The 115,950-nt window shown below is 37.0% G+C and overlaps 1 protein-coding gene across 2 annotated transcripts; it reads right to left on the reverse strand.

The window, feature by feature from the left end:
* Positions 1-23,354: 23,354 nt before the first annotated feature.
* MYOM2 (myomesin 2) lies at positions 23,355-95,762 on the reverse strand. 2 transcript variants are annotated; one of them, XM_015859343.2, is made up of 38 exons: positions 95,638-95,762; positions 87,665-87,798; positions 86,509-86,628; positions 84,626-84,764; positions 84,269-84,426; positions 83,310-83,402; positions 74,730-74,818; positions 74,602-74,652; positions 74,171-74,335; positions 71,107-71,268; positions 68,896-69,037; positions 67,112-67,311; positions 65,936-65,989; positions 63,070-63,197; positions 59,583-59,766; positions 57,879-58,053; positions 56,852-56,973; positions 56,077-56,097; positions 55,257-55,444; positions 52,655-52,781; positions 48,130-48,308; positions 47,820-47,934; positions 47,084-47,240; positions 46,868-46,974; positions 45,093-45,137; positions 44,554-44,690; positions 41,265-41,409; positions 41,093-41,152; positions 39,586-39,653; positions 34,892-35,005; positions 33,397-33,484; positions 32,235-32,273; positions 31,473-31,578; positions 28,804-28,967; positions 28,480-28,516; positions 28,328-28,350; positions 27,426-27,481; positions 23,355-24,444 (listed from the first exon to the last, which is right to left on the reverse strand). In XM_015859343.2, the coding sequence occupies exons 2-38, from the start codon at positions 87,769-87,771 to the stop codon at positions 24,145-24,147; spliced, it is 4,365 nt and encodes a 1,454-aa protein (XP_015714829.2). In that variant the 5' UTR covers positions 87,772-87,798; positions 95,638-95,762; the 3' UTR covers positions 23,355-24,144. The 2 variants fall into 2 exon arrangements, with proteins under 2 accessions (XP_015714829.2, XP_015714830.2); XM_015859344.2 differs by lacking the exon at positions 56,077-56,097.
* Between the last annotated feature and the right edge of the window lie 20,188 nt (positions 95,763-115,950).

The following is a 115,950-nucleotide window of genomic DNA, read 5'->3' on the forward strand; positions in this document are numbered from 1 at the left end:
ACTACTTATCAAATATAAAGTATCACTCCTAACTAAAAGGAGTGCACACAGCAGATTTACAAGAGTTGTTTTAAAATATAGAAACGTTTTCTTGAATTAAATTGAATCTTGGCAGTAATTTAGTTTCACTAAACTTTGCTGAATGTTTTCTCTACTTCACTTATAACAGGTGTTAGTGCAATATTAGTACCACCTAGCACAAAAAAAAAAAAAAAAAAAAAAAAAAACCCAAGAAATAACAAAAATTAGTTTGCTTTCCTGCACTTATTGCCAAATAAAAGTGTAATATCTTTTTTTCTGTTGCATTCCTCATCTTTCACCATTTCATGGCTCATTATCTTCTTAGTCTACTTTTGTTTTTTCCTGAAGATCTCCTCTGAAATTTCCTTCAGTATCTTTCTGCTGCATGTTATTCAATGGCTCCTTTTCTTTTTCCCTCCTTCCAACTCCTGATGCAGTGCCGTCTTTGTTCCAGTCTCTAGAGTCAACATAACAGAATAATTGCACAGTGATTTTTATGTGCAGTACACAATGCTTGAATTTACTTGATGGCTTTGATGGTCACCAGGAAAATAAGTGATTTGTAATAGAAGCTAGTGAGTAGAAAATGAAGAGTTATTCAGATATAAAATATATATATACTTAAAAGCTAGGGTTAAAATTTACAAGAGTAAATGATTATAGTTCTATTCTGTTCACTTTGCTGATATATCTCTGAGTAACTGCTTATTGTTTTCTGTTTTGGAAGTAAAAATATATTCTGGTTATTTGCTTGAGCCAATAGCTTGGGAGCAGTTTTTCGACTGAGGAAAGAATGAACTGGGTAGAGAATAACTGTTCCTTTCACCATACAGAGAGCAAGGCTCCCCTGCTTTGTAAATAGTATCTTGGGTTATGTTAGCTATGCCAGGTTTGCATGAATGTGATGACATACACCACTCAGGGAATGAAAGGGAACATCATGAGGCAACCTGAATGACTGTATATTTACTTCAGCAACATTCATATGTTTGTACCATCTGAGGATCTGGCTACTGAAGCTTCCTTTCATTCCAGGGAGGCAAAGTGTTTCATCACAGAGAAACAAACTGTTCTGTTTCACATTTCATGATGCAAAACTATGAATAATTGCTGATGATTATGTTTGAAAATTAACAATTCTTCTGTTAATGTATAAATTGTGGCATAAAAGTCCTAGACAGTGGTCTGTGGATCTGAGATTTCCCTATTTTCATGATTCACAAAATTCCCTTTTTCAAGCAAGCAAGCAAGCAAGGCTCCTACTCAAGTAAACATGTAAATGCAAAGGAGGCACATCCTGTTCAAATGAATGTAGTTCAACAGTGCAGAAAATATGCTTTGTTACAGATAAATGTTTCTCAAGCAAGATATATGAACAAGAAAAATTAATTATACTGGATTTTCATGTATTTATCAGGAATTGATTTAATTTACAAAGTAAGGCCAGAAAATGTTTGTGGAAGCAACACTGTTCAAATACATACTGTTCAGATTGTTGTTTATTATTTTTCACAATGGGTGGATTTCTTTAGCCTTGTTTTCTGAAGATCTTTATACCTAATTCATGCTACAGAGGAGACTTGGTAGGCAGGTTAGGTTTGTAAAGACACTGCTAAACGGGGATGACTACTTCTACTGCTTAACAGCAGTTTTGTCGTTGCCAGTTAGAGCAGCTATAGTTCAGTAGCAGCCTGCTTCTGTGCTACGTCTACCCTTTGTGTACACATGGAACAGGAAAGTATGTAGAATGGGAAAGAACTCCAGCTATGGTAAGTCCAGTTCTCATCTCTCTTTGTAGCATGACAATCATCAGTGGGGAGCTGCAGCAAGCACTGATGTGTGGTATGCCAAGGACCTTATCTGAAACACAGAAATGAAGAAAGTAGTGTAGCAGAAGACCCAGTGTCTGTAGCAGTCTGCAACTGGCCAGTGCTCTCTGACAATGGGAAATCTGTGTTTGCCTGTCTCTCCTCACCTTTTAGGATATCTTTGTATAAGAATTAATTTGCAATTGATTTCTTCACTTACAAAGAAAACAGTCCCCTCTACATCTTTCTTTAAAAGATTAGAAGAGAGCAAGAGCTGGGAGAACAGCCAGCCACATGGAATGGACTGTATGGAATTAAGACAGGCTAGATGGTTTTTTTGCAAGTCTATCTTGTATAAGATCCAGACTCTGCATCATACCTTGAACTGTTATATAAGTGCCCATTTTTGCTATGTCCTCTTCTTCATGCTGGAATCATCAGCCTGGATACGCTTTCAAAAGCCATCTGTAGACTATATGTGGTTAATATTCTTCCTGCATGACCAAGACTTGTTCTTTATCAGCTGAAAACCACGGAAATAAAGTTATTATATCATAGAATGGTTTCAGTTGGAAGGGATCTTCCAACTAGTTCCAACCCCCTGCTACAGGAAGGAACACTTTCCTGTTGACCAGGTTGCTCGCAGCCCCAGCCAGCCTGGCCTTGAATGCCTCCAGGGAGGGAACATCCACACCCTCGCTGGGCAACCCATTCAGACAAAATAATACACCACTGCCCGTGCATTATGCATGCATTCACACTTGAAGGTAACAGCGCAAAAATGAGTGATGAATACTTTTCACGTTCCTTGCTGCTATATAATCAAAGGACAAAAATCTAGGCAGAATCAATCATGTTCTATATAACACAAGTCTTAATTGGAGTGAGACTAATTAGTCGCCTACCTTTAATGAGAAATGAAATATTTGCTTCTCTTCTTTTAAAAAGTGAAAGATTTACTGCTCAATTTTAATGTCGTTTAAACATTTCCTGCTCTTTTAATCTGTGGTACTAATTTAATGTAGATATCACTGCAGCAGAAAAGCTCTTTGCAAGAAGATTCAGATACATAAGGTGAAGCAATATCATTTTTCAATTAAATGTAGGAGTCAACAGCAAGCTGAATATGATGTTCTGCTCTTGAGATCAATTAAAAAATTTGGACTAAAATGTGAACAGCTGATGTAAACTCCAATAAATTATATTATAACTGGTATTTCTGACTATAGCATCTCCATTCTAATCTCTCTTAAAAGCAAACAAACTAATATACCTCATGATTTAGCATGCTGACACAAGGAAACCATGTTGATTATCACACAGTAATGAATATATACATAATGAATAGAATCAATGGATTAAAACAGCTATTGTGTATGAAAATACATACATATATTAATGGCAAATAATATTTCTAGAAACAGTTTTAACATAGTTAAAATTCTGTTGTTACACTTATTTTATCAGTTAATAGTGTGGTAAGTTCAAGAGAAGTTTAACAATAGCTTCATGGACCTCAAACCTCCAGAGACTTATGCAGAACAATTACAATTTTTCATGGCATGGTTCACTAGACTACTAGTTCCATGCATTTTTATTGCACTATGATTTAGCTTAGAAATGGAGCATCATTATTTTAGACAACAATGTGACAGGTAGTACTTTATCAGCAAAGATTTACAAGGATCCAGCTTCATCGTCAGGACCATAGACTGAACGTTGGTGTTGTATTGAGAAATTCATTTTCCCACAGTAATTCATTCAGAGGTCATCAGCCATGAAGGGGAAAGGTTTTCTTTTTTACATTCATATTTTCATGCAACAAAAAACAGAGCCTTTTGCAATCATCTGTGTCTTTTTAGTACAATATGTCTGAATTTTGTATACAAACAAGATTTTCCATCCAATTTTATTTCATTGGAAACTTTTATCATGTTACAGATCAGATGAAAGTGCTGCATGTAAAAAAAGACTTGAAATAAAAATAAATATTTTTTTATGCTCTACAATGGGACTTTTATGGATATAATAAGTTATTAATGATTTGCAGTAAGTAAGTATGGTAGTTTTTTCCTTAATATCCATTTTGTAATTTCTGAAATACTTCACTTTGTATATGTTATTACTAAAGGAAACAATAGTTCAATGCCGAACTTCCTCAGTGAGTGTGATTTCAGTGGGCATATATTGGTCTGTGTTAGCTCTGGATCTGGCTCTAGAGTGTTTTCAAAGGAGTGTCTGAATATTAATAAATTCATGATCAATTATCTAGCTGCACCATCTTAAAATATTTAGGAAAGTTCAACAATACACAAAACTAATAAGGGTCTGGGCTCTTAAGTTATTTTAAAAGTGAATAATTGTTAAGTCTCTGTGTGCAGCCTCATAACAAAATGTAAAAGACATAAAACTGGACAGTGGGAGTGCATTAATTCTGCTGCAGTTTCCAGCTCTGGTTGTCTTTATTCCCACTAGTAAATCACTTAATTTTCTGTGTCTGATTTCCCCATCTCCAAATTAAAGATGATAAAATAAATCGTGTACACTTTGCAAGAAACTTACAATTGACTACTTATATGCTCTACAGGCAGGCCAATATTGCATCATTTGGAGATCACAAAACTTAAGAGGTTCTGTGAATCTTCCACCTACTAATGCTGAGAGAAATAACTCTCTTGCTAACCACTCTTACCATCTCCTGCAGTAATCTCCATCCACCCCTCTTGGTCCCACAGTACAAATCGCCTACCTCCATTCTTTATTAAATGCCTTTACTAGTGGGAAAAAAATGCAGGCATTAAAGAGAGGGAAAGAGAATGCCGAGGCAAAAAACACTGCTCCTGTTAATCAGAATTGAAGACACTCGTGTACAACAGATCCTTATTCTCCTGTCAGTCCCTCTTGCCTCTCCATCTTTCCAAAGCAGAAATGGTTGGAGAACAAACCTTGTGTGAGGAAGGAAAACCAAATGGAAAAAGCCAGTTTGTGAAGTGCTGAGAAGAAATCTTTTCATGATTATCTATTTCCCTGGAAAGAAAAAAAGAAAATAAAAGGCACCTTGACATATCATCACAACAGGAGTCTAACACAAGGCATGAAATGCAACACAAACCAAGGAATTTAAAATACAAGTTACACAAAACTCTAAGAAAAAGAAGAAAAAGCAAACATATGACAAAGCAAACATATGCAAAAGATCCACCAGGATAATTAATGGATAATTAATGTGGTAGAATAGATCTACAAATGTCAAGCGCTTGCCATCTTGATAAAATCAAAGAAGTAAGTAAAACCATCAAGGAATACATCCCATGTTTTTCCTAAAAACAAAAGGAGTGCTTGTTACATCTGTGGGTTTTTTTAACCATGAAGAATGTATTCCCATGAAAATTTCCACCTTCAATATCATATTCACTAGTTCTATTAATTACAATGCAAATGCACATAAGCTTATGTTTATCTTCTCGTAGCTCATCATGTACTGTTGAAACTGACAACAAAAACTTCTTTTTCTTTTCCAAGAAGGGAATTCGTATACAGTTCTGTGCAGTAATCCAATTAAGTAACTTAATTCAGTACAGTTGAAATATTAGCCCTTTAAATGTCTACTAAATGACAAAGTTCCAGATGATGTTCATTCTCTGATTCATACTGACTCCTGTCCAGACTGCTGGGAGTTGAACTGAAGCCAACTACTGTCATTTAAGGTGCAGCACATGTAAAGGTGAGTCAGACCCAGATTTATGGTTTAATTTATGTGCAACCATTTTAAGAAGGGATAAACAAGTTCTAAGTCTCAGACAGTCTCAGAGTGCATTGGGTGCTTTTTAAATGTTAGCTGGGAGACTGGAACCAACCAGAGGCCTGTGGTCAAGCAGACAGAGTCAGAGCAAAGATTACACCTAAGTGGGCTAGCAAATACAGCAGAAACTTAAGGTATTTGAGATGAAAAGGAATGCAGTTTGAGAAGAGTAACAGAAATCAAGCAACTTCAATTAGACTTGCCCCCAAGGAGATGTCTGAAGCTGCAATATGAGTACAAATTGCATCGTGTTAAGAAAATACTGAAACTCTCTCTTTCAGAACCACAAAATCTACTTTGAACAGACAATAGGCCTACTAGCATATAAAGTGGAACAAATTAAAACTGTCAACATCACAGCAACTGTTTTAAATTGGTAATTTAGTGTGACCCTGAAGCGGGATAGAAATTAGATGTTCTGATAATGTTCAGAAAACTGAAGGTAGCGATCAGCAGTCTGCCCTAGCAAATGACAACATTATAATATGCAGAGTCCTCTTAAAAACTGCTGGCTCACCCACACAAAGCACAGCTTTGGAAAGTTTTAGAGTTTATGTTCAATAATCTCCAAAAGAATAATCATTCATGGAAAAGAAGTAAGTCATTACCAGTGAGTAGTCATCAGATGAATGATTTATCACTAGTTGTCTGAACAATCAGTCACAGTGATTGTGAAAACTTGAGCTAATATTTTTTTAAAATGATATGGAATCAATATATAATCACTACTCCATTGCAATACATAATCAGTGAATTCAGGAGTCAAAATTTTGGTGCAGTGTCTAACATCTAGGCACCCTGATGCAGGACGGCTGGACACACAAAGAACAGCTTTCCACACAGAGAGCAGGGTAGATTTGTGCTATATATTAGTGCCCTAGCACTACCAGCCTGCACGGATATTTGGACCTGGAAACTTCTGAGACCCTTTCTTCCACAGCCCTCAAAAAAAGAAAGGAGAAATCACTGCTTTCTTTCAGGCTACTCTTTTTTCTAGGAAAGGACTGCACAGTCTCTGTTAGTTTCCAAGATCAAGGCTCACGTCTCTGCATCCCTGGCTCCGGACATGGGAGATTCAGACAACCAAGAGAGCTATTCTCAGGGGCACCCTAGCTGCAGCAAAACTACAGTGCTAACAAACACCTTTAATGCTCTGTACTAGGTATTTAGCAAATGTAAATGGTGAGGATTAGACAGAAGCTAAGTTTGAGGATCACAGTTTTGATGTTAGGTGTTTCCATTTAGTCTAAATCCCAGATCAGACACCATGGCCTTTTACTAATCGTTGAGTGAACAGCTTTAGAATGGCCTGCAGGACCTTTCTTACACATTCAGAGTCGTGGAAAACAAAGCATGAGAGTGAAGCTCACTTAATGCTGGCCAGATAAATGTAATAATGCAGTATTATGCTGAACAGATACACTTGACTTGTTGCTTGCCACCTGGCCCAGAATGCGTTGGAACTGCAGTCTTTGACCTTTCAGGGGTAAAGTTGCTCCATGGCATTGACATTTACACAGGCTTTGGGAGTTTTCTCTCTCCTAATACTGTGACTGCTTTATGACATATGGCCCCATTCTGGCATATTCCATGGGGAAAATAAAAAGCGGGGCAAGATATGTAAAAAGGGGTTCAGCAGCCTTGGTGACTGGGATAAAGAAGGAAGGAGGCAAGAAATCCAGACACGCTTTTATTTGTAGGCTGAGCATTATCTCCAGGGAGTGGCAGCTCACCAAAACCCCATTAATTTTACTGCTGTGACTTAAACTGCATGGATTTTATTGCACAGAACAGTGACTGTTCCCTGCTAGGGCTGTCCTACTTTCACTTGGTTCAGCTGCTGTCTCCGAACTTCAGTTTGCTGCTTTCCCTGGCTGCAGACATTGCTCCCTGTTCCTTCAGCAGATTAATTTCTGTTAGTTTGTCTGCAGAAGTCATCGGCAGGTGATAAAACCTGACGTTAAGATCTTGAAATAAATTCAGAAAACTGCAAAATATACCAGTCTCTGACCAAAAGCCCCTGCAATATAATAGATAATACTTATCATCAAAAAGCAGGCTGCATAGCAGGCTGGCAGCTCTAACATGCACTAATATGATCACACTGTGGCAACTGTAGAGAGAATGCTGTTGATAGAGAATGTTGTCAATAACATCACTTTTCAGTTACCATTTCTTCCATTTCTCACTCAGATTAGTGGTTTTTTTATACTATTAATAGCATTTCCTTGAATCTAGGTTTTATAATTAAAGCAAAATTAATGTCCATGCTATTGTGATAAAACAGAAGGTAAAGGAGAAACAAGTGCAAATCAAGGGAACGTATATTTCCTTAGCTTACACTCTGAATCCAAGATGACTTACAGTATTGTACTGAATTATAAGGGCCAGCAGCAATGGAAAGATTATTCAGAGAGGGGCAGAAAAAAACACAGCAATTCCTATACTGTCCTCAATCTTACAGTCAGAGTTCAGAAGGGAAGGGAAGAGAAGCCTGGCAGGGACTTAGCATTGCCCTGGCACTGCAGAGCTGCCATAACAGCCATTTAGGAGCACCCACAGCAGCAGTTGGAATATTGTAACTTATGCCACCGATCTGTTCTCATATGCATCTGGCTTGGGTCATGGTAATGGTGTCCAAAATAATTTACAGCATCTGTGTGCCTCCTCCAAGTTACATTGTGTGCCCCACGGCTGCAGTGAAGAATTTGGATCATTAACTTTAGAGGCATTTAACTTCTGCTTGCATTATGAGTGCTGCCTGATCTCATCCTGTTCCTCAATCTGCTTCTAGGTTGCCATGACAAACTAAAAATCTTGACGCAATGAGAAGTTAGTAATTCAGATGTGTTCCTTGAGAATTTAGGTGATAGGAGCTCTGCCTCCAGGATCTTACCAGATAATCATTTTCATGGCCACTTGAATCATAACAGCAGTTATGATTTCTGCATACTGCCTCATTAACATTTGCAGGATTCAGCAGTCTGCAAAGTTGCTGCCATTCTCTGATTCATGAACACTGCAGCAGTGCAGAGGCTACACACTGCCACATATTCATTAACCTGTGCTTAGGCAACCATGCACGTGGCCTGCTTTTCAACATCATCATGAACCTTTAGCATGTGTCTCAGGGCATCCACCCATATTCTAAAAAGAATTCGGCTCCTGTTCTTCATCTTTGTCTTCACCCTTAATCTAAATGGACATTTGTTTCATGACATGTAGGTAATCATCATAGAATCATTAAATAGCTTTGGTTGGAAGGGACTCTAAAAATTGTCTGTTGGGATACCCTGCTGTGGGCAGGGTTCTCACCCATCAGACCTGGCTGCCAAAGGCCCCATCCAGCATGGCCTAGAGCACCTCCAGAGATGGGGCACCCACATCTTCTCTGATCAACCTGTGCCGGTGCCTCACCATCCTCTAAGTAAATAATTTATTCCTAACATCTAGGCTAGATTTCCTCTCTTTTAGATTAAAGCCATTCCCCCTTGTCCTATCACTATCACACCGTGTAAAATGTTGCTCCACTTACTTCCTACTTATAAGGTCTTTTCAAGTATTGGAAGGCCACAATGAGGTTTTCTTGAAGCCTTCTCTTCTCCAAGCTAAATAAGCCCAACTCCCTCAACTTTTCTTCATTTGATATATTAGTAAGCTATTTATTTTACCAGTGAATGAGAGCTTAACTTGTTGAAATATGCTTCATCTTTATGAGCCCATGGGGTATTAGGTACCTCCAAACCTCAGTTTTCCCCTTTAAACTAAATACTCAAATCAATAATTCCTGCTTAAATGTGAGTTGGATTCAGACTAACTTTTTTACTAAAGAAATCATAGATTTCTATTTTTATTTTTTAATTTTCAAAGTGTAAAAAAAAAAAAATAGAAAATTTTGCTTTAGAGTAGCAGAGTAAAATGCTGTAACAATGAAAAGGACAGCTAATTTCCTTGGGTAAAGAAGGTTTATTTACAAGCTCATGGCTAAAGATAACAGAATGTCATTAAAGCTGTACATCATATTATTGCATGTTGCAGTAAGTAGACTGCAATGTGAAAATGATCAAGAAGCCTTCTTGAATAGATAAGAGCACTGTTTTCCCTGGAAATCAAACCTGTCTCTGAGTTTTAAGCAGGTTCTTTTTTGATAAGTCCTGATCCTCACACAACTTTAATTATAGGTGAAGGTAAAATTAATCTCTGAGTGCATATATCATTAGCTATCAGCCAAATGCCTTCAAAGTTATGATGATGTTATAGCTCAGAAAATGCTCACTCCACAGCCCATGGAGTTACTTGTGGCCAGCCAGAACAAATAATTCAGCGTACAGCTGCTTTCAGCATCCATCTCTCTGCAGGCAGTTCAATAACAGCCTGGGAGAGGGAGTTCAGTTAATAAATTGATTATCTTGCTGGCATGTCAGGAGGGAAGGATCACAAGTAAAAACAATGAGCAGGAGCACTTTGCAGTTGTAACAAGGACAATTTTTGCAGCCTGAGGAGAGCTGTCCCCTTTCCAAGCAACCTCCAAGAAAGGCTCCATTGCAACTGGCTCTACATCTGGCTCCAGTGGCACCAGGCCACTCCTGGTGTTATTCTTTAGGTGTACCTGGGAGGCCACACTTGTGGATGCTCTCATTGTTAGAATGAGCAGATTAAGTCCAGCTTTCTTGGAGAATGTTAAATATACTTTCTCTTTCCTAGAGGGTACATACTATTGTGTTTGCTACTTTCTCATTTTTCTAACCTTTTCTAGTTTGTGTTCTCAAGCTTTTATGCACCACCACAAGGTTAGAAATACATTCTTCTGTATTAAGTTAAAACTCAGGTTATCGCTGCAGCCTAGTAATTGGAGTCATTGTGAGGCATTACAGCAGAAAGTGGAGCCATTGGGAACATTATATCTCACTGATAGAGCTGGTTTATATTTGTACAAATTCTGGCACCATTTAAGTGTGATCTCTACCAGAAATTTGAATGTTATCATGATAAAAGCAGTAAACCTATACTTTTAATATGAGTTTTGAACAGTTTTTTATCTGTCCTGTATCACAAACCACTTGAAAGGTAAACAAACTACTGCAACACAGTGGGACAGACTACTGTAAACTCCCTCTTACTCTCATGAGCTTTTAGCGTTATGAGGGGAGTGCAATGTCAAATTAGTTTAACTTGACTCACAAGAGAGAACAAGGAGCTCACAAACTAAAATTCTACTGCAACAGTGTTTTATCACCAGGATTAAATGTGAATGACCAGTTGAATGATTAGCAAAATTAGCATGGTAAGTAAAATCCTTGGGGGCCAAATCTTCCCTATGCTCAAGAACATGTCACTTTGTACAACCTCATTCATTTTAATAACATGGCAAGCCCATGACTCAGGATTTCAGGCTGAAGATATATGAGGAGTTGCACACAACTCATGATTGTTAATGAATCCCATCTCTTGATACAAATGCAGTTGTATCTTATTATGCTTCCCTTCTCCTCCCTTGTAAGGCAAACCCTCTCAGGAACCTCTTTGGTCGAATTTCCCCTCTCAGTTACTGCTGAAGTGAATGCCCTTCATGACGACAGGGTCACTTATTGTTTCATTCAGGACCTTGTCCCCAAATCTGTGAGCTAAAGAAAGACTAAGGGCTTTACTTAATATCTTAAGTTCATCAGGACTATTGCAATTGCTCTGTAGATTTTTAAGGCAGGAAGATGATAACTACCCTGAAGGAGAAAAAAGAAAACAACACACTAAACTGTTGAGCAGTTCTTAAATAACTTGTAAGTTAATGAATTTGTAACTATTCAGAAAGACCTTCTGTCTTAATTACTGTTGAAAGGTAAGCCCCATATGTTAACTGATTTTCAGTGTTGAAAATGAGCAACCTGCTTCCAATTTGAATTCTCATATCCTGAAGGAGTCTTATTTCCTGCTAATATGTGGTTTCAAATGTTTGTTCGTGTCTGAAGCAACAGAACAAGAGCCAGACTGCAATACTACTGATATTTTCTGAGTTTTCTTTTCTTTAGCCTGCTTTCATGAAACATTCTGCGTCTTTGTTTCTAGAAGCATGTTCTATCGCCTCTAGGCTTTGATATCCTTGGAGAGAAATTGAGAGCTAATGGAGGATCAGTCACCATGGAGAAGTGTTCAGCTCTGCCCGTTTACTCCAGAGGAATCCAAAAAGAACCCATAATTAATGTAGTCAGTTAAGACACTGGAAGAGGAAGTATATTTTTCTTTTAATTTCTTCTTTGTTTTGTAACAGGTAACACAAGTTATCTATTTATCTATTTATAAATATCTAAAAATACCTTTAAATATCTATTTATATCAGGTGTTTACACTTTTGTTGACAGACCATTCTACATTCCCACTTGTTAATCTTACTGTAGCTCACAACTTTTCAAGGAAGTCTGACTTGACCACATTGACGACTTTTTTATGCTTGAAGTGCATTAACTACCTTTTCTCTGTTATTTTGTCCTGGTGACTCTGATTTTTGCTGAAGAATCTCCACCAAAGCTTTTCACTTTAAAATACTGTGCTAGTTAATGATAGCAAAAAGTTCCTATTCTGGCTTGAATAGGAATATTGTGACAGTTTTTAAAGAATATGGTCCTTTCTGTTTTTTGTTTGTTTGTTAAAAAAGATGTAAATGTCTTACCTGGCATTAGCCACAAAAATAAAAAGTAAAGTAAGTTTCTGGATTGCCTTCCCATTTCTCTTCCAAATTAGGTTTAGGTTCATTTTTGAGGCAGTTTATTGTTCAGAAAAATAATCTAACAATGCAAAACTTAAATATCAGAAAGTGGTGGCTAAAATATACACAATCTGCTTCATGCAAGTGCAGTGCTGTGCCTATACCCTGAAAAAAAGTGCTTCTACTGATGAGAAAAATATATGCTATATTCTTGGCTGTTGTTTTGTACCATGCCAGAAGAGCAAGAGAAACATCGCTACAAGAGAGTCATAACATAAAGGCTATGGACTATTGCAGCAGTGGGGCTGAGTACAGAGAACCTGGAACACATCAGTGAAAATAGCAGCCACAGTATCACTTATTATTTTTTCTATTAAAGATAATGGCTTTATAAAACTAAAGCAAAAGCTGCATGCAGCTTGACAGATGAAATCACTGCACAGAGAATACTGATAGCTGTGCAATTCCTCCTCAGCCCTATTTGAGATCCATTCTACTGCCAGCCAACCAGAAAAGAACACTTAATCAAGTTGTGTAGTTCAGAGATGGACTTTTTTTTTTTTTTTTTTTTTTGTTGGTAGTTCTGCTGTTTGTGTTCAGGCAGAGGGTAAGGTCAAAACATTCCCTAAAAAAAAGAAATCCCTATCAGCGACCCCTGGGGAAGAAGAGAGAATTCCACTTCTCATGATGAATAATGCATTCAGAATACTGTATGTAAACTTTACAGAGTCCTGTGCTGTACAGAGATCCTGAGAAGGTTGTGATAGAAAGATTTAGCTTGAGATTTTGAAAGTTCATCTTGAATATCTGGTAACAGATTTTTGGTGATTTATTTAGAGTTGGGTAGCTGAGTCCTTAGTAAGCTTTGGCAGTCTTCAAATGTAGAGGGTCAGAGCTTTGTAGGGATGTATCTGCCATAACTAAAAGAACAACTTATACATTCATCTGACTAGTCATAACCTTGTGCAGCTCAATCACATATCTCAGCTTCTGATACCAGTGTCTTCTGCACCTAATTTTTTCAGCAAAGAAAACTAAAAATATCTTACATTCCCACTGAAAATGCCCACAGATAGACGTGAATACACCTACTGTGAGTTTCCTCAGCCTGCAAGTTCGTTTGAATGTTTCACTTCCCTCTTCACTGCAAGATGGTTGGTATTACTGCAAGTCTTGCTTTATTACCTCAGTTGCTTCTATTCCTTGTCATCTGGCTTCTGCTCAGATGTAGTCTTATCCAGTTATGGTGGCATCTTTCCCTCAGGTTCTCAACAGCCTCTTTCTTCCTGTGAGGCTGTCTTACTGATGATATCTTTCTAGTCTCCTACCATGCTTTGCTCCCTAGAATCTGCTACCAGTGATAATACTGGGGAATCAACAGCAGGTTTCATTAATGAATAAATTTCAGATACCTGAAGATTTCCATGATCTCAGGCTCTGCCCATACTTCTGTGCTGGATGAACTCCAGTCCTACTGCTTTTGTACTTCTCTGTCCAAATGCCTTCTGTTTCACTGTTGCCTCTTCCACACATATATCCAACTCCTCATCTCAGCCTCACTTTCCCTCACCAAAGCCTACATCCCCTCTAGCCAGCTCCCCACATCCTACTTCAAAGCCCTCCTCCTTCCCTGCTCTTACTTGTTTTTGCAGTCAGGGTCTCCAGAGCAGCCCTGTTCCCCACTCTGCCTCCCAATGGCTTCTTTCCCTCTCGTCTCTGGTCTCACTGCAGCCTCAGGCTCCCCACAGTAACCCTGCTTGAATCCCAGGGGCAGCACGAGGAAAAGAAGAGATTATCTTTGCTGTAGCATCCAGTTAGGAGGAAGCGGTAATTGCCTCCAGCATTCCATGGAGTCATCTCAGGATAAGGGAAAGCTTCCTATCAGCTGGAGCTTGACCTCTGCACACAAGAACCATTGCAGACTTTTACCTCTGGAAAATCTCTGCTCATGTGTAAACTGCAGTTTACTAACTTGACCATATTTAGACAAGTTTACAGGAGGACAGCAAGAGGCAAATTTCTTTTGCAAACCCCTTTTCCCACTCCTCTCAATTTGGGGCCTCAAGATCATGTCCCAAAAGTCTGGGAGGTAGAAAAGAAGAAGTTTTAAAAGGGCTTTAATTTTCATAACATGGCTAATAAGCTTATTTTGCAGATACACTTTTTGTAACACATAACATATAAGCTTGTATGTGTATATGAAATAAATTTAACATAATTCTTCTTGCGTTCAAGCAGAGCTATGTTTACAAAAAAAAAATCCCATTTTTCTTCTCAAATAAAATAATTGTAAAAGAAAAACAACCCGAGGCAGGGACTTAAGTTATATATATATATATATATAGTGAGTCAAACATAAAAGCAACAGCAAACAGGATTTTTAAAAAGGAATTGCTGGTGAGGTTTCATGTGTGCCATCTTTAGTCAGTGGGAATGCTGATTTCAAAGAGAAATTTCATACGCTTCAGTTTATTCATGTAAGTAGACCAGGGAAAAAGAAATGTTCTCTTGCATAGTGTTGCTACCTACAGCCACTTCAGAGAGTATTAGAATTGTTAATGTTGGCCTTTAGTGTGCTTTTGTTGGCAATATTGAAACAATGGGCAACAAAGCTATTACCAGCTAGCACAAAGTCTACACAAACTGTATGCTAGTCTTGTGTCTTTCTATGTGTTTTGTTGTGGGTTTTTTGTTTTTGTTTTTGGTTTTGTTTTTTTTTTTTATCTAACTGCTTACTAAAACCACATCATTTAGTGAAAATAAAAAATAAAAATCATCTGAAAGTGTTTTAAGAAGGAATACATTTTAAATTAATGCATTTGAAGAACTAATGTCAGTAAAACTATCAGTGTTTTGTGGACTTTTTTCTTTTTATGGTGCTATTGTCATAACACATTGATTATTGTTCATGAAGAATTTAAAAAGCAATTTTGTCATTATTTGTACTTCTTTCTTTTCCTTTCTCTTCATTCAGGCAATGAATATAGACCAGTCTATTGGTATTCAGTTTGTCTGTGGTTTTAGTCAATTCTAGTTGCTTTGGCACAAACCCAGTTTTGCACAATTTCAGTTGAAAAGACTGCAGAGATATGTTTATCTGTTAATCCAAAATACCTGAATGAACTCGAAACATTCAGATAATGAGAATTCTACCGGTAGTCTCAGGTTTTGCATATTTAGTAAAAAATACAGTATTATAACAGTCATATTTCAAGCAAAGTTGATATGAACAGAATCAGAATTTCTTCAGTGTTGTTTTAGACTTAGTTTTCATGTCCAGCATTTCTTTGATTAGGAATTTGAAATTATAATATTCTGTAATTTGAATAATTTGAATTTCCTACTTGACAGCTGTTTATACACAATAGTATGACTTGAATGTTAATGACACAGACATGTCTCGGGCATGAATGTTACCACTTCCTCTGCTACCTCATCTTTCCATCTCCTTAAATGATCATGGATAAGACCAAGAATCTTGTGCATTACATCTAAACAAATGCAGGTAATGGAAGAATTGGGCCATATTTCATGGGGAAAGAAATATAATAAAAAGTTAGTCCTCTGTCCACAGTAGATCAATAATTTTGTTTTCCTAGGCTGCAGTAAGTAAATTGAATAGGAAGTCTTGGGAATGTATTGCAAACATTTCAAAGCTTAGATGTTGCTAGCACAGTGTAAGCAAGTTCAAGTTAAACAAGCAATAAGAATCAGATCCCTCCTATCACCTATACCCCTTATTTATTTATTTTTAATTGGCAATGAAGCCTCAATTACCTGCTACACAATGGAAATAAACAGAAAGAAATACACATGTGCTGGACTTTTTCCTATCTGCAATCACTTTTATTTACTATGTAGTGGGAAAAAAAATGGTATACATTTATAATAATTACCCAGAAGATGTCAACACTTACAGCTCCTCCACATCTCTGAACAGACCCTGAAGAAGTGAGAGCCTTCAAGGAAATGTCTAGCAGGTGCAGATAGCAGTTTTTCTACATTTTGCACATTCATATCAGCCATTTGCAAAGCTTGGGACTAGGTGAGAAATTAGACAGTAAGCAGAACATTAGGCTACAAGATCATCTGAAACAACAGAGGTGAATACAAGTAAGTTTCCAATCCTATAATGCCTGTGAAGTATCTGTAATTACAGCCTGAGGCCTCAGGAGGAGATCTGGGAGCACAGTTAATGCAAAGTCACTGGCCTATGGCATTTTCAATTAAAGCCTGCCAGGCCCAAAGGGACTGTGCTCAGATGGAAGAGGAATTACTTACTAGATGTGGTCTTTCAAATGGAACCACCATATCAGTTCACCTTTTGGCACAGAATGGACATGAGTTCCAACAACATCCCACCAGGAAGTAATGCGGAGGAGACACTGCTGAGCTCTGAATGTGATCCAAATTGTGTTTCAGAGTCTTTGGTCCTGGGAGGTAAGGAGATGATGGTACTGACAATAGAAATCATGGCTAATTAAATAGACTACAGTGTAGGTGACTTGATGATACAGGACAGAGGTCTGCAGATATACTCTCTGATGTGCAGTGGGATGCTTTAAATAGTCACAACAGGATGGAACACACACTTCAGATGAGTAAGCTTGAAAGGAGCAAGATGTACTCACCTGAAACAAGTTGAAGGGGAGCCATGCATTTAAAACAAGGTTGTGTTTCAAGTAAGTGCAAAAGTGGATTTAAAGACTGATGACAACATAAAACAGTTCTATGTATCACACTTGGAGAATGGAGACATACCTGAGGTAATGTGGGAGACTATTGGGCAGCCATAATTGCCAGCCAGACTGAAGAAGTAGAGGGTAAGCACCAAGACAAGGAGAAATGTCTCCTTAGAAACCAGCCTGTTCCTGAATGGTCAGAAGATAACCTCTAATAAAAAAAAAATTCTCACAGGTGTTTACTGAATGTAAGCTGGAGGCCTATCTATGTCTTAAGAAGAAAGTAGAGGTTGAAATTTTCTGACAGTATTCCACTAAATTTTATTGCCATGCAACAGATGTCAGCGAGACAGTCTGACAGAATGGTGTCTGCAATGGAAGTAAATACAAAGAAATTGTGTGGAACTGAATTCAACTATGCAGAAAAAATTGCATCCACTGACATTCATTGACAATAATGCCTTGTCACTAAGAATTCTCACTATCAAATGCTGTTATTGTATTCTTTGTATCTATTGTAGTTTCCATAGAAATAAATAGGAGGCATTACTTTCAGAATGTTCTACATTAAAAGTCAACCTCCATTGTTTCTTTTGGAGGATGACCTAAGGACTAGATAATCAAACTTGGCACTTGTTCATTTCCTGATAAAAATGCTGCCATTAAAGCAGTATCAAAAAAACACAGAGTGAATTATAGAGAAATGCAAATCATATCAAGTAAACAGGAAATCTAGAGAGTAACAGAGTTGAAGAGAAAGATAACTGGGAACTAATTAGAGACAACTAGAAGACAAGAGAAGACCAGGTCAAAGCCAGGTCCTGCAGGATTCAAAGCTTTGGCCAGTTGCTTAGCTGCTTTATGTGCAGTGGCAGAAGTTTGGCTTATGCGTCCCACAGAATCATGCTTCTCCAGTCAGAGGATGTCCCTGGTCAGAATGACAGAGAAATTGCACAAGGCAAGTCTTATGAGCTTAGCAGAAGGGCACAGATTGACTATGGAAGTCTTACATCCTCTTCTGGTTGATATATTACCACAGAACAATGGCACTGAGAGGAGCAAAGGCAGAAATAAGTCCCACTCTAACAGTGATAGTACAGCCACTCAAAAGCTACATATTAAAAAGAATAGAAAGCCTAGCACTTTATTGTGATAAAGATAAAATCATGAGAGCTGGCGATGAATTGGGTTGAAGTGGCAGCTGGATGTCAGCAAATACTTGCACAGAGATTTCAAAATAATATCAGTATCAGATAAAGGAGTAAAGACTACAAGACACAGCAATCTGGTGGAGGAAGCCAGCCTGTAAGTGCAACTGCTATGAAGCATCTCTTTAAATAGATTTTTCAACTAAAGAGCCAATTAAATTAGAGAAACATGGTGCAGTATTTATCACACCTAAATTCAAACATCAAACATGTAGATGTCTCCCATCAAAGCTGGTTACACTAATCTCCATTTGCAGTTAGTGGAAATAATAGACATGATTCATCTCAATTATTTGAGACACCTACTTTAGAATGACATGACTTGTGCCCTACCAGTACTAGTTTCTCTCCATTTTCTAAGAAGGGGGTTTCAGTGATTAGCTCATATGGAGACATCTGCATGTGGCCTCGTAACTGCCAGACAGGGAGTCATACTGTGTTTTACCTCCCATTAAGCGCCATGCAGGAGGCTGATTGCCATTTTCATATATGGAAGATATTTTTTTCCCAGACAGCAAAAGTAGCACACGACTATGTGGGGTTCTTTTCCACACATTATCTTGCAATCAGGAGAACTGGCTTTGGGTTGATTTACAATTGTTGGATTGGATTTTTGTGCAGTTCATTCAAAATGGTCTCACTGGAGGTCACTAAGTCATCAGAATAAAACTTTGATCATCATTTTTTCCATGACCTAACATGTAAAAAAAATCTGCATTAACTCTGTGTTTAACACTAGTGGTAGCTCTTTCCATCTGCCTCTCTTCTACATGCTGCATGCACCACCATCATCAGATGGATAATGGCTTCCAACAGAAGCTCTTTGCAGAGAGGAGGGCAAATTCGCTCTTGGAGAAACTGCTGCCAGGTGAAATCATGGGATAATCCTGTTAGATAGTTCAGGATGCTTTGGGAAAGGCCTCCATTGCAGTCATTAACCATAACAGAACTAACTGCATTGGGTTGTATTTTTGCGATCAGGCTCTCAGCTGTACAGTATTCATGTAAGACAGCAACAATAACAGAAAATGAAGTTACACTAGCTTAAAAAATTAGACAAGTTTATTACAATTTAACAGTTCTTTATTGCTACCACACAAAGTTCAAATGTTCATAATGGAAATGATGTGAGGTCAAGTGAGCTATTTTTAAAATATAACAGTCTGATAAACCTTGAGCTAATATCCAAGGACAAAGCTAGTACTGCACATTCCAATGAGGAATGAAATATTAATATAGAAGGCTACTGATAGCTTCTTACAGGCCTTGGCATCACTGGGTCTTGCAGTGGTGGTGCTGAGAGCCAGATTCTGTGCTCTTTTTCTCCTAGACCTGTTAATTTCAAATGGAATCAGCCCTCTATAAGGAATGAACAAAAACTGTAGGGCAAGGATATAACAATATTAGGAACAGTGGAGCTGCTAAGTCTGAGCATTTTACCTCTAGAGCCTGAATCTCCCCTTGTAAATGTAGTCTATGTGGCATGGTTAGAATTATCACATCCTAAGGAGAAACTTGCTGTAATGTGAGTCTTGCAATATTTTACAGAGGCATACTTAACCTCTTAATGTGCATCATGCAAAGATTAAGAGGCAGCATTATTGCTTGCAGAATCACCTGCTATTTCCGGGAAACAGTCATTTGCTGGACCTGTCCTTGTCACTAGCATAAGTGTAATGCTTTTAATAATCTCCCATTCCCTAAGTGATGTGTTTGCATCAAAAAGATGGATATGGTATAGCTGGCAGAAATTTTTAAGGGCTGTTCATTTCTGTATCTTGTTCTTCTGGTGCCATCTAGAGGTTTCATTTTTAGTTCTACTAAACAATATAAAGTGCTGTATTATATTTCAAAAGTTTCCATTAAAAACTGCCTATGCATTAACACCACTTACGGTACTACCGTCACTGAACATCCTTTTCCATACAAGAGTAAATTAATGTAGTATACATAACTTTTAAAGCTGTGGGATGCAAGTGAACCTCATGGGTTGGGCAAAAGTATACACTGGAGGCAAATACTGCCACATAAAGAACAACTTTTTCTCAAAAAAAGCACCTGTAAATTGGCCTTAGGAAAAAACTTCATAGAACTTGTTTTCATCAAATAAAGAGTAGCTTTTCAAAGCTTTTTCAAAAGAAGTGGGTGCTCAGAAGGAATGCAGCCTTGCCAGCCTTGTAGCAGACTGCCAACATGACAGACACAGCTGTGGCGTTGGGCCTGTCAGCACAGCTGGGTAATGTTTTAACTGCCTCCTATGACAAATCAGCTTTGTTCTATGCTAGAACTGCCTAGAAAAGCACAACATGAAACTCAAGCAAAACAAAATTTACCTGTGTGACAGAAAATCATTCTCAAAGAATTTTTTCTTTACAGTTAGAGAAATAGCTAATTCATTGTAATGAGGCCCTGAAATTGTTAGAATCATAGAATAGTCCAAGTCAGAAGGAACCTAAGAGGATCATCAAGTCTAACTCCTTGCTCCACACAGTACCACCAAAAAACAGACCATCTGTCTGACAGATTTGTCCAGAGGATCGTTGAACTTGGGCAGCCCGGAGCCATGGTCACTACCCTGGGGAGCCTGTACCAGTGCCCGACCATCCTCTGGTGAACAACCTTCTGCTCATAGTTCACCTAACCCTTCCCTATCACAGCTTCATGCTATTCCCTTGGGTTCTATCTATCTCTGATCATCAAATAGATATCAGTGCTGCCTCCCTGTTGCACCCCGTGAGGAAGCCATAGACAAGATTCATGTGCACTATGAATGAGTTCTCTGTTAACCTCCATGGGGGTAGGCTCATTGACATCAGACCTTTTCAAACAATTTTTACTTTCCCCATTTCCTCCTTCAAAATCTTTATTAACTTAATTAAGCCTGTGAATAGTGTGTGCAAATGCTAATGTGCCTCATCATGGATTCCATCTGATAATCACCAGAGCATCTTATTTGTCCCTCTAATAGCCACAGGCTTGTATAGCCCCTCTGGGCAACTAGATGCACATTCCCTTTTTTTAACAGAGTTAACCTGATTCATTTCCTAGCACGGGTAACAAGATTTTTAAATGCGTACAGGAGAATCAAAGCTGCACTGAACACTGAAAAATGTGAAACAGTTTATTGCAAGTCCTTAGCCTTCTGAATGCCATGTTCCTGTGAATGATAATTTCTGTACTTCAGTGGAGGATTAACTGTCATAATAAATTATTTCTTTTTGCCTGAAAGGAAATAAGTGAAGCTTGCTTAACTAAGAAGGCCAGCTAAAGGTATAACTGAGATGAGGCTAACCTTGTCTCCTGTGCCCAAGGATACCTCTGGAAAGCTGCCGTAACATGCAATAATTTGATAGTCTCAGCTAAAATTAACCTGTGTACTGTAGAAGGAGATAAGAAAAATATTAAATTCTTGCTGATACTCACTTTGTGTGCTACAGAGACTGGCTCTGCTGCTTTGTGAGCCTGCCTTAGCAAGATTTTGAAAACCTTAAAGGCCTTAAAGACTAAATTAGAATAGAGAAGAAGAAAAATTGAGTCATGTAATTGAAGGATTTGATGAAATTCTTCTGATAGTAGATCCATAGAAATAATACTTTCTGACCTTGTTATGTAATTGAGCATTACTTTGCTTTGTTCTAAAACCTCCCATTTAAACTATTTCACGGCAATGTTATGTTCTTTAATGTTGAACCTTGTCAGTTACTTTCATTCAATGGCTAGACATGTTGGTTCCATAACCACATGAGTTTTTCACCCCCCAAAAAAGTGCTTTTGATCAGTATGACACTTGACTCTGTTTTGTATGTATACATAAGTTCACCTTTCATAGGGTCTTCCAAAAACTTTTTGTTTAAAAACAGATTAGCCTTTCATAAAGTGTGAATATTTCCTTTATAGTGCTAGCCTGCTGTTTTCTTCATGAATTCTCACAGATGATGGTGAACTGCAAAACAGGCTTCCTCTTGAGCACTTCAAAATGCTCACAAGAGGTAGATCTTTTCTCTTTTTTGGTGTCTATTTACCTAGTCACACAAAGAGAAAAAACACAAATAACTGGGAGAAGCAGCACTTCAAATACAAATTCAAAATACAGAAAAGATGGGGGATTAGTGCACTACCTCTGATGGTAAGAGATTTACGTTCAGAGTCTCCATGGATTGAGAAGAGGCAGAAGGGGAAAAACTAAATGTTGTGATGTTGTTCTCCCATCTCCTGGATAAGTGTTCTTACCTACGATATTTGACAGTTTGTAAACTGTCTTCGCACATTCTCTACTTTTCTAACCATCTCAAAAATAAAATAGTTCTGAATCAAGTTAAGTATTTTTTTCCAGATTAAAAAAAAAATTAAAAAAAAAAAAAAAAAGTTCTGTCATTTAGATGAAAATATATATATATTTTTTTGTTGTTGGTGGTGGTGGTGGTTTTGTGCTTATTTTTCCAGTTTGTTTACTGGGTAAAACAAACAAAACAACAATAAATATCGTTTCCATATTTTCAGACCTGAGCTATGGCTCTTAGCCATGACCCCCAAGCACGGCTTACTTTCCTGATCCTTGTACCAAACACCTTCATATCCAGCTTCCTTAGTGAAGATTCTGCAGTACTTTTTCTATAGGCCATAAGTCATCCAATCACCCTTGCCTCCCACAATGTTCCTTTATCTTAGAGCCTGGGAGAAGTCAAAAGAGTGGAGCACTGTATATGGGATGTCTGTGTCACTGTCGCCACTATTACTCACTGTTAAACTCTTGGCTGAAAGCTGCTTAGCAAATAGCAAAGGCTCATCTAAGTAAGTAAAAGAACTTTTAATGAAATGGAGAACCTGATCTAAGAAAAAAAAAAACAACCACCAAAACCAAAAAACACAGTGCTAAACATATGAAAGATATGAACAGTATTCTTGAAGACATTCATAAATATAAATGTATTAAACATATTTAAATCTTAGTTTAGCAGAACATTATGTCATCTATGGAAGAGTTTTTTTGTTCATTTTGGATAGAGGAGAATCAAAGGGGTAATTATCCTAAGTGACTGAGTTTATATACATGCCTTTTGATATGAGTTTGATTTTGCATCTTGTTCTGTATTGCAAAGAGTGAAATTAATATCATAAGTGCCACCCAGTGACTGTGATTAACCATAATTTGCATTTATTGAAAGTTGATTGTCTGCATGCTACCAGCTGTGAAATTGTGCAATAAGCAATAATTAAACAATGAAAGAGAGTAAACAAAACTAGTTAGGTGTGATTTGGAGCAGTGAGTAGCAAAGGTGACTTTCAAAGTTTTATTAGCACAATGCAAGAAAAACAAAATACAACCATGTAACCTACGCTTCAATGAGCAAACAGTAAACATCTGTAAAACTACTGAGCACTACTAAGGAAAAATTCACACTATAAAATAACAATATAATTACTAAATAGAGACTATCCACTAAAGTTATGTGATCAGAGGCTTCAAAGCCAAAGGGACTGTGTGTGTAACAGAGCAGGAATCATTTCTGAGCATGTAACTACAGTTCACTACCTTCTATGATGAAACATTTGTTCTCAATTTTCTCGAGAGAGTGCTCAATGGCTTTTTTTGGATGTGTAGAAATGGAGGTTTACTGTAGGTTTATGCAATCTGCCATTGCCCATAGGAACTTTTTGCAGGCATTTGGCTTTTTGCTATTTAGAAGTACTACCCTACTACATGTAGTCATAATGTTTTCAGTGCACGTGTGTACAGCGCTGTAGCACAGCTACCAGCCTAAAGCAAACTTCGAAAAGCTCAGATTCCGTTTGGAGAGTACCTATCAGTTATGTATGGGAATACCTCAGCTACAGCTCACATATACTACTTTGTTCATCAAACATAGTTACAAGCTTTACTTATTGGATTTTATCATGCTCCTGTGTTCTAGATAGAACTAGATTATGATGGTGGTATTAGTCTAGGTTTTGCAAGCTGGCCTTGGTTGACTTCAGGTATTTTTTCACCATGTCTGTATACGCTTACAGTGACATCTACTGTTTCCCCACCATATTTGTTCTTGACATGAATGCTATATTTGCCCGAATCTTCTGAGGTCACTCCTTTGATTGTCAAACTGGCATATTTTCCATGTTCCAGTGAAACCAAATAGTGCTCATTAAGCTCAAGGGGCTTGTCATTCTTGAACCAAAGCACTTCTGGGTCAGGGTTTCCAAACACAGTACAGGTCAAATTCAGAGTCTAAGGGAGTTAAAAAAGAAATATTTTTTTAAGGATTAGTCAGATTTGTTTAAACAGAATATTCTCAGTATTACTTTCAGACATTTCTTATTCCTAGTAAATTAAAGTAAGTAAGACAGGTAGCATGTTCTTGAGGACTGAAAAGTAGAGTTTCTATATTTTTCTCTTCCACTGAGACTTTCCACCATCTTTCCAGTGACTGTGATGCAGTAATAGCCCCAGGGTAAGATTCTAAATACTCTAAGTAGGACTGCCAATGCAGTCCTGCCTGCAGGAGACTCCTGGCAAGCCATTAGTCTGACATGATATTCAAGCAATGATAGGTTTAAAAACAACCTTGTAGATTCCCTGTACACAGCAGAGAAGAGAACTGAGAAAATCTTTTCCAATCTAGGCCTCTTGGGTTTACTCCTCAATATGACATTAAAAAAAAAAAAAAAAAAAACCATTTAAAAAATAGTACATAACATGAATCATCAGAAGCTGATTACAAATGCTGCTGACTCGTAAAATGGAAATATTTTATGAAGACTAAATAATTCATAAAGGTTGTGAAAGTGTTGCATGCATGCTCAGTGTATTAAAAGAATAGCAGAAATGACTTCGTAGGTGATCCTGACAGTTCAGGTGTTTTCTCAGAACTGAACTTGGACTGAAGAAGCTCGCAGAATTTTGGTGGTTATTCTTCCAAATCTATATGGATCACTTTCTGAACCCTGTTTTCACTACTTTATACGTACGCAATCCTTGTGAGCACGTGCATGATTTCTGCACTATTTTTCTTGAATTCCAGTGAACAAATAGGACTGATATAACACATTGAGAAAAAAAAAAATCTGAAAAATTTTAAGTGATTAGAAGCACCATACATACACAAGTAGAAGCAGTTTTGCATATGGTGTGCCTCCAGAATCAGAGGGGAATGTTGAAGGAAGATTTACATTCACTGGGTACAACCTGATGACTACATAAGTGCAAGTATACTTAAAGAAGTGATATCATGTAGGATGCGAAGTTAACTAATGACCTATAGGAACTAACATTACTATAAAATATTTAAAGGAGTAATGTAAACATGAAAATAAAACGTTGGGAAATGAAACTAATTCTGATAGAAGACAGCAAGTTTAAATCTCATTGTCTTTTCTGTAACTTGAGCAACATTTCATGACTATTGCCCTCAAAAATGACCTCATTTAAGAGCAATTAATAATTCATAATAATTAATCACGCCTTAATATGTTAATATTAAAAGCTTGCCAGAAAGTAGATATATTCCAAAATCATTTTAGATCATTTGGGCCTGTTCTAATTTGTTAAATTATAGATGTGGACTAAAATCATTTACACCCTCTTAACAAGATTTAGTAAAGCTTTGTCTTGTGTTCATATATTTGCATAGATATAACATTCCATCGTGTGAGGAAACCTCTTTCCTTTTTCTTCTTTTTGTATAGCTACTTCTCATTCGTAGTTACATGAATTTTGCATGGTACCTATTCATATATAATTTACATGCAAATTTAAAATTTCAGTTATTTCTGGTATGTTTTGCTTTACTTGATTTTAGAGGTATTTCCTTTGGATATTCAGTTATTTAATCCTCATATAGTTAAGCCTCTTTGAACTCTTCTAACTTCTGGAAACTTTTTATGTAGCATTTCCTTAATTTAAGGTCATGGGCCTTAGGGCATAATTTTTTATGAGGAAACTGCAGCTATTATGTGCATGCACAAGGTTGACTTCTCCTGGCTGTTTCCTAACAAAAACTAAGATGTTGGTCATCAAGTAAATTATACCTAACTTCCCAAGAGACTGGCTTTCTTGCCATGAAGTGCTTTTGTCTACTACAATGAGAAAGCACCGCAAATGAAGGAATAGGACAAGAATAAAATCATCTCATCTTGATTTGGTCCAGAGTTGAGCAGGTTTCAGCATCCACTGCAAGGCCTCCTTGATTCACTACTTCTAAAGAGGTTGTATCTGGATATCTAGAAATGGCCATGTACAATAAAATTTGGAAGAGCTATGTGTTGCCCTTTCTCTGGCCATGAGAAGGACAGTTTTCACACAGGGTAATACAGCTGTAGCCTCTGAAGATGTATGTCACATAGTATACAAAACACCCTGTTCAACACGCTCTTAAGAAACTACAGATAGTAAGAGTCACACTGGCTCACAAGTTGATCTGCTATAGTACATTGGAACAAAGTCCTAGCTCTTTTAGTGGTCAAAAACATCTGCATAAAGAAGTGTACAAAGATGAGAATGAATGCTGTGATCCTACTTCAAGTGCACTTTCCTTCCTTCCACAATCTGTCGGATTATAAACAGTTTATAAGTACAAGCTGTACTGAGATGACTGTTTAATAGCCATTGCTGGATTTCTTTTATTAGGAAATTACCATTTCCTTTTTTTGGGACCCAAATCTATTTTAATCTAACTCATAAAAGCACAAATAAATTATGAACCTCTTGAAAAAATACTTTCTTTTTACAATTCTTTTTACAATTGCAGTGACTATTTAATTATGCACTCAATTCTTATGCTGTGTGAACAACCATTTCCAAGTGCCTCCTCTTGTGTTACATTGGGTGTCAGAGAGTGGCCGTCTTCTCCTGCCTCTTCAGATTCTCCTAGAGGGCAAGATAGGTTTCTCTCCTTGAACTGCTATGCTCAGTACACAGAGCTGAGACCCAGCCCAGATTTAAGTCTGCAGTTAATTCAGTCTCCCCTCAATCAGGACAAAAGACAAGCACCTCTCAAGGCTGACCTTTCCTGCCTGAGATAGGAATTAGGCTGTGCTTCCCCTGTGTAGCCAGCTTGTGGTACTTATGCTTCACAACACAACTAAATGACTACTTCCTTTTTCTCTCAACTCTGCAGAATCATCTGTATTATCTACCTCTCCCCACTGAAGAAAACATTTCACTAGTGTGAAATTTCAGCAGAGTGATTCATTGATAAAAACTGTTCTTACCTTCCCATCCATTATAGTAACAACATCAGGTAAACCACCAACAACTTTACCACGATCTAGGAGTTAAAATAATAAATAAATGAGTGAAGTTTAGTGTTCAAAGTTATTCATTTCTTAGTGATTTTATTAACATGGTGTCACACTAGTCATGATGTCTGTTTGGGCTTGTCATGGAATAGACATGCAGCGGAATTCTTGGTAAATTAAATATGAAGTAATGTACTTTTCACAATATTTTGTATTATTTCTTATTAACATATTTTATGGTTCCCTCACATTTTTAGCAGAGATTGTGCTATGGAGTTGTAAGCTGATAGACACAACAGCCTTGAAGCTGTTACCAAGCTTTACTTTGGATAAAGAGCAAAGCAAAGCAGATACTTTCAGCAATGCAGTGATATTTAAGATGAGAGGAAAATCTGTCCTGCCATCGTTTTCATGGGCAGAAGTGTCTTTCAAGCTACACTGGATCTTTGTACCAGAGCTCCTGCAGTAACAAGCTTCCCTACTATCTCTTTTTCAACATGCTCTGTATCCAACAGTCATTAGCAGTTTTTTTTCTACTTAATATGCAGATCCCAATATTCATTATAATTCTTATCTTTCTGTCAATACCTCATTGTGTGACACTCAGACACTCATATCTCACAAAAACTCTGCAGATCCTATAAGACATAGTGGATCACTGCAAAATGTGTAAAATGCACACTCAGAAGCTTTCCATTGGAATTAAAGAGAAATAACCCTCAAATTATTATTATTATTGCAATATTCTGAAGTAATATGTGATTTCTGCCATTACAGAACTTTGACATGTATGGCAACTTATCATGATAGATGTCTTACAGAAAACAGTGAACTAGAATATAGAACATGTAAAATAAAGTGTAAAATAAACTTACTCTTCTCAGCGAAAGCAGCTGCCCTAAAATTGTTGAGAAGAGGAAAAAAAAAAACAAAAAAACACATATTATTAATAAGATTATTAATGAAATAATGTTCCTGTGATAATATTATTGTTATAGCACTAAAATGTAAAAGATGTAGCACTTACTTCAGTCGCTGGAATTCTGTAACAGCATCGTCAAAAGCTGTAACAAAACAGTTGAGAGAGTTGTTGTCCATGAACATTATTTGCATATTGGGCTCAGTATAAGCATTTACAAACATATCCTTACCAAATCCTTTTTAAAAACAACAGTGTTAAGCAGTAGCAGAAGGGAAAACCAAATCCTGAATCCAGTGTCACTAGTGGTAAAAACTAAATTGCACCTAATTTTGACCACAGGCTATTTTTACTGCATTCCTCTTCTTATTCCTGATTAATTCTGTTTAATCTGTGAAAATTCACCACATAAGTATGATCTTAAAAATATACCTTGCCCAGACAGATCAAGTGTACGTTTGAAGGATTCCTTTCCACCAAAGATTTCAAAGGTGTAGTTCCCCTTATCCTTTTCAGTGGGTTCAGTTATCTGCAGCCAAGCAACATCCTCTGCACCTCCAATCTTCATCTTTTCACCAGAAGAAATCTTAGATTCCCTTGAAAAAATGAATAGAAATGTGTTCAAACATTCTTTTCATATATACTCTCCACAGGAGAGCATCCATAAAATGTTACAAAGGACAACATACTGTTTCCAAATTAGAAATAAATTGCAACTAGGGAATGCAATTGCACAAGGGATTCTTTTCTTTCTAGTGTGAGTATGAAACACTTTGGAATCATTAACTTCAGCTTTCCTTCTGAAGATTTACACCTTCATTCTCTCATAACAAAGACATCTGTACTTGTGTCTATTTTCCCATATATATCTGAATGTGAATATGCTGTGTGACTTCAGAGTTCTAAACTCTTCATGCACAGTGCTCTCGTATACATTAGAATAGTCAACTTAAGGAAAAAAGTATTTTTTTCTATGAGAGGAAGAAAATGTTTACCTTTCATTAACTTCCAAAAAATATTAATAAAATAATGAAAGACTTGCATATTATTCTTGCATCAACACAAAATACACCTTTACTTGTTCATTTGTTTTTAAGATCAAGACAAGAAGCAAATTTTCTAATTGCTGATAATTAGTAAATATGTTCTTAAAAAAAAAAAAAAAAAAAAAAGCAAAGAGTAGCATTCTAATACTCATCACAAATCATCCCTTATCACTTCTCAAATATAAGAAATGCCCTGTTAATTTAGATCAGTTGTTCTTCTGCTCCATAATCTGTTCTGAAGAGTGGAAATAGAAGAAACCATCTGGGAAGAGTATGGAAACCAACCTATTTTCAATGGCTTGCAAAGAAGTTTTCTTTCTCTCATTATCTAAAGATTTTTTTATTTCCCTTTTCCCAAAGCATACTTAACTGGAGGTTTTGTTTGTTTGTTTGTTTTGTAGAGTAAGTCATCATAGGCTTTTCTTTGATCAGTTAATGTATTTGCACAGACATGGTTGATTTGGCTTCATAGCCAGTTTGATGAGGAAAATAAATTTTTATTATTTCTCTCACTCTGTAAAAGGATTACATTGAGTTCAGTATATTGAAATACATACCTGGGTAGAAATAAATATTTATTACTAAATACTTTGTTCCCTACTGTGCCATGAGTGGATAATGCATTCTGGTCTCAGGTCTTATAATTATATTTCCTGCTATTCGTTATAATGGATAATTCAAAGCTAGCTAGAAATTTGTTTACTATAGTTCATGATGAAAGTGCAGTTGCTTAAAAACAAGAAATGTTCAGTCTTTTTTCTTGTCCAGGAATAACATGCTAGAACTCCATTTGAAAAAGGAACAAGTATGGGGGAGTGTAGAGGATGCTGGTTATTTATGGTTGGTTGGTTTTAGTATTTGTTTTAGATCTTCATAAGAATTTCAGCCCCTAATCATAATATTTATGAAATGACTGAAATGCGATTTGTTCAAAATGTTTTTAATAACATAACATGGAAAACCTACCATAAAATCTGGAATATCAGTATATGGGGGATATCAGCTATCAGATATAAATTTGCATGCTGATGTCTCCTTTTCATCACACAAGTATCAAATTTACTGAAAGAAGGAGCATAACTTACTGAATACAAAGCTTAAGTTATGAGTAAAGCTGAGCACCCTCATAGAAGTCTGCTTGCACTCCCTGCACTCCCTGAGCCTAATGTTCACTGACACTTTTCTCACATTTCCAACTGACTAGGACAATGTACAGCAACATCATCCTCTTTCTGTCCAGGTCAGAACTCTTCACTGTGTGTCATCTTTGGAGGTCATCAAGGAATGTGAAAATTGAAAATATCTGAAGAGGTTTAAAATCCTTCAAAATCCTCCATGTAGTTTCCAAAACAATTTAGGCCCAACATACCAAAACACTTGGACACACATTTAACTCTAAATACACAGATGAATAAAAGTACAACTGAAGTCTAAAATCAAAATAATGTGAGGGTGAAAAAAAGTATTTGAAATTTTATAGTGGAATTCTAGTTATGCTCTCAGCTCTGATAACTATTCTTATAACATTTTGTACTTCTTTCCCTTCCTCTTCTGTCATTTCGAAGAAGAGGAATAGAATTAAAATATTTGGTGTGAAAAAGTCTGAATGTTGTGGTTTATTGCTTTCTTAGTACAGGCTTATATTAAATGGTGAGAGCAAATCTTTGGTATTCACGTACTTCTGGAGGAGGATTTTATCCATTCCTAGAAAAGAGAAACCTTGAACAGAAAACTATGCTCCAAGTCTTAACTGTCTTTGAACCAACTAGAATAACATAGTGAAAGACAAAAAATCTGGCATTGAGTAAGAGACTGAAACACTGTAGGTGCTTTTTTTGTACTATTACTTCTATGTACTGGACAAATCTGTGAATATTTCTTTTATTGTATCTACCACCTACGTGAACTGAGAATATAAAATGCTGTTAAGAGAAATTTACTCATGCGCTACACTTTCTACAGGAATGTCACAGAATACAAAATAGTCTTCAAGGCCACATTTTTCTCAAATAAATTTGAATATAGTCATGAACTTGAAAATATATTCTCATCTACCTGTGAGACCAGGTGACCTTCATTTCTTCATTGTAGTACTTCAAGAAACACTGGAGCCTTATTCCTTCTTCAGTGCAGAGTATCTTCAGTTGAGAAGCAGTCTTGCCTATGGTGAAATGGAGTATATTTAAATCAAACCATACAATGAAATGAACGAAAAACTGTCAAATGGAGGACCAAAAAATTTTCAAGATCTGAACCATTGTTCTCAAGTACCATAAAGAGACAATGATTCATGCTTCTCAAAGGAGATCTGCTGATTTGTGTCAGCTGAATGTTTAGTGGGAGTTTATGGTTTTATGATCATATACAAACATTATGACATGATTCTTTGTGAAGTAACCAGATAGTCATAAAATTGCCATAAAATAATGGTGCTATTATTTTAATAGCATGCAAAATTTATTTGAGTGCAATTCCTATTCTTTCACTGAAATGGCTCTGAATTGGCATTAGGATCAGAATCAAGTTCTATCTGCATCATAAGGCTCAGTCACTAATGGGAAGTATAAAGAAAATGATTGCTATAACATTGTCACAGTATCTAAACAAAACAAGCCAGGTGAAATAATACTTTTTTCCCCTCTTAATAATGTCAATTAGCAAGGTCAAATGCCTAATCAAAACCTTAATAGCATGCCCATAAAAATGTGTATCATGACTGTCATAGATTTCCCACTTACAGTAAAAATTGTCTGCCTCAGGTTCAGATGGCTTTACTATAAAAACACTCCATGAAAATCCAAGAGAGCATTTACTTACCACTGACTCTGCTCAGTGCCAACATTATATCATCATACACTGTGGCGGGGAAAAAAAAAAAGAAAATGTACCATCAAAATTTAATCAAAATATAGCTTTGTTATGCTTAGTTTAATTAAAGTGATATGGGAAATCTTCATATCCTCAGGCAAAGAAAACCATTAAAATTGTAACAGGTGTACAAGATAAATTGGAGACTACCTGCGTACAATACATGAATTCTGTGCTGTGTCAGTGAATGTACCCACTGCATGCAGCATCTGCCATGTGCTTTCAGATCTTTGGCAGTGTATCCTTCATGCCAGAAACAATAAGAGGTCATTAATTTGATGGTTCACATTCAGAGGAAAGTGCAAGGGAAATAAAAGATTATTAAATTTTTGGAGAAAACAGTACCCATCTGCTCCCAGTAGCAGAGCACTTGGCAAATATAAAGTTCTTGACAGCAAATAAACACCAGGTATCATACCAAACTTGAAAAAAAAAAAATCACAGTATTGATGGGATGCTGGAAGGGGAGAACATTATACAAAATAATAGAAGATTGGAGCACTGAAAGCAGGGGTTCTTTCCTGCTTGGGAAGGACAGCTGACAATAAGATGGAGAACCACAGTATCTTCTGTTCATTCCAGTGGTCAGCACAAACTTTACTTGAAAATGCAACTCTGCTGAACGGCAAATCATTTAAGAGTGTGAACATCTTTTTCTCTACAACTGGGTCTGTTTTTTCACAGTTTCTGAATTACAGCTCTACAATTTTACAATCAGAGTAACAGTCAGTCCCCACTGAGACTCCCACCTCAATGTATTTGGCATTTTGAAAGACCTGGTGCTAAAGGGTCTTCTGTAGACATTAAAACTTACTGAACTTGACAAAGAGCTCTTTACAAAAGATCCCACGTAAATGGTGGTGCCTGCTTGATTAAAATTTACTTCACTGTGAGGGTGCTAGAAAGTAATCATTATAAGACTTACGTCTTATATTATGTCACCGCTTCTAAACTGTTTATCAACAGTTGAGGCCTCAATGCCATAAGGAAGGCACTGAAATATGAAGAACCCCAAATATGCTTGCTAGCTTGCAATTTGCAAAAGTATCTGTTGAACATCTTTTGAGAGAATGTAGAGATCATTACTCTGACACGGTAAACCAAATATTACCTTTTCCTGATAATTCAAGAGTAGAAACATCATGACCTCTATCATCTGAGAGTGTTGCCTTATAAACACCTTCATCCTTGCGAGACAACTACAAGAAAAGCAGATGTTTACTGACCAACTTGATATGAATATATTTGCTTAACCTCTGCATGCTTCTCTAAATCAAACAACAGACATAGTACTGCAATTAACTTACTATTGAATAATCTTACCAGAGATACAATGGGAAAATATAAATGGATTGTAAATGTTTTGTTGTTTTTTTGTTTTGTTTTGTTTTGTTTTTTTAAGTAGCTATATCTAGTTCCTAAGCCTAGAATGTAATACAAGTTCCATTCAAATGAACTGTGAGTTTTCTTCCTTTCTTTCTCTTGTTTCATAGAAACATGGAGATTGATCCTTATCAGCAGAAACTAGAAGCAGCTTAGTAAGACGTAATAGAGGGTAACTGCAACTCACATAAATTTTAGGAATGCAATTTTTATTCGCTTGAAGCTATTATTTTTTTTTTTTTTTTTTGGAGTCATTATGTGCAGAGCAAGACAATGCATCTATACCCTTCAACTTTTCAAGAATCAACTAAGTGGATTTCTTCAAGCAACAGCTATAGTCAAATTACACGTGTGCTACAATAGTGCATTCATTAACCCTAGAAAACGAACATTCTATAAATTAACACAGTGATACTGCCTTAAAGGCAGTAGTTTTTTGTTTGAGTGTTTTTATTTTATTTGAAAACTTAAAGGAAAATATGTAAATACTTATATTCAGGTTGGAGGCTGCTTAAATGAATCTTAAACAAGCCTGCAAGCAAGTAATAATAGGAAAAGTGTCACGTTGTTAAATGACAAGTAAAGAGAGAAATTCAAGACAAGCTGAAACCACTCTCCCTCCAAAAAGTCTACACAGGAAAAATAAAGCCACTGAAAAGCCAGTATCCTGTTGCAAGTGACATTAAGGGAATAAATTATAAAAACATGAAGATAATTAAAAATAATAATAATAATAAGTAAAAAAGTTAAACTTAATGCACATTATGCTGAAAACACAACGACTTGATCTAGGGGATGTTTCAACAGTTGAGAAAGAAAGCAACTATTCAAGATAAGGCTTCAGTCACAAATTATTTTGCTTGCAAGAAGATAAATCTTAAAAAGCCTTATACCTCAGGAAATAAAACTAAGGCAACCATAAAATACAAGGGGATGGAGCAAACTGAAAAATTAAGGAATAAGAAAAAACAAAATGAAACAAAAAAACACAGAGTTCACCTAAGGATTTTGAAGCAATTTAAGCAAGAAGTGTCTGCATTTATAGCAAAAATGTATACTATTTTACTCACGGTAACTACTCACTAGCTAATTGAAGGGTAGAAAATATGACTTTTGTTAAAACTGTTCATAGAAATCATGACAGCTGGTTGAGTGATCTGCCTGGCAAATCCATAGTACATCAAGCAGAAGCTGTCATTTCTAATCAGTAGGTGATACTGTACCTTTGGAATAGTGAGGTGACATTCTCCCCTCTGCAGATCAGGCACCTCATCAACGTCAATCCCAGAACCATCCCTATACCACTTGAAAACAGTCTCCTTCTTTGTGTTTGCAATCTGTACAGCAGAAAATGGCACATAATCATGACTATATCCTGATCAAAGATGCTGTACTATACATGGTCACAAAAATACTTGCAGAATAAGAAGCCAATATTTTATAACACATGTCAAATCAAGTTAAGTGGAATAAATAAATAAATAAATAAATAATTCAAACTAAGTCCTATTTAGCAGAATGTTATTCCTACAGCATTTATTTGCAGCAAAGAACTGGTTGGAAGTAGGCAGCTTAGAGCTTCAGAGCACTGTCAAATCCTTAAAGACAATTCTGTCAGATTCTTCTCTTAAGGAGTTTTGCCCACTTGTTATCTGGTTGCAGTTTGTCTAGAGCTATCTGTAAAAAATATATTTGAAATTAGAGCCGCTGAAATTTCCTCTGTCCTCTGTGCTTGCCATATGTCTCTAGAGACCTGTAACATAAAATTTAGACCCTATATTGGAGAACATTCATTCAGTTTGTACATTTATCCTGGTTACCTAAGAAATGCCCTTCAGGGCAGCACCACAAAGGGCCATTAAAATTACTATTCCATGAACACTTGAGACTTCAAAATTGTAAGCTGCACTAGAAATCCTTTTTTCCACTACCTGTCCTTAGGAGAATACAAAGACTTGAGGAATCCAACAAATTAGGACTGTCTCTTGATACAAAAGAATTTAACAAAGTAGTATAAATGCAGAAAAGGTTCTTGAAAGCCAAAATTTTGCTGTAATAGTAGCTGATCATGAGTAATTATTACAGCTGATCTGAGTAAAACATAGAGTACATGTATATCTCATGTACTGTTATAATTTTGAAATATAAATTGTGCATTAGAAACACAAAATATTGCTGGATGAATGGCATAGAAGTGTGAATTCAAAGAAGCCAAAATCTCAGCTGTGATTAGAAACCTTGGCAATATATTTTGTTTTTCTCCTCTTCAGTAGTACTAGAGTTTATTTGATGTTGCTATCCTCATTTCATTCCAAAAATCACATAAATGCAATGTTATTTGTGTGCCTAGCCTGAGTCCCCGGTCACAGAATCGTAGAATCATAGAATCACCAAAGTTGAAAAAGACCTACAAGTTCATCTCTCAGAGAGGAAGTATTTCCCAGCATCCAACTTGGAAATCCCCTGGCACAACCTGAGGCCATTTCCTCTAGTCCTATTGCTCGTTACATAGGAGAAGAGGCCAACCCCTACCTCACAACAACCGCGACAACATCTCCCTCAGCCTTCTCTTCTCCATACTGAACAATCCTATATAGGATTATAGAAGGAGATCAGGTTGGTCAAGCAGGACCTGCCTTTCATGAACCCACAGTCTGGGCCTGATCCCCTAGCTGTTCTGCACATGCTGTGTGATCTGCTCCACTGCCTTTCCTGGAACCAAGGTCAGGTTGAAAGGCCTACAGTTCCCTGGATTTTATTTATGACCCTTCTTGTAAATGGGAATCACATTGGCAAGCCTTCAATCCTCTGAAACCTCTCTGGTTTGACCAGGAATGCTGATAGATGATGCAAAGTGGCTTGGCTATCACTTCCACCATCCCCCTCAGCACTCACAGGTGGATCCCATCTGACCCCATGGACTTGTGGCAGTCCAGGTGGAGCAGTAGGTCTCTAACAGTTTCTAACTAAATCATAGGAGGGTTTATTCCACTCCCCATCTGAGACTTCCAGGTCATGGGATAGGGTACCCCAAGTTAACAAGGCTTTGGTAGAAGTACATGCCTGGTAAGATCTTTCTTAGTCCCCAGGGAGTCAGTTAAGAAAATCTTGAAAATATCTAAACAAATGGATACTGGGCAGCCTAGGAGTTAATTTATTTCTATATATGTATATATCAAGTGGCTTGCAGGGAGGAAAATACATGCACCAATCTTTTAACTTTTTACATAAGAGAAATCTTACTCTTGATAATATAACCACATATACTGCTGTGTAATAATCAGTGTGGTTGCTATATGCCTCTGAAAGCGTATGGGTTCACAATCTGGCCCAAAGCAATGTCTTGCCTGAAAAAATGAGAAGCATTTTACATTTGCCAGTAACTATAAGGTGGCTTTTCCTGTAGCCATATGATGACTGGCAATTTAATTCGAACAAAGCCTAAAGGAAGAAACCTTTAAAAATTTTCAGCAGTTTTTCATGAAAGTCTGTTAGTTCTCAATCTGACAATAAATACCCTGAGATTCAGTCACAAGCAGTTTGCAGTGCCAAAGTTATTTGATGTTGACTTTTACTATGAAAAATTACTTTTTTTACTGTTTAGTCACACACCAAAAATTTTGCTTTTAACAGATAGAGTATAAATAAGTCAAAGATATGCAAAAGTAGGTAGTTTCTGAACATTCTGAAATTTAGAACTTATGGAAGAAAAATGGTAGTAGATGCTGGCATGTATAGAAAAACAAGCATGCAAAAAAGAGAAAACACCATCAAACTATCATTCAGGTGGACAAACATATCCCTCTGTCATTCAAAGTCTACAATGCCAATAATATGATCATTAGAATTACATTTGAAGTAAAAATTAAATTAGGTCCAATCTCATAGAAAGGAAGCGATACCGAAAGGAATGTATACTTCTTTGGATGTGTTATTATATAACACAATACACATATGTTTGTTATGTTGTGAACCTGGATCATACCATCAGTCCTCTGCCATACCTAAACATCCAGTTCCCAAAGACATCATTCCGTGCCACAGCCTTTGATAAGGTCCTGGCCAAAAACCCTCTCCTGAAGATCACAGCACTCCTTCACATTATCCCAGGCTCTTTCAAGAGGTGAAAGCACCTATGAAAACTATTTTTGCGCACAGGCACAAGGCAGAGTCTAGAAGAGACCTGTGCCAAGTGCTAAGCATCCTGTGCATGCCCTGTCTTATCTACAGGGAGCCAACTGAGCAGTGTGAATATAAGGATATGGCCTGGGGAGGCAGAGATTGCTAATTGGACATTTTATTACTGCAAATATAGGTTGAGGCAGCAGCTCTTCTTCTAACTTAAATGTCTGGTACCTGAAATTAGTAAGATAAATCCTTTCAATTTTCAGCTTCTTCCTATGTATAAAAATTAGTTAGAGTCACAATCAACAATGGCCTGAACCTAATGTCCAGTCACCCACTAACAGTAATAAATATTTTAAGGTCAACTGCATAGTTAAAATGATGAGTTTACAGACAGCCCACATCCTAGATTGCATTTACATAAAATTTTCTGAGCCTATGAACAAAAGATACACCAATAAAAAGTGTATCACCCTTTCATGGTGGTATAAACTGGCTCTAAAGTCAAAGAAATGAAGGATAATTTCAGATTAATTTGTAGAGAGTTAACACTAGTATAACTGGTTCATCAATACAATTCCACATGTGAACAAAAGGATAAGCAGAGCTCATGCCTGAGGCAAATGCATGTTGAGATTACAAAGTGCTGCAACTATACATCTCAGTACCAGCAAAGGTACCACACTAGTTAATGAGCCTTGGTGGTAAAATCAGGGCTCACCGAGTGGCAGCTTCACCACCCAGGTCAGTTCTGCTGGGAATAAGTTGAGGTTAAAGGCCTCCTAATTAGTGAGCAGAGAGAAGAAATAAAAAAGATGCATGTGAATTGCTCATAATGAGTGATTCAAGTTGATCTAATTAAAAGTCAAAAAATTATTCAAAAGAAATGGAGAAAATGAATACAGTAGAGTATGTGCTACAGGAAAAGGCAGTGAAGAACAGTTTGATGCTAACTGAATTCAATTAACTTAGTTTGAGGCCTTAATTGAGGCCTCTAATTAGTCTTTCTAGAGAAGAGCAACAAAAGTGAAAATACATCAGTTTAGAATGGCATACAAGACCTTAATAGCAGAAGTTACTCTGAATTCTGTACACATTAGCTTTCAAAAGAATTGAATGTCATTAGCCAAATATAATAAAAATCCTGTTTTATAGCACTCATTCTAAAACTTTTGTTACATGTTTAGCTACATTTGATTAAATTATATATATATATATATATATATATTAGTAGAGGAACCTCCAAATCAGAAAACAGTGAGGAAAGATTTCAAACTGAGATGTATGAGTGATGATTTTCAAACTGAGTGTATGTTTGGTGGCCCTGCTAGGCAGGGGGGTTGGAACTACATGATCCTTGAGGTCCCTTCCAACCTGGGTCATTCTGTGATTCTGTGATTCTGAGATACTTTTTGTGGATAGAGGAAAAACCTGTTTGGGCTGGTTATTACACTTAAATAATTTTATGGCTCACGGTTATTATAAAAGATTAGATTATCCACTCACAAATACAGGCTGGATGGAAAATGGCTTGAGAGCAGCCCTGAGGAGATTGATTTAGGGATGTCAGAAGATGAAAGACTCAACATGAGCCAGCAGTGTATGCTTGCAGTCCAGAAGGCCAACTGGAAGAGGGTAGATTATGACTAGTTTTACTGCTGAAAATATCAGAAAGTTTAGTTTAAACCATGTCTAAAAGGATCTAATTATAAAAAGATCAAAATCTTTTATTGCATTTTTCTCCTCGACTATTAAGCAACATATTCTAAAAACTTCAAGTGTCTTTCCTCACCTTACAAGCCAGCAGAACTTCACATTCATCGGTAACTTCCCAATATAGAAACTCTGAGAAGTGGGGACCTAAGAAACAAAACATTCTTAAAGCATATGTTGTAGAAGGAAGGAAAGAATATCTGATAGTTCTAGCAAAAGAAACAAAAAGAATGATAATTACATTCTAATATCCCTATATCAGAATGATCAGAGGACACTCCTTAATGCACAAGGGGAAAAATCCTGCAGGAATTATTCACTGTATTAGCCCACATGTTTAGCGTACCAATTAGAAACCTGAGGCACATGTCTGTTTCTAGGATAAGTCATGTAGCATTCCAAAACGTAAAACGGTAAGTGACACAAACAAGTTTACTAAATATGTTCATGCCCAATTTCTGAGTAAAGATGGGAAAGAAACAAAATAGTTGCAATTAAGATGCAAGTGGAACTTGATAATGGACAAATGTGCTCTGACACTCAATCAGTTGAATATTTGAAGCCAAAATACCATGCCAGACAACTTTTGTCCAAATTATTTGAAGTTTAAAAATATTCCTGTTCCCTACTGTGGTTCCAAATCCAAATATATATGTCAATAAGAAAAATTACTGATATGTTTAGTCCTTTTCAAGCTGTTGTAGTTACTCATATCAGTAAATTTATGAGTATGTTTTCCTGTCCGTAGGATCTGAGCCTGTAATTGCTATACTCAGATCTGAGATGTGGCAAATTTCTAGACTTTTGCTTAGATTACTGAGAACTGAATCTCTTGTGAGTTTATGCAGTAAAGAGAATTTTTTTTTCTTTAAAGATAGAATATAACAATTACAGTACTTAATCAGATAACTTTACCTAAGCTGTTTAGAACAAATTGTAATTATTGTCATTACGTTCATCATAAAAGTCAACTCCTTGCCAAGTAGAAATTACAAACTAGGCTCAAACTCAATTCTTTCAGTATTTCACAGTGACAGAATTCTGAATTAGCTATCTAGTAGTAATTCTTACTTTTAGCTCCAAAAAAAATTTATAAAAAGTACCTAACAAAGTGTAACCATCTAGCAGATATATAACAAATACACATATATTTGGTTCCTGAGATTTGCCTGGATAGAATCCACAGGATTAGACTTTTAATCTTCCTTGTCTGACTCTGAACTGGCAGCTCTTCTGTCAGTTATAACAAAGGGACAACTTGTATGCTTAAAACTAAACGTGCTTAAGTGTTTTGCTGGATCAAAGCCTACAATAAGCGCTCTTCTTATGAATATTCAGCAAATATAACCTCTTATACAAATTTCCACTTTTTCTCTAATTAATGAAAATAATGTTGCAGTTTTCAAGTTTTAAATGACAGTGTTGGAAAACAGGATCCATATCCAGCAAGGCTTCAATATCCTCTCCAACTGTGCAGTATACTCATCTTCTAATGAAGTTGTGTGGAAGTCAGAAACACTTACTATTCACCTGGAATGCATCATTAGCTGCAAAATGGCCCTCAAGTCACCAATTTACTCTCTTACCTTGCTTCCTGAGGAATTCCTTTCGCTGGAGCTCAGACTCAGCCAATATCGTCTTAAACGCTGAATTTTAGAAGAGGTGAATGAATAATCAGTTAGTCATAAAAGTACTCAAGAAATAATTGAAGTTTAATTCTTCACATGAGTCAGAGTTTTAATTTTTCATTGAACTTACCATCTCCAATGAGAACTAACGAAGACTGATTTTTGGCCTTTCCATCTTGAATCTGTACTGTGTAGGTACCTTCATTGTCAATTGTAAATTTGTCCATCACCATTTCTATAATGCCATTTGCATGGTCACAACTTATCCTGTGCCTCTGAAATAAACAAGTAATAAATTTACTATTTCATTAAGTACTTATGATTCCCTACCAAATAAGACATGTTTTGTAACAGTACTTCCACACTTAATCATTTTCATTTCTTCTGTATTGTGTAGTATGAGATCAGGGTCCTGATTGAGTTCACTGTTGTCAAACAAGGTCCTAGTGGTGGTGGAAACCTCTGTGTGCTGCTGCATTTGGAACCCTCAAATCATAATAATACAGATGTTTAACATTTAAAAATAATAGTTTATTGTGCTACACATGTTTGGAGGTATGCCCCCACAGCCAATTGCATTACAGCTTCCAGTTCAACAAAGTTAGTCTGAAGCAACGTTCCTAGAAAATTCCACAGGTAGCTGGAATATTGTGTTTATAGGTACAGATGTGGAACTCCAGATGTGTACCTTGTAAATGAATCTTCAGAACAAATTCAAGCCATTAAGACCACTAAACATTTTCTGAGGTGTATGTGAAAGCTTGATACTGGATCTTTTCTTACTTAAAAATGTATATTTAGGGAGGGTAAAATAATTTGCTCATCTTATGCTATGGATTCTTTCCAGAGATGCCCAAAGACTAAGACCATGAGTGAGAACATGTAACTTGTGTTTTCCTTGTTCAGAGCCAATTGAACTGCCAGGAACTAAAAAGATCAGAAAAGTCCAGCAAAGGAAAATTAGAATTCTGTCAAAACATCTATCAACCCACTATAGCCATTGGAGAACACTGAATAAACCAAATAACAACTTCAATTTCAAATGATTAAAATGATTTCACTGTTAATATTCTTTAAATGGGTGCTTTTTCTATTACACATTCTAGAAAGATAACTTCTTAGCAGGAATCTTCAAGAAAACAGGAAACTACAAGAAAATACTGGGCAATAAGGAACACTGAGTTTTGGGAATGAAAAGAAATGAGCACAGTTCATAAGGAAATTATGGGCTCCTGCAAATCTGAAAAGCATTAGGAAGAGATTGTAATCAATTAGAAAAGAAGGGAATGTGTAAACATTAGAGATTTATTAGTACTTATATAGTACTCTGTGCAAAGCGAATTGTTCCAAAATAATTATGTTGCAACATAACCAAAAATTAGAGCTAGGACTGTTTGCATGATAAAATATTTAACAGGATGGTGCCAGGAAACATTCTTTAAAAATATATTATCATTGATGGAAATGCAATTAGACTAATCTAGTTTAAATCTTTGTTAGGTTACTGAAGAATGAAGAAAAAGAAAAAAAATACTGGAATTAAACAAAGCAGTAGCCAACAGATCAATTTGGTAACTAATGAAAAAATAAATGCCTTAGAGGAAAGTGACTGAGGTACATCACTTGCCTAAAATAACAAGGGAAAAGGATTTTATAATTTGGCATGGATTTTCCAACATATAGTAAAAGTTATCATATGAAAAGATAAGACTTAATAGGGAAAGTAAGTAGAAAAATTACTTATGTAAGTATTGATATATAAGACAGGACGAGATAGGCCAGTAGAGAGAGCTGAATAAAAGAGAGCTAATAACAGCAGCAACCCATCAAGAAATGCAAATTCAAATTCTCTTATACTCTCTTGCCCGCAGAAGTCAAGGACAACACTTGCATTCATTTAATGAGTTTCCAGGGAGAATGTTGAGGCTTTCCAGAAGCAGGAAAAAAAAAAAAAAAAAAAAAAAAAAAACAAGGTGAATATTTTAATTTGATACTTTTTCACATCTCCAAAAAATGTGGACTTTCTCTGAAAAAAGATTTTAAAAGATTTAAATGACAGTTGATTAACTGGGACATGGTTTGTTCCATTTTCATATTATTTCAAAATCTTATGGAAACTGTTCTCTGGGTAGGGCCTAAAGGAAAAAAAAATATCATTTTATTCAGTGTCAAGAATCAGACTACAATTCACCAGCACAACGGTCTATTGAACATGTTCAGTGACTTTAGCCCAGTCTCCAGGCAGGTTTTAAAGTGTAATTAGGCTTCTAAGTATTGCCATTATGCAGCAAGATGAAGTTCAATGATTTTATGGGCACCATAAATACCGGGTTTTTATGTGACTTTCCACAAAAATATCATCAATCTCCAAAAGTAAATGTCACCTATGGGTTACTAATTAAAAAGGTGAAATAATGAAACTGCACTTCAAGACTCTCCTTCTGATGTCAACACTTTCAAAACATATGTGAGCTAAAAATAGCTTTTTCTGTTCTACTGAGCCTGCCAAGACTGAATATTGCCATTTCAATGTATTCTAATCACCAAATTCAGGTTTTCAGTGCTAGAGTTTATTATTTCTTGAAGTACAAAATACAGAGGAGTATTCTGCTTAGAAAGCAAGTATATCATGAAAGGAAATGCTTCTTGTTTTTCTGTGTTATAAAAATGCAGATAAGTTCCTCTGGCCAAAGTCAGGCTTTGCAAGCCTGAGAATAAACTGAACTTTTCAAATAGCTGCACTGTATGTGTATTCCTCACAGGAAAAGATATTCCCAGTGCTGAACATTATGGCCAGTAAATGAATCATATTACAGGTCCACAAGAACATAACCTTGATTTCTTCACAGCCCAATCTTTTTAGTGTCCCTTAGCATGAAAGGGCTTCCTAGAGCTAAAAAGCTGTACTCTTTCATCTCTGTGTAGCCAGTCAGTAACAATTCAATGTCTAGGCCAAAATTAAAAATAGTAATAATAATTAAAGAAAATGAAAGTGACACCATCTAAAGCTTTTATGTCTATGACGGTTCTTGCATGGTCAAGTACCTCCCATGCTATATATAAAACTGCCAATGTTGGCTTCAGAGGGAGCAGTATTTCTAGATGGTTTGCAGTCAAAAACTGTACTTTGAAGCAGCTTCATATGTATTGAGCAATTTTCCTAAAATATTTATTCGCTACTTTTAGTCAAATATGTTTAATTAAGGGGCTAAGTTCCCCTTTTCTTTTCCTGTTACCTATCTGGCTCCAAAAAATGAGCATGGACTTCCGAGGGTTATAGTTTTGTTGTTGTTTTTTTTTCAAATATCATCACACTGATATTAATAAATTGGCTTTAAACTTCTAATATAAATATATTATTAATGTCTAAAGTTGCATTAAGCAGTTTCACAAATATACTAGTACTCAAATGCACTTACATCTCCATTTTCAACTTCTTTATCATTAATAACAAATCTATAGGTAGAATTTGGTGACAAGCTTTCAGCTTGAATCCAGAAACGGACTTCTCCTTTATCCAGAACCTCATAAGTTAATTCCGATTTCAGAGGTATTGCTGCAGGGAGGGGGAAAAAAAAAAAAAAAAAAAAAAAAAGGAAAAAAAAAAAAAGCAATCATAAGTCATCAATGCATGAATTCTTTTAAGGGACTTTTGTAGTCAAACATTATATCGTCCCATTATTTATGGAATGCTGAATATAGAAGTAATTTTATGCATTGAAAAGACATCTAATGTCTTTGGCTCATTTTTAAATTACTTTCTCAAAGAGAAAATAGAGTCTACAATTTACAGTTTGTAGATTATTAAAGGAATAAGCTAGAAACAACTTATAGTCTATTATCAAGTTGATTAGTGAAGCTGCCATTGTATCAGGAAGATCCTTTTGAAAATTCCAGTCACTAGTATGTAATTATATTTATTTTAGAAGTAAAAAATAGATTAAGGTCTTCAACTTACTTGGATTCTTTATTTCATTGCTTATTGTCATCAAACGTTCAAACTCTGAAATTCAGAAAAGCACATTTTAATTTATTCTGAAAAATATGGTCATGATTGTCAACGAAGTTATAAATGAGCATGAGCAAATAATCTCCTTAAGTTTTACATGTGAAATACACAATTTTCTTTAGAAAATTATTCCCTAAATATAAGCTGTAAGAAATTTAAAAGTATGATACATGGATTTATTATGAGTTCATTTTTTATAAGTTGATTTTTCCTATTTCCTATGCCCCATCACTAGAGGTGTTCAAGGCCAGATTGAGGCCACCCTGAGCAGTGTGATCAAGTGGTGGCAATCATGTCCACAGCAGAGGGTTTGGAATTGAATGATCTTTAACGTGCTTTCCAACCTACACTGTTCTATGATTCTATGATTTCATGCATACCCTCTATATTAAACTTCCTATGAGATTTAAACTAAGGATGGAAGACAACAGCTCAGACAGTGCATGAGGCATTTTTATCTACTGACATCCTTTCTGACAAGGCACCTGAAAATCTTGCTTACTATGGCAGGAAACAATGAGTGCAACTTAGTCTGAAAAAGGTGAAGAAAATTCTATCTAATGCACTACATTCTCATAAAGGCTGTGTGTCTAGAAATCACATTATTAGGTTTTCAGACTAACCCCATACCATTAATAATAAAGATTTAGAATATGAACATTGTTGCCAATTCCAGTATTTCTGAAGTGGGCAGTGAAATAATGTTTTTTTGGCACTGAGATATGAAAACAGACACTTGTTTTTGGAACAAATACAGGTGTAATTTTGAGTGATGGATATGACAAGGGAAGACATAAGGTAAATATGTGTTGGGAATCACTTTGTCCTGTATAGAAAAACTTAGAAGGTAGGACTTAAGGTAACAAGACCTATAAAGCATTTTCAGAGACATGCTTCAAAACTAAACAAAAAGGAAGTTACCATTATCAAATACAGGCCTGTCTTTTCCAACACTATTCAACAGAAATTTCAAAATATTACAAATTTATCTTCCTTTATCTATGTCCTGGATAATCTTTTTTTTTTTTTTTTTTTTTTTAATAAATGTACAAAAAACTTTAAAAACTTGATACCAACTTTGAATGGAAGGTGAAAGGTAGACTGATGCTGATTGCACTGTGACAGAAATCCTGCCTACAACTGGACTCTCACTTGGCCTCATTGTTAATAAAAAAAAAGGCCTCATCCTTAAATATCTTAAAAAGAAGGTGGCAGGAGAGACAATCATGCTTAATTTAAGAACTCAACAATTGCAGAATGTGGACTGCAAAAGCTCCAAAAATATTTGTGTGAAAGAATAGCCAAGTTCTCTCTGCATTTCACCTCCATAACCCTATATGGTATACCAAAGTCAGACTGAAGCAAATCCACTGCAACTCCAATGAAATAAATCAGCTACAATAAAGTAAAACAAAATTAATATCAATTTATACCAAAAGATGACTGAACTCAATATATTTACTTTTTGTTAAAGGAACATTCTTTTTCTCAGATTCTTCTCCCTAATTCTATGCACCTCACTGGTATTAAATTGTATTTATACTAAATTTCATTATTGTGATAATAATAAAAAAATATAACAACATGAAACCTGCTGTGATATCATTCTTTTTTTGCTCTTTATCCACAGGAAAGAATGGGAGGTTTGTTTGTTTCTTTTTCTTTGAAAATGTTTATTGCAGATGGGGTAACGAAATACAGACCTGAGCTGGTAAGAACCTTACCTTCCTCATCCAGAACGAAGCTGGATGAAACACCATCTGTGTCACTAACTGAAATACAGTAAGTTCCCATGTCCGATTTATCAGGATTCTTGAAGTACAGCTTAGAACTAAAATAATCAATAATGAAGGATATAATTAGTGGGTTTTATCATGCTATTGGGATTTATTAATAGTATAAATTCCTAGGACTCTGATACAGATGATTGCATGACTTACTGATCTCCTTCTGTCTCAATCTTAAATTTATCAGAATCCTTAATCTCCTCATATGATTTTCCCCACAGAAAATTAGATGCATCCGTAGCTTCTTTGCATTCAAAACCCAGGTAAATATTACCTTCCTCATCCACACCTGAAAAGATTTCTTTTGTTCCTGCAAAATGAGAATCAAAACAAATGTCAATGCTGCATTTCTCTTTAGCAGTGCTATACAGAAATGATAAAAACCTATGCAGATGCTAACCATTACCATTAATAGATGTCGGTTTACCTGTATGTTTTGAAGTATGTTTGTGTCATATTTTGATTCAGCATCACATTCTAGCCACTTTCTTGCTCTAAACAAATAAGGAATACTAAAAATACTACGTGCTTATTGAGAAACAAACCAATAAAATGAAACTGAATAAGAGAAGATACATACAATTGAAGTAAATTATATTCAGTACTGAAGCTTAAATAAATTAGCTGTGTTATACTTTTCACCCATCACAGCAGCACCTCTGATTATGAGAAAAAAAACTAAAACAACCAATTATCAAAATATTTCCTGCAGTAAGTAAGGCAACAAGGCTTGGTAGTACCTCTGAATTCACACCAAGTTTTTCTTTCAGTTTTAAGGCTAAGAGCTTTTGAAGTTGTGAAATACTTATTTGTCCTACAATATCTGGTCAGAGTGATTAAATCTCTTTGCAGGTATTTCAGAAGCAGAGGAGGTAAAACAGTCCATTACCAGGGCTTGCTTCAACGAACACTGGTTCAGATATCTCAGATGACTTGCCAACCCCAGCATCATTCACTGCACGAACTTTGAAAACATAGGTATGACCCTGATGTAAATCGGTAACCTTGAAAAAGATGAATAGCAAAGCCAATTAAAAAAAAAAACAACACAACAGTCTAAGTTCTTTCATTTAGCTATATGATAATGTTAGCAGAAGACATTATTAGCAGAAGTTCAAACATGCAGCTTTGCTGAACTCAATCAGATGTTCTTAAAATTCAATTTTGAATTAACAAAAACTGTAATGTTTGTACGTTACCTTAAAATAATGGTGTGAAGTAGGTTTTTCATTAGCAGTGATCCAGTCCTCTGTATCTACTTCCTTATAGTCCACTAAGTACCCAGTAATGGGGCTTTTGCCTTCATACACAGGAGCTTTCCATAGAAGAACAAGTGATGTATTTCTAACTTCACAAACTGTGAGATCATATGCAGGACCTAAAACAATTCAAACATTTGATAACATATATGGAAGTTCACATCAGTGAAGTAATAAAGTTTTTAAACTGTTCCTGAAGACATGGAAATATATAATTTTAATTTTGTTTCGACTGTGTTTCTTTCCAAATATCTCCTCCTATGTAATAAACTTGTTATTCATTATATTCAAGTAAACAGCAAGATATGCTTTATGTGGTGAGTGACATTAACATTCCAAAGCATGCACTCTTATCTGGATGCCAATATTTCCATTATAGCAGAAAGTTATTCAGTTTGACAATCTATGCTGTTCAAAATTTTACAACAAGGAATGGAACTTTTTTGTGTATTCTCCAGCCCCAAAACGAAGTTGCTTCACTGAACGTAGATCCAGGTTCTCAACTTAGCATCAAGATTGTATTTTTTCATGGTGTACATCCTGCAGCCTGGTTCAAAACCAACTGGTACCAGTGGACTTCAAATCAGGCTTCACTTTCTTTGGCAAAAGAGCATTCTTCAATAGGAAGTGGATAATGATAGCCAAGAATAACTTTTACATAGTATGTCTGCTAAGATAACTATTTACACCAAAAACATCCTGATTTATTCTAGAAATAAATTCTTACCTTTGCAGCTATCATGGAATGCTCTCACTGCTATTTACCTTCACTTAACTGTCCCAGAACCATTCAGTTGAATTTATAGCATTTAGTTTTTACTACATTCTTGGTATTTATCCCTATCTATAGACTATCAAGGCATAATCATATCCATTTACAAGAAAAGTGACAACATCTATAACAGAATACTGCCTCTCAGACAAATAATGTAGCTGGAAGCTTGCTTCTTGCATTTTAAATTTAAAATAATAAAACCTGAGACAGGGATTTTCCAGTGCTGTTAGTCTTGCCTACATCAAAATATTACTTTTTCTTACTACAAGTCTCATCATGTAAAACAACAAAAAGCAGGAAAACCTTGAAAACAAATCTGATTGCCATTCCAGCTTACTTGATGTCAACGTGTGAGAAATTTCTCAGGGCTGAGATTCAGTGCATCACAGAGTTTTTCTCAGTAGTACATAAGTACATTTCAGAAAAGAAACATTTGAGTATATGCTGCAGATCTTACGAGGTTGAATACTAGACTTTTCATGGAAATTTTCAAGGAATTTTCAAGGAAGGTAAAGCATTCTCTTAGGGCTCGATTAAGATTCCAACCTAAATGTCTATATATCCAAAGATAATTGAATTTCCACTGGCAGATGCACCTACTAGAAATCTAGACAACAGGACAAAATCTGTAATGAAATATTTTCTATTCTGAGGAGTCTGAGATCACATATGTTTCTTTTTTTTTTTTTTTTTTTTTTTATTTTAAGTCATGTAAAATAATTCATGAGCTTTCATCACTAACTCACAGAGGCTCACAGATATACCTAGGGCTGGAGTTCTGCAGAACAATGAAATAATAATGGACTCTGGGCACTGAATCCATCACTCACACTGGAAATCTTGCAATTCTATATCAAAACGTGGGAGAATATTTTGGTGACACTGGGATTACATTGCAGTCACATCACATTAGTCAGCCATACTTTCAGCTACTCAGGGAAAAGATCGGCCTCTCACAGTCTAAATTCTCAAGTTTTTATATTTGCTATTGCTAAGCTATTATTTAAAATTAATCTTAGTAAAGACTTGGGAAATGTTTTAACAAGTCTGAAGATCTGGGGGCACAAGAAGGTTGTTTGTTCATGCTGTTGTTTAAGCAAGAAGAATGTAATGCTCCATTCAGCTGTACTCATAATGAGAACAATGTAATCAGCCAAGGAACGTAAAGGTCAGATTATTCATTATGAAAATGAGAATTTCACTCTCTTCACTTCCTGAAAGTGCCTTTTACTTAATTTCTTTATATATAATTTTAAATGAAGGATGAAGGATAATCTTGACTGGTTTACACACTGGGCAGTTTCACTGACATTTGCAAAAAACTTTAGAGAGTATAAATCACAGATCTATTCTTTAAGGAAAGTAACTGTCCCTCTGATGTTGCATTTAAGCTACATATTACAGAATGGTAAGAAATTGTAATTAACACACTGGAAGTTTATGTTAGGAGTTTAAACATTTTGTAATTGACAGCTTTGCCATGTCATTGAACCCAGAAGTCAAGGTTTATGAAATCAGAGAAGAACTGAGCTAGAAACTGTGCTGACGAACTCTCTGACAAGTGGTTTTGCAGAAAAAAATAAATAAATCCTTGGCATTAAACAGAAGTAAATCCTAAACTTAGTACAACAATGTAATGATTTTTTGAATGACAAATAGGAAGGGATTTATAGGGGAGCATATAATTTCAGGATGTGGAGTCACCACTTCCCTGCTTAGTACTGACAAAACTTGATTTGAAATATCTCCAGTTTGTGTGCTACCATTCAAGATGGACATGAACCACTTACTTAGAAAAAGTTCAGAAGTGAGAAAAAATACATTTATTTAGAGATAGCAGATAAATGATCCATGTGGAAATGCTTCACAGACTTGTTTTTCTTGTTAAGACAAAAGCTGTGAGCCTGAACAAGTTTTTAAAAACAAAGAAAATCCACTGAATCATAGAATCACCAAGGCTGTAAAGACCAAAAAGGTCATCCAGTCCAATCGTTCACCTATTACCAATAGCTCCCACTAAACCATGTCCCTAAACACAACATCCAATCGCTCCTTGAACAACCCCAGGGTTGGTGACTCCACCACCTCCCTGGGCAGTCCATTCCAGTGCCTGACCACCCTTTCCAGCCTGAATCTCCCTTATGCAGTGTGAAACCATTCCCTCTAGTCCTAGAAGAGAGCTATGCAAAGAGGAAAGGAGCAATCTCCTCTTCACATCCTCTGTAGACAAGACAAGGAGTAAACAGGATTAAATTACAAGCAAGTTTCAGGCATAATAGAAAAACTTCTGCATTATAATGTAGTAAAGTTTGGAATAGATCCTGTCTATATAGCCTGGACATTCTTCATGGGTCTATAAACAAGCCTCTGCCAACAACGTAGGTATTTATCAACTCAGTGAAGTATTTCTTGTTCTAGGAAAAAAGCTACATTTTATATAGAAAGCAAAAATAAAGATTCCAGACTTCTTAAGTTAATTATGCCTTTTTAAAAGTCTTCAATAGTTTTACATAAATAATTTCAGTGTTTTGATTTACTGACAAAAAGACCACGTGATCACTCAAGTATAAAACAGATGTGTATAGCTCAGACAGATCTTGATTACTTAAACAGGTACTAAGGTAGATCATTAACAGCATTACAAAACTCAGTGTCATATACAAAGTTCAACTTAACAACACATCTGTACTTCACAGCATTTGGAGGAAAATAAGATAAAAACATAAAAGTGGTTGGTACCTGTAAATTCATTATGGGCTGTGGTTTGACACCCTTTGTTTAGGCAAATCAGTAACAGATATCAGAAACAGCTTCAGCAAAATTGTTGCTCAGTGTGAAGGAGTGTTATAAAAAGAGCACACTAGCCTTCAAGTATCCTTTCATAGGTTATTTGCAGAACTCATGCATTACTGACAGAAATCGATTCCCTTGGTATCTAACATTCAGGCACAAATTTACATGCTCACAGGGTAACTAAAAGTTAACTTCCTTCTACTGCCTGCCCTAAATTCACAGCGCTTCTTTAATGTTTTTAAAGAGTTAGCACTGTAATTAACAGTCTTTAGCTATGCCTACACTGCTGAAGTAAAGACGACCTAAACACCAGTTTAATTTCTCACACATGATCATTCCTACTGTGTGGTTGTTAGCACATTTGTTCTAACACCTGGCTAATAACGATTTGTCAGGTAACATCTGGGTACAATCTGCAGTAATCACATAGTGGGGATAGGGGGGAGGCAGGCACAGTAATTGAGACTGTGAGAGTTTAGCTATAAGTTGTGAGGTATGCTGTGCTACTTTCCTTTAGGCCAAGAAACAGGTCCCTGCTGAATCTTATTTATGACCACCATCCCAGTATCAGAGTCTGAAACTCCAGAAATAGTTATAATAGACTCCAATTATTGTGCTAGGATGACTGCATGTTGCCCTAACGGAGAGAGTGAGATAGAGCTCATAGCCCAGAGCTAAAAAGATGATGGTAATAAAAACATACAATAAAGGCTGAGGGTATTTTTGTTCTGATACGGACAGTAAATGAAAGTGATGTTTAACAAGCTAAGTAAAGAACATCCACTTCTTAGAGCATCTGCTGTCATCAGTGGAGATCCAGAGACATTACTAGAGCATTACATGGGTTGTATAAAGAGTTTATTGTAAGATTAATTCATGAGAAACTAATAGACTTACCAGGTTCTGGCATAGTCCAGGCTTTACACTTAAAGTGCTCACTGGGATCTGAAGGTTGACCTATTCCAACCACATTTGCTGCAGCAATTTTGAACTCATAGAAGGCATCTTCTATCAAATCCTCCACCTTTACAGAGAAAACAAATCAATATATCAAAAGTTATGATTTATAGTGTTTAAGTACACAAAATAGTTAAAAATAAGCATTTTGCCATTGGTTAATTCATTATCAAGATTTACTGCCATGCCTAGACTACTGGCAGGCTCTAACCTATGGATTTTACTCTTAAACCAAACTTGCTACATTAATATAGGCTGTACTTCCATGATTTCAAACACATCATCCTAGAAGTATCAACATTTTGGCATGACAGGCTGTAAAAGATTGAGTAAAAAAGGTCCAGAGAACCTAATTAACGAATGGCCACCAACAGATACTGAGGGAGGAGTGTTCGAAGATAAAATAGTTTCCTGTAATATTTATACATTGTTTGCTTTCACAAGAGTTCAGATGTTTATTTAGTCTAGAGAGATCATATTGGACTGACCAGAGAAGAGGGGGAAACAAGGAGGAATTAATACCTGTAGTGTGTGTGTTACTTTGGGAAAGAGTCTCTCTTAACAATTATTTTCTTGCTTGTATGTGTTTTTCTCAATATTACTTATCATTACATAGTGAGGAAGTAAGCACTGAAAATGGGATAAGCAGAATCTATGCTACCTCTCTGCCTGGTAAGTGAAACCAGACATATTCAATGAGTGTGTCTTCACACCATCATCTCAGATTTTGAGATCAAGGTGTGCAATCTGTAAGGCAAGCACCTCTTAACACCTTAAGCACCTCTTTCCTTTACCAGACCACCTCAATTCAATAAACAAGTCTTCAACACTTCAGTCCTCTTGATTAATTTATCAAAATTGTATTTAATCACTCATATACCTCAAGCGGAAAGTGCAGCAGTAATTCTGGTACAGATACTGAAAGGTTTTAAATGTTCACGGATAAACATACTATAGCTGTATTCTCTGGAAAAACATGAGATTTATATATATATATGTATATCAGTGTGATATTCTTTATGGGAACAAAGATATGATGTGATGATGATCTGGGGCAGCATTAGATGCAATACCAAAGTAAACAGAGTAAGCTAAGAAAAGCCGTGCATCAAGACAGTTAAGACAGAATTTCCTGACAATAAAGAGCAATATAGTGTCGTTTACAAAAAGCAACAATAATTCAGCCAGTGAATATGACTTTGAAATCCCAGGTTATTAAGGAAAGAATATTTTTGGGTTCCCATTGAATTATTTAATCAGAGACAGTTACACTTCAGTGATTTCCTGGTGCTGTTCTGTGTATCTGAGGGCTCTGTCTGATTGCAGTGTCATAAAATATTCTGGGCTACTAAAAGCTGTCTTACTTTTATTTCCCTTAAGTATTTCAAATTTCAGTCCACAAAAATAATGTATGAAGATGCACCTTCAGGTACAAATCCAGCTACTAGCAGGATGGAGACTTAAATATCAACTTAAACTCTGAAGGGTTTCCCTTAATTACTCATATGTTTACAAATGAGTTCAAAATTGAAAATATCAGAAAATCATTGCTTAGCACTGCCATTTCTAGTCTATCCTATCTACCCTTTTTTATTTCTTTCTATCCATTCTCTGTCTGCTATGTCAGAGATGCCAGTTATAAACTCAATCACAATCATATGTGTAGTTGAGTACTACTGGCTGCCTTCTATTCATGAAATATTCTTTCTGAGTTCATCTGCAGGGTTTTTCACTTCAGTCTCAATTTTTTCCTAAAGACTTATTTATACCTTGATAAACAATTTGCTGGCTTGCAAAGATAATTTCAATTATTTTTTTGAGAAAAAACAACATTGTTTAATAAGCATCATATTGATTAATTACTTGCTGTATCTTATCTTTCTAATCTCTCCTCATGCAAGTTAACTAGAAATTCCTTCTGTTAACCAACTGAATAAATTATAGGAGCTACCAGATGTAATTTATCTCAAAACTAAAATTACTGATCTGGTACACTGGAAAGGAGGATATTAGACATAACGGTAGGTTTATTAATAGACTCCTATTTCCAGGTGCAGGCAAAAGTTGAGAGAAAGAACAGGGCTCATTACATTTGTTTCAAGCCCATCTGCATTTCATTTTCAAGTCCCCAGTTCTACAGACAGCATGATCATCTGTCCTACTAAATGCTGCTATCCTTTCTCTGGATGTTACTACAGTGGTGATACACATGCTACTCATTAGTGAAAGCTGTATTCAATTTTATGAATATGTAGCTTATCTCGTCCTTTGTGAGAAATTAACTCCGCAAATTTTTCTTCAAAATTTCTTCATCTAATGTCCATATTGGTCTTTCAGTTTCACATTAATGATTATGCTGATTCACTGTGTCTCTACTCCAGCTTTCACGCTTGTTACACTCCAAAATACACAGCAGGATGGCCTGTTAGTATTGTAGTAAGTAAATTTAAATAATTTATCTACATAAAAGTAGAACTCAGCCAAGAGCAAAGAATTAGTAAAAAACCAACTCCAGAAAGTTAAGGATTAAAAAAGTACCAACCGTATAAATTGTCCGGGTAATAAGGGAAGAATTGACTTCATGCCAGTTTTTATGGTTAGCTTCCCGTTTATCTATATAATAACCAAGGATTGGGGAACCTCCACTGTACTTTGGTGCTTTCCAGCCAAGGGTCATTGAATTACCATCACAGTTCAGAAGAGTGATGCCATGAGGATATGATGGGCAAGCTATAAGAAAATAATCAAAATTAATTTTGTCTCCAAACATAAATATGGAAGCTCCTGTATGGAACATCTGCCTGTTGTCCTGTCCTCTCAGGAGGTGATAAGAAGAAATAGATGAAGACTGACATTTACTGACACTTGCTGAATGTTCCTGGAGAGATAACAGTGGATGTGAGCAGTGCAGCAGTGAGTGGTGTGTTTGAGCAGTGGTGACAGCTACAGAGGATCACTAAACTTTTAGAAGCATGACATACAGGCTCTGCTTCAGCACTGGTGAAAAATGCATAGCTAATGATGGTGAACATGCTAAAAATTAGCGTTTTGTAGCTGAGAATTTAATCTATCAAATATTGTTATTGTACTCTTTGTATTTATTGAATTTTCCATGGAAATAAATATGAGGCATTACTTTAGTAGTGAGCCTTACAAATAGTCGAGCTGAATTTCTCTTAAGACAACTGAAATGGATTAAATTCATTCACATCCTGTAAGTTTCTATAAGGTCCATTTGCTCTGTGTTTGGTGACATACTCCATGCAGCTCTCACTTTCAAAACATACAGTGTCAAAATAAAAGGTGTGAGTGCATTTATGAAATATGAGTGACAGATATAAACGAGTTTGTGTCCCACCTACCCATATGAGACACGCTTCGTCCTAAAAAAATTCAAGAATAGATTTGTCAGTAACACCTCATGCAAAGTTAGGAAGGCATCTTTTAATATTTGTTCTGACTTGTAGAACTTTTAGAGTATTATTTTTGACAAGGATACTTGTTGGTCTTCTCTAAGAAATATGGGCCATTTGGCTGGTGAGATGTTCCATTTTAAGTATTTCAGTAAGAATCTGAAACAGTGCAGAAATGGAAATTGCCCAGATTTATGCTCTAAATAATTTTTCACCCCTCTACTCGCCATGTATTGTTCCTACTGGAAGTAAAACCATGGATTGTTCTCACACAGGAATTTTGCTTGCAGGGTACAAGACGACGCAGGCTGTTTTCTGACCTTGAACAGCCAAAGGCAATTTTCTGTTAAGCCCCATAGTAATAAAGTTTTCCAAAACTCTCCTAAATTGAGCAGATTCCATCCTAAATTGATTTACACCACTCCAAGTCACCCATAAGCTATTGCCTAACATCATCAAAATTTACTGTTTATTTCTTATAGATGAGCAACTACAGGAATCCGGGGCATTACAACGAATCTGACCCAATATTTCTAAGACTGTAGAAATAACTTTCATTTTTAAAATCATCTTTTCTTTATATAGCAGCCACATCCCAGAATGTAAACTTCAGTGAGGGAATGTGTTTAATGGCTAGAAAATATACTGTTATAGTAAATGAGCTGGTTGTTGAATGTAACTCATTAAAGAAACAAGAAGTTTAGTTGCACAGAATTGTACTTACTAAGGGCTGCTTGCACTTTTATAGCCTCTGACTCCTGTGAGTTTTCACTGAATCCTACAGCATTCACAGCTTTCACACGGAAGATATACTGTTCACCAGTTTCCAAACCATGAACAACAAATCTGTGTTTAAAAAACAAAAATAAAAACACATTTTTTTTTTTTTTTTAATATATCCAGTAAAACCATTCTTTGCTGTAACATGAAATCTTGACAATCATAAATTCAACCTCATGAATGCTTCACAAAGAAAAATATTCCCAGGAGGGAAACTGATATATAATTTTATGATTTAATGCAATGTATTTGGATGTAACACTGGAAAAAGTCAGAGGATTCATATTGAATTGCTAATGCTGATCTACTGGGTAGAATCATGCCAACTCTAGTATCTTTCACGTGAGTATTGGCTTGCCAAATTCTAATCTAATCTTGGAAGACACTATAGTTTTCATTTCATTTTCATAGTAACCACCCAATGAAGCTTTCAGTTATGTTATGAGGTTCTGGGCAATTACTGTAGCATTAGAATAGTCAGAAATATCCCAGTACAGGATAGATTCACTATTTTCTTACTTTTGTGCTGCCCCTACCCTTTTGGTCAACAGTTAGTCCTCTACTTTTTGTCTGTTCAAATTGCTTTGATCAAACTGCTTCATCAAAGGATTCAGCAGAACACAAAGTCACTCAAAATTAATTAGTAACTGACAAAATATACTAAGCAGTATGACGTGCTTGTTATACGCCCATAAGAAAATATGCCTTACACATTTAAACTTAAGAAAGACATAGACATACTAGGAAGAGTCCAGAGAAGGACTACCAAGATTATCAAGGGACTAGAGCAGCTCTCCCATGAGAAGAGAAGAATTTGCCCAGCAAAGTTTAGCTCAGAATCTGCAAACTATTTTTATTCACTCTCGTTCAGCATTCACAACGTATGAGAACACCATCGCTTAGCAGTTAAACTGAATTAAAACTAACTACAGATTCTAAATCTCCACAAAATATGTAAGTATTGCCAGTACCTGCTATAGTTAATAGGTTTGTGGTTAGCAGGTTCCCACTGATTTGATCCCACCACAGAATAATCTATGTAGTAGCCATACAAATTCTCTTCATGTTTTGGTTTGTCCCATTGGACTACAACTGATGTTTTTGTATTCCTTGTGGCCACTACCCGACCAGGTGCTGATGGGACAACTAAGAAAAAGAGAAAAATATGTATTGTTATGAAACACATTAAAAAAAATAAGTGAAAGTAGACAATGCTGGACACTTATACAATATTTCATTACTCTGGCTATGATTTTTCTTGCTGTTATTATTGTTATATGATTTATAATTTAGTGTGAGAGGAGAGAGACCCAGAGCACCCATATGGATGCCTACATAAACATACTTAAATTTAGATGTAAGCCTCAAATTCAACCCCCTTCTACCGCTCAATTCAACTGTGTCATTTTCAATGGCCTAGCATACTCCTTATTCACTCTAGTTCTCACTCAAGAGAAACAGCCACCCCATAGTCTGTACACAATGTTTAGCAGTCCCACGAAATTGTCTCAGCTACCCTTAGGAATGCTGAGTAGTGATGTGTGCCAGAAATGAAGTCATGTTTATCTGATGCATTTTAGCTCAGGTGGTTAACTCCACCTCTGAAAGTACTCCTTCATTTTCTCTTTAAAGTAAAATCATCTTCTTTCTGCTGTCAATTGTAATGATGATTTATTCAGAACTTCTTGTGTTAACCGCTAAGGGGCAGTTTATTTTCTGCACTAAGTTAAATAAATACATTGTTATTATTTCCTACTTTGGGGAATGTTGAACAGTTTAAATACTTTTTATTCATTAGTGAAATATCAAATCAAGAATGCATAAAAGCAAAAGATGATTTAATTTCATTTTGTATAGTAAGAGATCAAGCTAAAAGGCAGTGGGCTGCTTTTTTAAAAGTTATGGTAAATGTTAAGAAGAATCTATCAACATTTATTGCACTATGGTATATCAGATATTGTATTAACTTCCTCAATTTCCAGCAAGTCCACTAACAAGTTATGTTCTCCGAAGGTGACAGTTGTCAATACATGAGGCTGTCATATTTAAACTTTGCTAAACCTCAAAAGTAGACCAAATATTTAAGCAACAAGAGGAATAACCACTCCCTAAATTTTTACTTGTGTGGTTGAATGTGGCCCCAAAATACACACTTCATTTTCATCTGGAATGTAACCATTGACCATGAAGATGTATCTTCCCCCATCACTGAAATCTAATCATCTGTCTGCCACAGGAATTCTGTACCAGATGTAATTTGCCACTTAGAATACTAGGAAAGAAAGGAAAGACTAACTTATCGAGCTGAAAATGTAGGAAATTAAGTAGTATATAATTTCCTGAGCCAGACAATGTAATTATCTAAGTCAGTGACAACCCATGCTCTCTTTTGAAAAGTCATGTGTAGAGCACTGTGAGGAATGACTAACTAAAATCCATTTAACTTTTTAGCAACTATTGTTCTCAGCAAAGAGACTTGTAATAATTATGAAAAGTTTTGGAATGCTTTCAAAATTTAACAACTTTGTCTTTTTAAAATTCTGCAGTATTGAACACAAATGAATTTGATTACTACTGTTGTAATCAGACTAATTTAATTTCAACATTAGCTGTCTCTTTATATTTTGTATGATATCAACTGTATTCAATTTTAAGGCCTACAATTAATTCCTTACCAATAGTATCTTGTGGTTGAATAGGTTCTGTGATTTCAGATGGATCACTGATGCCATGCTTGTTTGCTGACAAGACTCGGAAGACATATGGTTTTCCTTCTGCAAGGTCAAACACTGCATAGCGAGGAGATTTTACAGCAACCTGTGCATTGACTCTTTGCCAACTTCCACTGCCAACCATAGACTGAAAGAAGGGAAATAAATAAATAAAATAAAATAAAATAAAATAAAATAAAATAAAATAAAGAAAAAATAAAAAAGCTGCAAATCACTTTTGAGAACTGTCAGAAATAAGCATTGCTATATTGCATTCTGCCATGAATTTGTTCATGAACTAATGGAGAATGATTATTCTCAGATGTCCCGCTTTAGCATATGCAGATTCTCATAACTTGTGCATTTAATTACTCTACAGGAAAGGTCTGAGTACTTAATTGTCTCCCTATCTGTCTAGACTTGAATATATGTACTCTTGTACATATAGCTAACCTGCATTTAGAGTCATGACTGTCAGCTATGATTGGTGATCAATCCCAAAAGATTGGTCCCAAAGGTCTCATACTCTGTAAAATTTACTTGAACACCCAAAGGTTCAGTATAATGCACATTAAGCAGAAATGTATGTTGTGGCGTGAGGTTATTTTACTCTCTGCCACATATTTACAGCTTCTTTTTAGAAAGGTCACATCCCTAAAATCATTCATCAAATGAAACAATTACTTTTGAATAGTCTCTGTTATACTGCTTTTGGAAGAGTTGCTGGGCTAGTTAGTATTATAACTGCACGTAGAAGAGAGCCAGCAAACCAGCAGTCTCTGAAAATTCTGCTATCCATTAGATTCCCCAGGTAATTTGTTGACCTAAAACAAAGATTACTCTTACTGTAGTTCAATATGCTTCATAAAACACAAGTGCCCAGTAAACAGCATAAATAAATTGCCTTCCAACACAGAAACATGCATAAAAATTATATTTTCATAAATTATCAGGAAAAGAGCCCAAGAACAAAATCTAATGGAGTGCAGATTTCTCACAGAAGGGTTACTGTTTCATGGGTCCTTAGATACTACCCTGTACATTATAAGGCTTACTTTAGGTGCATAAAAAAAAGTAAACATCTGGAGCCCATGTATCAAAATCTTATTTTATAGATGCATCTATTGTTGTCTATAGCAAAACAAAAATGTAACATTTTCTTCTTTAATAAGATGGAAAATCTGAACTTTTTTTTATTATTTAACTTTTTGGAATGAAAAGTATAAATTGTTGCATTTCAGTTTCATAGGGGCAAGAATCGATATATTTTACCCTGCAGTCTGATTCAATTTATGTGGTAAAAATGCTTTAAGGGAATATTGCTATGCTGTATGGAAAATTCACTTTCAGTTTGTGTTTCCTGAGGCCTTTAAATACTCCTTTTGTTATGCAGGACTGAGATTTCTTTATTTGAAATTAATTAGAAAATGTGCTTCCTAAATTAACAAATGACTGTGCAAAGCAAAAACCAAATGTACACTTATGTACTGATTGGGCTATTCATATATACAAGTTATTTATATTCCAAATAATTTTACAGTCAGGTATTAATTAGTGTGATGAACTTTTTTTTCCCTAATAATAATATCCTTTTAGTTTTCATTCTCAGTTTCTCTCAGTAACTTTGGTACTTAATTAAGACTCATTTGTTCCTCTCTGCCATTGCTGTACAGTTTTTCTGAAGCTATATAAAGCGTTTCCTTTAAAATATGCATATATCTGTATTTTCTAATTCACAATTATATTGAAATTCAACTAAATTTTAATGTCCACTCAATAGAAACTTTCATCTGAGCTTTTCATCTTAATGAGTTCTGTATATTCTGGAAACAAGTAGGTATTTTTGGGCCTCATTTCATCCAAGTAATTGTCCAATACAAAGTTCTTGTTTCTTTTTCACTGCTACAGAAAAATGCAAGTAAATAGCTGAGATTATAGGCAGCTAAAATTAAGATTAATCCCATACTTCCTGTCAGACTGTGATTAAAACATGCTCCTGATATGGGTTGGTGTTGGGGTTTTTGTGTTTGGTTGGTTGGTTAGTTTGGTTGATTGTTTTTTTCCTGGAAACCATAGTCGGATACCAAAAGTTACTGTCAGTGGAGGTATCAGTACAGAACAAAGACCTAATTCAAAATTATTTGTTTAATTTGCATTATATTTATAAATAAGAACAGATATTTATATATAGGCATAAGTATAAATAAGAAATTGCATGTTATTATTTTGTTGCATAAAGAGAAACAAAATACTTAGTTCAATGGACTTTGTAATTAGTTTCCCTGAAAGTGAAAAACAGAAGGGGGAGAAATCATAAACATACTTTCTGGTAAATCTTGTTAGTGACCTTCATGTTACAGCACCCTGCTGGCAATATATGCTGATAAAGTACAGATGAAGGGCACTGGATGTAGAGATTTCAAAGTGACTTAGAAGAGGAAGGCAAGATGATAGGCTGCAAAAAGTGGGAAAATACCCACAAAATAATTGGCTAAGAAATGAACTTCAAAGGAATGTGCTGAACAGCTTTAAAAAGAAAAAAACTTGCACAGTAAGGTCCTAAGAAAATGCTGTCACGATATTTAAGATGGAAACTGAATGTGTGGCAGTTTTATGGATGGTTTCTCTGTTTGTGGGTCATTAAGAGGAGGCATATGCTAGAGACATCATTCATAAAAACTAAATATAGCTTGGCATGTAGGAGTTTTAGAGGTCAGGTATGAGGCCCAATTTACTTGCTGAAGTGATGGCAAAGCATTGCAAGGAAGAAAGACTACAACCTCTGGCTGTATTTCAACATGATTTAGATACCTGACTTGGGGACAGCTGTACCTAAATCTTTGTAGCCTACAGGGGAGAACAAACATCTCCTGCTGTGACCAACAAAGTTCCCTATCAAGTCCAAGGGAAGAGGAAGGCAACAAAGAAGACTGCTGGGCATCGGTGAATCTGAGGGAAACAGCTACTGGCCTCATAGGGAATAAACTGGAAATATTTGGTTATAGAAGAGGGGGCAGTATGACTTCAAAAAGAAGAGTATGAAGTTATGAGTCATGGTTTATTCCTTGCTTTTTTGCAGGACCAGCATAACAACCCCTTTAATACAGGCAAAGTGCAAACTTGCGGTCTTGTCTATAGGGATACGAAACCTAAGAAGATGGCTTTTTTTCCACTAAACTCCTATCTTACACATGTTATTTGTTCTCATTTTAGACAGCAGTAATCAAATTGCGAAGCAGTAACCTTTTCCCCAAACCTTGAATTTCAGTATCCATTAAATCATTTCATTGTCCTGGTCTCTCTAACATTCTATCACCAAATTCTGTAAGACTTCAAAAGATCCTAGTTTCTGCTCTGTTCTGTTCATTCTGCAGCTCTTAAAATGAGTTGAATATAACTGCATGTGGCAATGAAACCCTTCATAGTCAAATGCCTCTGTACAGTACAGTACCTTCTCAATGAAATACGTCAGTGGCTCCCTGCCACGAGGAACAGGTGGATCCCAGCTGAGCACAACATATGTTTTGCTGATTTCTGAAGCATGTACATTGGTGGGAGGGCCTGGAATCTGAACATCGCCTGGAAGAGTAATAAGCATAGCAAGTGTGAAACAGTGGATTAACCTCAGAGTCGGCTCATGCTACAGCTCATCTTTCTGACCTCCCACCCTGCAGCACAGTCTCAGCTATGATATCATACTTGCAGTCCACTTGCTCACTTCAATTCCATTTTGAGGAATTGAGTTGGTTATTTACTTTTTCAGTAAAAGTTAAATATGTCCCTGACAAGCTGTGCATTTGTCACACATTTTTTTCTCTTTGATCACATCTGAATTACTTTTATCTGCTGAGCAGAATGCCTTGGAAAAATCTCCTCATATATGCAAATAAGATATATTTTTTGATCAAAGACAGAAGCCCTGTGTGTTAATATATCTCTCTGCAAAAGAAGAACAAGAAGGAGGGACACAGCTTAAAACAAAGTGGAAAGCAGGAAAGGCAATACAATTCATTGAGATATAAAGTGATGATATTACAAGCCAGCCTAAAGCATTTCCAAAAACTGTAGAGCCCTTTGGTGTCTACCAGTTGGAGAGGCCTAACCAAAACCTTCTACCTTCTTGCTCTGAAGGACTACCAGGAAGGTGAGGCAGGACTCACATGTCCAGATCCAGGCCGAAGGAATTCAGCATGGCTCTTCCTGTCCACTATCACCCTCCACAGCATGAGAAGAAGTCAGTTTCCATGCCAGTGGGATTACAATGATGTAAAACCCAGACCTACAAAGGAACGCTTCAGACATAGCTACATAGTTCTGAATGAAGCTTCCTCTTGATAGCAGATCACAAATAACAATTCAGCTAATACCTGCAAATCTTTTACTCTTTATGGCTTGCCACTGAGGAAAAAAAAAGTTTTGTTGTTTTAAGGTCAGTTTACTCATTTCCCATACTAACAGGGAACACTTGTACCCAAAATTTTGACAATAAAAAAGAGAAACATGTTTTAATAGTAATCTTTAAATTAGAGAAACAATGCTGTGTTTATAAACATTTCTAGAATCTATAGGGCTCACAATTCAAAAAAAATAAAAATAAAAATAAAAATAAAAATAAAAATAAAAATAAAAATAAAAATAAAAATAAAAATAAAAATAAAAATAAAAATAAAAATAAAAATAAAAATAAAAATAAAAATAAAAATAAAAATAAAAATAAAAATAAAAGAATTTTATTTCTTCACTCATATTTTCCAGTCAAAAACTTTTACCATCAAAAACATTTACAAGTGAACTGACCTAGCCCAAGAGAATACATTTTTTTCTAAGTATTTTCTAATATTTGATTTCCTACAGATACTTTTTCCTTAAGAAAAGCACATGAATCAGATGAGTCTAAGACAAAACTGCTGACTTTCAGTCAAGAAAACTATTTTAAACATTAAAAATAATCATTTGCTGAACACTAAGTGTAGCCAAAGACTTCCAATTGGTTTTACATAACTCAACATATTTTTTTATACTCTTAAAAAAACAAAGTTGGCAGTTTCTAATGATATAACATGATAATATGACCCTCTTTCTTAGAACAAGGGGTAACAGATACTAAAAAAGAAATCTGTTTGTGATCTCTGAGATCACTTCTTCAACAGTGTTCTCCAATTTCACAAATGAAACTAGTGATCTATATGAATCATATTCTTTTTACTATATATGAAGAAATAATGAAAGAGGAATCGCTATTCATACTTATACCAGATTGGCTGTTTAACCCCCATGATCATTCTAAGGTAATTCTGAAAAGAGGAATATGTATTTTGAACCAAAACCAAAAAAAAAAAAATCAGACAAACATATTCTGATTCTATAATGTGATTTTGATTCTACAATATCCATAAAAAGTCATTTAGGATACATGGCCAAAATTTCATCTGTCCTAGCTGTGCACTAGAGAAACATTTTAACTTCTAATTCTCCATTCAATTACACTTATTCTCAGGTGGATTTTCTTCTATTAATTCATTATTGGAGCTTACAATGAATATTGTAAGCTTGTAAATTAATGAATATTATAAGCTTACTTTGTTAAAGACAGTAGATAGATTTTTTTTTGTCTATTGAGCCATTAAAGCTAACATTTTTGACCATTTAAGTAAAAAGAAGATTATTATCCAAGCCAATAATAATTAAAAAAAATAAATAAAAAAAAATGCATGGCATATAGAAACAACCAAAGATGGAAGAAATTTGGGCTTTATCGCAAAAACTGGCAGCAGTCTCTTTAGTTCTCCTGAGAAGAACAATATTTAGTCCATAAAGTTAACCTTAATAACAACATCTCCATTCAGAGAAAGATATGTTAATTATGTAAGCAGGATAAATAACATATGCAGTTGGTTTTAATTTTATTTTCATTTTTCTCCCTTTTTTTTTTTTTTAATGAATGCAGAAACAACTTGCTCAGCTCACCAAATGTACTCAAAAAACTATAGCTCCTAGAAGCATGGATGGAAGAGAAATGTTAGTGATTAAATGCAATGTTGTTTAAATGCAGCTTAGCACTAGCCAGAGTAAAAAGTGAGGAGATACTGTCAGCACTTACTGCAATTAGTGAAGTCAAGAGTGTAGTGATGTCTGTCCTTTAAGACCTTTACCTTTCACTTGTGTTCTCTCAGGCTTGCAAGCCAAAATAACTGACTATATTTATTATTATAAAGCATTTATTCACTAGGAGGATTTCTTTTCAAGCTGTTTCAGATTACAATGCTAAATTCCTGGGATTAAAACAGATGGACTGAAATCACAGAAATGTAACATACCTTCGAGGTCATCTTTACTGATTACAATCTTTCTCCCTTCATCCACACGAACAGCTGTTAAGCAAAATATTCAGTTAGTTTCTTGAATCTGTTTAACATATTTGTAAATGTTGCAAATTACTGTATATTATCTATTAAAAACCCTCTTTACTTCTATTTCCATAACTTTGTTACTAACTAGAAGTTATACATTGCTTCATTCACTTTCATAGGTAAGCCAAGTGAGACACTACCATTTATGATGTGATAAACAGTAAGAACCATAGTCACAGTAGTTCTTTTCTGTCACAGATTGGTAAACAGTTGTATTGTGATTTGGAATTTTGCTATAGGAATTAATTATAAAGCCAATGGAAAGAGTATCTTCAGCTCAGGTTTTACAGAATATATTGGGATAGCACTCAGTCATCTTCACAATGAGTTTAATTCCTTTCTACATAAGGGAAGCACACAAAACTGAAGGTGCACAAACATACAATATATGGAATAAAAGTAGTCCCCAGAGCAAGACAGCTTATTCTTCTCACAGAGAAGCTCTCATAAGGCTTCTCTGCAGACTTTAGTGCCCTTTAGCACAAGACCAGCTTTCAGAAAGGGTTTCTGTTCATTTGTAAGATTGACTTTTTCTATCAGTGATAATATCAGATACCTCAACTAGTAGCCAGGGGAGCTTTGTGTCAGTACTGGCACTTTTCTGAGGTGAAAAAAAAAAAAAGAAAAAGTTGTGGGTAAGTACATCAATCCATGGGTTGATGAATTTATATCATAATTCCATTTGTATTTTTTTTCTAAAGCAGGCATATTCAACTACTTTTCCAAATGTTGCTGCCATCAAATGTCAAAGATAATGGGACCTCTGGGCCCATTTCACATTGCAAATGATACAAGCTGCCAGGGCATACTGGCTCTTCTGAAAACACCGTTCTTTGTAGTAATTTATATTGTTTATACTTAATTAATTAATCACAGTGATAACTGAGATAGAATTCCCAGGTCCTGACAAATTGTCTGTGCAGATCTTGGCATTCTATTTATATCCCCCCAACCTTGAAACTTGTGAGATAGTTATTCAAAAGAAGAAGCAAATGCTAATCCTGAGTTTATTCAAGCAAGCAGAAACTGATAAAAAAAGTGAGATCAAATATTCAATATGTGTTCCAGCCCTGTACAACCTACTTTGTGTTCTTTCCAGGTCAACAGGGTCAAGAGCTGCAACTGGTTCAGAGACTCGAGAAGGCCTGCTAATGCCAGCACTGTTCACTGCTCTCACACGGAAGATGTAAGACCGTCCTTCATAAAGACCAGTCACGGGATACTTGCAGATTTTTACAGGTGCATCATTGCACTGGACCCAGTTCTCCAAACCTACTTCACATCTTGGAGTAGCAGAAGACAGCATTTATCAGTGTTGTTCCACAATCAAAATACACCATCCCACACACATCAAATCAGAATCACAAAAGCCACTGAACTGTACAACTTATTAATGAAAGCTGCACACTTTATATAATTTCTTCTGATCAGACAACCAGTGCTCACCTTGTTCATATTTATTCATTATGCAATTGTGAAGGTCATTTTTCTTGCATGGTTATGGGTTGTTTTTGTCCTTGTCAACTCACTCTGTTTCAATTTAGTTCTCTACCTTGCTGTATAAGGCACAAGTTATTCCACTTTTATTTTTTATATGTATCTCTACAGAACATGCTGAAATTGCAACTTTCACATAATCTTTTCTGTCTCACCCTTGTCATATTTTTAATCAAACAGGCTTTTCTCTCTGACAGTGGTTCAGTTACTTAGTGCAGGAGTCATCAAGAAGCACAGTGATGTCTGTGTACTGGCCCCACTGTGTGCCCACACATTTTTTCTCCTACTACCATAAACTTTAATGGAGAAGGCCGCCTTTTGCTATGACAGTACTGTGAAAAACAGGGTCATGATCAAAGGCTACTTCATGCTGCAGTATTCCAGGCAAAATGTCAAAAAGAACAGCTGGATAGATTACATACAAAACAGATGAAATGTTCCTATGATGTACACACTGCACAAATTCAATATAGCTGGCAGAGTCCTAAGTTTTTACATTAATTTCTTCATGCTGACTGCTATTCATAAACCAATATTTTCCAGCAATTCCCAGACAGTTGTCTCTGAACTACTCTAAATTACAGGGTAGCAAATAGCAATGAACTAAAAATGTTGCTTTTAAGTGCAGAATGTTGTACACTGTTAAATCATTTCAGTAATGTTTTTAGCTGACTGTCAGCTTCCAACAATAAAGGTCAGATATTCTACCCCAGCTGCAAGGGGCAACTATGCACTTCAGTGGAAGAAAGATGCAAAATAACAATTGGACTTCCCAATTCTGGGTTGCCTGCACTGAGCTGAAAGTGAGCAAAATGCAGAATAGACTGGAGGAAAGAAAGAAGTGCGATTCTGATTTAAACTATTGGCTCCCAAGAGCCTGTGCCTCAAGCCCCACTTATAACACAGTTATGGCGAAAATAAAAAGATAATATAATAATTCTTATATTCCAGCTTTTGCAGCATACAGATTATAAAGACTAAATCTAATTCAAGATATGCATAGTTTCTGACTCCTATAAATCAAATAGTGTCAGGGCATATTCTCTGGTTTAGCCACATCCAGGCTATTGAGCATTTTCATTGTCTGATAAAGAGTGCTTGCAAACAATTACTGGGAAAGGCTCCTGGTCATTGCTAGCTCCAAGACAGTGTCCAGGATCGCCCGTGAAAGTACTAGAAAATCAGAGCTAAAATCATGCCAGAAAACATTCTAGTAATTCAGCAAAGGAGGCAACTTACAATGCCTGGAGTCTGCAGAGAAATACAGCTAAAGATGATGAGTACATGGGAATACAATGGCATTTTTATTCTTCAGAATGTACATTGTTTTGACAATAAACAGAACTAAATATATCCCAGTGCTTACATACTTGTCAACAAAATATCCAATGACTGGGTTCTGAGAGGTTGTATTTGGTGGTTTCCAGGTAACGATAACATAGTCTCTGTTAGCATCATGGCATTTAACATCCATTGGAGCCCCTGGTGCTCCCGCGATCAATGCATCTGCATCTGGATCACAAATAAAAGTAAATCAGTTTTGATTGTGAAATCTACAACAAAGGCAAAAGGAAAAATTTTCAGTTGTTCTGCTAGCCTTTTATGTGAATGGAAGCCAAAAGTTTTGTCGTACTCTAATTCACTGCACTAATGAATCAGACTCATATCTCTCTCTCCGCATGGATAAAAATGTTCCAGAAAGAGTTTAAGAATCAAACCTGTATTACATTTCACAGGAATTAAAAGCCCTACTATCCCATGTGTTTTTTGATCTTTCCCACTGAGAGCTCTAGCTAAATGTGTAAGACCAAGGTAACAAACGTACAGCTGAGGAAAATAAATCTCTCAGGGAATTAAAATTTTTCAAACTCTTGATTCATTTCTAAGGCTGCTTTTTATATAAAATTTACAGTACCAACAGGCCAAAGTAATGAATGTCCCTGTACACATGAAAAGGGAAAAGAATAGGTAAGACAAAGGTCAACAAAGGGCACTACAGACTCCAGAGTACCGAGCTCAAGGCCAAGATTCTGTGTGTGTGAATGCATCAGACTAAGTGCAAAATGGACCACTGCAGTACTTGAAATTAACTCATCAGAATGAGAATGAGAATAAACTCTAGGAAAATTATTATGAATTAGTGAAGGTTTTTTCACTTGGGTAGTTTCTTTTTTAGAAGTTAAATGCAACTAGAAATCTTTTGCATATTGTTTCCAGAGAGATCAGGGTGGCTTATTAAGGACATATCGCAAAGCTGATGAAACCCACAGGCTAGTCCTGTGAGGAAGATGGATCTCTGTCACTCAAAAAAGCATTCAAGCATTTCCACTCTGCACAAATTGGCTGGAAGACACTTCTGCAGGTGTGTTTCCAAGACCAGCCCAGATCTCCATGGATTTAAAATTACTGCAGCTCCAACAGCTTCAGCATGTCTGCACCAGTTTGCCACACCCAAGCATGTGGTCAAATGTATTTAAGAGAATGAAAGCACTGCTCAGCCAGTTATATTCATCATTCAATTAAAAAAAAGAAAAGAAAGAAAGAAAGAAAGAAAGAAAGAAAGAAAGAAAGAAAGAAAGAAAGAAAGAAAGAAAGAAAGAAAGAAAGAAAGAAAGAAAGAAAGAAAGAAAGAAAGAAAGAAAGAAAGAAAGAAAGAAAGAAAGAAAGAAAGAAAGAAAGAAAGAAAGAAAGAAAGAAAGAAAGAAAGAAAGAAAGAAAGAAAGAAAGAAAGAAAGAAAGAAAGAAAGAAGGAGAGAAAGAAGGAGAGAAAGAAGGAGAGAAAGAAGGAGAGAAAGAAAGAAAGAAAGAAAGAAAGAAAGAAAGAAAGAAAGAAAGAAAGAAAGAAAGAAAGAAAGAAAGAAAGAAAGAAAGAAAGAAAGAAAGAAAGAAAGAAAGAAAGAAAGAAAGAAAGAAAGAAAGAAAGAAAGAAAGAAAGAAAGAAAGAAAGAAAGGAGAGAAAAGGAAAAACAGCTTTGTACAGATGTACATGTGGGAGCTCATTCTCTCTTCATTGAGAGTTGTGTATGCAAATGCAAGGGCAAATTCTGACCTTTATTCTATTTTAACACATTTCTCTTCCTTTTAGCTATGTCTCTTGTGAAAACTGTATTTCTTCAACGAGCTAATTTCTTACTTTGCTTCTTTTTCTGATTATTAAGCTGTGTGGCTGGTATGTCAGTGAGAATTTTTTTTTCTCCTGTGTCTCCACCTAAGGCCAGGCACAGAATTCGAGTATGCCCAACAAGGCTTGTTCCCAGTTGGTAATGTAGATAAAACAATTACATTGCAGACTGTTAGCATGCAAAGATGTTTCTTTCCTATTGGGAAAAGAGAAAGTAAAGAAAGATATATGCCGTTTCTTTATAAGAATGGTGTACCTTGTTCTCCTTCTTCTTGAAGCTCTCACTTATGTAGAACAACTGTATTTTTTCTAGCACAGGCTAGTATATAAATCAAATTACTGTTAAATACCACCATGCCACCTTTCTTTCTGCTTCATTTATTGCATAGGTTTTTTTTTAATGAAACTGCTCTTTCTACTGCTATTTTAAATTTCTCCAAGAAGGGGGTGAAAACCTTACCTCTGACAAACAGGAATGCACTACATTCATTCACTCCACCTTTTGTAACCATCCGCAGGGTGTATAAACCTTCATCATCTTTGTTCAGATGAGTGAAGGACAGAGCTGCCTGGCCTTCTCCAAAATACAGCTTTGTCCACTTGGAGTCCGTTATCAGAACATCTGGAACAGGAGATCAACATTAGCACACTGTCCAGAACAATGTCTTAGTGTAACTCTGTGCTAATCAAAGGTATGAACTACACCAGCTTTATAGAAGTTCTATTTAGAGGGACAGTGCTTTGATGCCATGAAAACTCCACATAAAGTGAGCTTTGACTCCCTAAGCATATTTCTTTAATGAATTTGCATATATAAAGTCACAGACTATCCTACGCAGTGCAAACTTCTCAACTTTCATCACTGTTGTTTTGAATGTGCTGACAGAGAAAAATATTACAAAACACTATATTTTGGGGGAAAAAAATACAAAAACCTGCCATACTCTGTAATAAATGTAGGGTGGAACTTTGTTTCATTATTAATAAGTTTTGTAACCTGTTCAGGTCAAATGTCAGATTACTCAATTTCTTTCTCCAAGTTTAAAAATGAGATTTCTGTTTAATCTGGGCTGAATTTAAATCCTCAAGGTATGTCTGTTCAGCAGTGAATGAAATTAAATTTGAATTTCTCGTAGGTGAGAGGTGGTGACCCATGATTAATGCAAATTAATCTGATTGCCTAGTGAAACCTGAGCAAAAGAACGAGCAGGATATTTTATGCTAGCCAAGGGACTTTCTTCACCTCAACTTTTTAAATAATTGATTGGATTATTTTTTATTTCTAACTCCCTAAGTCCTATTGCATATTAATTTATTCTAATCAATTCAGCAGAATTACATTTAAAGGAAATGAATATCTATAAATGTTTATTATTCTATTGCTTAAATACACGTTGGTGCAGACACTCAGATGATTGCTAAGGCATTCATTTTTCCAGCTACCAGTTGAACTACATGGAAAAGCATAAAAAATAACACATGGAGATAATAAAACATGCTACTAAAACTTACAATAAATTACGTGATCATCTAAGCACACAGCTTCTTAGAGAGAAGAATATAAAGTAAATGCAGTCACATTTATTCCCATGAAATCCTTAATCATGAGATCCTTGCCTAGACAATCTGCCTGTCCCTTTCTGTCATGTCACAATGGAACTGACACTTTATGCAGAGAGATGTGACATACTTTAAATGAAATCAGAAAGCATCTCCACCTAGAATCTTTAACCAGTGCCTGAGTTCTGTGGAAAATCCTTAAGAGAGAAATGAAGTTGAGCCACCAGCACCTCTGAATAAAAGGTCACTTATATACATTCCAAGCTGAGAGGAATGGCAGACACTCCAGAATTAATATATACAAACTGCAAGCAAGCCTGTGTTGCCTGGTAAGGCCAGAATTATCCATTCCCACTGCTCATGTGTACCTTACACCAGAATTCATGGAAATAGGTGTGTTTGGTAAGAGCAGAAAAACTTTCCTTCACAGAAGGCCAAAGACGCACCAAATCCTTTAAGAAAGCAAGAGGTCTCTTTTTAATGCAGCCTGGATGGTTGGCATGAGAAGCCACAAAAAAGAATAAATTTCAGAGGCCACAAAAGTATTCTCTAGTTTTACTGGGGAAGGTATTTATGCACTCGTGATCACAATAATATTACAATACTAAAGCCTCCCAGTTGTGATCAAATCTCCAGTACATTGACACGTTACACTCCGTGATTTCTACCAAGACTTATTGAGAGTAACCCTCAGAGTCAGTATGAGTAAGTCTTCACTTGCTGCTGTCAGTATAAGAGACATTTTTCCTAAAACACTGTACAGAGGGGAAATTATATAGATTGAAGTTTATCTTCATCAGGCATTTTGATCTCCTGTAACATCAGCTCAGTTGTGCACTCTGTGATTTTTTCCTTTGAATTAAATTTTATATTCTCTATTACAGTATAAATAACTGCAGAATGCTGGTGCATATCACTTCATAATGTTTATGTTACACCAGAGATCAATATCAGAAAGCTCTAGTTACCAGCTGATTAAGATTGGATATACATTTCAGAAGTATTGTCTTGATTTAGTTCTTTCAGCATCTTAGATTGTTCTAAGTGGACCATGAATTGTAAACGTCATATTCATCTTTGCTGAATCCCAAACCACATTAGAGGATTTGATTCAGTTGACTTATATGCCCCTAGGAGTCTAGTAGACAGCCTCAATAAGCTTCACTCATGTGAAGCTTATTAATACTGGATAAACACATATTTCTCTTGTGTATAATTATTAGAAATAAATCATACACATCCTTCTCAGTGATTCCATTGTTATTATTTGGTTAATATAAACTGAAAAATCGTAGGAAAAATGAAGTTTGTCTTAATAAAATAGTAGAATTAAATATTATCTCAAAAAAATCCCACAACATTGAAAGCACATAATGGTCTACGTATTAATAACATTCTCATCATTTATATTTATGCCTTGCCTCCAGATCTCATGAGATTCCACATGGGGAATTGTAGCACACAGCAAAGGTTCATATCTCATGAATTTCTGCTGTATTTGGGAACAAGTTCTGCCAGTTGATACAGCTTTACACCTCTTGGAAATAATGTGATTCATCTACATATCCATTACATATCAAAAGCGAATTATGTTGGCATCATTTAGTATTAATCTGAAAGGTTCATAACCTGTTGCTCCACAGAGCAAGAACGATGCATGATGGGTGAAAACTAGAACAATATGGCGCACTCATGTGAGGAAGTGACTTTAGGTTTCCACCTAGTCAGTAAATATTTTAACCATTACCTTATTAGATAATACGAGATTACCTCCTTTGCTGTAAATATGTGCTCAAGAAAAGGTGCACCACGTCACTGTTTAAAGAGAGATTAAGTCCATAAATTCTTACTAGGGATGCTTATTTGCTTTATTATGAAATTAAACTTCTGAATTTCACATTCTAAACTGATCAGTGTTTTCTCAAGCATTTTCCAGGTGGCTTCTATTCAATATGTATACTTACCATCTCTATACCATTCGGCACGAGGACGTAGTCTTTTCAGCTCTGGGGTGACCAACACAGAACACTTAAGGGTCAGTGTTTCACCTTCAGTTGCAAAGGTAACTCCAAATTTCTCCAGAAATTGGACATCAAAGTGTGTGAAGCAAACATCATATGACAGTGGCACTGTACATGAGAAAATGAAAACATTCTTATTAAATTGTAGTTGGCACAAGCAGATCACTGTCTAATCTGAATAGAAAATGGAACTCTCTATTATACTATATTATGATTAAGAGACGCTAATGAGAAAGAAAAGTGTCTGGACAGCTTGTATTGCTACCTGAAGAAACAAGTTACATTTAATTTTCTCATATGTAAAACATTATCATGGCTTTTAATAATGATAAGGGTATAAAACTACTTAAGCAAAGATTTTATAAATTGCTTACAGTGGAAGGGCATTATCCCAGCTGGGTGAGGCTCTTCACTCTCTCTGAACCCTGTAAAACACACAATAAAGATTCAACACCACTAACATGATAATTATTTCTTATTTTAATCATAAATTAGGACTTACTTCTCACAACCACAGCACAATTAGTTGATGCCTGTCCATGGATATTTGTTGCGACAGCTGAGTAGGTAGCAGAGTCATCAAAATCAGCTCTGAGAAGGGAAAAGATGGAAATAAATAACTCGGTGTAAATACAAATGTTCTGAATGATCAGTATTACAAACCAAGCTGTGCTAACACTGAGAAAAGCCCTTCACTCACACTAAGCAGTATAAGAAGTTGATGAAAGACAATTAAAAAGCTGGTACTATTTTTGCTACAGTTTTATCATGGATTAATGTGCAGGTTTCATGAAACAGAGCAAACTGGAGATGACCTTTAGAGAATTATCTAAAGAAGAGAGTTGGAATATACGAATCTGGCTATTCTTTTTCACTATGTAACTTTGCTCTTTAATCTGTCTTGCCCTTCTGCCACGTATTTTTAGAAAGATACATGGAAGAAAAGGATGTGATGCTTGCAGAAGTACACTGCCCTACAGCGATTCCTAGAAAGTACGTACTGGGTTTTATGCCTCTCTCATAGCTCCCAGGAAATGCAAACAAACAAAACAAACAAAAAATGAACAAGGAATCTGACTTAAATTGTGGCATAAATATTTTCATTTGATTTATTTTTTTAGTGACAAAAATTATCTATTATGTAAGGAGAATATAAGGGAAAGCAAATTAAAAAAAAAATAAATTACTTCCTGGCAAATAGTGCCCAGTGATGGAATGTCTCACCTACCACATCGTTCATTGAAGGAGAATTTACACGAGCAGATATATGGCCAAGTATGATACAAGTCCAAACCTTTTTCTATTAAAGATGTGCTCAACTACAAGAAATATTACTTCAGTGGGCATGACATAAAGTTGAAATAAAGGAAAGAAAACTAATTCTTTATTTGACGCGCATTTTTGTGCAATTACTTTAATTTGCAGTTGAAGGTTGTAGTGAGCTGGGGGTTGGCCTCTTCTCTCGTATAATCAGTGATAGAACTAGAGGGAATGGTTTTAAGCTGTGTTAGGGGAGATTCAGGCTGGACATTAGGAAATATCACTTTTCAGAAAGAGTAGTCAGGCATTGGAATGCACTGCCCAGGGAGGTGGTGGAGTCACCGACCATGGGAGTGTTCAAGAAACGCTTGGATGTGGTGCTGAGGAATATGATTTAGCCTGGAAGTATTGGTAATGGTTGGACTAGATGATCTTCTAGGTCTTTTCCAACCTTGATAGTTCTGAGAATTCTATGAAAGTAAATTTATCTGTGTCTAATAAACATAAAGAAAACTGACTAGAAGCATTAAAAATATTTTGGACTCTTTTTTGTTAAAATGCAGATTTAGAATGAAATTTCCTCAAAAAAGAATATTTAGTGTGGAGGAAGAAACAATTTTGAATAAGTTGAAATATTTCATTTTAATATTTCATAGAATCATACATTGAAAAGGGTTGAAAAGGACCACACTGATCATCTAGTTTCAATCCCCCTGCTATGTGCAGGGCTGCCAACCACCAGACCAGGCTGCCCAGAGCCACATCCAGGCTGCCCAGAGCCACATCCAGCCTGGCCTTGAATGCCTCCAGGGATGGGGCACCCACAGCCTCCTTAGGTAAACTGTTTCAGGGCGTCACCACCCTCTGAGCGAAAAACTTCCTCCTAATATCTAACCTAAACCTCCTTTTTATCTGTTCAAAACCATTCCCCCGTGTCTTATTACTATCCACTCTTATAAACAGTCATAATCATTTCAGAATGAACATTTCATTTTAAAAAGATATTTCAGAATTTACACCTGCTTTATTTTCAGAAACATACTAAATACTTTAACATGAAATATTCTCATATATTGGTTTTGCATAAATAAAGATTCTAATTTGGCCCAAGTTGATATCTTCCTTTGAGCTCTTTTCATTTAAAAATATGATTATGTCAAAGAAAATTGACACTTCTTTCCTATTTCTTGGAATTTCTATTATGTTTAGCCATCAGTTAATCAGAGCACTGTCTGAAACACATATAATTGAATTCTGCTTCTGTGTATTCCAATGCATTTAATGGAGATCCTTCAGGAATTTCCAGTGATTATATTTAATGTTCTACACGTGTACACTTAGTTTCCTCTAAGAAGAATGAATTTGTATATTCCTGGTAACTGCCAGATTAAAGGGATGAAATTATGGCTGTGCTTGTCTTCTAAGAATTCTTGTATCCCAGGTGTGAAAGAAGAAAAAATACGTAAAGGTGTTTAAAGTAAATTGGATAAGGGAATGCCAGTCTGGGGCCATGTAGTACTTGAGACAGACATATCAGACTCCTTTTTTTCAGCTCTTACATATATTCTGGGTAGTGTCAGTAAAAAATGATACTATCTGTACTGTGATGCCTAAAATACAGCTTGATGGAAGCTCTATTAAATTGTGATCTAACTCTTCAAACGAACAGGAGTAACAGCTCCTCCTAGAGGCAAATCTTCAGCACACAATCCACAAAACAACATGGCATGCTACCAAGTCGATCGTACATTTAATTATCAGAGCCAGAGGACTAACTCTTAAGATTAACCCACTTAGAGTATGAAGCCCATTATTGCTCTACTACATTCTGGACAGGAAAAGTAAGCCTGAAAAGCACTAGAGAAGAATTGAAATACTAGGTTAAATGTAATTTAATATTTCAGAGTTTTCTGGAATTATTTTTAAAATGTCAATGTCTGTTCACCAATCTAAATAAATTTTAACTGATTCTGAACTTACTTGAAAGCTGTTGGAGTTGGTGACATTAACTTCTAAATAACACAAATGCTTTTTCTTTAGTATCCCAGTTTCAGTGTATTAACATTTGTGTTATGTCAAAAGTAAGTTAAAACTTCAGTACAGGTTTTTTGGGTTTTTTTTCCGAAATCATGGTCCAATGTCTCTGTACTGAAATGCACATAACTTACACACTATTATTCTCAGCTCTGTATGTTACCTTGCCATAATGAAACAAGGTAGAGGAAAGAGGATATAATCATAAAAGTCTCCAGAACAGACAAAAGAATCACAGAAGGATTGTTTCTTTAGCCCAACCAGCTCAATGTATTAAAGGACCTATCTGACAGAATAGTCTGGATTAGTGATGGTGTGAGAACTAACTTTATAAAAAGACTGAGCACGTTTCTTTTTTACAGTGTCTTTTCTTTTATGATGAGGAACAAGATCCTTGTTGTTACTATGAACATACAGATAATAAGTCCTCAGTCCAGACATTTTAAGAGATCCTACAAATTCTGTCCATTTTCTGGAGGTCACTGCTGTAAAACCATTTTATAGTTCTTTGCCATAACCTCTAACTTAACTCAGCAGGGGATAAATCAAACCATCTTAGATAGCCTAACACTCAGTGGCCTGCCTTTAAGCTGATGTTGGAGGTGTACTGTGTCCGGTTCTAGGTTCCCCAGTACAAAAAAGACAGGGATCTTTGGAAAGAGTCCAGTGGAGGGCCACAAAGATGGAAAAGGGCCTGGAGCATCTCCCCTGTGAAGAAAGTCTGAGTGAACTGGGTCTGTTTAGCCTTGAGAAAAGAAGACTGAGAGGGATCTGGTCCAGGTCTATAAATATTTGAGGTGTGGTGGGCAAAGTGGTGAGGCCAGAATCTTTTCAGCAGTGTGTGGAGACAGGACAAGGGGAAACAGCCAGAAACTGGAGCATAGGAAGTTCTGCGCGGATGTGCGCAAGAACTTTATGATGAGGGTGAAGGAGCACTGGAACAGGCTGCCCAGAGGGGTTGTGGAGTCTTTTTCTCTGGAGATATTCAAGACCCGCCTGGACGTCTACCTTTGCGACCTGGTGTAGGGAACCTGCTTTGCCAGGGGGGTTGTACTCAAAGATCTCTGGAGGTCCCTTTCAACCCCTATGGTTCTGTGATTCTTTATGGGATTAGTGGGTTACCACTACACAGCACATTCACTAAATGCACACTAAAAGAAGTTGAACAGGGTGGCAAGGTACATCAAGTTCTAATTCTCCTTTGGTGCCAGATAATATTCAGACTGAGGATTACCTTGGAAACTACTTCCTTTTCTGTGAATATAAAAAATAAATTTCCTAGATGCACTGTAAAGTGCACTGAGTCAAGACCATTTATAAAGGATATTAGAAGTACCCAGGAGAGGAGGTGTAGTCCATCCACCAGTTTTCCTCGCCTCACGATGGAGAATGTATTTTCCAACCTTTACAAAGGTCAGAAAAAATATGCATAGAGTACATTTAGAGGGTGTGAGGGCACCTCACACATGTTCCAAGGTACTAATAATTTTTGTGAAAATTAAATTGCCCTCAATCCACATGAGGTTCTGCAGCTCTTATGCTTGTGTGGGGAATATTTCCCAGGCAGACACTTCTGTTTAAAATGCTTATATTCATCCATCTGCCTCGTGTAGATTTAAATCCGGGGGTTGAGACTAAGATAATATTTTTGCCTGAATTAGAGCACGATTCAGTGCATGTCAAGAGCAGGAAGCATAATATAGTAAATTTCAAGAGTTAAAATTGCCTCCTTGAATTCAAATGACAAAATGTTTGGTGTTACGTCTATATGACACCAAAATGTGGAAACACTTTGCAGGATCACCATCTTATAGTCTGATTCTCTAGATGGACTGAACCTGATAGATTCTTTCTGATTAGTTGGTTTTTGTTCTTACTGAATAGGGGACCTCTGTTTTGAGTTTGATGTTGCCTCGTGCCCATCTCATTGGCTTCCAGCTATTGCAGTTTATAGGGGACAGTGACTGGCAGGTCAGAAAATTGCAGATAATTTCATTTGGGGGATGCTGTTTGCATTTCTGCAAAGAAAAAAGAACAGGAGCACACCATACCTGCTGACTATACACGCACACTGGCAGTGCATACCTGCAAAACACCAGGACCTGCAGCCTATCACCACACAACCAATTATATGCAGCCCCAAGGCTCTGTCGCCTGAACTGGAGAAGTGCCTTTGGTGCAGTGCCTGTACTCTGTCCTGCTTCCACCCACAGCAGGAGCAAGGGCAAGCCTCATTCCAGCTTAAATCATTTCAAGCCTTTTGTTCCTAATCAAACTAAAATAGCACTGTACTGACTGCACAGTGTCATTTGTTAAATGAGAATAGTTAGAAAAGAAGGTTGGTTCAATTTTTAAGCTTTTTTTTTTTTCTTTTTTAAAGCAATGCTGATGACGCTTAGGAGCTGAGTGCTCGATTAGGGGCTAGCTCTGCCTTCTGGCAGTAGGTATTACACTGCACTCTGCTGGCTTTGCCACACATTTTCTCTGTCTTCTCACAAACCCTTTCTTGCTGCAATTAGAAGCATTTTTAAGCAGTGACTTACTGAAACAGGAAAGGGAGACAGCACTAATAAAATATAAAATACTGCCAAACTTTGAGCATTGTACAAGTGGCAGTGTGCAAATGCACCACACTGACAGAGCTCTGGAAAATCAGACTTCCTTTTCTGATTATTTCTCATCTGTTCATCCACCTGCTCATTGCAGGGCTTTTGGAATACTAGGAGCATGCTGCTGTCCTCTCTATACCCCTGTCACCATAACAGAATACATAGTATAGCCCTTCATGGTTGTGTAAGGTCAAGTGATTCACTGCAGGATCAACTTGACTTTCATATCAGTGAAAGAACTAGTCCATACATCACAAGAAAAAAAAAAATGGAAAAAGAAAAGGACTAGGGAATAGAACAAAGGTCTGTGACTAAACAAATAGCATCAACTAAGAAATCCAAAATGTTTGAATTTAAAGTACTGAGATATACACTATAGATGTGCTATAGAGTAGCAAAGCGTATTAATCCTGACTACCTCCAATAGAGAAATATTTTCTTGAATTATCAATTTGTAGTTAAATTAGATGGGATGAAGAAATAAATGTTGAACAAGCCCTCTAACTGTGAGATATTCAAAACTTATCATGAAAGCTCCATATCTTTCTTTACTGCGTAAGAGAGATCTTGAGCTCAGACTCTGAAATGAGAAAGCTTAAAGTGAGCAAGAGAGTGGAATTATATGGCAATGATACTGCTTAATGAATGTAGAAATTATGGTAAACTGAGCACAATGCACCGTGAAAATATGAGACTGAGAAATGAAAATGATCTGCTATAGACAGACATTGGCCCTGGAAGACAGCAAATGGGAGGGATGAAACTGTGTCCAGTTACTGTTTTAAGTTGACAAGGTGACGTCCTGGTTCTGGCACCTCGAGAATTTTTCCACTGGGATCAAGGAATACTCATAGGAATAAATATCACACTTGCATCAGAAGGAAAAGTTCACTCCCTGAGCTTCCCTGAGGCACTAAAAAGGTAGCCAAGAAATTCCAAGGCAGTTCTGAGTGGCTGTGGATCAGATGATATGCAGCTCAGCACTTTGATATGAACAGCTGAGAAGAGCACAGCAGCAGATAGGTAGAAAATCCAAACTGTTCTACTTCTAGGAAAAAAATAGTGCTATAAAAATGCATGTATAGAGATATTTATGGAAGATCTGAAGTGAACAGATCTATGTTTTTACTTAAAGCTTTAGTAATACATATGTTAACCAAATACATATAATTTCATTGTCTAATACTGGTACATCTAATAACAGAAATAGAAAAACTATCAAAACATTCTTTCATTTCCCACAGATTTATTTTTCAACTATTGGGGAGCACTAAGCAATTGATGCTCAAGTTTTAAAATAAAATAGATTAGTAATAAATAATTCTATTTAAACTTAGACTTTTTTTTAAGTTAATGAACTGTATAAGTGTATGGTAAATAAATCATAGCTCTGGGTCTACAATCCCCCCGTGCTCTTTTAAGTGGAGAAGGGAGACCTAACAGAGAGCACATAGGTGACCTTAGTTAGCAAAAAGACCACACTACCAGAAGAGGTACAGAGCAACGGCAGCTCGACTGAACATGAGTAGCCACATATGAATACATACAGATCTGTGCCTAGTAAACAGTGGACAATGATGAGTGGGGGTGAACTTTTCTGTGGTTGCCAGTGAATGACTCTAAAGTATGTCTGAAAAAGTACAGCTCTATCTGAACAATCCCAAAGGTGGCTGTGGATGTTGTCTACATGACTGATAACCAGTAACAGAAAGAAAAAAACAAGAGGAAATTATAAGATACTTCTGATGCGATGGCTACAGATGCTCTAAAAGCACTGTTCTCACTGATCCATGCTTTCTCAAAAAGCAATTTACACTCTAAAAGTCACAAAAGGAAACTGTGCTACATAGTGAGTGTCAGGACTCACCAAGCAGCAGCTTATTAACACTAAGCAAGATAAACACAAGTACAATCATTTAGTTGCATTGTCACCTATGTTTTATCTATCACTCATTGCCACACACCCAGACAGAGGAGAGTATTTTCCATTTTCATCTGGTGCAAGTAAGAGGGTTGCAGTAGAGAAACCTGTTTTTTTACTTTTATCTCACCTCTGAAACTGATGCTGGTGGGAGAGAACTAGCTGTGATGAGACATCTTATAGTACAGAGAGCAGCCAGGAAATTATTGATGTCCTGGGGTTGAAGACTGTATCTTATAGGTACTTGTAAGTACTACTACTCCTTGAGAAATATCCCTTAAGAAGCAACAGCAGAGTGGTTCTGGCTGAGGACTTCTATACAGGGATATGCTTCTCTTGTCCTGAGCTACGGAAAGTTGAAAAGTCAAGTTGGACTTCATTTCAGAAACAAAGACAATTATTCCTTCCCCAGAGTAGAAGGAATAATGCAGTTATTTTCTCTGCTAAAACCACAAGTTCAGGGCTTCTTCCATTGCTGACAGGTAGACAAAGTAGAAGATGAAAAGTTTGACTAGAAAAGGACTAGCTACAAACATTTCAGCTGTTTGCCCACAGCTGATACTCATGTTCTGGAGAAGTTTAAAACAGGCCTTTTTAATGTCTTTTCTCTATATATTAATTATCTTTGTTGAATAAAACTGTTATGCCCTCATTTTACTCTGGCATTTTATATTTTGCAAAAAGAATTGTTACTGAGACTTAGGCGATAGGCAACATTTCAGTTGTTTAGGACAGGCTGGTACGAGTGCTAGTTTTAGGAAGATGTTCTATACAGGCACTTTCTGTACTACAATATTAACACCACTGTGAAAAACAATACATTAAATCAGATTTTTATTTCTAAGTTAACACTTCCTTAGTTCCCAGAGAGCAAACAAATGGAGATCAAAAGGAAATAGAACCTGTTATATAATAAAACAAAACCCAGTAATTGAGTATCTTTGCCATGGCCAGCAGAATTTCTAGATAATTTAAAGAGCTTCATCATGAAAAATAACATAAAATATACATTTTTTTCTACTTTTATTGTCAAGAAAATAAAATTCTAAAAACAAACAAAAAAAATGGAACTACTTCTTTCAGTAACTGATATCTACTTTACTTTTTATAGACTGCCAAATATAAATAATAGAAATATCTACTTTTTCATTTTCAACTCATTTTCATGACATAATATGCAGCTATTTAGTGAACCACCTCTAGCCTAAATGTGAGAGAAATGTTGAATTTGCATAGAGTATAAAAATCTAAATTATACCTGTTTATATGCAACACATGCACTCCATATTTGTTTTCAACAGTGTACTTTGCTGGATCACTTGCAGGGGTAATCAGTTCCTCATTTTTGTACCTGACAATCAAGAAAAAATGAATTAATTAATAGCAGCTTCAATTCATTTCAATAATTCCATTGGTTTTTTTTGTTTGTTTTTTTTTTACATTCAGGAATCATATTTTATAATCTGATAATTCTATACATTTTCTCTACCTGTGTATTTTCCAATATTGTGTGAAAAAATACATATTCAGGCCACAGAGATGAAGGAGGACCATCACTGCAGTAGATAGTGGAAAGGAATTTACCCAGACGAGAAGAGACAGCAGTGGAGAAAGACTGAATGATACTTGAACTTTCCAGTCCACTAGCCTTGATGCAGGATGGGAAGCAAACTTTGATCACAGTAGAGCACTTCAGCTCACAAAAGGGAAACAGCAATAGAGTTAGATATGCTCAGGTCAATATGTAGATTTGATATATACCAGATAGCACTTATCTAGACAGGAGGGCAGCTTCAGTGTCTTTACATTAATGTCCACCTCAACAGGGGCCTCAACAAGGCAAACATGCAGTCTGTGGCAATTGTCCATGACAACAATAGAGCTGTGCAAGTTAACCCACTCCTAGTCTGTGAGCTTTGTGTATTGTGCCATTTTCTACTTAATCTTCAAGGAAATGAATGGCCAAAAAGACTGAAATGCTTTCTACAATCTGCTTCTGAAATTCTCAAGTTTGCTTCTCACACTGAGCGTGGCCATTCAGCAAGCTTTCCTCTCACTCTTCCCACTGCAGCATCAAGTACTAGGATAAAGCCCATACATGAGGATTACAAAGTGTTTTTAACATTAAGTATGTGACAATTATCACTAATGCCATGAATTCCCGGTGGGAAAAGCTTAACAACATTTTTAGAGGCCTGGATAAAGCCAGTTTCTTACCACTGGACAACAGGGGAGGGAAATCCCTGTACAGTGAAGCAAAGACGCACAGACATCTTTTCCCAGACAGTGTGAGATCTCAGGCGCACTAGAATTTCAGGAGCTCGACTTATTTTTTCCTCAAAAGCATGTCTTTCCAGAGACATATTTTCTTCTACCTGTTAAACAAAGAAAAACAATAAAAGTAGGGGAAAAAAGGAGGCATTTAGCACTAGACTCAAATAGACTAGAAGATTTAATCCTAAATCTACAATATCAAAATATGTTAAGTCACTACTAATATTTGAAACATAGACCTAAATCATAGTATATCTTATAGTTGTACTTGGATAGGGACAAAAAAAGTCAGTACTGTACCATTCTTTGTATAGCAAGTCTATCCAGTTGTTCCCTAGCATGGTGCCTGGCCATGTGAATCTCTCTTTCCAAAGATGACAACTCACTGGCAAATTTGATCCTTTTTTCATCGCTAGCATGAGTCTTTTGCTCATGAGTTCTGTAGAACAAGAAAAAATGTTAGATAAGAACAATTAATATGAAGTTTTAAGATTATTATTTCCACACATTAGGCAGCTAAGGGTTTTTAAAACCACATCAAAGTGGAAAACTTAGTTGAGAGATTATTCTGAACAGTCTACCAGCATATCCTGGTGAGCCTGAGAGGTGATATGAATATGGCATGTACTGAAGAGTTGGTCAGAGAGGAGCCTGATGAGGCTTAATGCGAGCAAGTACAGTCTTGAGCCTGTGGAGGAATAACCACATGCATCAGTACAGATTAGAGGCTGATCTTCTGGAAAGGAGTTCTGCAAAGAAACTGGGTGTTCTAGTGGATAACAGGTTGGCCATGAGCCAGAAGTGTGTCCTTGTGGCCAAGAAGGCCAATGGTGTCCTGAGGTGCATTAAAAAGAGCATGTCCAGCAGGCCAAGGGGGGTGATTCCCCACCCTCTATGACTATGTCATACTGTGATAAAAGTTATGCCACGTTTCTGATGTGCCCTTGGCTCTAGAACATGAGAAGCACTGCTAGATCCAAGGAATACATCAAATGACCTCACCTGACAGATTGAGAACAAGGAGTTCACAAAGATTTGATAAACTACTGCATATGCTAAAGCTACCCTTAGACAGGGGCAAGCAGGACATGCTACAGAAACTGCTAGTAAAAGACTCTCTTGAGAAATTTGTGGGTTTTGAAAGGGTTAGTGAGCCACCAGGGGAAACTGTGAGGAAAAACTGACTCCATAGATTCTTCAGAATTCTTGTAAAAAGCAACATTTTCAACATTGTCAAGAGAAGCTAACTCATGCCTCTTCATTCATGATGATTCTGTAAGCAGCCTACATTATTTGGCCTTGCCAACAACATAAAAGCAAGGAGCTAACAGGAATTTCTAACATGGCTAAAAATACAACCCAAGATGCAGTGAAGCAAATGGACTTGGATGGTCTTCAGTGAACAAGTAGATCAAGCTATTATTTTCACTGGTATTTTTTTAAATATCTGGTTTTGCTACTTGAATGTATTTTGAGCATCAGCCTTGTTTTTGCCATGTATAATTTAATAATGATAAAATTTAAGACTTTTTTAAAAAGATCAGTTATATTATGCTAATGCATTTTACTCTCCTGGAACATTCTGCTCCTAGAACGTATCTTTGAAAATAAAGTTCTAGAACCCTAAATATGTGTATGATACCATCAACAAATTTTCTAAAGACAAGGCAGAATTCATTCTTGTATCATATTCTGTCTGTATCTTTGTTACAGTCACTGTAAATCATGTTGGAGCAGAAACAGTCAAGTTCTCTAACTGGAGCATTGCTGCCAGCACATTTATTCTAAGACTTCATACCAAGGCTGTAATTGAGACACGACAATAAGCCATCTTGGTATTAAGGCAATAATTCAAAATGTTTAAACTGATCCAAACCAGAAATGCAGTAATAGCACATTAGATATGTTTGAAAATGTTTTGGATCCTGAGCACATTCTTATTTTTATTGAGTTTAAAGCTATTTTCAAGGACTAGTCTTGGGATTAAGGGGAACGACTCTTTCTGGTTGAAATATGAGAATGAAAGTGATACTTGGTGATTTAGTATTCAAGCCAAAATAGATTAGTGTTGAACAGTGACAGAGAAGACTCCATTCTTGCTGACTTTGAAGAGAGCCCTGGCAAAAAGGAGATACTGAATGGGACTAGAGCCACCACACAGGTCAGATGTGACAGAGCTTTACCTTTTCCTGGATTCTTGCATTGCTTCATGAGCCAAGCTGCGTGCTCTCCGGGCACAGAGTCTGCATGTTGTTTTTCCCAGGCCAGTTGATTCATAGTGAGCAGCCTGTCTAGATGCAGCCCTTCAAATATAAAAAATAAATTAAAAAAATGCTAGAGCCCAGAAATTCTAGGGGAAAAAAGAAATGCATTCATGAAAGTAAAATAAATTACTTTAAACAAGTTGAATTCTATAATTGAGCTTAGTTCGGTAAGGATGCTACTTTGCATTCCTCACTAACTGCAGTGCTATTAGGATGCTCTGATTCCCACTTGACCTTCAGAGGCTTAATGCCCATCATTCATCCCTTGAGCTCGTTAGACACTATTTCATTTGATTCTACTAAATATATGCACTATAGCCTGTCTTCAATTCTTTAAGTGCTGTGGTAGCACTGTTAAATGAATCCCAAGGGTACCAGCTTGTCTAAGAATCAAAGCAAATAGAATCCCTATAATATTGCATATGTCTAAATATTCTTGCCTTTCTACACTTCACATAATCTTCCTCATAAAATCCCTCTTTCATAAGAGAATATGCAGAAGCCGGGCAGTTATCTAGGGATATTAATTACTGAAGAGAGTGGACAGTAATTCTTAAGCAACCCAGATTCAAAGTTCCAGACTTTAAGACTAAAAGTCTGAGACTTCAGGAGAGAAATTGAAACTGTTTTGTTGCCTAATTGCTTTTTAACTGACAAAAAACCATAATTAGGAATAGTCAATTTCAGGAGAATTAATATCCTTCTCATGTTGTATGGAAGAATGGGTAAAAAACCTATTTCTATTATTTACAATTTATTTCACTGCAATTTTACTTAAGACAGAGTTTCAATCAGAGCTTAAAAAATGGGATTTCCAACTTGGAGGTAGTAAACAGGATGAAAACTCAGACAAAAGGTCTGTGCAGATAAGTTGCTACCAAACTAGATAGTCTATCTATGCTGGTGGGGGATGACAGACAAGAAGCACTTCTATGGATGGAACTGAAAAAAATACCATTCCGAATAAATCAACATTGAGGGAGAGGAGAATGTAAATATCTTGATTCTAAGAACTGGCTGATTATCCAGTATAGAAACATCTCTGTGCAGTACATGAGAAATACATGGTACCTACTTTCTTGCTGCATATTCTTCAAGTACATATCTTGTCTGAATGTTGCGATAGGACTGATCAAAGTGCTTGTGTCTTCTCTGGTAAAATGGCACCACTACTGATGACATACTTCAGTTTGTTACAATCAGCAACTCCTGCAATGAAATCACATTTAGCCATATGCTTCAGACACTTAAGTTTGATATTTTTACATATGTATACATGTGTACAAGCATAAACTTACAAAATTCCATCACTCTGTCACAGAGCCATCAATTATATACATGGGCACATCAGACTGTTAACTACAAAATGAGCCACACGATCATAGATAGTAGAACAAGAAGATCTCAATGGATTATTTTTCTCTTCTTTCCAGATGTCATAGCTCCTCAATATAGAAGGTTCAGGGAGCTCCCAGAAACACATGGGTGGCAGGCATATTTCCCACTGTGTCAATGTTAAGCATATCCCCTGCACAGCTGTTAAAAGCAGGCAGAGGTATCAGCATCTCTTTATGCTCGTTAGGAACATGATGAAAATTTTTTGCAAACTTCTTCTGTGGAATGCTACTCGCCATATGCTGAGTAGGTGCCAGCCCATGCAACTCAAAGTCCTGTTTGTATTCTCAGTTGGATGTAGGCTCTTGTGCTCCTGGGCTACTTGGTCTAAATGTCTGTGAGGGTCTCCAGCACTCCAGCGAGCAAACAAATCAGACAACACTTTCTTCAAGAGATGTCTGCTCTTCAGTGATAATATAAGCAATTTCCCTGTATAAAGTCTATAAAGTAGACTTCTCTGGGACATGAAACACCACTAGTTCACCCAGGGGCCACACTGAGAGGGTTTGAAGGCCCCAGGGTAGTGATAGACCTGCCTGTCCCTACCAAGCACTCCTTGGGCCTACCCTGTGACCAAGGAGATTTTGTCTATCCCTGGGGCCCTCAGTGCTTGCTTGCTTAGAAACAATGGGTACTCCCAGCAAATAAATGCAAAGGCACTAGTATGACCAATTTTAATTTATTTTCTGTTTATTACCACACAGCTGTGATTTGGGGGGGAAAATTAACACACATGTCAAAAGTAGAAGAATAACTATTTCAGGAAAACAGATGCTAAGATGAAATCTAATTCAAAATTAAATAATCTCAGTCACCACATCGTTGTCAACTTTCAGTTTTCAGCAACTAATTAATCTTTGCATTGTGGGAGAAGCATGTGCAATCCATTTACTGAAAATAGGCTGTTAAATACTTCTTCTGAAAGCAGAAGTGTTTTTTGTCATGTACCAGATTTTTTATATAATCTCATGTTTAAAAAAAGAAAAAAAGAAAAAAAAAGAAGAAAAACAGTTGCAGAATTCCTATTTAAATACAGGTAAGCAATTATAAAATTGTTGAAAATCACAAATATAATCAACAATTTTACATGAATTTTAAGTGTGACCTATTAAAGATTTTCCTAATTGTATTATTAGTCTGATTACTTATGCAGAGGGAATCATTTTGTATATCTTACTGCTGGACGTTTTTCTTGGGAAAAAAAAAAAAAAAAATTCAAAGCTGGGTTTCTTATAGGACATATCAGGCTTTTAGGAAGAAGGTGAGTCATTGAAAAACTGCAATGCAGTTTAATAAGTCCCTTCACTTTGTGTGTCTGTTTAGCAATTTGCCTGAACCCTACAAAATTAAATCCAAATTAACTGAAAGCAAACAAGCAAACAAACATGTTTAAAAGGTTAAGAAAATGAACCTTAAACTCTGGTAATGTACCTACAAATAATCCATTTCTAGCATATGGTACTATAAATTTTAGCTGCATCTGAGTGTTAGTTTCAGGTATACAAATGCTGAATCAGATTCCCCCAAGTCATGACATTCTCACATCAGCTAGTCTTACTTTTCCAAGAAAAGTATCTGCAGGTATATTTAGGTGTATTTAGTAGATACATTTAATAGTTGAAAGATCTTAGTAAAAAAAAAAAAAAAAAGCCATAAGACATAATCAAGCAATGTTTTATAATTTAATACCTGACAGCTGCACCTTTTGTGTAGTCTCTAGTTACATTTTAATTCCTATTTTAAAGAGATATAAGAGCTACTAGTCACACATACAGGAATGATGGCTTTATGCAAAATACCATATGCTGTGAGACAAAAATAAAGGAGGTTTACAGCATTAATAAGATATATTAAAGAAAAGTATTATAAAATTTCCAGAGAAATAAAAAAGTTAACATCACTCAAGTTAGTACACTGCAGTGTAACAGCTTGCAGAAATGCAGATTTGGTTCTGTGCTCTCGCACAGTGCTGAGCTGACTTGAATCTATTAACTCATTATAGGAGTAACATTGTCTTAGCTACATAAACACTGTTACACAGACAGATTAGCAGCTTTGTCTCCTCCTGCTTTTCATATCTGTACATGACATATATACTGATTTTCTTCCTGCTGTGACTATTGTGCATATGACATCTGTCTTTCTCCTAAGTTTGTATGTTAACCGAACAGTTAATAGTATAGTGTTCCATCTGTTCTATTTTTAATTAGCCCTTTCACTTAAATGAAGGTGCAAATGGCAAACCCATGTATTCAGCTGACTCAGCTGTGAAGAGCTACTCATGTTTACATGTGGCCCCATTAAACAATTCTATGAATTTATCAACATGCAACTTATGCGTTGCTATGTGTATAACTCCCTCTGAGATCTGATTTGTGTACAAGGGTTGCACAGTAGTTCCCATGTGGCTGGATGGATCACAGTCCAGGTTATTTTCATTTCTGAGATAGGAGAAAGCATCTTTGCCATTTACAGTCCTGCCTTTTGCACTAAATGTAAAACTTATATTTTAACTAGCATGTCTGTTTCTTTTAATCAGCACACAAATCTCAAAATTTCAGATTAGATATTCTTCACATTCACCCAAGCTTCTATAGGACAGAAACAGGCATAGCCCTTTGCTCCCAGCCTACATGCAAGCAATTAGCAGAGCTTGTTAGCAGCCAGACTCATTGTGCCTTCTGTTAACACAGAGGGGAGCTGCCTGGCAACAGTTCCAAATGCAATAATCATCCTCAGTTAATTACAATGATGCTTGCAGTGTATGTATTTAATACTTAGTGGTCCTGCAAAGATGATGATCTGAAGAACAAAATCGCAGCCCCACTGTAAAAACAGTTTTAGCAGAGTCTACAGAGTCTATAGGGTATCTTGAGTTTAGGATAAGGGAAATTTCTATTGTCTTCCTAGGAATAAGATGTTGGCTGTTTTTCCAGTTTATTGCTGGTATGCATTTATGTGAGGTATTTGAAATATATATTAATATTTAGTCAACATGCCAAAAACAGTATTAGTTAACTCAGGACATAAATAACAACTTAGCCACAATGAATTTCTTTACTCAGGTAAATCAGGATTTTATTACTAATGGAGCCCTGATTATACTGGCATGCCAACTGATGGAACTGACCCAATAGCAAGATGCAGGCAATGATCTGATAGAGACATCAAAGAAAAAAAGTACATTTCCCAGTGGGAAACTGAGAAATCAACAAAAGGATTACATAAATAGGCCATAAGAAAGACAAATCAACTGTTTGAACAACCGTAGAAAATTAATAATGTTAATCTTATTCATGAAGTTCTGCTGATATGTGAGTGCAAGAGTTAGAGGGAACTGGTCATAAAACAACTCTTGAAATTCATCTGTGGAGATCCAGTTAACTTCCCTGGACTTCAAGAAAAAGATCCAGAGTTACAGGTCAAGATGTTTAGTTTCCTATCTGACCCTCACTGTTTTGGCAAAGCATAGTACCTTTGTACCCTTTCATTTTTGTTTTTTATACCTATTTATTTCTCTGACTCTAAACGATGATATCAGCAGGATCTAACTGTGTGCTGTATAAAGCTCTCAGAGCACTATCAAATATAATCAAAAATATTACATCAATCAAAATGCCCATGAGAATTAATGATATAAAATGTGAGTGAGTTAGATTGTTCAATTCAGTTTACACAAATACACATTACATAAATACACATCTGTATAACAATTTATGTATGTGAATAAAAGAGAAAACTCAGGAGTAGATAGAATTCCCAGGTCAGGAATAGCATAGTTTCATGCAATAGTAATAGTGGTCTGAATAGAATGCAATAATCTAGGACCGTGTGACAAGGGGCCATGTTTGGGAGCAGGAAGCCAAGCGTCTGATATGGAGACATTGTTTGATAAGTGAGTTAATTTAAGATTTAAAGGACAGGCAGTAAATTCTAGCATGATCACACATCCAGCCCCAGAGAGCAGGCACACAACCAAATAAATTGATGGATGGGATTGACAGATGTCATGGGAAGGAGAACATGGCTGTGCTCACCACAGATAGACAACTTGCATTCTCAGACTCAGGAGGATCATGTCACGAGAGATGCACTATACAGCATGTACTCTCTCTGCCTGACCTGTCAATGCTATACCATGCATCTTGCACTTCCTTTGCTCATCTCTGTCCTTGTCCATCTGCAGAAGTGCCAAAAATGATTCTCAGGTTCTTGTCTGCCCTCATGTAGCCTATCTTTCTTAGTCTGGCTGCAAGATCAGTACGTCCTGCTCTTATGTGCATAAATCTGTGAGCCTCCTTGGCATATCATCTTAAATAACTTTGAACTTTTAAACTGAATCAAACGTTTGTCCTGATTTTCCCCATGGAATTTCTTCCTCTGAAAATCTGTAGCTCTGTTTGCTTACTCAGTGTAAGTTTTTCAGAAGCCCTAGTTTTCCAACTTATACTTCTCTAGTACATCAAAATTTGTGATATTTAGCTGATAAAATACAACTAATTCCATATTGCTTGCCTGTATGAGAGAGAGAGAGAGAGAAGGAAAGAGGAGAGGAAAGGAAAGGAAAGGGAAGGGAAGGGAAGGGAAGGGAAGGGAAGGGAAGGGAAGGGAAGGGAAGGGAAGGGAAGGGAAGGGAAGGGAAGGGAAGGGAAGGGAAGGGAAGGGAAGGGAAGGGAAGGGAAGGGAAGGGAAGGGAAGGGAAGGGAAGGGAAGGGAAGGGAAGGGAAGGGAAGGGAAGGGAAGGGAAGGGAAGGGAAGGGAAGGGAAGGGAAGGGAAGGGAAGGGAAGGGAAGGGAAGGGAAGGGAAGGAGAGGAAAGGAGAGGAAAGGAGAGGAAAGGAGAGGAAAGGAGAGGAAAGGAGAGGAAAGGAGAGGAAAGGAGAGGAAAGGAGAGGAAAGGAGAGGAAAGGAGAGGAAAGGAGAGGAAAGGAGAGGAAAGGAGAGGAAAGGAGAGGAAAGGAGAGGAAAGGAGAGGAAAGGAGAGGAAAGGAGAGGAAAGGAGAGGAAAGGAGAGGAAAGGAGAGGAAAGGAGAGGAAAGGAGAGGAAAGGAAAGGAAAGGAAAGGAAAGGAAAGGAAAGGAAAGGAAAGGAAAGGAAAGGAAAGGAAAGGAAAGGAAAGGAAAGGAAAGGAAAGGAAAGGAAAGGAAAGGAAAGGAAAGGAAAGGAAAGGAAAGGAAAGGAAAGGAAAGGAAAGGAAAGGAAAGGAAAGGAAAGGAAAGGAAAGGAAAGGAAAGGAAAGGAAAGGAAAGGAAAGGAAAGGAAAGGAAAGGGACAGGAGGGAAGGGGATGGGAGAGGAGGAGAGGGGAAGGTAGGAAGAAAGAGAAGGAAGGAAGGGAGGGAAGGAAGGAAGAAAGGAAAGAAGGGAAAGAAAAAATAATGCACATAGACATTATTTGCTTCAAATATCTTTCTTACAGAATTACCATATTGCCTCAGAAAACATGTAGTCTTTTCCAGATGGCTTAATCAATTCCATAGAAATTACAACAGACACATAAGAACATTTTCCCTCAGGAAACTTCACTTTGTTGGAAATCTGGTTAAGTTAGCATGAGTCATTATGCCATGCATAGACACTGCAGTCTATAACAGAATGGCATGTAGAGGGTCTGGTAACATCTCCATTTTGATAATAAACTTCTAAAATGTTAATATTTTTCTTCAGTGTTTTATCTCTGTGTGTATGTCTGTATTTAGATCTTATACAAAGAATTATGTTTTGTGTATGCAAGAGGAGAAATTGGAAGAAAAAAAAAAACAACCCCACACAATCTACTGTTAGTTTCAGACAGTTGTCATTCCTATTGAATTTTTTTTTCCCTTCTGCACAATAAGAAATCAGCTTCACCTTTTTTGGCAACAGAATACAAATGTTTCTGAAATTAAAGAAGCATATGGAATTCACAATGCTTAAACCATGTGGAACTCCAGACATTAGTCATCAAGCTCCAAGATTCTTTGTCTTTTTTTACTTCCTTGTCTTGTCTTTAGCTACACAGCTGGTCTCATTTTTAATGATCATGTCTAAACTGTCTGGGAATAGGGTTTGCCTAGTTTTGCAAATTGGTTTTAAACAGAAATCTTGTGGACAAGATGTTTGATCTGGTTCAAATCATTTTGAGAAATACATGCATCACTTTCCTCTTTAAACTTAAATAAAAATAAAAGACTCTGACCAATTTCTAGACATCTGAACATCCAACAAAGCATCATTTCCAAGTATCCAATGATACTGGCCACCATAGATGTATCTGGGTTTTGTTAAGTAAGTAAGTTTGAATGAGCAGACATTTAACATCTCACTATACCTAGTGGTCCTGTTTGCAAAGACATATCAGTCCTCTTTACCTTCAGCCATCACAGTTAGCATGAAGGCAATTTAACATATACCATGGTCACATCTATAACCCTTGGTAGAGTCCACCACCAGCTATGTTCTGCAGTGTGTAGACAGAAGGCAGTGCCAAAGCTCTACCTCCCCCAGCTACCTTTCCCTCTAGTGAGGTCGTTGCCATCTGGAGCACATCAGTTTTTGCATTCTTGAAAGTCTAATCTGTAATTTTGGCTTTTCCACAAGTCTTGTGATGGCAGGGAGTGCACACACACAAAACCCATCACCACAGTCTAACGTATTTTGCCTCATCACTGGTATAAGCCAAGCAGCATATATCCTCTTCTATTTGTGAGTCTGCAATATTATTTCACTGGAAATCAAATGAGGCTGCATTTGGCCATGTTGACCTGAAACTTTGCCATCCCAGCACTCCAAATACATAAGAAGTTGCAACAAGTTCCAATACAGTTTTAAGATTTCCCTTTGCTTGGCAAGTGTAGTAAATCCCTTCAGCTGGACAACAAGGAATGTGAGACAGTGACATGATGAAAGTCAGTCATTTCCCATCATCACAAGCTTTATTATCTTTAATTATGATACTTTCATTGGCTCACAGGTATTATCAACCCACAGGCAAAGTTTCAAGAGCATGAACGTGATTTCCCCAGACGCTATCAGTGGAATTTGGCTGGAATTTTCATATGGCACAGAACACATCACGTAGCCTAAAGCAATACAGGCACTAGGAATGCATTTTCTGAAGATGTATTTAAAAGCACAGCAGACAAAAAATAGAAGTAGAACGTTCTGTCTCAGCTACATTTCATTACTCAGCATGCCAAACAGTTTTGCCAGCTACTACAGGATGAAATTCATGCTTATTTTTTGAGTATATCCATCATAAAACTCATGCTTTATCTCTTCATAAAGCATAAACCCACAAAAAACAAACAAAATAACAGTGCACCATCAATATATGTGCCACTGTGAATGCACATATACCAATAGAACTATGTATTGATACAACGTAGTACTTTATATTCAAAATAAAAAAAGAAAAAGAAAAAAAGGAAGAAAGAAAAGAAAAAGGTAAAGTACATAAAACACAATAAAACCAAACTGGTTGGGAAGGGAAACAGAATGAAACAGTTCTCCTTTCCTTTTTTGTTTGTTTTGCCATAATTTCATCAATGTCCTGTTTATTGCTGCTTTTGCCCAAGGAAGGAATAATCATTTATGAGGTACAGAAAGGCACATGTTCCCCATAATCACTTCCCTTTTTTCTGAACAAGAGCAAGTTAGATGAAGAATGGACTTACCAAAGGATACAGAAATATTGCAGAGCACAGAAGACCAGCCTTTCCCAGCTTAGTAGACTCTGGCTGAGGAAAACAAAAATAATTCCCCTCTCTAAAGGCTACTGCCCCTTCACTCCCATTTAAGGGCAGATACAATGCTATATTTAGAACTAACCAAGTAATTCTCCCAAAACTGAGGTCAGCCTAATAGGCAATAAGGGTGTGATATAGGGATGAGAGAAAAGCCCTAACCCATATGCAGTCCAAACTGTATTCTTATGAAAGACAGACCTCACTTCTAAATAAAGCAGTTTCTGTTAAAAGCATGACACTGAGCACATGGGAAATAGTTTATTGTGAGAAAACAGTTCTAACATTTTATTTAGAAGTGATTGTAGATTTAAAATAATCAGTAACTTAGAAGATCAGTGAGGAGCCATAAACTCCAGAATCTTATTAGTAGAGACATGAGATCCCCTTGGTGCCTCAGGCTGTAAAATGAGCCTCCCCCTTGCCTCCTTAAGAGCTCCTTGGATTTTGGAGACCATGACTGCAATATATTAAGACACAGCAACTATATAAAAAGCCTATTGACATGGGTTTAAAGAGAGTCCAGTTCTTACTCACTGTTTCCATCTCCATAATGTCACTGGTCAACCTAAGAGAAGTTTCTCTGCCACACGTAGATAATGTAAGAGAAATTAATATGCATTGAGGTATATATAATTGTGTGTTGGGAGGGGGTAGGAAAGAGGAGGGAAAGAAAGATAAAAGGAGGAAAAAAGAAAAGCAAACAACCCAAAGCACACAGTTCTGTAAGACTCCAAGGATCTCTGATTAATACCAACTAAAATGGTCATTAAGAGCCTTTAGGGTTCCCAGATTTTCATCTGGTAGATCCAGGGCAGAAGCATGGATGGTGGCAGCACGCATCACTGCTTCAGTGGCTCAGATACATCCGGATGTGATGGGACAACAGTGCTTGCTTGAGTTGGCGAGCATGTGTTCAGTGGTGGTACCCTACTCTGGTGGTGAGCAACCCAGTAGAGATTTGTCATGTGGCATGAGTGATGGGAAGGGAACGGGTCCCTAACAAGGCTTTGTAACAAGTATAAAGTAACAATCACATTCCTGTTAGTCTGCCTGGAAATAAGGATGTTTCTGCCAATATATGATACTCCTAAAGGTACATGGCTGATAACAGCACAAAGAGTGAGCCTAGTCAGTGAAACTGCAACATATAATAAGGGTAATTAATGGATGTTGAAAGTATTTTAAAACAACAAAACTTATTTTAAATTCACTTGTGCTAGAATGGGATCAAGACCAAACTCACTGAATATCAACTAAGATTTTTCAGCACATGGTTTAAGAAATTTTGATATGTGAGCAACATGCCTTTAAGTCATGCTTTCTTCTTATGTACATGTATAAGGTAGAACAAAAGAGGATGTGGAAAAGCTTTTAATCAGATGATTCTAATTGCATCTGCAGCACTCACCCAAAGTTCCTAAATACCTCATGTTAAGGATCTTTCTCACTTTCTCATATTCTAGGACTACCCTTTTCTCGATGCAGACTTCTGCCTTCCTCCCTTCGATCTTAAACTATAACTCAGTCTGACAGAATTAGATCTACACAGACAGACACTGTGGAATGAGTGCATATGCACTGAGCATAGACATTTCTTCAGAAGCAGCTGTCAAAGTAATTAGATGTAATGTAATAGAACAGAGCAAACCAACTTTACTTACGTAGATCCTGCTCTCCTATTTCATTATCTTTTAGGAGGCAAGAGGAAGGTTTGCAGGAAAACTTTAAATTTCTCGTTATAATCTGTTTTAAATTTCATGTGCTATATTTATTTTCTATAAAGAAATGGAGGGATGTACAGCCTGGTCTGTCTGTCTGTCCTAACACTTGAGCTCTCTTCTATTTTAAGTCATTTCCTCAGGGTGTGGCTGGATGTCAAAAATGTGAGAGTGTATCCTGAGGGCTCTGGGGAGGAGACCAGGGCAAGGAAGAGTCATGCAGTGGGGCTGACTCCAAACTGTTTCCAGGTAATTAAAAGATAAAAATTCTCCTTCTCATTGTAGTTATTCACAATACAGAATAGAAAGGAGAATGGCAATATTGTGTCACTCGGCGGTATTGAAATATAGGCAGTAGGACACTTAACAATCCAGAAATGAACCAACATTTTAATTATAAAAAATTTAGATTATGGCCAGGCACAAACTTCCTCTTTAAAGGCATCTCCCCCTGATCCCTCTAATTCCCAAACAGAAATTCTTTTCTGAGAGGTACTTTTTTAAACCCGAGATTTAGCAGGGTATCAAAAGGATTATTCAAGCATTTAAAATTGAGCTTGTGCTAAAATCCTTTAGTGAATGTGGTCTTTTGGAATTACCTCTCTATCTTATACCAGTCCCTTGATGTGGGATGTTTACATGTATACAGGCTTAAGTAATGGCTCAGCTATTCCCATTAAGGGGTAGACCAAGACCTGCAGTGGAGCTCTGAAAAAAAAAAAACAGATGCATTAGCTTTGTTAGCTACTGCAGGAAATATCAAAACAGTAATGAAAGGAAATATAACAGCACTTTTTCCCTTCAAGAGTGCTTCAACCTTGTGCTTTTTTCTCTCTCCATTTCCAGAAAAACAAATTGCATCTATGAAAGACATCTTCTGAAGCCTGGCTTTAATATTTTAGCTCTTGATTTCTTCAAATGCTTTTAGTCTATTTACAGTCTCACATGACTTGGGAGTTTGGTAACTAGAAATGAAGTTCCTCATTTCTGCAGTAGTCCTAATTATTTATAAAGCCCTGTGGTAATGTTTCTGATGCCACATCATGACAAAGGATACTGTACACTGGGAATCATAAAGCAACCCTGGGAGATGTTCCTGTCTCCCAGCAGCCTTCTAGTATTTTATGGGAGCTTACAAGAAGTAGGAAGAGTGACTTTTTGTGCAATCTGATAATGATTGGACAAGTGGGAATGACTTAAAAAGAGGGGAGAAATTTAGGTTAGATGTTAGTATGATATTTTTTACTCAAAGGTAGGTGAAGCCCAGACAGGCTGCCCAGAGAGGTTGGGATGCTCAAGGCCAGGTCGGATGGGGCCCCGGGCAGTCCGATCTGGTGGGTGGCAACTCTGCCCATGGCTGGAGGCTGGAACTGGATGATCCTTGAGGTCCTCTCCAATATAAGCCATTCTATGATTTCCTTCATAGCTACCCAGGTCCTAGCATCTCTCTTGGCACTACAAATGAAAGGTAAAACAATGGATGCAAGTCTAACCACATAAAGAAAACAGGCTCTTTACTCAACTACTGCCTTTGGTCAGAAGCTCAAGATTATCAGTTATGGGTCCAGATATATGACAAATAAAATATCTCTTATTCAAAACAGAAGAATATATGAAGTACTCTAAATTTTTCTTGCCCATTTAATCATTAAACATACCTGACTACCTTCTTCAGGTGGGAAAAGGACAGCCCCATCCCAGCTCCTAAGAAGCTTGCACACTTCTTTCTCTACCATCTACTTATTTTCATTTTTCTACTAGAGCCTTTTTTAATTTTTCAGCACCCAACTCACTTGTATTTTAGAGCACATGCAGTGGCACAGCACTGAAAACCCCAGCTACCCCTCCTAGAAACGAGGATAGGCTGTGTGAAGATGAGCATATGCCAGAGCCAGGATGTTTGCTGAAGTAGAAGACACAACCAAGAGAAGGCTGTGGAGCTCCAGGGAGACAGGACAGCAACAGCTGCAAAAAGCATTGATAGAAGCAGATTTAAATATCCAGACCAGGATTTTCTAAGAACGAAGTTTTAAGTTCCTTTAAGAAGGAACTTTTTTTCTCAGTGAGTGGTCAGGCACTGGAATGGCCTGCACAGGGAGGTGGTGGAGTTGCCATCCCTGGCAGTGTTCAAAGGGCGTCTGGATAGGGAGCTAGGAGATATGGTTTAGGGGTTTTCAATAGGTATGGTAAAGGGAAGACGGTTGGACTAGATCATCTTGTAGGTCCTTTCCAACCTTGTGATTCTATGATTCTACAGGCAGTTCTACAGAGGTAGGCTGAACTGCATCCAGAACATCAGACAGCGGCAAACTTTGAGCAAATGCTAAAATACCTGTATACACAACATGCTGAGAACTTTTTCCCTGCAATATAAGATTAAGTCAATCTCTTAGTAAGTATCCTTATTTATATCTAAGAAGGCAAACATGCCCATGATTCACTGAGTCGACATTTTAAAAGATATTTAAACCGTAATGTGTCACTCCGCTGTGCAAGGACCTACTCTGGAGCACACCAGAGTCAGCAGTAAGGTTTTACTGACTCAGGAAGGCTCTGAATCATATCCTTCTTGATTTAATGCCTGTTTAAGGAGTTGACAGTGGGTTAGCTCAAACACAAACAAAAAATATAGGGTCGCTTCATGCCGTAAAGCGTTCCAAATTCTTCATTTGTGAGTTATTGCGAGTGACAAGAAGAATATATTTACCATTGCTTTGGACATCATGAAATACTATAAAGCTGGTAATGGGCTGACAGTGATATTTTAATCAAAATCAGGGTTTCAGACAGTGGGATTACTTAGCTAAGCATGCTTTGCTAAGTTTTAGGGTGAGCCAGGCAAATTGGTTTCCCACCTGTGGCATGAAGTTACTGATTAGATTTCTTATTTATTTATTTACTTAATCAAATGTTTTGGGAAGTTTCCAAACATTTACTGGAAAATGTTTCTGGGAGAACTTAATGACAACAGTAGCACTTACTGAAGTTTACTAACTGCAGTTAGTTAGACAAGTCATACCATAGGTGATCCCCAATATATATCAGCCCCTCTTTCTTCATTTATCATTGCATTCTATTTTTCAGCCAAGTACAATGATAAGGACCATAATGATTTTGTCTAACTGTGCTATATTTATACAAGTGTCACAGTGTGTGGTGAAATGTTCTGCAGGCATTCACAGTAGCAGCACTTACTCTGAATCTGAGCAGCCTCCCTCCTGCTCAGATACTGGACCCCATTCTCTTGCTGCTTTCCATTTGCAAGTTCAATCAGTACTGAAGCTGAACATGTATTGCAGAGACATGCAGACATACAGAAGACATTAACATGACTGATCTCCAAGACTACCAAATACAAGGCATTTCATCAACAGCTCCTAAACATATGACTCACATCAAACATATGCACAGATAGCCACGTCACAGAATTGCAGACAGCCTGAGGCTGGCAGGTACTCTGGGACCATCTCAAGCAAAGAGGACCCCCAGAGCAGGGTGCCCAGCATCGCATCTGAAGCGGAGACTTTGCAGACTCTGGGCAGCCTGCACCAGTGCCCTGACACCTGCACAGCACAGAAATGCCTCCTGATGTTCAGAGGGAACCTCCTCTGTTCTAATTTATGCATATTGCCTCTTGTCCTGTCCTCTTGTCTTCCTCCCCCATTCCTTTCTCCTAAATGCTCCTTCATAAGTTTGCACTGTTCTACCAGTTCCCACCTCCCAGACCAGGATTCAGGATCTCCACACCTTAGTTTACATTCTTACCATTTGCAAGGTCCAGGTTAGTCTTCCTGGGATATCCAGTCATCAGTCAACGTGACTGGTTAGTTTTGTTTCTCCTCACATTCTCACTGTTTGTCAGGTCTGTGTCTTTGTTTATTGCCTTCACCTTTTCTTGTCACCCTGACTCTAGGAGCACCTCAATCAGATCACGTTGCTGGAAGAAACATTCTAAATTCTACTAGCTTCCCCAAATAGTGCAACAAAACACATTTTTGTTACTGACTTTGTTGTTGTTAGTCAGATCTTTTGTCTCTTTATTTTTGGTTCTCCTCTCTCCCTCCTTACACAACAAGGTCACGTCATCTTCTGGAGAAAAATCATTTTCCATTCCACTTATCCTCACACAGACAATATGGAAATTAACTTTTCCTGTTTCACAGGAGAAAAAAAAAAAAGATAAGGTAACAAGTAGGTAACATAACACACAGCAAATCACCTGCATGAGTCCAGTGTGAGAACATGTGAGATCACCAAATGGTATCAAGTTCAGGAATATCCTACTGTTTAGGGTTATTGAACTTTGAGTGACATATTCATCAGTTCATGTCACTGAAAGTACTTCGTTATGCAGTGTTTGACCCGTGCCACACAAGATCCACTCTCTGACTTATGTATAATTGTAAAAGTGCTCTAGAGTACTAAGTCTTTTCTATATTCCTGGCAGTAGGTAACTCTCATTAATATATATACATAGTATTATTTAGTTCAAGGATTAAATTACTCACAAGGACAGTAACTTAAAGGAATGATAAAATAGAGGTCAGACCAGGAGTTCACTGTGAACAGGCAAGAAACACTGGAAATACAGCCTAGGCATAATTTTCTTTAGGAATGATGGTAGTTGGGTCCTGTAATTTCTAGTGCTACTGCTGGAATACTTTGAAAGAATTTGCTAGTTATATACATTTCAGAAGATATAAACAAAAGGACTGAGTTCAGTACAAAGAGGTCCAACAAGAGGTGTGCTAACCTTGACAGACCCAGTCAGGCCCAGAGTCTGCACAGTCTTACTAGACAGAAATGCCAGTGAGTCACTTCTCCAGGTCTTCAACAGCAATGCTGCAAGCCCTGTTAGTGCTCCCAGCCAAGATATATTTGGTCATCACCAGTACTCACAGTTACCACTACTGCTCCTCAGCCATTGTACAGCAACAAGTGTCTCTGACTGGAGGATTTACTGAATTCTTTTGCCATGCCAATTAACTGTTCTTAATTTTTTCTTCTCCCTCCTTGACATTCAGTTATTATTATATTTGTCTCCAGGGTAGACGACACCAGCATCCTTCATCCTCAAGATAAAGACTTACTTGATCTCAGAGGGTGTTTTTAACTAAATAAAGACTGTTTCCCACACTTATACTATACAAGCTTATACAAGACATTCCTTTTTTTTTTTTTTTTCATTTTAGGTTTTCTCTGTAAGTCATCTCACCTACATATTATTTTATGTCCTAGGCTTACTGAGTATTTTTCTGTGACTGTATTTTTATCACAAGGTGATATTTAAGTTGCTGAATGGAAAGCTTTTATAGGCAGAAATATGTAAACTTGGACTCCTGTTTCACTGATATTTGAATCAAAGCCTTTGTTCTTTATCCTTCATTTTAGTTGGATGAAGTTATGGACTCTAGATATTCAAATAGCTTAATAGTATTGCAGAGGTGGCAGTATGTGTTTTTTTCCATAGGGAGAATTAAACCTGTTTTGTTTTGTTTTGTTTTCTTTCTTGAATGTATATTGCAATAGAGCAGCTTTGGGTACCATTCTGGATTTATGGTAAAATATCCAAATAATAGGTAAGCAGATCCAGTGAGCTACAAGAATGAAAAAGGTTTTATTCCAGCTTAATAAATATTTGGAGGCCCAGATCACTTCAGAGCTGCAGAGAATGTGAAGCTTTGAATGCTTAGGGCAGCTGTTCTCCCTCCCTCGGTGGCCTGTCTGGTTATGATTGTACCTGATCCAATCTACTGGCAGTACTCCCCAAGTGACACAAATACTTCAGAGCAGAGCAGGAGAGGGAAAAATTCTGAGCTGACTGCAGTCGTCAAGATGTCTGGGCATTTACAACAGGACAACAACAACAGCAACAACATCGTAACATGATCGAAGCCATTGGGATTGCTTAGGGTACCTCAGGGAGTGACCGATCCTTGACCTCTTCCTGGCAAAGGGACCCAAACCAGCAGTTCAGAGTTTCCACTGCATGAAAAGTCCTGAATGGAAAGATAAATTTTTCATCATGAAAAATTTTTGCATTGGGATGATTATAATTGTCATTTTTTCAAGGTAAGGGGAAAAGAAAGTGGCTGCCTAGACAGCATTAGAAGTAGACAATGAAGTAATAAGAAAGTTCCCGTTATGTGCTGATCACTGAATAATCAGAGATGTGGAACAGACATTGATGGTAATAAACTTTGAGCAGTGGAAGTAAGAGTTTGCAGTGGAATGTAAATAAATAAATAAATAATCTTGAAGAAAGAAGACTTTAGAAAGAGGAATAATGTCAAAAAAGACAATTTAGGGTTATTTTCAGAAGCGTTCCAGGTAATATTATCTGTGCAAGACTGCATTCCATTACTGCACTGTGATACAAAAGCCTCAGCCTGAACTCATGCTGTGTGTACAAAAAGGCAGTCTAAGTACAGATGTGTAAAGAGTGTAGCAGTGTTTGCAACAGCTGGTGGTTGAATGGCTGGCAGGAAGGTCATGTCTGCACAGGAATCATGAAAGGAGTCAGCAGATGATAGAATTATCTGAAAGGGAAAGTAAGAGTTTTCCTCTGGACTCATTGAGTTTAAATGGAAACAACAACAAATGAGGCTTGCCTTTCCATGGATCTCTGATCTATTGTGTGTCTTAAGACCATGTGAGATATATCTTTTATAGAAATAATGCCTCTGTTCCCAGTTTTTAATAAGTATGGCACTGAAAACAAAACATGCATTGCTACTCATGCACCTCCCTACTGGTAGTAAGGACACACGTGTATAGTGTCACATCCTTTCCAATGGGAGTATGGCAGAAATTTCTTTGCATGTTATGTGAGCTGGGAAATAACAGTGCCTCAAGAGATACACATGGAGATAGTCCACCTAAGCCAGAGCCTCAAGTAATATAGAGTAATATAAATATTGGATTTCTGCCTTACCATTGTATTGATCTTTATCACTTTTTGTTATTTCTCTCCTTTTCCCACCCTCATTAGTAATCTTCAGGAAGCTAGATGAAAGGAAGTGTCCTTTTATTGGTGCTATCCACTGAGATAAGAGGAGGACATGGAAAAACAATGCCATCATCTCTCACCACTTACCAAGATATTATCAGGGTTACATATAAGTTTACCAGCATAAGAAAGCCTGACGTCCCTCAGTCTTCTGTTGAGACTCTCTGTAGGCAGTCACTCTTCTTGTTGATGGACCACACGGGCACCTGAAACATGGTGAGCTGATGCTGGTCCTGAAATAACACCTCTACATCCAGCCTTTCCAAATTCACAACTGGAGACGTTCCATACTGCTCTCAAGAATCCCTTGACCTGGAATAGATTCAGAGGAAAGAAACTACTCCTTGGAGCAGCAGAACATACCTGTTTGTCTTGGTCTTCAAATTCAGAGAACCTACTGTTTGCCACAGGCAGGGAGAAGACACTAAGATCTAACTGTAGGCCTTGTCTAATTTCAGTCATTCTTATCTTAATGTAGCATCCGTAAAATTAGCGCCAAGGAGCCAAAAAGAGGAAAAGCTAATAAACTTGTTTGATAAATGTAATCTAATGAAAGAAACAACTAGGAAACAGCAACAATCAAGGAGGTAAGATAAATCATGTGTGCATTAAAGATTTCAGAAGAGGAGCCAAGTACAATGACGTCTTTCTAGGTAGATGGATTACACTTAAAGATCAACACCAAAGATCAACAGTTCCTTACAGGAAAGAATTTAAGTAGTAGCTGTCCAAATATGTCTTATATAAGGTGTTTAAATTTCCTTTCATTCAGAATAATTTATAACAAACATTCAAGGTGGTATCATAACTTGATAATCTTGCACCACTAACTAATATTTCATTTGCCATCTTTGGATTAATTGCTCTGTGTATTATTAAATAAATATTTCCAGTTAACTGCCATGAAGATGATTAAGTGATTGGAGCATCTGACGCAAGAGGAGAAAGACCTCTGAAAGACCTGAGCCTGTTCAGCCTGGAGAAGAGATATCTCAGGGGGGATCATGTGTATGTGTATAAATCCCTTTAGGGAAGGTGTAAAGAAAATGGAGACAGGATCTCTTAGTGGTATCCAGTGTAAGGACAAGAGGTAATAAACACAAACTGAAATAAATGGTGAAAGCCTACTCCAAGGACTTCTCTTCAAACACACTGCCTAACGCAGGCCATCAGTGAAAATGCATTGATCACGAAATGTCTACTGTCTTATTCACAACACAGAATGTAGAATTTTATAAGGAATTCAAACTAGGAGAGCGGAGTTTCTGTGGTAGTATTCACCCTTAAATAACGAGCACTTTAACCTGCTCAAATATCTTTTAAGGCCTCATTTAACTTTTGCAATAAATGATGGCTCTCAAGCTCTAGTTTCAAACAAGTAAGTTTCAGTAACTATTTTGGTCCTGCTAATGGTTTAAACTTCATGCAACCAAATATTAAATATCCAAAAACAAATATCACATTTACCGCATATGAGGTGCTACTTGCACTCTATGGAAAAGCACCCAGCATTTTTCCAGTCTGTGCAGTCTGTAGCTACATCACCACAAAATTAAATCCAAGTTAATAAGCCATGAAGATCTGTTTGTTTACTCATACACACAGGTTAACAACCACATTCCCTCAAAGAGCTCCACTGCCTCATGTGGATACCAAAGCTCATCTCAGCACTAGGCTATGTTCATCTGAATATGACTCATCAGTTATGCTTGATGTGAAAATATCTGAATGGGAGTTGATATTCTGGGGAAATGACTAGATTTTTTTCAGGAGTTTCAAGATAAAATGTGATTTCTATCCAAAACATCCGTACCAAAACTCTACCTCCAGGTAAGTATATCATTAGATACAGAATTTATGCAGAGGTACCTTAAGAGACAGACTGCCATTGAGCTGTTAGAGTCTCAGTGCCCAAGGCACTTGGTCATGTATCTTGACCATCACATATCACACATCTTTTATCTCAACACCTATATTCTCCCATGCCTAGTCCTCAGTTCCACGCTGTCTGGAAGCATCTCTGTCCTCTTCACTGTCATTCCTCCTCTTTGGCATTAACTGCTGCATGGATTTATAAGGATTTATATCTTCCCTCTCCAAACAGACATTTCTGACATTATGCCCAGCCTCCCTAAAATCTGAATAATGAAAGAGTAATTAAATATGAGAACACAGAGGAGACCAAGGCCAGGACTTGTTCCTCAGTATGGGTAATGGAAGGACTTCCATTTATCAAAAATTTCAGTACTGTCTCAGTTTGAGAACTTTTTCTAAAACTTAGTATTTCTTATGGGGAAAAATACATTTTCTGTCTAGTCTAGAGTGGAATACAGCTGCAGTACAAATAAAATCTATTCTCTGAAAACATTATCATTATTCTCCTCTGTCAGCCCTTCACGCCTTTCGTCAGGAGCCGAACTAGGACAACTGTTGGTCAGTGTAATAGCTCTTATGGGACCATTCCAGCTGCTGTAATTCCAGCACTGTGCTTCAGATCATTTATTCTCAAAGTCATTTTTTCCAGGATCATTTATTTCAGAAACTTTTTTAGCTCTTACAGACTGAGAGACACAAGGTACGAAAGAGAAGGAGAGGTGGGGGCTGGGGAGGGGAAAAGTTCTCCATGCCTATGAGCACAGCATTTGCGCAGCTAAAGTTCTGACCCCCTCTCTACATGACTCCTGAGACAGTGTAAGACCAAACTAGTAAAAAGAGAGAACTGTAACTATGCTACCAAAGTGACATCTGATGTGGAAGTCAAAAAAAAAAAAAAAAAAAAAAAAAGAAAGAAAAAAGAAAAAAGAGAGAGAAAAGCTGAAAACAGAAATTGTATATGGTGTCAATGAGAAAAAAAGGGTAAATCATCTGCTGATTTTTTTTCTTCATACACAGAATCACAGAATTGTAGGGATTGGAAAGGACCTCCAGAGATCATTGAGTCCTACCCCCCTGCCAAAGCAGGTTCCCTACACCAGGTAGCACAGGTAGGCGTCCAAGGAGGACCTGAATATCTCCAGAGAAGGAGACTCCACAACCACCCTGGGCAGCCTGTTCCAGTGAAAGAAATTTCTCCCTTGCAGACTACTCTTCTTTTACAAGCAGTAAACTGAAGTCAGATTTTCAAGGCATGGAAAGCCTTCCAGACACTGAATAACTTGTACTTTTTCCTCACTAGGTTTAAAAAAAAAATTTAAAAAGGAAAAAATAAATAAATAAGTGAAGAGGACTTCGAGGTCATGGTTCAATAGTCAAAGTTAAAAACAGGTTTATTTCCCAACAATACTCTTTTTATTCTAGTCAGACACTCATTTATCTTTCAGTCTCTCTTCCTGGTGGATTTCATGCACTGTGTTTAAATTACCCTGCTATGCAGTTTAATGAAAATAATCAGACCATCCTTTGTGAAATAACTTTTTGTCAAATCAATCCATTAAATAACTTCTGGAGTACTAAGCCTCCACCCCTTGTGATCCTCTCTGAAGGTACAGATAGCAGAGAAATTCTTCAGAAAGTGCTTTTATTGGGGTTCATTTCAAATTGAGACAATGAGCCACAAAGAGTTTACAGACAGTCCCTTGAAAATAGCTCTGTAAAACACATTTGCCAGGGAGAACAACTTTATTGTTATGAGATAGATAGCTCATCTATTTCCTTCTTTATTCTCTTTTTCTTTTTTTTTTAACTTTAAAAAAGCAAATTTTTAGGCATCCAGGGCCATATGTTCTGTCTGGCTATCCACCTTACTCCCTCGGGTTATACTGAACTACTTAACTGCAATTGAAACCCAAATTTTGTTCTCTAAATTTATTTGACAGATGGACTGGGAGAAAAAAAAAAAAAAACAAAAACACATCATTTGTAAAAGTAGAAAGAGCCTTGAAATATTTTTCCATTTCTTGAGCAATTTTCTTTTCTGTTCCTCATACATATATACCACTAATGGTTCACAACAGTTCATGTCAGAATGAACTGTCTTAGCAATCAGCTATATGAGCAGCTCTTTCAAGATAAATTGCTGATTTAAAACATTTGGCTCTGATAGACTGCTTAATAGTGCTGGAATGCTTCCTATTTCCAAGGTTACCCGAGGAACTTCTTAATTTATAGATTACTTTGCAGAGTAATTCTGACATCCTAGAATCATTCACCATTGATTATAGAGTAGTCAGTGAAATAATGTAGCCGTTCCTCCAAAACAGTACAAGAAATGCAGGGGTTGCAGGGGTACAAAAGGAATGGATAATTTTTTTGTTTGTTTGGCTTATAGCTTTTCCTTTTGCTTGCTTGTTCATGTAGGACTGAGATACACTTTCACTATGTTCTGAAAACTCGTCAGTACGCCAGTGCAAAATAATATTATGTATATAACGAGAAACAGAAACAAAATGGCAGAATGTTAGTAGGAGATGAATGAACACAGTGATTTTGTTTGCAGTTATTATGTGCCGTAGGGATCTCCTATCAGCTCCTTTTAGTGCTTTCCATTTCTCAAAGCACCACCGAGTTGCTTTCGATGCTGCTCAGTGCTACCTGCTGCCCACTAGATGGGGCTCCAAGGCAAGAAGTTCTGAGCTCACACTACCGCGTCCACCACGAGAAGCTGCGTTTCCAAAGGAGAAATAAGGGCAGAATGGGATCTGAGATTGAAGAACTGAGAGCTGAGCTCGAGCTGAATTTGGAACTTGAGTGATAAAGGAACTAGTATCTACTCCAGAAGTGAAACACAGACCCCGGCCTTCTAAACCCCACATTCACAGACACATAGAATGGCCTGGGTTGAAAAGGACCACAATGACCATCTAGTTTCAACCCACTTGCTATGTGCAGGATCGCCAGCCACCAGACCAGGCTGCCCAGAGCCACATCCAGCCTGGCCTTGAATGTCTACAGGGATGGAGACTCTTTGGGCAACCTTTTCTAATATGTCACTGCCCTCTGAGTGGTGATGCACTAGAACAGGTTCTTGGCTACCTAATCCTTAAAAATGTTCTTTGGGGAAAGACTTAAATTAAATTAAATTTAAAAATAGTAATAAAAATTTAAAAAAAAAAAAATCCTATATTTTACTGACAACATTCAGAAAAGTTTATAGATCTGTTTCTGACCAACAGGACTGAAGCTTTCCCCACCTATAAAGGAGGACATTAGTAAAATAATATGACACATGCAGCATCATGTAGTACCTCCCTGTCAATCCAAACAACAGCAATGCCAACATCCCTTAGGAAATTATGTTTCCCACAAGCAATAGAAGTTGGAGGCCTTTCAGCTATGGCTGCCTGCTGGGCATCCTTCCTCTTGCAGAAACACACCAGCTCCCCTGCCTGGATTCTGCCTCATAGATCAGTCCCTGCAGAAAACTTCTATCTCAGCATTACAAAGGGAGACGAGGGATTGAGAAACAAAAATGTGTGTGATACACAGCCAGTGCCATAACCACTGATCCACAGCATCATTCTGATTCATTTTGGATTTCAACTGTTGTTCCTTCACAGCTCACAGCCAAACCCCAGTTGATGATCTACCATCTTGCAGTGTGATTGTCCCACAGTGTGATATGGCCTACTATTACTATGAATGTTATCCCCAAAGATATACCTGAACTCATCACCACGGGCTGCCAGAGGAGAAAGGCACTGCTCAAATGCAATTCATCCCATTCTGAATTAAACATTTAAAAGTGGTCACCATCATGCATTAGTTCAGATACAGCTGTAAGAGTTGCAGAGATCTTAGGGGTGGGCAAAAGGGAAGGAGACACATTTTATTACATTTCTATTTAACAGCACAAGCAGTAGCATTTTTTTTCTAAGATGAGATTTTTCTCTCCCCATGTTCATCAGTTTTGTAAGATGACCTTACAAAAATCTATCCAAAACCACCTAATTCTCAGAACCTCTCAGAAGTGATAGAACTTCAGCTTTTAGCTTAAACTTCTCTGCCTTAGGCTACAGAGTTAAGTAAGAGTGTGTTAACTACAAAAGCTTCAAAGGTTTGTTTGAAAGTAAGGAAAATATGGGGTGGGAGTTGTTAGCATGGTAAATCACATGCAGCAGAGGAGAACCTTGAGCCTTGAAGTTAATCATTCAAGTAAATGTTAGTGACATTATGGTTAGATAACACCACAGTTAGTTTCCTATCAGCTCTGCACAACAGCATTTGTGGTGAGGGGCACTGGCCATGTGGGACAAAGACAAAATAGGCAAGCTGGATATCTTATACTTCTTGCTCATACCAAAATGGGCAACAACCAGGCCAAATTGCTGTCCCATTTATCCCTGTCTGGATCAGACCCTTGGAGACAGTCTTCTCCAATACCAGTTGCTGAAGGTAGAACGCAGTGGCTAGTCATTAATCAAACAGGAGATTTCTAGGGATATGCTGATGCTGTCACAGTGTTAGAATGCACCTTGGCACCTTTCTGGCTAGGATATGTCCCTCCCTCAAACAACACATGTGTTTTAGCATGGCCAAGGGTGCATTGTCCATGCAGGTTTGGATGTGGTTCTCCTTTTTTGGTAGCTATGAGAGCTTTATAGTGCACGTGTGACCATGCCAACAGCCATAACCCTATTTACTGTATACACACACACACACATATATATAGCTAGTGTTTATATATATGTAGCTGGTAGATTTAAAAAATGAAGCACTTGTTCTGATTCTAGAATAAGAGATACATACCCAAGAAGTAGTATGGTGGTTATGTCATGCAATTTAAGGCAAGGTCACCAGTAATCTTGTAGCTTCACCAAAGGAGAAACACTTGCAGTAATAGAACTAACAAAATTAAAATGAAGGAATGGAGTCATTAGAGCACAAATTCAGGATTCAACAGAGGCACAGAAATTACAAGCAAGACTTTTCTGTGTACACACAGGTAGCTACAGAGTTAGGAACATGAGCTCCAGATAACATTTGTGGTATCTAGAATAGCAAAGTATGTCTGATCAGGCACGTGTGGGGTTAGGTAGTGGTTTTTGATGACACTATGTCTTCCTCAGGAACTGTGCAAGGCACCTCAAGGCTGAAGAATATTTTGTTTTCTTTTTCAACTCTTTCAAGCAGGCCTATCCTTTAATGTAAGAAAGTGGGAAGGAAAACCTTTACTTCATCCTCATGTATTTTGCAGCTTTTCTTTGCTGCCTCCTACACTTCATCTGCCACTGCTTTAATCTGCCCACTCTCCTGTTTCCAACCAGCTCTTTTACAGCTCTCTGTTAGGAAGATTTTCCTTCATCACCTGCATGCATAGCTTTGCTGAGGTCACTTTGTCATGTGCCTGAAAACGTTTCTTCTTCTCACAGCATCTTCAGACATTCTTTTCCCTAACAACATAATCAATGTTATTTCCCATGTTTAACTTCCTTAGGAGTTTTTACTTTTCCAACTTACTTTCCTTATGTTGACTGGACTACAGCACATCGAATTCTCTCCAAAGCTCAGTATCAAAATCAGTTCTGAAAGGATGAGCCACTCCAACAGTGCTCCCAAGATAATTAGAAGCACATATTGTTAGGAACGAAACATCTTTGTTCATTTTATCTAGAAATTACTCAGGAGCCCTGTGCGGCCTGAAGGCACTTCAAGAACTTTGGAAAGCAAGTCAACGCTTCCTGAGCACATTTTAGCCATTGAGATTTCTGGTAACAAAGTAATAAGAAATGAGAATGTTATACACCCTCAAGCTGTCTGGTGGGAGTATTACTTCTACATAGGATATACTTTACACAGTATTCAGTCTGAGACTTTTTAATTGCAGAGTAAGCAAAAATAATTCTGATTTCATTCTGCTCTTCCTAAAGGATCTAAAAGAACAACTGATCTTTAACTTCTCAAATAGCAACCTTTTATATAATGGACAACTTCTTATGTTCCTTACTAAATGTTTCATTCTCTAGATTAAGCATACCCACTGCCCTGAACCTTCCCTCATTTCCTGATCCTCATGTTCATTTTACTGCCCTCTCCAGTGGGTCCATATTTCCAGCCAAAGTCAGTGCCTGAAAGTTGCTGAAGTTTTTCAGCTGGTCTCACCCCTGCCAAGAAAAGAAATGAAATTAATCTCCATTTCACAGATAGCACTGACATTCAGAATTTTCTGAGGGCTAATTTCTCCTTGGTATGCTATTTGCATCATGATGTTGGCAATCCAATTTCTTTTACATTCCAGCAGCATCCTGAGGGATGTGGTAGGATTCTACCACCTGGCTCACTGTTCCCTTCCCACAGAGGCAGTGTTTTGTGCCACGCATTGCTTATGCTCAAGCTAACTCCTTCTTCCTATCATGAAGCTCATTTTTGTTGCCAGCAACTTCACGTGGAAAAAGCCACAAACACCTTTGTGTGGATGGTTCAAGGGGTAAAATCCAAAGAGAAAACAAGAGGAAACTGTTTCTTATCACTACAAGATGAGGACAGACCAAATGGTTAAAGCAGCCAAAGACAGGGTTCCCAGGATCTTGTCTGGTAAGCTGACATGAAGTAGATCATATTACACTAAAACTTTTTAAGTATAAAGCATACATTGCCTAAACAGTGTGGGAATTAGATGAAAGAAAGCTGGCCCTGTATTACATCCAGGTGATGAATGTTGTTCTGGTGAACTCAAGAGTGAAAACTCAACCAGGTCACACTGGGCACCTACAGAACCAGGTATGCCACAGAGAATATGAGCTGTTTGCCACCCACCTGGAGCTTCATTTGCAAGATGAAGCAGTCATGGAGGTGTCTGCCTGAAAACCACATAACTCCAGTCATAACCTGGGGCAGCAAAAGCAAGACCTGCATCTGCCAAATATTCACATCATTTTGTTCTTTTAATATATTAGACTTGCTGGTCGGGAGATTTCATGTCCTCTTTTTAGTGTACCTTCTAGTTCTTATATATTTCCTTATTTCATTCACCTTCTTTTGCTCTCTCCTCTGTATGGAACTGAAGCCAGCTTGTTCACACCTATCCTGCAATTTCCTACATATTTTCAAAGCCATTCTGAGAGACAAGAAAAGCAAAGCCAAAGCATTTTATTCAGTCCTTGTCTGTAAAAGCAAAGTTATCCAGAATAAAACTATTTTTAATGTCTTTGGTAATAATTAAACAAGACTTCCCCCCCAAGGTATTTCTCTTTCTGTGCTTGTTTGCAAAAGCAGCTGCAATGTGCTGCTAACAATGCCACTGAATCACAGAGCAGGTGAGGTTGCAGGAAGCTTCCAGAGGTCACAGGGTCCAGCACTGTGACTCAAGCAAGGACTCCATAGCGAACACTACAGTTCCACTTACAATAATCTCAATGGAGCCCCAGGTGAAATCTTATTACTTTAAAATATGTGTATCCATATTTTCACCTGGGTACAACATTTCATTACTACTTTGGTACTGCCAAGCATAAGCACAATGTTTTGTCAGTACAGAGGTTATTCTAGTCAAGGCTTGATGATATCTTACACCGACTAGGGAAGAGCAGTAATGCACATGTGTGGGATGATACAATCCTCTTTCAAGTTTATTACAGACACTAAAATAAAAAAGGCAAAAAATGACACAGAATAGTAATCAGGTTGAGGAATTGGATATGGTTCTAAGGAGCTGGTGTGTTTTATGTAAGCTGCAGCGACCCCTTTGAACAGCAAAGGCCATTTCGTTACCCCAATTTGTTCCTTGAATGGCATCCAGTGAGCAGAGCAGTGGGAACAGTGCAGGAACAGCTCCAGGGCCGAGCAGGAGAAAGGCCCTTTTGTGCAGCCAGGCCAGCAGAGCGCCTCACGCTCAATTCGCACGCGGACAAAGGGGAACAGGAACACTTCTCTCTTCTGTTTTTTCTATTTTTTTTTTCTTAATTTATTTTTTTTTTCCTCCAAGCTCTGCAGCACAAATCCCTCGCAGGCAAGTTGTCAGCAGAGAGGAAGCATTTTGTACACAGAGGCACAGCCTGAGAGATTAGCAATATAATTTACCGCAGATCTGACACAGCAAGAAAAAACTGCTGTGAAAAGGAGCAGCCAAGGAGAGACCTGAGAACTGTGTGAGCAGTAAGTCCAGCTGCTGTTCCAATGATGGTACTGAGCTTCCAACGCTGGGCTCAATTCTCCACACTACTAAATCAGTATAAGATGCCAGAGGAACTCTGTGGTAGGCAATGGAAGATGGGGTGAGTTAAAGCTGAAGCAAAGCTAGCAGAGCAAAGTTAATTCAAGCCCAGTCCTGCACTCCTGCTTGCACAACATGCTGTGTTGGTTCCTTTTAGCTTCACTTGTTAAGTAAGACAGATGCACAGCAGCCACTGGGCCTCTGCTGAGAGGAATACAAGTGCTGGGAGATGGAAGAGACAGCAGGAGATATCACTGCCCACAGCACTGGGCCCACAGCCAAGCAGGGAAGATGGCTCTCAGCCCTGGGCTTTCATCCTTTTGCAGTAAAACTGCACTGCATAAACAAAAATGGGAGCAGGGAACCACATCCATACCCATCTGCAGCACTGTATCAAGCATGCCCTTGTGCCTCTCTTTCTTGCCATGTATTTCTCAACATCATGGTGATGTCTGGATGTGAATGGGACTGCCTTCAACCTGGAGTGTCACCATGCCCACTAACCATGTCCCTAAGAGCCACATCTGCGTGTTTCCTGAGCACCTCCAGGGATGGCAGCTCCACCACAGCTCTGGGTAGTCCATTAGTGTCCAATTAATCTTTCAGGTAAGTTTTCCTAATATCCAAATTGAATCCTCCCAGGCATACAACTTGAGGCCACTTCCTCTACTCCTATCACTGGCTATGCAGGAGAAGAGGCCAACCCCCACTGTTCCACAGCCTACCTTTACATAGATGTAGAGAGCAGTAAGGTCTGCCCTGAGTGTCCTCCACATTAAACAATCCCAGCTCCCTCAACTGTTCCTCATAAGACTGTGTTCCACAGCTTCATTGCTCTTCTCTGGACACACTCCAGGGCCTTGATGTCTTTCTTGTAGGGAGGGGCCCAAAATCAAACACAGTATTTGAGGCGCAGCCTCACCAGAGCCAAGTACATGGAGGTGATCACTTCCCCAATCTTGCTGATACTGCTGAACTCTATTTCTGACACAAGCCAGAATGCCATTGGCCTTCTTGGCCACCTGGGCACATTGCTGGCTTGTGTTCATCCAAGCCAAGCACTCCCAGGTCTTTTTCCTCCGCACAGCTTTCCAGTCATTCTGCCCCAAGCCTACAGCATTGCCAGAGGTTGTTGAGATCGAAGTGCAGGACCCAGCACTTGGTCTTATATTTCACCCCACCAGCCTCAGCTTATCAATTCAGCCATTCCAGATCCCTCTATAGGGTTTCCCTATCCTCAGGCAGATGAACACTTCCTCATTATTGCTGTGTGCCATCCAAAACCACATTTGTAAGGTTTCCTTTACCCAGATCTCTCAGAACATACTTTTCAGGTAACATTTTGCACAAAATATGGGGAGGGAAACTAATCTTCTGTTTCAGAGGCAACTTGTCAGAGCTTTAATATAAGTGAGGGAAAAGGAATT

This window comes from Coturnix japonica, chromosome 3 (genome assembly GCF_054131305.1).
Source record: "Coturnix japonica strain WE chromosome 3, WE-NBRP24, whole genome shotgun sequence".
Classification (NCBI taxonomy): Eukaryota; Metazoa; Chordata; class Aves; order Galliformes; family Phasianidae; genus Coturnix; species Coturnix japonica.

Coding starts and splice junctions, on each gene's coding strand:
- MYOM2 (XM_015859343.2), bottom strand. CDS start 87,771: ATGTCATCAGTAGTGGTGCCATTTTACCAGAGAAGACACAAGCACTTT. Junction 63,198..65,935: donor CAGTAAAGATGACCTCGAAG/GTATGTTACATT, acceptor TTACTCTTCCAG/GCGATGTTCAGATTCCAGGC. Junction 55,445..56,076: donor ACGAAGCGTGTCTCATATGG/GTAGGTGGGACA, acceptor ATTTTCTTATAG/CTTGCCCATCATATCCTCAT.